The sequence below is a fragment of the Somniosus microcephalus genome, chromosome 12 (genome assembly GCF_052327205.1).
Source record: "Somniosus microcephalus isolate GS21.2 chromosome 12, FLI_Smic_1.0, whole genome shotgun sequence".
Classification (NCBI taxonomy): Eukaryota; Metazoa; Chordata; class Chondrichthyes; order Squaliformes; family Somniosidae; genus Somniosus; species Somniosus microcephalus.
The window spans coordinates 71853554-71997732 of record NC_140998.1 but is presented as its reverse complement, the minus strand read 5'-3'; the positions used below and the strand labels follow the sequence as shown (position 1 = coordinate 71997732).

At 46.8% G+C, this 144179-nt stretch overlaps 1 long non-coding RNA gene across 3 annotated transcripts; it reads left to right on the top strand.

Moving 5' to 3' along the window:
- Positions 1-32871: 32871 nt before the first annotated feature.
- Positions 32872-132004, top strand: LOC147109290 (uncharacterized). Of its 3 annotated transcripts, none has more exons than XR_015080220.1 (4): positions 32872-32947; positions 35679-35858; positions 69923-69982; positions 130155-132004. It is a non-coding gene; the product is annotated as an uncharacterized LOC147109290 (long non-coding RNA). The 3 variants fall into 3 exon arrangements; XR_015080221.1 differs by lacking the exon at positions 130155-132004 and adding an exon at positions 77908-78756; XR_015080222.1 differs by lacking the exon at positions 32872-32947 and adding an exon at positions 33306-33373.
- Positions 132005-144179: the final 12175 nt, after the last annotated feature.

The window sequence follows — 144179 nt, the reverse complement described above, 5'->3', positions numbered from 1 at the left end:
AGGTTACTCTCAGAGAAAGAGCTGACACTAGATAAGGCTTTCAGCGTGGCAGTATCGTACGAAGCAGCAGCAAGGGGAGCTGCGGAAATACAGCAAAAGCCACAGGAATACGGCACCCATGAAATGACACGGGGATTTGAAAAATGTTATCGCTGTGACAGAACAACCCATGACCAGAAGGACTGCTGGTTCAAGGACAAAACATGCAGGCAATGCGGAAAGATGGGACACATTGCACGAGTTTGCAGGTCCGGGAAGAAGACTAACGACAACAAAAAGACTGCTAAGGAAAAGTACAGGAAAGTACAAAAGATGACGGACAGTAGTTCCGAAGACCAGAAGAGCGATAGTGAATCCGGGAACAAGAGACTAAGCTGTCTGAAACTACACAACGTAAACACAAAAGAGGATCACCGAACCATTTGGGTCACCCTCACGATAGCAGGGTCCCAAGTCAAAATGGAATTGGATACAGGATCAGCCCTGACCGTCATGAACCGACGAGACTATGAGCGGCTATTCTCACACATACCCTTGAAAGACACATCCATTGTCTTGAAGACATATACGGGGCAGAAAGTATACCCCAGAGGGAAAATAAGGGTGCCTGTCGAAAACAACGGCAAGGAAATACAGAAATTGTATCTGTACATACTGCAAGATAGACTGCATAAAGACAGACTGCAAAAGCTTTTATCGGTATATCAGGAGGAAAAGACTGGTAAAATCCCAAGTCGGTCCCTTGCAGTCCGATTCGGGAGAATATATAATGGAGAATAAGGAAATGGCAGACCAATTAAACTCATACTTTGGTTCTGTATTCACAAAGGAGGACACAAATAACCTCCCAGGAATATCGGCAAACATAGGGACTAATGAGAGGGAGGAGCTGACAGAAATTAGTATCTCTAGGGATATGGTGTTGGGTAAGTTGAGGGGACTGAAGGCCGACAAATCCCCGGGGCCTGATAAACTACATCCTAGGGTACTTAAGGAGGTGGCCCTGGAGATAGCAGATGCTCTAAGGATCATCTTCCGGAACTCCATTGACTCGGGAACAGTACCCGTGGATTGGAGGGTAGCTAATGTTACCCCAATATTTAAAAAGGGGGGTAGAGAGAAAGCAGGGAATTATAGACCAGTAAGCCTTACATCGGTTGTGGGCAAAATGCTAGAGTCCATTATTAAGGATAAAATAGCGGAGCACTTGACAAATGGGGAAAGGATCGGACAGAGTCAACATGGATTTACAAAGGGTAAATCGTGTTTGACTAATCTGCTGGAATTTTTTGAGGAAGTAACTGGTAAAATAGATGGGGGAGAGCCAGTGGATGTGGTGTACCTTGACTTCCAGAAAGCCTTCGATAAGGTTCCACACAAAAGATTATCATGCAAAATTAAGGCTCATGGGATTGGGGGCAAAGTATTAACGTGGATAGAGAACTGGCTGGCGGATAGAAAACAGAGAGTTGGAATAAACGGCTCGTTTTCGGAGTGGCAGGCAGTGACCAGCGGGGTGCCGCAAGGATCTGTCCTGGGACCCCAGCTGTTCACAATATATATAAATGATCTGGATCAGGGAATTGGATGCAATATTTCCAAATTCGCTGACGACACTAAACTAGGAGGAGGGGTGGGCTCTGATGAGGATGTCAGGAGGCTACAGTGCGATTTGGACAGGTTGGGGGAATGGGCGGATACGTGGCAGATGCACTATAATGTGGATAAATGCGAGGTTATCCACTTTGGGGGTAAAAACAGGAGGGTAGATTATTATCTAAATGGCAATAGATTGGGAGATGGGGAAGTGCAGAGGGACCTGGGTGTTCTTGTGCACCAGTCACTGAAGGAGAGCATGCAGGTGCAACAGGCGATTAAGAAGGCAAATGGTATGTTGGCCTTCATATCAAGGGGGTTCGAGTATAGGAATAGGGATACCTTACTACAGCTGTACAAGGTGCTGGTGAGACCGCATCTGGAGTATTGTGTACAGTTTTGGTCGCCCCATCTGCGGAAGGATGTTCTTGCCATGGAAAGAGTGCAGCGGCGATTCACCAGGCTGATACCTGGAATGGCGGGAATGACCTACGAGGAGAGATTGAATAGTTTGGGCTTGTACTCACTGGAGTTTAGAAGATTGAGAGGGGATCTCATCGAAACATATAAAATTATGGCAGGCCTGGACAGGCTGAATTCAGAGAGAATGTTTCCAATGGCAGGGGAGCACAGAACCAGGGGCCACAGTCTAAAAATAGCGGGCAAATCATTTAAAACAGAGATGAGGAAGAATTTCTTCACTCAAAGAGTGGTGAGCCTGTGGAATTCCCTGCCACAGAGGGCTGTGAAGGCTAATTCAATAAATATTTTCAAGAGAGAATTGGATATATTTCTGAAGGCTAAGGGGATTAAGGGTTACGGAGAAAAGGCGGGGACGGGGTACTGAACTGGTAAGATCAGCTAAGATCTCAGATGAAGATCAGCCATGATCTCATTGAATGGCGGAGCAGGCTCGAAGGGCCGAATGGCCTACTCCTGTTCCTATCTCTATGTAACTATGTAACTATGTAAGATGGTGGACCACCGTTATTGGGACGTGAATGGATCAGAAAGATAAGTTTAGACTGGCACTCCATTCAGGCACTGACTGTGGCTGGTAAAAAGGACGACGACGTCACACCTGGACGATTGTCAAAAATCTTACCTAATGCTAAAGAGTTATTTCAACAAGGACTGGGAACTCTTAAAGGCGTAACCGCCTCGATAAAAATAGAAGAGAATGCAATTCCCAAATTTTTCAAAGCAACACCGGTACCGTATGCAATTCGCCCAGCCGTCGAGGCAGAGCTGGAGAATCTGGAGAATGCAGGCGTGTTATCTAAGGTAGACTGGAGCGAGTGGGCGACACCCATCGTTCCTGTCATGAAGAAAACGTTAAACAATAATTCTGAGGAGCCAAGGAAGGTTCGCATCTGTGGGGGCTTCAAGGTGACTGTGAACCCAGTCCTTCACACAGTACAGTATCCTCTTCCGAGGACAGAAAATATTTTCGCCTCACTATCTGGAGGGAAACGTTCTCCAAAAATTGACCTAGCGCAAGCATATTTGCAGATGGAGGTTGAAGAATCCTCTAGGAAATATCTCACGTTAAACACTCACAAAGGTCTTTACCAGTATAATCGACTGGTATTTGGCGTAGCATCAGCTCCGGCGATGTGGCAAAGAGCGATGGAACAAGTCCTGCAAGGGATTCCGGGGACTCAGTGTTACTTGGACGACATCCTAGTGACAGGTGAAAATGACAGTGAACACCTTGCCAACCTAGAGCAGGTGCTCACTAGACTAAGAGAACATGGGCTATGAGCCAATCGCCCCAAGTGCGAGTTTTTTAAGAAACAAATATCGTATTGTGGCCACGTGATTGATGAAGAGGGGTTACATAAGTCCCCTGACAAAATTGAAGCGGTAGTTAAGGTTCGAGCGCCTGAAAATGTGTCGCAACTGAGGTCATTCCTCGGATTGGTGAATTACTACCATAAGTTTTTGCCGAATTTGTCCACAATTCTGCACCCACTGAACGCCCTGCTACAAACTGGAGTAGCATGGAAATGGAGCGATGAATGTAAGCGGGCCTTTCAGAAGTGTAAAGGCCTGATCACTTCAAGAGAAGTATTGGCTCACTACAACCCATCACTACCGATAAGACTGGCGTGTGATGCGTCTCCCTACGGCGTTGGAGCGGTACTGTCACATAAATTCCTTGATGGTTCAGAGAGGCCGAAAGCTTTCGCGTCACGCTCGTTAACTTCAGCCGAGCGTAACTACGCCCAGCTTGACAGAGAGGCCCTCAGCCTGGTGTGGGGGGTGAAGAAGTTCAATCACTACCTGCACGGACAGAAATTTACTCTACTAACTGATCATCAACCTCTTGTCTCCATTTTCAACCCTAAGAAGGGCGTCCCGATAATGACAGCACAACGGCTACAGAGGTGGTCCCTTTTCCTAGGGGCTCACCAATATGACATCGAGTACAAAGGAACTAAACAGCATGGGAATGCTGATGGATTGTCGCGCCTACCGTTGCCGATGGTGGAAGAAGCACCTGCAGTGGATCCTGTGGAGATATTCCACTCAACCATAGTCGAATGTCTCCCTGTGACGAATGTATACATAGAAAAGGAAACACGAAATGACCCGCCACTCTCCAGGGTCTATGATTTAACGGTGAAGGGATGGCCAGCACATGGCGAACCACTGTTGCCAGCATTCTCGCCGAGAAGAGAACAGCTGTCAGTGTGCCAAGGAACCTTGATGCGTCGATCCAGAGTAGTAATTCCACCCAAATTGAAGGATAGAGTGCTCAATGAGCTTCATGAGGGTCATCTGGGAGGGGTAAAAATGAAGAACTTAGCCAGAGCATTTGTGTGGTGGCCGGGAATCGATAGAGAAATCGAAGAGATGACCAAGAGCTGTACAGGATGCCAGAAGGTCCAAAACACCCCACCACAAGCCCCTCTACATCCATGGGAGTGGCCCTCATCTCCATGGCAAAGGGTACACATTGATTTTGCTGGTCCATTTATGGACTCGATGTTTTTAATTGCGGTGGATGCATATTCAAAGTGGCCAGAGGTAATAAAAATGTCCTCAACCACCACAGAAAAAACTATCACAGTCTTACGAACCATATTCGCCAGAAATGGGCTGCCTGAACAGATTTGCTCCGACAATGGACCACAGTTTGTGTCTGAAGAGTTCCGGAGGTTCTTAAAGAACAATGGTGTTAAGCATTACACATCCGCCCCATATCATCCAGCCACCAATGGATTGGCTGAGAGGTTCGTTCAAACATTCAAGAAGGCTATCAAGGCAATGTGTAATGAAGACATACCCCTACAACACAAGGTGGATAACTTCTTAAAGAAGGGTTTGACCCGAAACGTCAACTCAAATTTCTCTCCACGGATGTTGCCTGACTTGCTGAGTTTTTCCAGCATTTTCTGTTGTTATTTCGGATTTCCAACATCTGCAGTATTTTGCTATCGTGGATAACTTCTTGTTTGCCTACTGGAATGCGACACATGCGGTTACCAACCAAACTCCAGCCATGATGTTCTTCAATCGAAGACTAAGATGCCGCTTGGATTTGGTTAAGCCAAACATCAGAAGAGATGTGGAGAACAGGCAGTTTCAGAATATGAATGAAAGGCCAACCAGGAGTTTCAAGATAGGTCAACCAGTTTTGGCCCGGGACTACCGCACAGATAAATGGCAGCCAGGAACGATCTGCACACGGCAAGGACCTCTAATTTATACCGTGGACGTTGGAGAGAGCATTGTAAGACGCCATGCTGACCAGATTCTAGAGTCACTGGAAAACGTCAAATCTACACCACGATCCTATACACCTGGTGATGAAACCGAAGTGCCAATTGCATCTACCTCAGAATCGGTGATATTGGAAGCAGACGAACCAAACAACGACGTTGATCCCGAATCAACTTTGCCAGAAGAACCTGATACCCCAAAGAGGCATTATCCAGACAGAATCAGGAAGCCTCCTCAAAGACTGAATTTATAATTGATTAACTTCAGCTAATGTATATAGCAACTGTAATTGTAAATATGTTATTTAATTATTAATCGAATGTTATGTACTGTTTAGCTAAAAGGGGAGGAATTGTAGTGTATGTACTTTGAAGAAGGAACTATATTCTGCAGCCCCTGTATACTGCAGTACCAGTAGTGACCACCCCTGTATATAAGCCTGTGCAATAACTTTGTATAGTAGTTCCAGTTTTGTCTCCATTCAGTAAACACCTGTTATAACCAACTTCTGCAGTCCGTGTCTCAATTACACACGGACATTACAACATGCAAATTGCATATTGCAGATGATCAATAGTCCATCTGTTTGAGCTTCCGAAACATTATCAGCGACTCATGCAATGTCAATGAGAGAGATGGAATACTATTCTGTCACAAGCTTGGTGTGATGCACCCGTCTGTCCATCCCCCACATGCGCGTCATCCTCCACTGCTACGATCTCCAGGACGGCCTCCTCCTAGGGGGTGAAGTGGGCTACTGAGGGTGGCCCTCCTCCTGTCCTCGCTAGTTCTCTTTTATTGTGAGCTCTCTTTTCCTGCAATGAGGGAGACAAGTGGAGGTTGTGAGAATGAAGGAGTGAGTGTAGAGAATCCATAGCATAGATGCATAGAAGGAGACAAAGATGGAGTGAGGTGGCAAGACCAAGGGCCCTCCCTGTGTGTTGTCACTTGTTTTCATAGCATCAGAGTGATAGGGAGTGTGAGGACTGCATAGTCGAATAGTTAGGTGAATGTGACCATAGAGAGAGAAGGAATGGCTAAGGGTGCATGGATGTCAGTGTCAAGTGGGATGTGGAGGAAGAGATTGCTAAAGCTGAGTGCTGGTGAGGAAAGGCAATGGGGATCAGATTGAGAGTGATGTGAAATTCATACTCACTTTTCCAGTGCGCTGAAGGTCATGAAATCTCTTCCTGCACTGTATCCAGTTTCTGCAGGTAGCCAATAAGGAGTTGACCTCCTCTGCCACTTGCAGCCATGCAGCCTTTGTCTGCTGGGGAGGCTTCTTCCTCCCTGATGAAGGGAAGAGCACCTCCTTGTGAGCTCTTGCTCCCTCCACTAAAGCCTGCAGGGCAACGTCGTCGAAACAGGGTGAAGACCTCGGTCTTTCTCTGGCCATTCTGCTTCCAGCTCAGTGTATCAGCAAATGCCAAAAGGTTGGCAGTTTGCAGAAGAACCAAGGCTTCTTGCAGACCTTAAATGCAGTAGCAATGATGACATCATCGGAGGCGACTTTCAGACTGGAGAAACTCATTTGCCATGGGTTCCCACACGCTGGAACTCAATTGGGCAATTTAGTTAAAATAGCATCAATCTCCCACATCGAATTAGATTCGTGTGGATAACACGAAATGTGGATTACACGACACCAACCCGCACCTGAATGAAAATCCAGCCCTAAGATTCTAGATTTTGATAAGGTTAACTTTAATGGGGTGAGACAGAGACTGACGACAGCAAACTTGTCAAAACAATTATCGGATAAAACTACAGATGAACAGTGGGAGGTGTTCAAAAAAGAATTTAGCCTAATACAGGATGAATGTATACCTCTAATGGGCAAGAGCTCTACTTACCGAATAAAACAGCCATGGTCGACAAAAGAGGTGAGAGACAACATAAAACTAAAGGAAAGAGCACACAAAGTGCAAAGAATAGTGTAGATCGAAGGGATTGGGAGCGATATAAAGAACAGAAAAGGAAGACAAAAAGATCGTAAGATCTGCAAAAGGGGAATACGAAAATAAACTTCCAAGGGATTTCAAGATTAACACAATTTTTTACAATTATATTAGAAGAAAAAGGACAGTCAAAGATAATGTGGGCCCCTTAAAAACAGATATGGGTAATATTGCAAATGAAAATAAGGAAATGGTAGACCTGTTGAATAAATAGTTTGTGTCAGTCTTCACAGTAGAGGAAGAAGATAATATAACAGACATTCCTGGGAAACTAATAATGAATCATGGACTGGAACTCTCTAAAGTTAATGTAAGCAAGAAAACAGTATTAGAAAAACTGATGGCAAATGACAAATCCCAAAACCTGATGGTTTCCACCCCAGGGTTGTAAAGGAGGTAGGTGCGAAAATTTCAGATGATTTAGCCATAATCATCCCAAGCTTGCTCATAGAAACAGAGAAACAGAGAAGATAGGAGCAGGAGTAGGCCATTCGGCCCCTCGAGCCTGTTCCGCCATTCAATGAGATCATGGCTGATCATCCAAACTCAGTACCCTGCCCCTGTCTTCTCCCCATATCCCTTGATCCCTTTAGCCTTAAGAAATATATCTAACTCCTTCTTGAATATATTTAATGAATTGGCCTCAACTGCCTTCTGTGGTAGAGAATTCCACAGGTTCACCACTCTCTGGGTGAAGAAATTCCTCCTCATCTCTGTCCTAAATGGCCTACCCCTTATCTTTAGGCTGTGACCCCTGGTTCTGGACTCCCCCGCCATCGGGAACATCCTTCCTGCATCGAGTCTGTCCAGTCCTGTTAGAATTTCATAAGTTTCAATGAGATCCCCTCTCATTCATCTAAACTCCAGCGAGTATAAGCCCAATCGACCCAATCTCTCCTCATACGTCATTCCTGCCGTCCCAGGTATCAGTCTGGTGAATCTTCGCTGCACTCCCTCATGGCAAGAACATCTTTCCTCAGATAAGGCGACCAAAACTGCACACAATACTCAAGGTGTGGTCTCACCAAGGCCCTGTACAACTGCAGCAAGACATCCTTGCTCCTGTACTCGAATCCTCTCACTACGAAGGCCAACATACCATTTGCCTTCTTAACCGCCTGCTGCACCTGCATGCTTACCTTCAGCGGCTGGTGCACAAGGACACCCAGGTCTCGTTGCACTTCCCCTTCTCCCAATCTATTGCCGTTCAGATAATAATCTGCCTTCCTGTTTTTGCCACCAAAGTGGATAACCTCGCATTTATCCACATTATACTGCATCTGCCATGCATCTGCCCAATCACCCAACCTGTTCAAATCATCCTGGAGTTTCTCAGCATCCTCCTCACAGCACACACGCCCACCCAGCTTTGTGTCATCTGCAAACTTGGAGATATTACATCTAGGTCCCTCATCTAGATCATTAATATATATTGTGAATAACTGGGGTCCTAGCACCGATCCCTGCAGTACCCCACTAGTTACTGCCTACCAACTCTTTGCTTCCTGTCTGCCAACCAGTTCTCTATCCAAGTCAGTACCTTTCCCCCAATCCCATGTGCCTTAACTTTACACGCTAATCTCTTATGCGGGACCTTATCGAAAGCCTTCTGAAAGTCCAAATACACTACATCCACTGGTTCTCCCTTATCTATTCTACCAGTTACATCCTCAAAAAATTCCAGTAGATTAGTCATGCACGATTTACCTTTTGTAAATCCATGTTGACTTTGTCCGATCCTGTCACTGTTTTCCAAGTGCTCTGCTATTGCATCTTTTATAATGGACTCTAGCATTTTCCCCACTACCGATATCAGGCTTACCAGTCTATAATTCCCCGTTTTCTCTCTACCACCGTTTTTGAATAGTGGGGTAACATTAGCTACCCTCCAATCCATGGGAACTGTTCCAGTGTCTATAGAATTTTGGAAGATGACCAGCAATGCATCTACTATTTCTCGGGCCACTTCCTTAAGTACCCTAGGATGTAGATTATTAGGCCCTGGGGATATATTGGCCTTCAATCCCGTCAATTTCCCTAACACCATTTCCCTACAAATACTGATTTCATTCAGTTCCTTCCTCTCATTAGACCTATGTTCCCTGACATCTCTGGGAGCTTACTTGTGTCCTCCTTTGTGAAGACAGAACCAAAATATGTATTTAATTGGTGTACCATTTCTTTGTTCCCCATTATAAATTCCCCTGATTCTGACTGCAAGGGACCTACGCTTGACTTCACCAATCTTTTTCACTTCACATATCTATAGAAGCTTTTACAGTCAGGTTTTATGTTCCCTGCAAGCTTACTCTCATACTCTATTTTCCCCCTCTTAATTAATCCCTTTGTCCTCCTTTGCTGAATCCTAAACTGCTCCCAATCCTCAGGTTTGCTGCTTTTTCTGGCCAATTTATATGTGCTGTCCTTGGATCTTATGCTATCCCTAATTTCCCTTGTTAGCCACAGTTGAGTCACCTTTTTTGTTTTATGTTTATGCCAAGCAGGGATGAACAAATTCTGTAGTTCATCCATGCGATCTTTAAATGTTTGCCATTGTCTATCTACCGTCAACCCTTTAAGTAACTTTCCCCAATCCATCCTACCCGACTCGCGCCTCATACCATCATAGTTTCCCTTATTTAAATTCAGTACCCTAGTCTCTGAGTCAAATACTTCACTCTCCATCTTAATGAAGAATTCTATCATATTATGATCGCTCTGCCCCAAGGGGCCTCGCACAACAAGATTGCTAATGAATCCTTTCTCATTACATAATACCCAGTCTAAGATGGCCTGATCTTTAGTTGGTTCCTCGACATATTGGTCCAGGAAACCATCCCGTATACACACCAGGAATTCCTCCTCCACAGTATTGTTACTAATTTGGTTAGCCCAATCTATGTGTAGATTAAAGTCACCCATGATAACTGCTGTGCCCTTATTGCACGCGTCTCTAATTTCCCATTTAATGCCATCCCCAACCTTAGCATTACTGTTTGGGATGGTGTATACAACTCCCACTAATGTTTTCTGCCCCTTGGTATTTCTCAGCTCTACCCATACAGATTCCACATCATCAGAGCTAATATCCTTCCTTACTATTGTGTTAATCTCCTTTTTAACCAGCAATGCTACCCCACCCCCTTTTCCTTTTTGCCTGTCTTTCCTGAATATTGAATACACCTGGATGTTGAGTCCCCAGCCTTGGTCACCCTGGAGCCATGTTTCCGTAATCCCAATCATATCTTATCCATTTCCATCTATTTGCACAGCTAATTCATCCACCTTATTACGAATGCTCCTCGCATTAAGACACAAAGCTTTCAGGCTAATTTTTTTTAACACTCTTAGACCTTTTAGAATTATTATTTACTGTGGCTATGTTTGATTTAAACCCTTGATTTCTCTGACTGCCACTTTTGCTTTTCTCCTTCCTGTCTTTTGCTTCTATCCTTGTTTCCCTTTCCTCTGTCTCCCTGCACAGGTTTCCAACCCCCTGCCATTTTAGTTTAAACCCTCCCCAACAGCACTAGCAAACACTCCCCCAAGGACATCAGTCCCAGTCCTGCCCAGGTGCAAACCATCCAGTTTGTACTGGTCCTACCTCCCCCAGAACTGGTTCCAATGTCCCAGGAATTTGAATCCCTCCCCCTTGCACCATTCCTCTAGCCACGTATTCATCTGAAATATCCTTCTATTTCTACTCTGACTAGCACGTGGCACTGGTAGCAATCCTGAGATTACTACCTTTGAGGTCCTATTTTTTAATTTACCTCCTAACTCCCTATATTCAGCTTTTAGGACCTCATCCCAGTTTTTACCTATATCGTTGGTACCTATATGCACCCTGACAACTGGCTGTTCACCCTCCCCCCCCAGAATGCCCTGCAGCCGCTCCGAGACATCCTTGACCCTTGCACCAGGGAGGCAGCGTACCATCCTGGAGTCTCGTTTGCGGCCACAAAAATGCTTATCTATTCCCCTTACAATAGAATCCCCTATTACTATAGCTCTCCCACTCTTTTCCCTCCCGTCCTGTGCAGCAGAACCACCCACGGTGCCAGGAATTAGGCTGCTGCTGCCTTCCCCCGATAAGCCATCTCCCTCAACAATATCCAAAGCGGTATATCTGTTTGAGAGGGGGATGGCCACAGGGGACCCCTGCACTACAATAATACAATACAATACAAATCGCTTTATTGGCATGATAAGGTACATCTTATGTTGCCAAAGCATCAAAATACATTTATGGTTGAACACATAAACGCGGTTCCATTCATACAGTGTATAAACAGGTATATCCCTGAGTTTATAAATATATTTTCGCCTTGTTTATATATACTCTTGTCTTAGTTTACTGGTTGTCCCTCTGTTCATGGCAAGCTGTAACATAGTGTGCCGCCAGTGTTACACAGCTTCTCTCCTCTCCCAGTAGGAATGGGAGTTTTTGGTTGTCAGTCAGATTTCTGAATTCAGGGCATATTTGTGAGAATTTTTGATAGAAATTCTCTCTGATGCCCTGATATTTTCCACAGGCTGTGAGGAAGTGCATCTCTGTCTCAACTACTCCCTGACTGCAGTGAGAGCATATCCTGTCTTCTCTTGGCAGCCTGGTCTGCCTGTGTCTGCCTTTTTCGATCGCTAGGCTATGTTCGCTAAGTCTGTACCTGTCTGCGCCTACTACTCTGCCTGGCTTCTCGATTCAGGAATTGTTCCATTAGATTGGAAAATTGCAAATGTAACTCCATTATTTAAGAAAGGTGAGAGAGAGAGAAACCAGGAAATTATGCACCTGTTAGTCTAACATCTGTTGTGGGGAATTTATTGGAATCTATAATTAAGGACAGAGTGACTGAGCACTTAGAAAATTTGAGCTGATTGGAGAGAGCCAACATGGATTTGTAAAGGGTAGGTCATGTCTAATGAACCTAATTGAATTTTTTGAGGAAGTAACTAAAGCAGTCGACATGGGAATGTTTATGGATGTAGTTTAGATGGAATTCCAGAAGGCATTCAATAAGGTTCCATATAGAGACTGTTAACTAAAATTAAAGCTCATGGAACTGAAGGCAAATTATTACTCTGGTGGGAGATTGGTTAGGTGGTAGTAGACAGAAAGTAGGGATAATGGGTGCGTACTCGAATTGGAAGGAAGTGTCTATTGGTGTCCCAGAAGGACCTGTGATGAGGCCTCAACTATTCACTATATTTATTAATGACTTAGAGAATCCAAGTTTGGCGATGACACAAAGTTTGGTGGTATAGTAAGTAGTGTAGACGGAACTATAAAATTACAAATAGACATTAATAGATTAAGTGAATGGGCAAAACTGTGGCAGATGGATTTCAACCCAGGTAAGTGTGAGGTCACCCATTTAGGATCAGAAAAGGATAGACCTGAGTATTTTTTAAATGGTGTAAAGCTAGGAACCTTAGAGGTCTTAAGAGATTTAGGGGCCCATGTACACAGATCACTAAAATATAGTGGTCAGCAATGTTCCTGCTAATTTTTTTTTGCACTGAGCTGTAATTTTCTTTAGCTGAGTGGGTTGGGTGCGGGCGGTCGACATGGCGGGTCGGGACGCCGTTCTTCTTTTCATCGCACTCCACAGAGTGACTTTACCTTAATGGTGCCTATTAAGGCAGGCCTGCATGTTCCCCGGCCCTATTAAATGGTGCGGGTCTGATGATGTCATCGACAACTCATTTGCAGCCGGGACATTTAAAGGAGCCTTGGCCACATTGCATTTGAAGGTTTGTCTAGGGGTGTGCAGGCACTGTACTGGAGCTTTTGGGTCTTGCTCAGCCTTGCACAAATGACTGCACAGAGGCAGAGGGCTGCACCCAGGTTCTCAGATGACTCCCTGCATATACTTGTAAAGGGAGTGAGAGCATGCAGGGAGGTCCTCTTCCCTCCTGATGGGCACAAGAGACCTCCCCCTGAGACCAAAAGAGCCTGGCTGGAGATAGCAGAGGAGGTCAACAGCAGGGATGTTGTGAGGAGGACCTGGGTGCAGTGCCGGAAGTTCTTCAATGATCTCATTAGATCAGGAAAGGTGAGTGCAAAACCACACTCAACTTGAAACTGCTGTGCCTCTCATCACACCTCCATCACTCTTCCCAAGCCGAATCCTGCACATCCTTACATACACCAACATACCTTGCACGTCCACCCATCCCTCTCTCTCTATCGACATAATCACATCCCCATCTGACTTACCACCCTTCACACTCACCCTCATCCTAATGCAATCATAGCAACTAACAGCACACAAGGAGGCCATTTGGCATTGGCACCACACTCCATCATAGCCACCCTCTACAGACATAACCCATCCATTCCTTACACTCATTCCATTACTCTCACTCAACCTTCTCTTCTTTCCCTCCTTGTAGGAGAAGAGAGCCCACAATAAGAGGGAGTGGGAGAGAAATGGAGGTGGCCCGCCATCATTGGCCATGTTGACTCCAGCAGAAGAGGTTTCCCTGGAAGTCTCAGGAGTTGCAAAGCAGCTGACGAAGAGAGGGGGACCTCCCAGCAACCTGGTGACAGAATTACATCTCATACAGCCACATGGCATACAACAGTCACTCATATGGGAAGTGATATCAGCAGCCAGTGAATGTTCATCATGTGTATAATGGTATCGTTACCCATTCTTGATATGACATTTCTAACTCATCTCTTTACTCTCCCACAGGTCCATCAAGAGCCACCCTGCTCCCCTCCACTGTCCAGGAGGAAGAGGAAGACGACTCCTCAGAGAAGCCTCCAAATTCAGATGGTGCACCGTCATCAGACATAAGCGCACCCAGCACCAGTGCAGATACGCACACCTCGGTGGGTCCTACGTGAGATAGAATACTGTTGTCACCTGGTGTCTCACAAGTCACAAGTGAGCAAGAGGAGATGTTGGAGACAGGTAGCAGCGGAGACTCCTCGCCGGAGGGCACAGGACACTCCCAGCTCTGCTCAGCAGCACACAGACGCTGAGCCTCAGCGGCCATTGAGAAAGAGGGTGATCCTGGAGGTACAGCAAGAAGTGCAGGAGGCTCTGACAGATTTTGTGGCCGCGATGTCTGCAAATGTTCAGAGATTGGAGGAGTCCATCTCCAACATGAGCACCACCGTTTTGCAGACGATGGCAACTGTAGGCTCTTCCATGGAATGGATGGCCACCCACATGGAGCAGCTAATGTGCCACTCATGTGAGCACATGGTCTCTATGGAGAATAGATGACAGAGGCACATAGACCTCCACTCTAGGAGGGATGTCAACATTGACTGGGTCCCCATGGCCCCACTGCTGTGCAGCAAGGTGCTCTCCAGCTCCTTGCTAGCAGGGAAGTGCAGGTGGCCCATAAGAGGGATGACGGTGAGGGGGGACATGGAAGTGGAGGCTCTTCTCAAAGTGCTCACACTTATCCCCCATTGTCTCCCCCTCAATCAGAGCCCCAGATGCCTCCTGGGATCGTGATGGCCGAGTTTGCCCCTGCACAATCAGAGGCTCCAAAACGCAGAGGACATCCGCCAAAAGTGTCTATGCAGTCATAGCATGGAAGCGAGCAAGCTGCCTCTACCTCTGCTGAAACCACCTCGTAGAAGCACGTGTAAGAGAAAGATGACACAGAAGTAGAAGCACAAGGGTAAGCACATGGGTGTTTAAAGAACTCTTTCTGTTAAGGCGCCATTGCACTTATGCCACATATAAAACTATTTATTTTCACCACTTTCCAGTCATGCCCAACTTTGTCAGCTACTTTGGAAGTGGCTTCGTGAGTTGGTGCGAATGGTGAGTCGTAACGTTACCTCCAGCAATGGGAGTCAGTGTGAAAGGAATGGCTTGGTCATTGTAGGGATGCTTTATGGTGTTGCTGTGGTGGGGTGGGGTGGGGGAAGAACCTGGCACAGCATGTGGCAGCCATATGGGTGTAATGCATGAAGTTAAGTAAATCTGGCCATGATGAGGTCATCCCTGGCCTCCCGGGCAGCAAAGTGCTCGGGTGCTGGTGGCATCTAGACATCAGGTTCCTCCTGCTCCTCCTCCTCGTTTTCCAGTTGATGCTCGTCCTCCTCCTCTGAAGAGGCTGTGCGCTTAGACCCTTGTTCCTCATGCAGGGCTAATCCTCGCTGCTGCGCTATGTTGTGCAGCGCATAGCAGATGACGACAATCCTGGAGACCCTGGTTGGTGCGTACTGAAGGGCTCCTCCAGATCTGTCAAGGCATCTGAAGCGCATTTTCAGCATGCCTATTGTTTGCTCTATGACACATCTGGTGGACATGAGGCTTTCGTTATATCTCTCCTCAGCCTCAGTACTTGGCCTCCTCAAGGGTGTCATGAACCATGTCTTCAGTGGATAGCCCTTGTCTCCAAGCAGCCAGAAAGAAAGTCTGTTTGCAGGTGCGAAGAGCTGAGGGAGGGTGGACTGGCACAGGACAAAAGAGACATGACAGCTGCCAGGGAATTTGGCACACATGCGTGATAATCTTCCTATGGTTGTAAACCAGCTGCACATTGAGGGAATGGAAGCCCTTGTGGTTCACAAACACTCCTGGGCGATGATGGGGTGCCCTGCTGGCCACATGTGTGCAGTCGATGATGCCCTGCACTCATGGGAAGCCAGCTAGAGCTGCAAAGCCGTGCGCCCGCTCAGTAACACTGGCTTCATCAGTGGCAAAGTTGATATAATTGGCAACTTGTCAAACAGGGCATCGGTGACCTGTGTGATGCATCTGTGGGCGGCTGACTGCGAGATGCTGCAAATATCTGCTGCAGATCCCTGGAAGGAGCCAGAGGCGAAGAAGTTGAGGGTGCTGGTGACTTTGACAGCCACTGGTAAGAAGTGTCCACCAGGCCCTCTGGGCTGCAGGTCTTACTCCAGCAATCTGCAAATGTCTGCGATGACCTGGCACGATAGCCTGAGCCTCCTTTGGCACTGCTGCTCAGTCGTGCTGAGGAAGCTCATCCTTTGCCTGTATACCCTGTGTTGGGGGTATTGTTTCGGCGCGGTGCAGCCCTGCACTGACGACCTCTGGCCTGTGGAGCATCAGTTCATTGAGGAGAAGGTTGGTAGTGTTGTTGTTGGTGCTGCTGGTGTGCCTGGTGCTGCTGGTTTTGGGGCTCATTGTGGTCCGATTCTGAGGACCAAGGTGAGACAGTATAAACGGCACCCATGCTGATGTAATAGATGGCAGGTCAAGTAGAGATCAGAGAAGCAATCTGCCAATTGTGTGATAGGTAGTAGCAATGAGGTGACAGTGGTTTCCGAATTTGCAGAAAAGTCTTGCAAACTCTAGACACCTAAATCTGTGCTGAAAATGCACTCGGCAATAGCATTTCCCTTAGGAAAGTAAGCAGGTGTCAGGTGTCAGTTTTTATTGTGTTTTCCATGTTCTGCAGTAATGGCTTTGAGCAATGGCCACTGAACTTCCACCTGAGCTTGACAGACGTGGTTCCCGAGCTGCGTGATTCTCGCATCATGTAGTCAAATTCTAAAGGTATGATTAAAAAGACGGTTAATGGTCTGACAACAAGCTGATAATGATCTAAATTAAGTCGCCCACCTCTGCAAACACGCCTGGGTTAAAGGCGCGAGGAGGCGGGATGACGACAGGTTCCTGACCCGCTCCAATTTATTTCCACTTTCACTCACGACCCGCCTCCAATCCCACACACGTGAACGAATGAAAATTCCAGCCATAAACTTTACTGTTTTATTCATATGGAACTTTACATATTATTAAATTAGGCATTTTCATGGCTCAATTTTGTAGGGCTAGTCATTAAACTAAGTTAACTAAATGCACTACATAAATCATATAAAGCAAGAATAGCTTGATTTTACCAGTAAGGCTCTGTTTCCTGGATTCAAAGACAGTACCTGATATATTGGTACATCCAATAACAAGAAACTTATTTGATTATACATGCACAAAAAATAAATAAGTTGGGGTCTTGAGCATGCAGCAAATGCGGAAGATTTCATTTTCAGTAACTTGCCTGTAAGTTGCATAGAACACCATAGGAAGTACGTGCCGTGTAGGCAGCTGGGTACACTGTTGATGGATAAAAAGAGACAGCAGAGGGGATTTTAACTCCCTCCGCTCAGCGGAAACGGGGCGGTAGTGGTGTTAAAATCAAGGTGATCGACTTACTGCCTGGTTCCCACCCCACTACCATTTTAACTCGGGCTGTTCAGTGGGTGCCCCAGGCATCTGTCTGAATCAGGTTGGAGCTTCATTAAATCTGTGTAAAATGGGATCCTGTGACCTATATAGGACTGTAATGCACATTTGAGGGCCAACTGGGCGGAGCATGTGCCTGGATGCTCCAGTCAGTAAAACTTTGTAGGCAAGAGGAAGGTAAGTTTTAAATGAGCTTTGTGGGAGTAGGAGTGCTCCTCCAGGCTCACCAAAGCCCCCTTCCCGCCCACCCCCGATGACTACATAGGGTCAACTGTAACTCGGGGGCGCGTTCAGGTGTGGGGAGAGAAGCCCCCCGTCGAACCTTCAGCCTGAGGCCCAGGCCATTTTAACTCCGGGGCCTCATTTTAATACTGCTATGCTGTCTGCCACTCAAAACTGAGGGAACAGTACTCGGCATAAATTTTGTGCTTGGGTGGGTGGTTTCCACAGGGGTGCAGAGGCAAAGTCGGGGCTGGGGAGGCCCAAGAACTCCTGCTCCTTCTGGCCCACAAGGGTTCCAAAGGTCAATTTAAATACTTACCTTGATATCTTCTGCCCTTTCTGCTGACTGCGCCAAGTCCTCCTGGCAGGCTTGACCCCATTCGGGCCTTACAAATGTTTTAGTTAAAATGGCGGCGCAGTGTCAATGACGCTATCGGGCCACGACATTTGAATACAAAGTAAGCACCCGCAGGGCATGTGGCCGTCCAGTGCCTGTTCTGAGGTGAGTTAAGATGGTGGGATGCAGGAATACGATGGGAATGCAGCACGACCCTTCTGCCATCTTAACCCACTGCCCGCACCATTCCTGTCGGGTGGGCAGTGTAATGTATGTACCTTTAAGGGGGGAACTACTTTCTACAGCTCATGTATACTGTAGTACCGGCAGTGACCACACCTGTATATAACGCTGAGTAGTAATCTGTTGTTTCAGTTGCAGTTTGAACCACGTTGAGTAAGCACCTGTTGTACCGTTCTCTGCAGTCCTTTTCTTATTATTACACGGACGTAACAGTGGCGACGAGCAAGTTCAAACCTACCTGCAACTCTGCATCACCTCCCAGGGATTCGCTCCTGGAGAACAGTAGAAGAAGGTCGAGTCCAGAAGCATGGGCGTCGACCACGGGCAACCGCCCAGTCATCCAGCGGAGATTTGAGCATCGCAGGGGAGGCTGTCGAGAGCCAGGCTTGGCTTTCCAGTCACGGTGGTCCAGCAAAACGGGCTGGCAACAGGTACTGCGCAGACCCTTCCCGGACAGCGACGGGCTAGAGCCCGACCGAGCGGCACAGAAAAAGGCCGAGCAGCGTCAACGGGGGAGAGAGAGAGGGCAGAGCGCACAGGGCACAGCCGGTGTTCAGGACCGAGCAGCGTCAATGGGGGAGAGAGGCGAGAGAGAGCAGAGCGCAGCCGGTGGTCAAGGGCCGAGCAGCGTCAACGGGGGAGAGAGGCGCGCAGGAAAACGTGAGGTGCTGCCATTGCCACGAGGACCGCAGAGAGCGGCATTGGCAGCAGCGTAGGAGCAGCGCACGAAACCCACAGGACGTCGCCATTTGCCACGAGGACCACCGAGAGCGGCGTTGGCTGCAGCGTGGGAGACGCCATTTTAAGCCGCAGCGGGGAAGAAAGGAAAGCGCGGGAGACGCCATTTTAAGCCAGTCTAACCACACCCAAAAATGCCGAAGAGTGGCAGTATCACAGCGTTCGACAATGAAGTCGAAGATTGGACGACATATGTCGAACGCATAGAAGTATACGGCAAGGCGAATGAAGTGCCAAAGGACAAGAAAGCGCTGGTATTGTTGAATTCAATGGGTGCAAAAACGTATGGCTTACTACGAAACCTAGTAACCCCAGAGAAGCCAGTAGAAAAGGATTTTGAAAACATAGTGTCAATCCTACAGGACCACTTAAACCCCACACCGCTGCTGATAGCAGAAAGATTTAAGTTTCACAAAAGGAACCAGCATAAAGATGAAAGTAATGCTAAGTATTTAACGGAACTGCGCAAGCTATCGAAACACTGCCAGTTTGGAACGGGACTAGCAGATACTTTAAGGGACAAGTTTGTGTGTGGGCTTCAAAGTGAAGGAACCCAGAAACGGCTTCTATCAGAAAAGGACCTTACACTGGACAAGGCTTTCAGCATTGCAGCATCACACGAAGCAGCAGCACGGGGCACTGCAGAGATACAACGGAGTCCGCAAGAATATGGCACAAATGAAATGTCATACGGAACAGTGAAGTGCTATCGCTGCGGCAGAACAACACACGACCATAATGATTGCTGGTTCAAGGACAAAGTGTGCAGACAGTGTGGAAAAGTAGGACACATAGCAAGAGTCTGCAGGTCGGGAAAGAAAACCAGCAGCAAGAAATCTCCACAGGAGAAGGACAAGAAGGTACATAAGGTGACGGAGAGTAGTTCAGATGAACAGAAGAGTGATACAGACTCCGGAAGCAAGGAGCTGGGTTGTCTGAAACTACATAATGTGATCAAAACGGAGGATCACCAAACTATCTGGATCACGCTCAAGATAGCAGTAGTCCAAGTGAAAATGGAATTGGACACAGGATCAGCCCTAACAGTCATAAACCGAAGGGGCTACAAGCGGCTATTCTCACATATACCCTTGAGAGGTACAAAGATTGTCTTGAAGACGTACACGGGGCAAAATGTCTACCGCAAAGGAAAAATAAGGGTGAACGTTATATATAACGGCAAGGAAACACCAAAAATGGACCTATATGTATTGCCAGATGGAGGACCACCGCTACTAGGACGTGAATGGATCCAGGAGATACAGCTAGATTGGCATTCCATACAAGCACTGACTGTAGATGCCAAAAAGGATGATGATGTCACACCTGGACAACTGTCAAAAATGCTAACTGACGCACAAGCAGTGTTCCATCAGTGACTCGCAACACTAAAAGGCATAACAGCGACAATCAATATAGAGGAAAATGCAAGCCCAAAGTTTTTTAAGGCCAGACCGGTACCTTATGCGATCCGCCCAGCCGTCGAATCAGAGCTGGAAGGTTTGGAACGTTCAGGAGTACTGTCCAAAGTGGACTGGAGTGAGTGGGCTACACCCATCATTCCTGTAATGAAGAGGTCATTGAGTAATACGCCTGGGGAACCAAAGAAGGTTCGCATCTGTGGGGACTTTAAGGTGACAGTGAACCCAGTCCTTCACACTGTACAATATCCGCTTCCGCGGATTGAAGATATTTTCGCCTCGCTATCTGGAGGGAAACGCTTCACTAAGATTGATCTGGCCCAAGCATACCTGCAAATGGAGGTAGAAGAAGCCTCGAAACAGTACCTCACGATCAACACTCATAAAGGTCTCTACCAATACAACCGGCTGGTGTTCGGGGTAGCATCAGCTCCAGCTATTTGGCAAAGGGCAATGGAACAAGTCCTGCAAGGGATTCCAGGGACACAGTGTTATTTGGACGACATCCTGGTCACGGGCAAAAATGACAGTGATCACCTCGCCAACCTGGAGCAGGTGCTCACTAGATTGAAGGAATATGGGCTCCGAGCTAATCACCACAAATGCAAGTTTTTCCAGAAGCAGATCTCGTATTGTGGCCACGTTATTGATAAAGAGGGGTTACATAAGTCCCCTGAAAAGATTGAGGCAGTAGTCAAGGCTCCAGCACCGGAAAATGTGTCACAACTGAGGTCGTTCCTCGGGCTGGTGAACTACTACCATAAGTTCTTGCCGAATTTGTCTACCATACTATACCCACTGAACACCCTACTGCAAACGGGGGTACCATGGAAGTGGAGTGACGAATGTAAACGAGCTTTCCAGAAGAGCAAAGCATTGATCACATCAAAAGAGGTGCTGGCTCATTTCATCCCAGCACTAACAATTCGGTTGGCGTGTGATCCATCACCCTATGGCATTGGAGCGGTGCTGTCGACAAATTCCCAGACGGCTTGGAGAGGCCAGTAGCCTTTGCATCTCGGTCACTAACCTCAGCCGAGCGTAACTACGCCCAGATTGACAGGGAGGCCCTCAGTCTAGTGTGGGGAGTGAAAAAGTTCAATCACTATCTGCACGGGCAGAAGTTCACCTTGCTGACTGACCACCAACCACTTGTCTCCATCTTTAATCCAAAGAAGGGCATTCCGGGGATGACTGCACAACGGCTACAAAGATGGTCCCTTTTTCTCGGGGCGCACCAATATGAAATCGAGTGTCAGGGCATGAAACAGCATGGAAACCCTGATGGGCTATCACGCATGCCACTGCCTACTGCGGAGAAAGCGCCAGCAGTGGATCATGTCGAAATATTTCATTCGACGATAATTGAATGCTTGCCAGTAACTAACGTTGGTATAGAGAAGGAGACCCGAAATGACCCGACACTGTCTCGGGTTTATGATTTGACGGTGAAGGGATGGCCAGCACATGGCGACTCACTGTTGCCAGCATTCTCATCCAGAAGAGAACAGCTGTCAGTATGCCAGGGGACTTTATGTGTGGATCCCGAGTGGTAATTCCACCCAAGTTAAGGGAGAGAGTGCTCAATGAGCTTCACGAAGGTCATCTGGGAGGGGTGAAAATGAAAAGCCTTGCTAGGGCTTATGTGTGGTGGCCGGGGATCGATCAGCAAATCGAGGACCTGACAAAGAGCTGCTCAGGATGCCAGAAGGTCCAAAATGCACCACCACATGCCCCTCTACACCCATGGGAGTGGCCCTCATCTCCATGGCAACGGGTGCATATTGACTTTGCTGGTCCATTCATGGACTCAATATTTTTAATAGCCGTGGATGCGCACTCGAAATGGCCTGAGGTGATCAAAATGTCCTCCACCACCACGGAGAAAACTATTGCAGTCCTATGGACCATTTTTGCCAGGAACGGCTTGCCAGAGCAGATTTGCTCTGATAACGGACCACAGTTTGTGTCCGAAGAGTTTCGAAGATTTATGAAAAGGAATGGGGTAAGGCATTACACATCCGCCCCGTATCATCCAGCCACAAATGGATTAGCTGAGAGGTTCGTACAAACCTTTAAAAAAGCAGTAAAGGCCATGTGCGATGACGACATTCCACTGCAGCATAAGGTGGACAATTTCCTGTTAGCCTACAGAAATGCGACACATGCAGTCACCAACCAGGCCCCGGCCATGATGTTCTTTAACCGAAGGTTGAGATCTCGTCTGGATTTGCTCAGACCAAATGTACGAAGAGATGTTGAGAGTAAGCAATTCCAGCACATCAATGAGAAGCCGACAAGGAGCTTCAATGTAGGGCAACCAGCCTTGGCCCGCGACTACCGAACAGAGAAATGGCAACCAGGAACGATATGCACACGGCACGGGCCACTCATGTACACAGTGGACGTTGGGGAGAGCATCATCAGACGCCATGCTGACCATGTTGAGTCTGAGTGTTGCAGATATGCTTAATATAAATCACTGGACACAGACAACAAGAATAACTAAAACAGGTCTTTACTAATCGAAGGTCAGGGCTGAACTGCTTAGCAAATTACTACACAGAGTTTATATACCGGTGTGGTCACCACCGGTACTACAATATACAGTAGCCAAGAGAAAGTAGTTCATCTCTTAAGTTAGTCTCTAAAGGTGGCACAGGTTACATACACAACAATTCCTCCCTTTTTAGCTTAACAGTATACATCCCAATTTAAACATAACATGGATAACATATATACAACTTCATGCAAATCTGTTCAAAGATTCAGTCTCTGAGGAGGCCTCCTGATCCGAGATGGATAACGCCTTTCAGGGGTCTCCGGTTCTCGTTGCTGGGGTGACTCATCTAGTTGATCTCTTATGGATTGGACATCATCAGATACATTGGCGTCTGAGGTAGATGCTTCAGGTTCACTAACTTCTTCCACTGGTGTCTCTGTCGTAGTCATGGGTTCGACCCTTGTTCTCGATTCTACAAGTTGGTCAGCATGACGTCGTATTACGTTTTCACCAATATCTACCGTGTACATCAGGGGTCCTTGTCTGGCACAAATTTTTCCAGATTGCCATTTCTCATTCTTATAGTCCCGGGCTAACACTGGTTGTCCTATTTCGAAACTCCGAGTGGTCTTGTTATTTATATGCTGGAACTGTTTGTTTTCTACTTCCCTCCGCACATTTGGTTTTAACAAGTCCAACCTGGACCGCAACCTCCTGTTATAGAACATCATGGCAGGGCTTTGATTTGTCACTGCATGAGTGGCGTTTCGATATGCCATTAGGAAATTGTCCACCTTGTGTTGTAGTGGAATCTGGTCTTCGCTCATGGCCTTTATCGCCTTTTTGAACGTTTGTACAAATCTCTCGGCCAACCCATTTGTAGCCGGATGATATGGGGCAGAGGTATAATGTTTCACCCCATTCTTCTTCATGAATTTCTGGAATTCATCTGACACGAACTGCGGTCCGTTGTCTGAACATATTTGTTCTGGCAATCCATTTCTTGCGAATATCATTCTTAGCACTGCGATCGTCTTTTCCGAGGTAGTGGTCGCCATCTTAATCACTTCTGGCCATTTAGAATGTGCGTCTACCGCAATTAAAAACATGGAGTCCATGAATGGACCTGCAAAGTCAATATGTACACGTTGCCATGGGGTTGAAGGCCATTCCCATGGATGCAGCGGTGCAATTGGAGGTGCATTTTGAACTTTTTGGCACCCTGAGCAGCTTTTAGTCAGATCCTCTATTTGTTGGTCGATGCCTGTGTGGTAAACCACTGTTTGTATTCCACTGTGTACATGCCTGGACATGCCTCGGCTGACTCCTCCCACAAGTCCTAGTATAAAGGTGACTGCTCCCCAGCCCTTTGTATTTCTGGACCGGTCGACCACTCGAGGCAGACCTTCATTCTTTTGTTAATAAAAGCCTTTAGTTACTCTCTTAACTCTCAGTCTTTTATGAGTAATTGATAGCGCATCAGCCTGGCCACCACACATAAGCCCTAGCAAGGCTTTTCATCTTGACTCCCCCCAGATGACCTTCATGCAGTTCCTTTAGAACTCTCTCCCTTAATTTAGGAGGAATAATCACCCGTGTTCCATACATCAATGTTCCTTGACAGACGGACAGCTGTTCTCGTCTGGCTGAGAATGCCGGTAACAGTGGTTCACCATGAGCTGGCCATCCTTTCACTGTCAGTTCGTAGACCCGAGACAGTGTCGGGTCGTTCCTGTTTTCTCTTTCAATACTTGCATTGGTGACTGGTAAACATTCGATGATGGTCGAGTGAAATAACTCAACAGGGTCAACTGTCGGTGCCTCTTCCGCTGTAGGTAGTGGCAGGCGCGACAGCCCATCAGCATTACCATGTTGCTTTGTACCTTTGAATTCGATCTGATATTGTTGTGCCCCTAGGAAAAGGGACCATCTCTGGAGCCTCTGCGCTGTCATCACCGAAACACCCTTCTTAGGGTTAAAAATGGAAACCAACGGCTGGTGGTCTGTCAGCAGCGTAAACTTTTGGCCTTGCGGGTAATGATTAAATTTTTTTACTCCCCACACGAGGCTGAGAGCCTCCCTATCTATCTGAGCATAGTTGCGCTCAGCGGAGGTCAATGATCTGGATGCGAATGCGACTGGTCTTTCCAAGCCATTTGGCAACTTATGTGAGAGCACTGCCCCAATACCATATGGAGAAGCATCACAAGCTAACCAACTCGGCAGCGTTGGGTTAAAGTGAGCCAACACTTCCTTAGAGGTGATCAATGCCTTGCCTTTGTGAAAGGCCCGCTTACAGTCCTCGCTCCACTTCCATGGCACTCCCTTCTGCAAAAGAGCGTTCAGCGGGTGTAGCACCATGGATAAATTTGGCAGAAACTTATGGTAATAGTTAATCAACCCTAGGAACGACCTCAACTGGGATACATTCTCCGGAGCGGGAGCCTTCACAACAGCTTCGATCTTGTCAGGTGACTTGTGAAGCCCCTCCTGGTCAATGACGTGACCACAGTACGATATTTGCTTCTGAAAGAACTCACATTTCTGGTGATTAACTCGAAGTCCATATTCTTTCAATCTGTTGAGCACCTGTTCCAAATTTGCAAGGTGTTCCTCATCATCATTTCCTGTAATCAGAATGTCATCCAGGTAACATTGTGTGCCTGGAATTCCCTGTAATACCTGCTCCATGGCCCTTTGCCAAATCGCTGGAGCCGATGCCACTCCAAAAACCAGTCTATTATACCGATATAAGCCCTTATGCGTGTTGATCATGAGATACTGGCGTGACGCTTCATCAACTTCCATCTGTAAATACGCCTGCGCCAGGTCTATCTTGGTGAAGTGTTTCCCGCCAGCCAACGAAGCAAAGATATCCTCAATCCGTGGAAGCGGATATTGCACCGTGTGAAGCACCGGATTAACAGTGATCTTGAAATCGCCACAGATGCGAACCTTCCCCGGTTCCCCTGGTTTGTTACTCGATGAACGCTTCATGACGGGAACAATGGGCGTGGCCCATTCACTCCAGTCCACCTTTGACAGTACTCCGGAACGTTCTAGTCCTTCCAGCTCAGCTTCCACAGCAGGTCGTATCGCATAAGGTACCGGTCTGGCTTTGAAAGATTTCGGGTTTGCATGTTCTTCAACTTTGATGTTTGCCGTAATTCCTTTCAGTGTTCCCGGTCCTTGCTGGAACACCTCTTTAGCATCGTCCAATATTCTGGACAGTCGTTTAGGTTTGACATCTTCCTTTTTGCCGGAATCTACAGTTAGTGCTTTTAAGGAATGCCAGTCCATATTTATTCTCCTGATCCATTCCCGTCCCAGTAATGGTGGACCTCCCTCAGGTAACACATACAAGTCCATTCCTCGGCTTTCTTTATCCTTGTGGACCACCTTTACCTTTATCTTTCCAATGGGGTATACTCTTTGCCCCGTGTATGTTTTCAAAACAATCTCCGTATCCCTTAAGGGAATGTGTGGAAATAACCTTTTGTAATCTTGCTTATTCATGACCGTCAATGCCGATCCAGTGTCCAATTCCATCTTCACTTGGACTCCTGCTATCTGAAGTGTGACCCAGATAGTTTGGTGGTCTGCTGTGTTACCCACATTATGTATTCTTAGACAACCCAGTTCCTTACTGCTGGAGTCTGAATCCGTCTTCTGTTCATCCGAACTGTTCTCTGTCACCTTGTGTACCTTTTTGCACTTTTCCTGCGGTGACTTTTTGCTGCTGGTCTTCTTACCTGACCGGCATACTTTAGCTATGTGACCGAGCTTGCCACATTTTCTGCATTCCTGATTTTTGAACCAGCACTGGTTCTGATCGTGCGTTGTCCTTCCGCAATGATAACACTTTACTGCACCCAATGCCATTTGATTGGTGCTGAGTTCCGATGACCTTAGTTGCATTTCCGCGGTGCCTCTTGCTGTGGCCTCGTGCGATGCTGCAATGGTGACAGCTTTCTCAAGCGTAAGGTCCTTTTCTTCTAGCAGACGCTTTTGTGTTCCTTCTTTTAATAATCCACACACGAATTTATCTCTCAGAGCATCTGCTAGTCCTGTACCAAACTGACAGTACTTTGATAGCTTACGCAGTTCAATTAAGAATTCAGCGTTGCTTTCCTCTTTCAGCTGCGTTCTGCTGTAAAATTTAAATCGTTCCGCTATCATCAGCGGCGTGGGGTTTAAATGGTCTTGCAGGATCGTAACAATTTTCACGAAAGTCTGATCCGCCGGTTTATCTGGTGTTATCAGATGCTTCAATAACCCGTACGTCTTCGCCCCCATTGAATTTAATAATGTTATTGCTTTCTTATCATCTGGTACTTCATTTGCTGTACAATAAACTCCAATGCGTTCTACATACGTGGTCCAATCTTCAACATCACTATCAAAAGCAGTGATGTTACCGTGTTTAGGCATCCTTGAATTTTATTTTATTTTTTATTTTTTATTTTCCCAAGATGGCGGCTTCCCGCGCTTGGCGGCTTTTCCCGCGCTTGTCTTCTTCCCCCGCCGACTGCAATGGCTCTGACCGCGCTGTTGCCGTTCTCGCCTCCCAGCGGTTCTTACTTTCCCCCGACGCTGCTTTTGCTCCCCCGCGGTTCTCGTGGCCTCAACGCTTCCCTCGTTGCTGCGCTTCTCAGCCCTGATTGCAGCCCGGCCCTTTACACCGGCTGCGGTCAAGTTCTCCGCGGTTCTCGTGGCCTTAACGCTGCCCTTGTCGCTGAGCCTCTCGGCCCCGATTGCAGCCCGGTCCTTTTCACCGGCCGCGGTCGAGTTCTCCGCCCTTTTTCCTCCGGTTTCCCTCCCCTTCTCCATTGACAACGCGGCCGACTTTCTGCCCGTGTCGCTAGATTGGCTTACCCACCACCGTGGTAGAAGGATGATCACTGCCTGTCGCTGATGGAGGACTTCGTGGTCAGTAATTTCCCCGGGTTCTCGATGCCTCCCGTGCGAATGTGGTGCTCAGCAGGATGATGAGGGCGGATGCCTCTTCTCGACGCCCGTTCTGGGGACGAAGCTGCCTTGGATGCAAACTGCCGCAGGGTAAGATCGGACTCGTCGCCACTGTTGAGTCTGAGTGTTCCAGATATGCTTAATATAAATCACTGGACACAGACAACAAGAATAACTAAAACAGGTCTTTACTAATCGAAGGTCAGGGCTGAACTGCTTAGCAAATTACTACACAGAGTTTATATACCGGTGTGGTCACCACCGGTACTACAATATACAGTAGCCAAGAGAAAGTAGTCCATCTCTTAAGGTAGTCTCTTAAGGTGGTACAGGTTACATACACAACAGACCAGATCCTAGAGTCACAGGAATGAGTCAACCCCATGCCTCACCCATACATACCTGGTGATGAACCTGACGTACAGGTAGCATCTACCCCAGAAACAGTAGCATCGGAAGCTGATGAACCAACCGACGACAGGGGGCCAGAATCGCCTCTGCACCAAGAGCAAGACACTCGGGAAAGGCGCTATCCAGAAAGGATCAGGAAGCCTCCCCAAAGACTGAATTTATAAATAGACTATTTTCAGCTAAAGTTGCATGTTAAAAGTGTTAATTGTAATTCGTTTGATATTTAATTGTTAAATGACTGTTAATCTAAAAGGGGAGGAATTGTAATGTATGTACCTTTAAGGGGGGAACTACTTTCTACAGCTCATGTATACTGTAGTACCGGCAGTGACCACACCTGTATATAATGCTGAGTAGTAATGTGTTGTTTCAGTTGCAGTTTGAACCACGTTGAGTAAACACCTGTTGTACTGTTCTCTGCAGTCCTTTTCTTATTATTACACGGACGTAACAGGCAGGATTAAGATCGACCCACATATTTCTGCTATTTCTTTCAACTTACTTTGACTGTACTGCTCATGAGAGGTAAGTTGGATCATTTTAAAAAGAAGCCATTCATGCTCCATTAATGGCTCAGCATGTTTAGCCAGTGAGAACAAACCGTATACACCAGGAATAATCCAGCTTCAATTCCTGGTCTCTGCTGAGTTAGCTAATCTCAACTAAGACCGTGCGAAGGCTGCTACAATTGGGTTCAAAACCCCCAGTTAGGAAGAAAATTGGGCCGGTTTCCTGCTCCTGATCACGATCCCTGCTGGAAATCCAAGTTTTGGATTTTGGATTAGAACACAATGGGCCTCAGCCACGATATCCTCCACCCCCAGTCACAGTGCAGATTCAGAGGTGTGAGAATGGCGTTTATGCATCCATAGCCCATCTGGCACTGGCACACTGGGGCGAATGGTCTCCTTCTGTGCTGTATCATTCTATGATTCTAGGAGTCAATGCCTTTTGGAGAGAAGTGGAGAGGAAAAAAATTGGAGTGAAAAGAACAAAACCAGAAACTAGTTAATTTATGTATCGCATGTATTTCAGAACTGCCCTCCTTGAAACAGAAGGTATGTTAGTTGTATGTTTTGCAACGACAAGTGAAGATGCTTGCACTGAGACATACAAAAGCAAAGAACATAAAAAAAATACTTTTGCAGTTATATCTACACATTCTTGATTGCATCTGTAGCCATTCTGGGTAATATTTTTGTATGATTTGCACTTTATTGTATTATTATGGACAGGGTACAAATGAATAACAGGAGAAATACCATTGAATAAGCATACATTAAACAGACCTTTACAACAGAGATTGCATTTCCATCATTACTCGCCTTGACTCAGTTATTTCCTGATCAATCAAAGCCTATCCTTTAGGTTAGCTCATGGAAATACTAGGACAATGTGCTCTAGCCATTAATTCACAATGTGCTGGCCACCATTTAGAATGAGTTCACAGTGGGGCCCAAGTGACATGAAAAGGAATCACGTCATCAATATTCCTTTAAAAAAATTGAATAGATGTAAAAAATATGATTTATCACAAATTATTTCTAGTTTTGTTAAATTTTGAATAACATAGACAACTGAAAGGATAGGATCACTGAAGCAGCCTAATGTTAACTCAGCTCCCTCACACTGACAGGCTCAGTAACTCCTCCAGTCCGGTTCCCCTCATGATGTTACCAGCAACCACAGTTAAAACAAAAATATACTAAAGGTCAGTTCACTCGTAATCTGCTGTCCAAAGTATTTATGGAACTTTCTTTAAAAATAGACAATCAACTAATTATAATCTAGAAATTACGTTTAGCGATATAAGCAGATGAATACTTGGCATGTTGGGATGACATTTCTTTGTTTGCTATTTTAGCTCAGGCATTAAGCCATTTAAAATAAACTGCTTTAAAATAACAGGCGTAGGAATTGCTTTAAGCATTCATCTGCTAATATCGGCAACAGAAATTTCTAGGTTAATCCCTGTCCCTGAACCTAGACGGCTGCTGCAAGCTACTGCAGAGAATGTGTTTGGTAAACTGAGGAATTTCCAATGCATTGGAATGAATAATTGTTAATTATAAATTAGTATTTACTTATTTTATCTTCAATTAGCTGTTTGTTATGAGGACAATTTTTAACCGGGCTTGTTGTCAAATTCAGTGGAAAGTAATTGCTATATGCAGATAAAATGAAACTGTAGAAATCAGTCAGAATAGGTTAAAGCCAATGTTTCTCACATTTTGAAATTGTACAGTAGGAGATAATAAAGTTAATAATGTGGAATAAATTAAGAAAATTGTTGACATTACTTATTAAGGAAATAATTAGTCCTTTTATAGCTTTACATTTTTCAGCAAGGTATGGGGATTGATAACATAATATTGATTTAAACAGTTTGCAAGGAGATTTAACATGAAAAATTGGCCTCTGGGGCATAACTGGTTATGGAAAACCTAATGACATTCATTAGTAAAATTGCAGTGATGTTCTTACAATCATCGAACCTACAAATTAGGATGACAAAGGTTACTGCATAGAATCATTCAAAATCAACTCCTTAATCCTAAACCCAATCCTTCATCTTTTCAGTACAACACTGAAAGTAGGAATTAATGAATGTTAGCTTTAAAATGTATTTGTTTTCTAAAGTAGATAGATGTATGTCACAGCTACATTCAAACAGCCTGATAACTATATATTTGTACAATGCTTAAACTTTTTCACAATCTGCGCAAATTGAGATAGTAGCTTATAATGCCATTACATCACACTATAAACTATAGATATGCATCATCTCTTTTACTCCTTTCAATCTTAGTAGTATTCTGCACTGTAGGTCTTGATCCTAAACTTTGGTTTCTTAATAAGAAAGAAACAATGACAGTATTTCCTTTAAAAAGTTATCACATTGGTTATCAAATCCTCCCCTAATTTCAACAGGCAACTGACACATTATAAGCTTGCCCGGAAAGCTTGGCCGACAGAACACTTAGTTGGGGAGTGAAAAATCTGTCATGGTAGCAACCCTTACTAGGGAAGAGGTGGTGACAAAATGGCTGATTAATTGCTCACACCGGTATAGCAGAGGCCTTTGGTGCAGAAGGATTGGCATTCCTGCTGAAAGCAATGCATTAAAGGAGGGAGAATCTATTTGGGACTGAAGGCCAGCCACCCTCCAGTAAAAGCACAAGAGGAAGCTGAAGGGAGGGAGTTTGTCCCTTGTACCTGGCAGTAAATGAGGACTAAGGTTGCTGGTATCAGATAGAAGGTAAAGGTAACAGTACTCCTCATTGTGCTTTTTGTGTGGGGCCCAAGTATCTCAGGTTTCATTGCACATGAATTTATTTCCACCTCATGAACTCATTTTATTTGTCTAAGTCATACAATGTGACCGGAAGCCTCAAAGGAATTCCCATCCTCACCACTATGTATGGTGTGATTTAAATGCCAGCAGCAACCAAGGATAATAAAGGAAAGAATTGGCAGGAAAGAACTCCAAAAATGCAAAAATTGTGAACTATGCAGCAAAACCAGCCAATGAGTGGAGCAAAATGCAGCAAAATATAATTAAAAATATAAACAAAGCCTTCTACTGGCAACTATTTAAGAAATCTGCTTGAGCAGGCCAAATTCTCGAATTAAGTTGTTCCCAGTTTCTATGAGTGAGGTTCAAGCTGTGGGCAGAGCCTTGCCCAAAGTCATCATGGGACCTGTTTTAAATCATTGAACCAATTAAGTGATGCTCTTATGCCAGTATTACAGCCATAAAGCTTTGGTTCCAGATCGGCTGTTGGAATATCGGGCATGTCATAACCTGGGCGCCACAGGTCACTTGCTTGATTTTCAACCCATGACTGCCATCAGTTGAGTTTTAGAAAATTGGGGCATTTGTACACAATGGATGCTATTGTAAGCTGTTGTTAGTTATCTTAATCAACTAATCTTAAAATATACCATCAGCCTTAACAAAAAATACACACACATTTACTTCCAGTTTCTTCAGCAACAAAATAAATGTAAACAACAACCCTAACACTAGTGTCTGCTCTTAATTACCATTTACTTTTATTGTTAATTTTATGTTGTAATCTAATTTTTATTAAGTTCATGCATATACTGCAATATTTGCCTTTTCTGAATATGCAATAATCCTGAAAATCTCATGAAAACCATACATGAATGCCACAAAATAATCATTTTTGACATAGAGGCAGGACTGAATGAAATGTTAAGCATTAGAGTATCTAGTTTGCTTCTGTGCGAGCACCATTTGCTATTGACTGTGATTGTACAATACTTCTAAGAATTAGCAAACTATGATGTTTTAAGACCAATATTTAGATTTTTGTTAGAGATGTGAAGTGGCTAAGATATTGGCCCAGAAATTCGGGTCCCAACGCGTGAGTACGGACGGAGTACTCACGCGTGGACCCGATGGAAGTGCCGGAATCTTGCATGCACTACGCATGCGCGGGAAACCGGCGCTTCCGATTCTCTGAACCAAGGGGTTCAGAGGTCGAACGCGTGCACGCGGGAGTCTGCGCGTGCGCGTTGAACTTCCTTTTTTTTTACAGGTTTTAACGTGCGGGTAAGTGTACATTTTAGAAATGTAAAAAGCAGCCGTAAGCACTTCATTTTCAAAGGTAAGTGGTCAATTATTTAAAATTAAAACATTTTTTCCACAGGTTTTTTACTTTTAAATACTTTAAAGCAAGGTAAGTTTATTTTTAGCCCCGTTTTTTTATAAAATTATTTTTTTCAAAAATTTAAATTTTTGTTTAAAATAGTTATTTAATGTCATTTATAGTTTATTTACAAAGTGTGATGTTTTTTAAAAATGTATTTGAAGGTAAAGTACAGTTTTACAGCCTCAGCATTTATACGTTTTGACAGGTCTATCTGTCAAGACTTATGAATGGAGCATTCCCTGCTCTGATTGGCACGTGATCCCAGTGGACGCATCGCACTAACTACGCCCCTGGGACACGCCAGCATAGCGCACCGGCCTCTGGGACAGGCCTCGGAGAGGAATTCCACGCAGGCCAAGAGGTCAACTGCCGGCGCGCTAGGTAAGTGTAGGTCGGGGGCTTGCACCTGCGGGAAGCCCCCGACCTGAATTTCTGGGCCTATATGCTATTATTGGCAGATTTGAACTCTGGTGGTTTAAAAGACTACTAAATCCAAACACTTTGGCTGAATGACTAACTCTAAAATTTTTTTGAGGATTATATCTAGTAAGACATTGCCAGATCTTGTGCACAATTCCAGTCAAGCTGAAACATACGCCTAACATGCACCACACTGATGTCATAGCAGGGCTTGATTTAATCTTTGCTGATAGACTATCTCAGTTCTTTTTCATTCATCTGTTCACCTCTACATTGTAAAACATTGTGAAGTCACTATGTAAAGCAGAATTAACTATAGATGAATGTCAAGACTATTTACACGCTGCTGTGCCTGAAATAGACTGGTTTCGTGAGGTAGCTGATTGCCAGTGAATACATCCAGCCAAACAGAATAGCAAGAAATATATTTACATATAGTTATCCCATATTCAGATGGCTTGTTGCTGATGCAACTGTTTGTTTTCAAAATCGATCATTTTCAATTGGTGGGAGGCTTTTATCTCCATTGCAATCTCCTGCTAACCCATCGTTAACCATAAAAACAGCAGTGGGGACATTTTACAAACAATGTTATTCCCTATTGCAGCAACAGGTGGGAGTCTGGGGATAATAGGGCTTAAAGATGTAACAGTTCACAAATTTGGCAAAACTTTATTATTCTACTGTGGCGGAGCCACCAAAGGACTCAGAGCGATTGTACATAATTCCTTTAACAGCAATGTAGTTACTGTCTATGCCTGTACCTTTAATTACACTGTTTGACTGTACAATGCCTAGTTACCTTTACAGCACGGTTTCAACGTGATGACGTCATGCCGTTAGTCACGTGATGCCCCAATGGCGGGAAGAACGTGATGACATCATGACATCAGTCTTCTGACTAGAGGATCAGTCCTCGTGGAGCCCTCAAGGAGAGTAGACCTGTTATTGATGTGTTCTCGCAGTTTCTAGTTTAAACTCGTTTGGTTTCATTAAAGTTCGTTATTTTAATTGCCTGAGTCAAACTCAGTCTTTTTGATAAGAACCACAAACATTCCCCCAACTCACCCTCAACACACAGAGTTGTTTTCTACTCGCTCTAAAAATGTCACGGGTGAATAATTTTGCTGTTCATTAATAGGCTTTGATATCAACATAAACATTTACTGCATAAACATGGGTGCAATTCAGTATCATTGGTTGCTACACTTCTTACTCTCCCACTTTGGTCTATAAACATCTGTCAGACACTCAGGCAGAACAAAACACTTAATCAGTATTAGGGATGCATTTGCTTTCCTTAGAGAGATGAGCTGTTTGTTTGGTTATGTTTAGTTTGTATATGTTACTGTTTGGGGACAGTTTATTTCTGTACACTATCACATTAGTCGTTCTCTGGATGTATTTTGTATTGTCATCTATTAATTTCACACCAATTACTGAGGTAACAAATGGTTTTAAAAAAAGTAAATAATCAACAGAACCACTGCTGTATATCATAATAACTTGAACAAAATCTTTAATCATATCTAGAAATGATTTGTTGTCAGACAATAAAGCCATCTTGCCTCAGGTTTTTACTACAGGTGTTGGTTTCACAACTCTGAATGGTAATGACTGTCAGATGGTCTGGTAACATCAAGACTGGGGATGGGTGGGAACATACAAACTTCTATATATGCCTCAGCTTCGTTTCATTTAGAAGTGGTATAGCAAATAATGTGCATTGAATTGCACATTGAAACTAATGTCATTTCATGAGTTTGCTCAGTCTGTGGTTTCCTGTAGTAGCTGGTTGTTCTTTGCTCTCTTTCCAGTAAATTGTTATGTACAGATATTGTTGTGTCATGTTTCTGCTCTACGTTGACTCATTGCTAAGCAGTATGTTAAGCTATAATTAAAAATAGAAGTCTTGTATAATCTCATGGTCTTTCTATTCTGTATTTGAAGATGGTATGATTATATGATGAATTTTACATGAAAGTCATATGTTGTGACTGCCTATGTCACATGGCATTGTCTTAATATCAAAAAAGCCAGTTTTAAAATGCTATTTGTTAAAACTATGCAATATTTACTTTCTCTTAAATGTTCTAAGTAATACTGGATGGAAGTCAGCAATTTACACGCACCAATCCAATTGCAGGGTTCAGCTGACAAACTTAAACTGCTCATGTGAACCCTGCCATTGGATCACTGCCTTGTCATTTATTGACATCCAATATCTGCTATATACTGATATACTTTGTTGGATTTTTCTTTCCAGGTCCATGATATACACATAAAAGAGCCAGAGTGAAGTGTTATTTCAAAGAAAGACAGAACCACAGAACAACAAACAAGATTGAGTCAGATAGGCCCTCTTGATCATGTCAACTACAAAAGATTGCATTCACTTTGGATCAGGATGGCCCAAGCTGAATACCATTTCTTCAGATTTATAAAGGTACTGATTATCTGACTAAATTAAATCTGGTCAGAGATTCACATCAAAACAACTTACACGAGCCGATATAATTATTCAACTTCATATCCATGATCTTGGCAAAGAGGAAAAAGGTTTATTTTCATCTGATGTTATTAAGAGTAAATAGGTTGTATTTTCCTTTGATTTACTACCCATTTTGGGGCAGATCTGGAGTGCAATATTAGTAAATTGTGGGCATGGATAGTGGTTGATTCATGATCAGGGCTACCCCCGCAATCATGGCTTATGATGCCAGTAAGGCTTCTGTATAAGGGAACAACAGATGCAATGAGGCTCACATCAATACAAGAAAGATGGAAGAGCAGACTATAAGCATGTTGAAGCCTTGTTTCAGATGTCTAGATATATTTTGTTATATATAGTTTGAGTTGAAATTTTAACTGCCAGGTCTCATTTGAATCCTGCCGGTCAGCTGCTTGGCCGTTTCCACTGGAAAACGGGAGCTGGTTGGCGGGGAAGGGTAAAAATTAGGCGACCTGGAGGCCATGCATCAGCATCAGGAGGAGGTGGCCAGTAGCTAGGTAAGCCCAGGAGGTGGGTGTTTCCTGGTTCTCTCGGTTGAGGTGGGAAAGGGGAACCTGAGGCAGCAGGGGCCCAGAACTTCCTCTTGGACCCTACAGGAAAGTTTTATTAACTTACCCCAGCGGGCCTCACTGGTTTGCAGACAGGTTTACCTGGTAGGGCGACTGTGGTGGGCAACTCACTCAGGAGGCAGTTAAAATTCCACCGGGGCCCCATGCATGTTGTGGGACCCTGATTTTCGTTTATTAATGAGACTCCCACACGAGTCCACCAGGAGCCTCATCCGCCACCAAAACCAGTGGCGTTAAAATTACATATTGGCTGGAAATGGAGCCACTCCATTTTAACTACTCCCTGCTCCATTCTCACTGATTGGGGAGAATGAAAACTAATTTTGTGTGCTTCAAGTCTAGCCTAACGCATACATTTATGGTTAATTGGCTCCTAGAACTAGTCAAACTAATTGGAAATCATTTAGTTGAAATCTATAGGCAGAGATCCCATATAGTATCAGAAAATTACACGGCAGACACATTTTGCTACCAGATGCTCTTCTGCTGGCAAATATGCTTGTATGAATGTTGGATGAGGACAGTATTGAGGTGCGATTCTCCCACAGTTGGATTCACTTTCTAACTCAGACATGAAGAATGGCTGATTGGGTGAGGTACGGGGGTTGGGCGGGTGCGGCTGTAAGCATCATTGGAGCATTTTCAAAATTGCTTCACTGCCTTCAAGAGAAGAGAAAATTAGAAAAAGATTAAAAACTAGTCAGTGCAAAAATTGAACTTTTCTGGCACCTACTTTCATTGTAATTGCACCTTTAGATTTAAATTGGAAGTGATCGTTTTTATTTTTTTTAATAAGGATCCTGTATACTAGAGAATATGTTGCTCAAGGTGAGTTAGAGGATATGTTGTTTTATGCTAATCAACAAACAGTGGCCCAGATTTTGCTGGAGCTAGGCATCTTGTGGCATGCCCAGTTAGTTAGACTTGGTCATGCATGTTTAGGTTTTAACATTTTTGCCCACTAAGTTGCTGGAAGTGCGAGCTGATAATGGTGCAGCGAGGGCAACAGAGCATCTGGGGCCTTGGTGAACAATGGGACAAACAGTGTATCTCCTTAACCAATGAGATTAAAAGATTAAGAAATATACAGAGGAAAGACTGAGAAGCAGGGTGGATTAGAATGGTGGATTCAATGTCAAATCAGGTACAGAAATAAAGAGAGGGAAATAAAGATTGGATTAAGAGAGAGCGAAAAAAGGAGATGGAAAGGAAAAGTAAGAAAACAATATGTAAAAATGTAAAATTTGACATTTTTACAATCTCCAACAACAATTCACTACCTGAAGGAATGAGACTCCACACTTACAATTGTTCACTTTTTGGGCAAGAGAGGTTGATTGGCAGTCATTAACAATAATCCCGTCATTAAAAAGGTACTTGTCATGACTATAACCTGGTGTTGTGTGACTTCTTACATTTGTCCACCCCAGTCCAACTCCGGCATCTCCACACCATGAATCTTATCATGACTCATGAAGTAACACTAGGCGGCCAGCTGGTGGCGCCGTCCAAGGAGTATAAATACTCAGGCGTGGGCCCAGCTCGCTAAGGATGTTTCTGTAACCAGGAACTAGTGATGTAACTAGAAATCTCATGGTTTTGAAACAGTTGATTAAAGCCTTGTTTTATACTCAAACCAAGTGCTCAGAAGTTTTTTACATCAATTTAATCAACTGGACCTGCTCCACGCTCTGAGTGGTCTTGGGAACAGACAGCTACGACTCAAACCGTAGAAGGGAACTCGGACAATATAATCGATCCATCATGGAGAAACTACTCAGACCCGCCCATCTCGACCTGGACCCGAATTCACTTACAGCTGCTAAGGTATGGAAACACTGGTATCGTACCTTTAGCAACTTCCTTGAGGAGTGTGGTGAGAATGTTTCTAATAAGTTATGAATGCTTGCTAATTATGTATCCCCTCATGTGTTTGACTATATTGAAGAATGTGTAGACTATGACACCGCTATCCAAATACTACAGCAACTATATGTTAAGTCCCCAAACAAAATTTTTGCTCGGCATCTACTGGCCACAACTCGACAACAACCCGGGGAATCACTTGACGAATTCCTTCAGAAACTTTGCAAGCTCAGCAAGGATTGTAATCTTAAAGCTGTCACAGCTGAGCAGTACCAGGAGGAATTAATTCATGATTCCTTTATTAATGGGATTGCGTCTCCCTTCATACGTCAGCGTCTGTTGGAGAATAAAACCCTCAAGTTACAGGCTGCCTATGACCAGGCATGCTCTCTGGACTTAGCAAAGAGGAATGAAGATACCTATCTTTCACCACATGCATGGGCTGCTGCTATCACTTTTAGTGACTCCTTTGACAGGTCTCGGGCAGAAGCCCTCACTGATGATGACTCCCACCTGGCTGATGACAACCCTGCCCTAGAAGCCTTCACTGATGATGACACTGCCCTAGTGGCATCTTGGCAATCTGGAAGGAAGTGTTTCTTCTGTGGAGGTGCATTCCACGATAGGAAATTTTGTCCTGCTCGTAACGCAGTCTGCAATCATTGCAGTAAAATAGGTCACTTTTCCAAGGTATGCCAGTCAAAAGCCTCTGTTGGTAAGGAAGACCATTTTTCTAAGGTATACCGGTCGAGAGCCTCTGTTAGTTATGCAGCTACTATCTATAAAACTGCTCCTCCCCCAAGAGCCACTACTAAGGTTACAGCTGCAATCTATAAAATTCTCCTCCCCCAAGAACCACTACTAAGGTTACAGCTGTCGAGGGTAAAACTGTCCCTCCTCCCATCACAGCTGTTTTTCCCCAAAGTCTGTCCTCTGCAGCCACGAAGGTTTTGGGATGGCAGGAATGACGTATAAGGAGAGATTGGGTCGATTGGGCTTGTACTCGCTGGAGTTTAGAATGAGAGGGTATCTCATTGAAACTTATAAAATTCTAACAGGACTGGACAGACTAGATGATGGAAGGATGTTCCCGATGGTCGGGGAGTCCAGAACCAGGGGTCACAGTCTAAGGATAAGGGGTAAGCCATTTAGGACAGAGATGAGGAGGAATTTCTTCACCCAGATAGTGGTGAACCTGTGGAATTCTCTACCACAGAAGGCAGTAGAGGCCAATTCATTAAATATATTCAAGAAGGAGTTGGATATATTTCTTAAGGCTAAAGGGATCAATGGATATGGGGAGAAAGCAGGGACAGGGTACTGAATTTGGATGATCAGCCATGATCGCATTGAATGGTGGAGCAAGCTTGAAGGGCCGAATGGCCTACTCCTGCTCCTATCTTCTATGTTTCTTGTTGTGTATGTACCTTTAAGAGAATAACTGGTCTCAGACTGCAGTACCGGCAGTGACCACCCCTATGTAAAAGGCGCTAGTGAGCCTCTGTAGTTTTCAGTTTCCCTATTGACTTCAATCAGTAAAGACTTGTTTTGTTCAACTCCTGCTGTCCGTGTCTCAATCATTCACGGACATAATACTGGCGACGAGCAGATACGAACTTACCTACAGTCTGCACCACCTCCTGGGATCCATTCCTGCAGCGAAGTGAGCAGAGGTCGAGGCCAGAAGGAAGAAAGAAGCAGTAGAAACGGGCGTCGACTGTGGGCATCCGCCCCTGTGTTAGCGGAGTAGAAGATTGCTGGAGAAGCTGTCGAAAGCGGAGCCTGGTTCCTGCCGACGGTGCTTCAGCTAATCGGGCTGGTGGCAGGTAGTGCATTGATCCTTCCTGGGCTGCAGCGTTCACGAACTTGAGCGGGTGGCTTGCAACGGGGCTGAGCAGCATTGTCGGGAAGAGGAGAGAGAGAGGGTGGAGCACACAGGGCGCGGCCGGTGCTACGAAGCCGGGCTGCGTATAGACCCGAGAAGAGGGAGGCAAGAGTCCCACAGGGTTGTTCCACGACGGGAAAATAATTTAAAAAAAAGAAATATTAAACGCGCAAGAAACCGCGAGGAGCTGCAGGTTGCAACGGGAACCGCGGAAAGCAGTGCTAGCAACAGCGGGGAAGAAGGCAAAGCGCGGGAGGCGCCATCTTAATCAGCGGGGAAGAAGGCAAAGCACGGGAGGCGCCATTTTGTTAAATCGGGGAAGAAGGCAAAGCGCGGGAGGTGCCATTTTAGATTTTCAAGATGCCGAAGACTGGCTGTATCACTGCCTTTGATAATACAATAGAGGACTGGACCACGTATGTGGAAAGAGCCGAGGTATATTGCGAGGCAAACGAAATAGCCGATGAGAAAAAGGCATCGGTATTGCTAAACTTAATGGGCGCTAGAACGTACGGCCTATTGCGGGACCTGATTACTCCAGCCAAACCGAAGGTGAAGAGTTTTAACGAAATTGTTGCTGTCCTACAGGAACACCTAAACCCTGCACCGCTGTTGATAGCAGAAAGATTTAAATTCCACAGGAGAACTCAGCATAAAGATGAGAGCAATGCTGAGTACCTTACGGAACTACGCAAGCTATCAAAGCACTGCCAGTTCAGAGCAGGACTGGCAGATACCCTACGGGACAAATTTGTCTGTGGACTCCTGAGTGAAGGAACACAGAAGAAGTTACTCTCAGAGAAAGAGCTGACGCTAGATAAGGCTTTCAGCGTGGCAGTATCGTATGAAGCAGCAGCCAGGGGAGCTGCGGAAATTCAACAAAAGCCACAGGAATACGGCACCCACGAAATGACACGGGGATTTGCAAAATGTTATCGCTGCGGCAGAACTAACCATGACCAGAAGGACTGCTGGTCCAAAGACAAAATATGCAGGCAATGCGGAAAGATGGGACACATTGCACGAGTTTGCAGGTCTGGGAAGAAGACCAGCGACAACAAAAAGGCTACTAAGGAACCGTACAAGAAAGTACAAAAGATGACGGACAGTAGTTCCGAAGACCAGATGAGCGATAGTGAATCCGGGAACAGGAGACTAAGCTGTCTCAAACTTCACAATGTAATCGCATAAGAGGATCACCGAACCATTTGGGTCACCCTCACGATAGCAGGGTCCCAAGTTAAAATGGAATTGGATACAGGATCAGCGCTAACCGTCATGAATCGATGAGACTATGAGCGGCTATTCTCACACATACCCTTGAGAGAGACATCCATCTTCTTGACGGCGTATACGGGGCAAAAAGTATACCCCAGAGGAAAAATAAGGGTGCCTGTCGAATACAACGGCAAGAAAATACGGAAATTGTATCTCTACATACTGCAAAATGGTGGACCACCGTTATTGGGACGTGAATGGATCAGGAAGATAAGCTTAGATTGGCACTCCATTCATGCAATGACGGTGGACGGTAAAAAAGATGACGACGTCACTCCTGGGCGATTGTCAACAATCTTAGCTAACGCCAAAGAGGTATTTCAACAAGAACTGGGCACTCTTAAAGGCGTAACCGCCTCGATAAAAATAGAAGGGAATGCAATTCCCAAGTTTTTCAAAGCAAGACCGGTACCATATGTGTTAAGTCTGTGAGTTGTTCAAGTAATTAATACTCAGACTTAATCAGTAACAATAAAACAGGTCTTTACTGGTTGGAGGTAGGGACTATTCTGAATACAAGATTACTGCACAGTGCTTATATACCGGTGTGTTCACCCCCGGTATTACGTCTACAGCAGCCTGAGAAAGTAGTACATCTCTTAAGGTGGAACAGGCTTAAGCTCTCTTAAGGTGGAACAGGTTACATACACAACACTCCTCCCTTCTTAGCTTTATAGTCATCCCCCCCATTTAACATAACGTAATAACATATATACATATATAACTTCATGTTTAACGTAACATATCACAGATTCAGTCTCTGTGGAAAACAGTTCACAGATTCAATCTCTGTGGTGTAGTCGGTTCACGTTACTCATTCAATAGTCCTTTCATGGATTTAACAACTTGAACTTCCGAACTGATTTGGCTCCGTTCGGAGGGACCACGTGTGTGATCTGGTAGAGGTGATAATGGTTCAGATGGGTCATCTTCTGTTTTTACTTTTCCTTTTCTGCTTCTTGGAGACTCTCTGGGCTCCATTGTCAGCTGCCACAGCTGCCAGTTGCATGCGCAGTTCCTCCTTCTCTTCCTCCTTTTTTTGTAGTAGAGCCACCTTCTCCCGATGTTCCGTAGACTTTCGGTGCTCCTCCATGATTTCTGTATGGTGGGAGTCGAAGTTACAAGTTGGGCAGGACAGGACATAGTAATATTCGGAGTCGTCCAACAGGTCAGCGAGAGGGTTGTCTATTTCCTCCATACCCAGCTGGACGTTAGCCAGCTCTTGTTCCAAATCCAGACATCTTTCCTGAAGAGACTTCTTCATGTGTACCTCTGCCTCCAGCTTTTTCTGGGCTTTCAGCAAGTCGTTTACTAGTGACCTCATTTGTGATTTTAATACTTCAACTTCCTTTGGAGATTGATTGATCGGACTATGCAATCCCTCTACCGGAGCAGCTGTTTCAGCGGTCTGTTGTTCTACATTGACGTGAGTCAGTGTACTTTTGGCATCCAATGGCTGCTCTGTTGCAGTCGTTTCAGTCTGTGTCGTCACATCAGCCATCTCAATGACTTTTGAGAGCTCCGAACCCTTTTCCTTTGAAGATCGCAGCTCGTGTTCAAGTTTTTCCCATTTCAGAGTCTTGTCCCTCAGCATATGAAGGAGTTGGCTGACCGTTAACTCTTCTGACACCAGATTATGGCACGCACCTTCAGAACCTGAATCAGCTTTGATTCGTTCGGCCTCCTCGCGCAGATGGTTGGTGTGCTCCTGCTCCATTTTCTCCATCAGTTGCTTCTGTTGCCTTTCCAGATTCTCCCACTCTGTAACAAAGAACTTTTTTATTTCATTCATCTCTTGCTCAAAACGGCGAATCATTTGTTCTAATTGCTGTTGTAGTTTGAAATGGAGTTGAGTTCGAGCCCAGTGTCCCTCAAAAATGTGCATATCAGTAGACTTGACAGACTCAGAATTCTCTGTTAAACTATGTTGTTGTTGCTCAGTGGAATTCTGTGCTGAAACTTTGTCTTTTGCACATGGGTTGGTCTTACCATCATCAGTTCTAGAGTCTGGGCTGATTATCTGCACCGAGTTCTCACTCTTTATGGCTTTTAGCGAATGCCAGTCCATATTTATGTTTCTAAACCACTCCCGGCCTAGTAGTGGTGGACCTCCCTCCGGTAGCACATATAAGTCCATTATTTGACTTCCTTCGCCCTTGTTGGCCACTGCAACCTTTATTGTCCCGATGGGGTACACTCTCTGCCCCGTGTAGGTTGCCAATATAATCTCCGTATCCTGTAGGGGAATATGTTGGAATAACCTTCTGTAATCTTTCTTATTCATGACCGACAATGCCGATCCAGTGTCCAATTCCATTTTTACTTGGACTCCTTCTATCTGAAGAGTAACCCAAATTGTCTGGAGGTCTGCACCCTTACCAACGTTGAGTACCCTTAAGCTAGCCAGTTCAATACTGCTTAAGCCAGCCAGTTCATTACTGCTAGCGTCTGAATTGGACTCCTGTTCGGCCACCTTGTGTACTTTTGCGTATTTTCCTTGCGGTGACTTCTTGTTGCTGGTCTTCTTCCCTGACCTGCATACTCTAGCTATATGTCCAAGCCTACCACAAGTTCTACATTCTTGGTTTTTAAACCAACACTGGTTCTGATCATGCGTTGTCTTTCCACAACGATAACATTTGCCAGAACTCACACCCAATTTGTGTGCACTGAGCTCCGGTGACCATAGCTGCATTACTGCCGTGCCTCTCGCTGCGGCTTCGTGTGCTGCTGCCATAGTGACCGCCTTCTCAAGCGTCAGCTCATTCTCCTCGAGCAGTCGCTTTTGTGTATCCTGTTTAAATAAACCACACACAAATTTGTCTCGTAGTGCATCTGTCAGTCCCGTTCCAAACTGGCAATATTTCGCTAATTTACGCAATTCCAGCAAATATTCAGCATTGCTTTCATGCTGTAGCTGCCTTCTGTCGTAAAATTTAAATCGTTCCGCTAGCATCAGCGGCGTGGGGTTTAGATGATCTTTCAGGACAGTAACAATCTCATCGAACGTCTTATCCACCGGTTCATCTGGTGATAACAGGTGTTTCAATTGCCCGTATGTCTTCGCACCCATTAAATTTAATAATGTTAGTGCTTTATCAGCCTCACGAATTTTATTGGCCTTACAATAATTTTTTACTCTTTCAACATATATGGCCCAATCTTCGATGTCACTATCAAAGTTGCTAATATTCCCGTGTTTAGGCATTGTAGTACTTTATCAGATTTGCAATTTCTCAGATTTTTTTTTTTACTGCTATCCAAGATGGCGGCTTCCCGCTCTTGCCGTCGTCCTCCGCCCACAAAATGGCGGTTTTCCCGCGCTTGGCGGTCTTCACCCGTCCCCCCGACGCCGTCTCCCTTCAGCCCCCGAGTGCGGCCCTTATCTTCGCCGCGATCGCCTGAGTGCGGCCCTTATCAGCGGATGCGATCGCTGGATCGCAAAGTGGCTCCCGACCGAAGCGGCTCTCGGCCCTTATCTGGAGATGCGATCGCTCTCGCGGCTCTCGGCCCTTATCAGGAGATGCGATCGCTCTGTTGAAACGCCTCCCGCTCGAAGCGGCTCTCGCGCCCTATTCCTCCGGCTCCCCCAGCCCCGTTCGTGCGGCCAACGCGGTCGACTGCCTGTCGCGTCGCTGCCCGGCTCAGACAACGGCTTACCCACCACCAAGCTGGAGAAGAAGCTGACGGTCGCCGATGGAGGCTCCGAGGTCAGGATGTCTTCCAGTGGGGTGGAGAGGGTGGAAACCTCTCTGCAACGTCCTGGCTGTGGACGAAGCTGCCGTGGAGTGACTGCCGCAGGGTCCGAATCAGACTCGTCGCCAGTGTTAAGTCTGTGAGTTGTTCAAGTAATTAATACTCAGACTTAATCAGTAACAATAAAACAGGTCTTTACTGGTTGGAGGTAGGGACTATTCTGAATACAAGATTACTGCACAGTGCTTATATACCGGTGTGTTCACCCCCGGTATTACGTCTACAGCAGCCTGAGAAAGTAGTACATCTCTTAAGGTGGAACAGGCTTAAGCTCTCTTAAGGTGGAACAGGTTACATACACAACAATATGCAATTCGCCCAGCTGTCGAGGCAGAGCTGGAGAATCTGGAGAAGGCAGGCGTGTTGTCTAAGGTCGACTGGAGCGAGTGGGCGACACCCATCGTTCCTGTCATGAAGAAAACGTTAAGCAATAAGTCTGAGGAGCCAAGGAAGGTTCGCATCTGTGGAGATTTCAAGGTGACGGTGAATCCAGTCCTTCACACAGTACAATATCCTCTTCCAAGGATAGAAGACATCTTCGCCTCACTGTCTGGAGGGAAGCGTTTTACAAAAATTGACCTAGCACAAGCATATTTGCAGATGGAGGTTGAAGAATCCTCTAGGAAGTATCTCACGATAAACACTCACAAAGGTCTTTACCAGTATCATCGATTGGTATTCGGAGTAGCATCGGCTCCGGCGATATGGCAAAGAGCAATGGAACAAGTCCTGCAAGGGATTCCGGGGACTCAGTGTTACTTGGACGACATCCTTGTGACAGGTGATGACAGTGAACACCATAACAACCTAGAACAGGTGCTCACTAGACTACGGGAACATGGGCTACGAGCCAACCGCCCCAAGTGCGAGTTTTTTAAGAAACAGATATCGTATTGTGGCCACGTGATTGATGAAGAGGGGTTACATAAGTCCCCTGACAAAATTGAAGCGGTTGTTAAGGCCCCAGCGCCTGAAAATGTGTCGCAACTGAGGTCATTCCTTGGATTGGTGAATTACTACCATAAGTTTTTGCCGAATTTGTCGACAATTCTGCACCCACTTAACGCCCTGCTACGAACGGGAGTAGCATGGAAATGGAGCAATGACTGTAAGCGGGCCTTTCAGAAGAGTAAGGACTTAATCACTTCAAGAGAAGTATTGGCTCACTACAACCCAGCACTGCCGATCAGACTGGCGTGTGATGAGTCTCCCTACGGCATTGGGGCGGTACTGTCACATAAATTCCTTGATGGTTTAGAGAGGCCGATAGCTTTTGCGTCACGCTCGTTAACTTCTGCCGAGCGTAACTATGCCCAGATTGACAGAGAGGCCCTCAGCCTAGTGTGGGGGGTGAAGAAGTTCAATCACTACCTGCACGGTCAAAAATTTACTCTACTAACCGATCATCAACCTCTTGTCTCCATTTTCAACCCTCAGAAGGGCGTACCGATAATGACAGCACAACGGCTGCAGAGGTGGTCCCTTTTCCTAGGGGCACACCAATATGACATCGAGTACAAAGGAACTAAACAGCATGGGAATGCTGATGGATTGTCACGCCTACCGTTGCCGATGGTGGAAGAAGAAGACCTTGCAGTGGATCCAATGGAGTTATTCCACTCGACCATAGTCGAATGTCTCCCTGTGACGAATGCAAACATAGAAAAGGAAACACGGAATGACCCGACACTATCACGGGTCTATGATTTAACGGTGAAGGGATGGCCAGCACATGGCGAACCACTGCTGCCAGCATTCTCGCCGAGAAGAGAACAGCTGTCAGTGTGCAGAGGAACCTTGATGTGTGGATCCAGAGTAGTAATTCCACCTAAGTTGACGGATAGAGTGCTCAATTAGCTTCATGAGGGTCATCTGGGTGGGGTAAAAATGAAGAACTTAGCCAGAGCGTTTGTGTGGTGGCCGGGAATCGATAGAAAAATTGAAGAGATGACCAAGAGCTGTGCAGGATGCCAGAAGGTCCAAAACGCCCCACCACAAGCTCCTCTGCATCCATGGGAGTGGCCCTCATCTCCATGGCAAAGGGTGCACATTGATTTTGCTGGTCCCTTCATGGACTGGATGATTTTAATTGCGGTGGATGCACATTCAAAGTGGCCAGAGGTAATAAAAATGTCCTCAACCACCACGGAAAAAACTATCACAGTTTTACGAACCACATTCGCCAGGAATGGGCTGCCTGAACAGATTTGCTCTGACAATGGACCACAGTTTGTGTCTGAAGAGTTCCGGAGGTTCTTAAAGAACAATGGTGTTAAGCATTACACATCTGCCCCATATCATCCAGCCACTAATGGATTGGCCGAGAGGTTTGTTCAAACATTCAAGAAGGCTATCAAGGCAATGTGTAATGAAGATATACTCCTACAACACAAGGTGGACAACTTCTTGTTTGCCTACCGGAATGCGACACATGCGGTTACCAACCAAACTCCAGCCATGATGTTCTTCAATTGAAGACTATGATGCCGCTTGGATTTGGTTAAGCCAAACGTCCGAAGAGATGTGGAGAACAGGCAGTTTCAGAATATGAATGAAAGGCCGACCAGGAGTTTTAAGATAGGTCAACCAGTTTTGGCCCGGGACTACCGCACTGAGAAATGGCAACTAGGAACGATTTGTACACGGCAAGGACCTCTCATGTATACCGTGGACATTGGAGAGTGCATTGTAAGACGCCATGCTGACCAGATTCTAGAGTCACTGGAAAACGTCAACTCCACACCACGATCTGATACACCTGGCAATGAAATCGACGTACCAATTGCAGCTACCGCAGAATCGGTGATATTGGAAGCAGATGAACCAAACAACGACATTGATCCTGACTCAGCCTTGCCAGAAGAACCTGATACCCCAAAGAGGCGTTATCCAGACAGAATCAGGAAGCCTCCTCAAAGACTGAACTTATAATTGCTTAAACTTAACCAATGTATCTAGCAACCGTAATTGTGATTGTAATTAGTTATCATTTAGTTGTTAAATGAATGTTATGTGCTGTTTATCTAAAAGGGGAGGAATTGTTGTGTATGTACCTTTAAGAGAATAACTGGTCTCAGACTGCAGTACCGGCAGTGACCACCCCTGTATAAAAGGCGCTAGTGAGCCTCTGTAGTTTTCAGTTTCCCTATTGACTTCAATCAGTAAAGACTTGTTTTGTTCAACTCCTGCTGTCCGTGTCTCAATCATTCACGGACATAATATTTCTATGTTTCTATGATCGATCCTTTATCGAGGCAGAAATCTCTCGCCTTCTAGCTGACGGTATCATTGAGCCATTTTCATCTTCCTGGCGGGCTCAAGTCGTCGTTGTTAAAAATCCACTGAAGCAACACAAGAAACGTCTTTGCATCGATTACTCACAAACTATTAACCAGTATACGAACCTGGATGCCTACCCACTACAACGCATCGATGACACGGTCAATAACCTTGCCAACCACAAGGTATTTTCAACTTTTGATTTAAAGAGTGCATACCATCAAGTACCATGAAAGGACTCTGACAAAAAGTATATGGCCTTTGAGGCTTTATCAGTTTTGTCGCCTTCCATTTGGGGTCACCAATGGGGCGGCTATCTTTCAACGGGCAATGGATAGCCTAGTCAAACTGGAGAACTTAACGGACACTTTTCCATATCTGGATAATATCACCATTGCTGGTCATGGCCAGAAGGAGCATGATGCCAACTTCCAGAAATCTTTTGACGTTCTCCGTCATCGCAACTTAACCTTAAATGATTCCAAATCTGTGAAATCGGTACCATCAGTCAACATCCTTGGCTATTGGGTGGGCAATGGTTTCATCAAACCGGATCCGGAGCGACTTCGTCCACTTCAGGAGCTCCCTCCCTCTACGAATCTTGGCTCTTTTCGTCGGGCACTCGGCATGTTCGCCTATTATGCGAAGTGGATACCCCACTTCTCCGACAAGATCTAGCCCCTGCTTCACGCGAAGTCATTTCCGTTGGAGGCAATGGCTATTTCAGCTTTCAACCTCCTCAAGCGACAATTGGAAAAAGCCACGCTTCGATCCATCGATGAAAATCTTCCTTTCGTGGTCGAGTGCGATGCATCGGAGGTGGCGATCTCGGCTAACTTGAATCAAGTTGGTCGACCCGTGGCATTTCTGTCCAGAACTTTGCAGGGTAGCGAGCTCCATTATCCTCCTGTCGAGAAGGAGGCTACAGCTATCATCGAAGCAGTACGTAAATGGAGTCATTTTCTCGCTCTTCGCTATTTCACGCTTATAACCGATCAGCGCTCCGTGGCCTTTATGCTGGATAACCGGAAACGTACTAAGATCAAGAATAACAAAATACAGCTCTGGAGGATGGAATTGGCCGCCTTTGGCTACACCATACATTATTGACCCGGCAAAGAGAATGTAGTCCCGGACACCCTCACACGTGCATTCTGCTCTTCTATGTCAACTTCGACTCTTGCGGATCTTCATACTGACTTATACTATCCTGGCATTACCCGTATGTTGCACTTTGTGCGATCTAAAAATCTCCCATTTTCTACAGAAGATGTGAAAAGAACATGCTCCACCTGTAGAATTTGTGCGGAATTAAAACCGCAATTCTTCCGTCCGTCGGATGGCTCGCTCATACACGCTATGCAGCCTATGCAGCAACTCAGCATTGATTTTACAGGGCCATTGCCTTCCTCAACACGAAACATCTACTTGCTTACTATGGTGGACGAATATTCACGCTTTCCCTTTGCTTTCCCCTGTCCCAATATGCTTACTTCCACAGTGATCAAATGCCTCGATCAAGTCTTTTCCCTTTGCAGTACGGCCAATTTCATCCACTCTGATCGGGGTCCCTCCTTCATGTCAAGTGAACTCAAAAGTTATCTTTCCCAACGGGGAATCGCCACAAGTAAAATGACACCATATCATCCCATCAGTAACAGACAGGTTGAGAGATACAACGCTATCATTTGGAATGCTGTTCGTCTTGCCCTGAGGTCACGCAACCTACCAGACCAGCAGTGGGAAATTATGCTCCCTGACGCGTTGCATTCCATCAGGTCTCTTCTTTCTACGTCCACCAATGTCACTCCTCATGAGCGATTCTTCAGGTTCCAGCATTGCTCCACTCATGGGACATCCCTACCGTCATGGTTGGCAGCTCCCGGCCCCGTGCTGCTCCGAAGATTCGTCCAATCTTCCAAAAATTATCCCCACGTCGACGAGGTGGAACTAACGGACGTTAATCCCACTTACGCACACGTGCGGTACCCTGATGGCCGGGAGTCCACCGTTGCACTCCGAGATCTGGCTCCCTGTCCAACCAGTCCCACGGACCCAACTGGTAGAGGAAACCATGGTAATGATGCCGACACCCTGCGCTCCTTTGAGGATGACGCCCTACCTGGAATATCAAGGGATCTGCCGGCTACTCCACCGGATCAACTCAGGGAGCCGAGCGCTTCCCATGGGATGGCCACCCGAAGCCAGGACGCTGGTCAATCCCCGGATACCAACCAAGATGACACCAGCTCTGTGCCTGTGGGGACCCACACCCGGAGTCACGATCTCCCCAGTCTTCCGCAGGTCGATCAAGGCGACACGGGCCCCGTCGACCTACCAGTATGGACCAAGCGACCCAGGGACCAAGACACGGTCCGAGGAGACGTGCCTTCCAGCCACAAGCGAAGATCTAAAAGACTGCGCCTATTCGTGGTCCGCCTAATCCACAAGAAGGAAGTTGTCGGACTTCCAAAACTTTCAGGCGGGAAGGATGTTATGAATCTTATCATGGCTCATGAAGTAACACAGTGCAGCCAGCTGGTGGTGCCGTCCAAGGAGTATAAATACTCAGGCATGGGCCCAGCTTGCTCAGGTTGTTTCTGTAACCAGGAACTAGTGATGTAACTAGAAATCTCATGGTTTTGAAACAGTTGATTAAAGCCTTATTTTATACTCAAACCAAGCGCTCAGAAGTCTTTTTACATCAGTACTTACAATGTTAATTGTTAGACATAACTTTCCGTGGCGAGGTTAATGGGCAATTAATGTGCAAATGCAAAATAATGGGGAGGTTATGGGCGAGATGTCGGTTTCGCAAAGCTAACAGCAGAGCAACGCAAATCAGCCAGAAACTTGCGGCGATTCGCAAATCACAGAGTACGTCTTCCTCACCACAAGTTGCTGGCCGATTGGCGCATTGATAACGACATGCATCCTTTAGGTGCAGTTATTTTTTCTGCAAAAACAGCCAATATATCGTCAGAGCCACTGATTTACAGTCAAATCGTGGGAGATTCAGTAGGGCACCTAAAACCCTTCATTAGTATCCAGCATGCAGACTAAATAAGCCGACCACTCTGAATGAGTGGGATTGAATGACATGAGCTTATAACCTGACAGCAAAATTGATACCGGCGAGATCTCAGCAGGATCTGGGTGGGAGACGTCGCCATCCAGTATTCCATTTCCCCACAGAGTTGAATTCCACCAGTGATACCGATACTGCTAATGAGAAATGTCACACTGCTCCTGTAACTTTTTGTATGTAAATTGAAGCAGGATGAAAATAAAAATAAACGGAGGCAGATTCCTACTTCTAAGAATCCTGAATAAGATAGAAAGGGAAAATGATTTATCAATTTCCATGTGTGTTATTGTAAAGGGGGCCATGCTGATGAAAATGATATGCTGCATGCCATATTTCATTTAAAACTGGTTGTGCAAAGTTGTAAAAGGTTTGGAAAATGGACAACAGCTACACCATACCTGTGAGATTTCATTGAAGTAACAGAACATGATCAGACTCAAAATCTACTGCCTAAATATTTTTTAAAAATCAAAATTAATTCTGTATTGTTTTTTATTTTAAATCCAATACTAAGCCCTTAATATATCATGGTTAAAGTAATTCTCTGTTCATTTCTCTTGCTACAAAATCCATACACGCTATCATTTTAAAGTTACCTACCCTGTGATGATTTACAGAACTGTACAGCAACTGCAAAACGAACATATATTACAAGTTTCAATATCAATTTTCAGTAGAGACTGGCAATAAATACAGACTCTTATTACTAAGACATAAGGAGCTTGATTTTCCCACTGCACATGGCAGCAGTAAATTTACTGGTAAATCCATTAAATTTTTAGTCTTGTCTAAGCTGCTACTCTCCTGATGGTTCGAAGGTAACACCAACGTGAATACATTTCATAGGAGAATGTTGCCCTGGTGGCCCCCACACCTCAAAAGTCCAAGGATGTAAGTCATGAAAAAAAGACCTAGGAAACAGCTGGGATGATTTCAACAGCATTCGGACCTTACGTCCTGTGGTAAACCACTGTTTGTATTCCTGTTTGTCCTGTTTGTATTCCACTGTGTACATGCCTGGACATGCCTCGGCTGACTCCTCCCACAGGTCCTAGTATAAAGGTGACTGCTCCCCAGCCCTTGTATCCTGGACCGGTCGACCACTCGAGGCAGACCTCCATTCTGTTGTTAATAAAAGCCTTTAGTTACTCTTCTAACTCTCAGTCTTTTATGAGTAATTGATAGCGCATCAATTTTATTAACAACATTTTTATAATGGAGACGATCCTCACACCAGCATGCCTGGACTTAGATCATCGGGAGGCGGACTCATCCACCAAGTTTACTCACTGGCTTAAGTGTTTCGAAAAATTCCTGACCGCCTCCGAAGCAATCAAATCGGACGAGGACAAACTGGATGTCCTGACCTCCAAAGTGAACCACCGAGTGTACTCGGTCATCCAAGACGCGACCTCGTACGCGGATGCTATCAAGCTCCTCAAGGACCAGTACACGCGCCCAGTGAACGAAGTGTACGCCAGGCACCTCCTGGGGAGTCGTAAACAACAACCTGGGGAATCGACCGTGGAATACCTTCAGGCACTGTCTGTGCTTGGCCGGGCCTGTGGTTGTAAGGATGTAAAGGCCGCCGTGTACACAGAGGAACTTATCCGGGACGCTTTTGTAGCGGGCCACAGATCCAATTACACACGACAGCGACTGTTGGAGCAGAGTAACCTCGACCTCAACAAGGCCTCTGAACTCGCACTATCGTTGGATGCAGCCTACCAGGGCATGGATGCCTACTCCTCTGCACCGTGAACGCCGCGGGGAATGACAGCCTGGGACACGGTAGGACCGCCTCATAGCGCCGTGCCACCCCAGCCACACCCCAACAACGGCCCAACTACCGCAGCAGTGTCCCAAGGCCAGACAGCAGTGCCCCAAGGCCAGAAATGCTACTTCTGTGGCCAGTCAAAACACCCCAGAGCGCGCTGCCCGGCGAAAAACGCGATCTGCTCGGGCTGCGGGAAGAAGGGACACTACGCTAGCATCTGCAGGGCCAAAGCCACCCCGAACCCCAGCAGCGCCGCGTGTGGGCCATGCGGGCCGCCATTTTGGACCTCCCCGGCCGTGTGCGAATCACCGGTACAGCAGCCATTTTGGACGCCTCCAGCCACATGGGGATCATGGACGCCGCCATCTTGGACGACAGCCGGGACGCAGCAGGCCCCCGACACCGCCTCATCTGATACCCGCAGCGACACACCGACCCCTACGCTGGCATCCGTTACACTGGACCAAGCGAGACCGCACCAACTGGCCAGTTCCACAATGGACATTAAGGTAAATGGTCACGATACAATCTGCCTTTTTGACTCTGGGAGCACGGAGAGCTTCATCCACCCCGACACGGTGCGGCGTTGCTCTCTCCCAATCCTGCCTGCGCAACAGCGGATTTCTATGGCCTCCGAGTCCCAGTCGGCGGACATCGGCGGCTACTGCGTGGTGACACTCGTAGTAGACGGGACCGTGTACGATCATTTTAAACTTCTGGTCCTGCCTGACCTCTGCGCTGCCGTCCTGCTGGGGTTAGATTTTCAGTGCCACCTTAAAAGTGTTACGATGGCGTACGGTGGACCCCTACCCCCACTCACAGTCCGCAGCCAGCAGCTTCCAAATTGCCCGCCGCGCACCAGGTGCAACCTCTCCACACTCAGAGTCACCCCCCCACCACTGTTTGCTAACCTCACCCCCGACTGTAAGCCCATCGCCACAAAGAGCAGGCGATACAGTGCCGGGGACAGGGTTTTCATTAAAACCGAAGTGGAGCGGCTCCTGAAAGAAGGGATTATTGAGGGCAGCACCAGCCCCTGGCGAGCCCAGGTTGTGGTCGTTAAGACCAGCGAGAAGCAGCGCCTGGTCATCGACTACAGCCAGACAATAAATCGCTACACCCTGCTGGACGCCTACCCACTCCCCCGTATAGCTGATATGGTCAACCAGATCGCGCAGTACCGCATCTTCTCGACCATTGACCTGAAATCAGCGTACCACCAGCTCCCCATCCGCCCTGAGGACCGCCAGTACACTGCCTTTGAGGCAAACGGCTGCCTCTATCACTTCCTTAGGGTTCCCTTTGGCGTCACCAACGGGGTCTCCATCTTCCAAAGGGAGATGGACCGGATGGTAGATCAAAATGCGTTGCAGGCCACTTTCCCATATCTGGACAATGTGACCATCTGCGGCCGTGACTTGCAGGACCATGACGCAAACCTCGAAAAATTCCTCCGCACCGCCCAACTCCTAAACCTGACATATAACAAGGAGAAGTGCATATTCCGCACAAACCGCCTCGCCATCCTTGGCTGTGTTGTGGAACACGGAGTCATCGGCCCCGACCCCGACCGGATGCGTCCCCTTATGGAACTTCCACTGCCCCACTGCCTCAAGGCCCTGAAGAGGTGCCTAGGGTTTTTCTCCTATTACGCCCAGTGGGTCCCCTACTATGCGGACAAGGCCCATCCGCTGATCAAGTCCATCTCTTTTCCCTTGACGGCAGAGGCCCGCTTAGCCTTCCACCGTATCAAGGAGGACATTGCCAAAGCCACCATGCACGCAGTGGACGAATCCATCCCCTTCCAGGTGGAAAGCGACGCGTCCGACTTTGCCCTGGCCGCTACCCTCAATCAGGCGGGGAGACCCGTGGCCTTCTTTTCACGAACCCTCCAAGGCCCGGAGACCAGACACTCCGCTGTTGAGAAGGAGGCCCAGGCGATTGTGGAGGCTGTGCGTCATTGGAGGCACTACCTGGCCGGAAAACGATTTACCCTGCTCACTGACCAGCGTTCAGTTGCTTTTATGTTTAACAACAAGCAGAGGGGCAAAATCAAAAATGACAAGATCTTGAGGTGGAGAATCGAACTTTCCACCTACAACTACGAGATCTTGTACCGGCCAGGGAAGCTAAATGAACCCCCGGATGCGCTATCGCGTGGCACCTGCGCCAGCGCGCAGATCGATAGACTACGGGTCCTCCACAATGACCTCTGCCACCCGGGATCACCAGGTTCTTCCACCTCATCAAGGCCCGCAACCTGCCTTACTCTATTGAGGAGGTCAGGACCATGACCAGGAACTGCCAAGTCTGCGCTGAGTGCAAACCACACTTTTATAGACCAGACAGGGCCCACCTGATAAAAGCCACTCGCCCCTTCGAGCGCCTGAGCGTTGATTTTAAAGGGCCTCTCCCCTCCTCCGACCGCAATGTGTACTTCCTCAATATTATTGATGAGTACTCCCGTTTCCCGTTCGCCTTCCCCTGCCCGGACATGACCAGTGCCACGGTCATTAAATGTCTGAACAACCTCTTCACCCTGTTCGGCTTCCCCAGCTATATCCATAGCGACCGGGGCTCATCGTTTATGAGCGACGAACTCCGTCAGTACCTGCTAACTAGGGGTATTGCCACAAGCAGGACCACCAGTTACAACCCCCGGGGGAACGGACAGGTGGAAAGAGAAAATGCGACAGTTTGGAAGGCCGTCCTGCTAGCATTAAAGTCTAGGGGCCTTCCAACCTCCCGCTGGCAGGATGTGCTCCCCGATGCGCTCCACTCTATTCGGTCACTGCTCTGCACTGCCACTAACGCCACCCCTCATGAGAAAATGTTTGTCTTCCCAAGGAAGTCCACATCAGGGACTTCGCTACCGCCATGGCTGACGTCCCCAGGGCCGGTCCTACTGAGAAGACACGTGAGGACCCATAAAACGGACCCCCTGGTCGAGAGGGTCGACCTCCTCCACGCCAACCCCCAGTATGCTTACATCGCATACCCGGACGGGCGGGAGGACACAGTCTCCATAAGAGACCTTGCACCCTCGGGGACCACAGTAACCCACTACCCACTACCACCCCCCCCCCACGATCCGATATCCAGCCCCAGCAGACGGCAGGCCTGGGCCCCGCGACCCGCTCGACATCTACGAGGACGACACGCCTGTGCCACAGCCTACGCTGGACTCGACGCCGGAAGCTTCACTACCCCTGCCGTCGCCACGCCGATCACAGCGGCAGACAAGACCTCCGGAGAGACTCCAATACACTAACTTTTAATACACTTCACCCCGCCGGACTCAATTTTAAACAAGGGGTGAATGTGGTAAACCACTGTTTGTATTCCTGTTTGTCCTGTTTGTATTCCACTGTGTACATGCCTGGACATGCCTCGGCTGACTCCTCCCACAGGTCCTAGTATAAAGGTGACTGCTCCCCAGCCCTTGTATCCTGGACCGGTTGACCACTCGAGGCAGACCTCCATTCTGTTGTTAATAAAAGCCTTTAGTTACTCTTCTAACTCTCAGTCTTTTATGAGTAATTGATAGCGCATCACGTCCACATTAATTTTTCATTGCGTTGAAACATCAAATAAAATACATCTACTGCACTTGCAAGTGACCACTTGGAGAAATGAGGACCTATCTAACTGTAGATGTAAAGTCCACCACGCCTTGTTGAACGTGTTGGGCGTGTGGTGATAGTTACCCTCCGCCCCGGTAGGGGGCGACGGAGAGTAAACAGAGAAAGGAAATGAATAAAGAAGCCTCGTGTTGATGGCTGAAGGAATACATCCCGTGTCCGTGTGTTGAGCACATTACATGGTGACAGAAGTGGCAAGTACCTGAAATACCCATGTTAAAGACTGTCCGCGTCAATGGAGCTAACTTTCCCGGTGAAACCAGTCAGCTCCCGGTGAGTGAAAGTTTACGGTACGGGTGTAGCATAGTAGCTCGTTAAGCCAGGATGGAGATAAACAAGAGAGACTGAGAAAAAAAGTGTACTTACCCCACGTTGCTTACTATCATGGCCACTCAAAGTCCTGCATTCTTTCAGATTTCTCCCCCCAACGAATTTGATTTTACACGGCTGGAAGAGTGGCTGTTGTGGCGCAGCAGATTTGAACGCTTCAGACAGGCTTCAGGCCTTGATAAACAGTCACAGGAAAAACAGGTCAACACGCTATTATATTCCATGGGAGCGGAGGCTGAAGCGATCGTCCGGTGCAGGAATATTACGGCTGATCAACTGAAAAGCTATGACACAGTTAAAACGGAGTTGTCTAATCATTTCATCCCGCGGAGGAATTTGATATTCAAATGTGCAAGATTCCATAGGCGCGTGCAGGAGAGAGGGGAATCGGGTGATAGCTTCATCAAAGCGCTATATGAGCTCATAGAACACTGTGAATATGGAGCTATGTGGGACGAACTAATTCGTGACAGATTGATTGTTGGACTAAGGGATCTTAAACTCTCTGAAAAATTACAGATGGATCCAGACCTCACAGTTGACAAAGCAAAAACACAGGTTTTCCAAAGTGAAGCAATAAAGAAACAGCAATCAATGCTTCAGAAAGATAGTAATGAGGAGGAGGAGTCCATTGAAACCATAAGTGCCCCCTGACAATCAGCCCCCCAAAAACATTTTTCTACCAAATCAAGACAAACTGACTCACATGAATATGTACAGAGGCCTCGCACTGGAACTCAAACTGGAACACATTTCCAACCACAAAAGCGGAGTTGCAGATGGTGTGGCTGGAGTACACACAATAGACAAATCTGTCCAGCCAAAGATGTTAGCTGCAGGAATTGCCAGAAAAAGGGACATTTTGCTGCAGTTTGCCGATCCACACCTGCGGTTGTTGAAATATCAGAGGACGACGACAATGAGATAGCGTTCCTGGGGTCAATTGGAGATGGGCAGGACCAGCCGTGGACCATCACCCTAATCCTGTGTGGTCACATGACTGAATTCAAAATCGATACAGGGGTTGATGTCACTGTCATCCCGGAGTGCCTCTACAACGACCTAGATCAAGACGCTCTTCAGAGCACCACTAAGGTTCTTCAGGGGCCTGGTCAAGTCCCGTTGAATGTCAGAGGAAAATTTTCAGCTACCCTGACCCATGGTCCACGGTCTACAAAACAGGACGTGTATGTGGTACGCGGTCTACGAACTGCGCTCCTCGGTCGCCCCGCCATCATTTCCCTGCATCTGGTGTCCAGGTTGGATCCACAAGTAGCAGAGACAGTATCTACGGACCTCGAACGGGAGGTCAGACAGCGGTTCCCTAGACTGTTTCAAGGCATTGGGCGACTGCAAGAGGAGTATCACATTCGCCTCAAGCCGGATGCTAAACCTTTTGCTCTCTCTACCCCCTTATGTCCAAAGTTAAGGAGGAACTCGCCCACATGGAGCAACTGGGAATAATTGCAAGAGTTGAGGAACCTACAGCCTGGTGCGTCGGAATGGTTGTAGTCCCAAAACCCAACGAAAAAATCAGAATCTGCGTAGACAAAACTCAATGAAAGTGTCTGTAGAGAGCTGCATCTCTTACCCTGCGTAGAGCACACTCTGGGGCAGCTGAAAGATGCAAAGGTTTTTACAAAGCTTGATGCTCAATCTGGTTTCTGGCAAATACCCTTGTCGGAGGAGTCAAAACATCTCACCACGTTCATCACGCCATTCGGACGTTACAGTTTCCACAGACTGCCCTTTGGAATATCCTCCGCCCCTGAGCATTTCCAGCGCGCATGTCCCGCCTCCTTGAGGGACTTGATGGAGTCTTATGCCAAATGGATGATGTGTTGATGTTTGGCACAACCCAAGAACAGCACGATCAGCGACTTTTTGCAATTCTCAGTAAACTACAGCAAGCTGGACTTACTCTTAACTCCAAAAGTGAATTCGCCAAAACGCTGGTGAAATTTCTCGGCCAGGTCATCGATGGGACTGGCGTCAGAGCAGATCCTGACAAAGTCAAGGCCCTCGCACACATGGCCGCGCCAAAGAACGTATCTGAAATACGCCACTTCATGGGCCTGGTCAATCACTTGGGCAAATACATACCCCATCTAGCCGATAAAACCAAGCCACTCCGGGATCTCCTCAACAGGCAGACCTCATGGTATTGGGGACCCCAGCAGTCCCAAGCTTTCACTGAGATAAAGACGGAGCTCACCACCCCGCCAGGCCTTGCACTGTATGACCCCAATGCACTCACTAAAGTGTCAGCTGATGCCTCATCGTTTGGCTTGGGTGCAGTCCTTTTACAAAAGAGACCTGACACTGACTGGCGCCCTGTAGCCTATCCTTCACGAGCCCTTTCAAAAACAGAGCAGCGCTATGCGCAGATTGATAAAGAGGCCCTGGCCATTACATGGGCGTGTGAGCGCTATAGAGACTTCCTAATAGGCATGACATTCCAGGTTGAAACAGATCACAAGCCCCTCCTTACACTATTGGGATCTAAAAACCTGGACGAGTTGTCCCCCTGCATTCAGCGCTTTCGGATGCGACTCATGCACTATCACTTCACTATATCACATGTGCCAGGGAAGAGCCTAGCAACTGCCGACGTCCTCTCCAGGGCTCCCTACCAGCCGCCGGTGGATGATTCCCCTGAGGTGCAGTGCATAGAGAATTATGTACACTCAATATTCACTGCACTGCCCATTACTGAGAAACGCCTGGCTGCACTTCGTCAAGAACAGGAAATGGATGAACTACTTCGTCAGGTCTTCGCATACTGCCGTGAGGGCTGGCCAGATCATGCGAAACTTGACAACGCTCTTAGATCTTACACGGCCGTTTCAGGTGACCTCACTATTGCACAAGGATTGCTGCTACAAGGGTTGGTCATTCCAGCATCAATGCAGAAAGACATTCTGGACAAACTGCATGATGGCCATCAAGGGATCACAAAATGCAGAGCACGAGCCAGGTGTTCTGCCTGGTGGCCTGGATTAAGCGGTCAACTACAACGTAAAGTACAACAATGCCCAAGCTGTGCCCAAATGAGACAACAACCACCAGAGCCATTGATTCCAGATGACACCCCTGAGGGCCCATGGCAGAAGGTTGGGGCTGATCTATTTCATTTGGATAACTCAACTTACCTGGTAATGTTTGACTACTTCTCAAAGTTCATTGAAGTTATCAAGCTCCTCTCCACCACCTCACATGCAGTCGTTGAATGTATGAAATCCTGCTTTGCCCGCTTAGGGGTCCCCCTGCTGGTCCTAACAGATAATGGCCCCCAATTTGCCTCGGACACCTTTCGCTCATTTGCCGACAGCTGGGACTTCACCCATGTCACAGCCAGTTCTCTGTATCCTCAAAGCAATGGGGCTGCCGAGCGCGCTGTCCAGACAGCCAAACAGCTTTTAAAAAAGTCACCTGACCCATACCGGGCACTCCTTGCATACCGCTCCACACCTCTTTCTAGCGGATTCAGCCCTGCTGAGTTGCTACAAGGCAGAAAACTTCGTACAACCGTGCCAACTATGCCATCACTCCTGACCCCAGGCTGGCCCGACCTCCAGAATTTTACAGACAAGGACAAACAATCTAAACTAAGACAACAGGCCAACTTTAACAGTCGCCACAGAGCTAAGCCCTTGTGTCCACTCCTTCCAGGTGACTATGTGTGGATATGTGACTCCCGCAAAAGAGGCATTGTGCAAGGACAGGCCAACACCCCAAGATCGTATCTGGTTGATATCCAGGGCCAGATTGTTCACAGGAACCGCAGACACCTCGCACTTACCCAGCAGCCCCCAGACGCTGCTGATGAGCCTTCCATTCCCGATGACTACAATGGAGATGCGGGTCCTGGAACTCCTCCACCCACAGGGGATACCCCACCTCCGTCTCCTCCACCCACAGGGGATACTCCACCTCCATCGGGTTCCAGACGATACCCTGAAAGGGTCCGCAATCCTTCTTCATACCTCCAGGACTTTGCAACATGAATAGCTTAAGAACCAAGACACCTCATTGGGTCAGAATAATACCCGAGGTACTTGGCGGAGGGTTCAGGCAGTCACCTTGTCCCTCCAAGCTTACTCTGCTTGCATTATTCGTGTTTCTCTAAAAAAAAAGAATAGATACATTGTGCATTAGAGATGTTATGTTTGTTAGAGTTTGTTATTTCTTAAGCACAGTAAAAAAGTAATGATTTGAAAGAAGGTCATTTGAAATGTTAATAGTAAAGGAATAGTATTCAAAGTCTGTTTAGAAAGGGAGATGTGGTGATAGTTACCCTCCGCCCCGGTAGGGGGCGACGGAGAGTAAACAGAGAAAGGAAATGAATAAAGAAGCCTTGTGTTGATGGCTGAAGGAATACATCCCGTGTCCGTGTGTTGAGCACATTACAGGGCGGATGGTTAAAATTGCTGAACGGGACTGACTGTTTCATTCCGCCGACTGCCATTTTAACCACAAAGCTGAAACACCTGCCAGAATCAGGCAGAGCCTCATGAATACTATCAAATCGTGGTCCTGTGATGTCATTAGGACCACAACAGTATTTTAACTCACAATTGCAGTGTCCCGCCCAGCGCCCAACCCGCCAATAAAATCTAGCGGGATTGGTCTCTCAGAGCCATGGGAAGCAGTATTTAAAGGGGCACTCATCTGCAGGTAATTGGATCAGAGGATCTGTGTGCCATTGTGTTGTTTGGATTTCCAGGAGAGTTTCCAAATTCCAGATTGTTTCTTTCTGACATTTTCTACTCTATTACACTCAGTAAGCTCCATCTGCTCATCATGCATGCCATTATTGCCAGTTCGGTTTGGATGGAGGAAGAGGAGGAGCAAGAGGAGCAGCATCAGTAACCTCAGCAACCAGCAGCTGCAGCAGCTATTAGAAGACACCAGGTGAGGGAGGGCCTGCTCATAGGAGTCATACCCAGCACACAGGGAGTACAGGCCAAGAGTCCGTTTCTTGGATATATCTAGAGAGCATTGCACCAGGAAGCTGCACTTCTCAAGGCCTCCTGCAACAGGACCTGCTGCCTGATGGCAATTTGTTACTGGCTCATTCCAGGTTGCTATAGGGGACATCTCCTACATTTCTGAGTGTACAGTGTACAGCTGCAATAAGCAGGTTGCCAATGCACTATTCGCAAGATCTAACTAGTATATCACTTTTCCCATTGACATCAACAGGAGAGAGCTCTGGAATTTGCAGCAGTGGCTGGCTTCCCTTGCATCCAGGGCATCATAGACTGTATAATGCCATCAGGGCAACAGAACATCAGCCAGCAGCCTTCGTGAATAGGAAGGGCTACCACTCCATTAATTTCCAGCTAGTCTCCGATCACAGAAACAGGATCATGTAAGTTTGTGCAAGGTTCCCATGCAGTTGTCATGACCCAACATTCAACTATCCCCCCAATATCTGACCCTTCCAGGAACATGACAGGATAGCTGCTGGAGGTCAAGTGATACTCCCTACAGACATGGCTCATGACACCCTCTACTAACGTACCAGGCTTTAACAACACAGGTAAAATCAAAGCCATGGGACCATCAGGATCAGAACTGAACACACCAGAGGGTTCCCCAAACAATGGTTTAGGTGTCTGAACAGGCCTGCTGGCTCAGTAGAATATGCCCCACAAAGAGTCTCCCACATCATAGTGGTGTGCTGCATCCTGTGCAACCTTGCTATAGAGACAGGCCTGCACTTGGAGGAGGCAGAGCAACAGCTGCAGCCCTCATCAGGTCAGGAGAACCATGGTGAAGGCAAATAAGCAGAAGAAGAAGGAGGGTCACCTCAACACCTGGCAGCAAAAGATGCTCGGGATGGTTTAATTGCTCCGCGATTCCAGTGACCTGCTCATTCCATGCTCCCTTTCTTAAAAGAAGATTTACTAACTCTACTACTTCTATGAGTTGCTCCCCTAGTAGCCTCAGGAAAGCTGGTGTTGCTCATGTTAAGACCTTTGAGATGCTGGTGGCTGGTGACTTCTCGTTGCTCAAGCCTGTGGGAGCCTGGCTGCAGACAACTGCACCTTGGCTGCTGTCAGGACAGTCTGACCCAGCTGACTTTGTGGCACCATGGCAGGTATTGGTTGATGGGACGGTGAGGGAGAAGACGTGCTGACATCCTGAGAGAGGGCAAAATGTCATGCTCCCATAGCAGCACTGCCACTCCTGTGTGGCTGGGACTCGTCACTTCTGATTATCTGCAGGCGTGTACATTGCAGAAGATGAGTGACTCCTTGAAGCCTCCATCTTTTCGGTCTACTAATTTATCCAAAGTGGACACCCGTCTCTTCATGGGGGATGCCCATAGCCTGCATGGCAGTTGTTGGTGTGTCCACCAAAGTTGCATAGGCTGGTGACACTGATTCCCTTTGTGAAGGCCCGGCTACAGTATCCCTGGAGGCGACCACACTCTCCTTGTAGACTACAGAGTGCTGATGCCATGCAAGATGATACCACCCAGGCTGGAAGCAGACTCCTCCATACTTGCAGCCAATGAAACTCCTTGGCAGGCCTTCCAATGCCTATTATAACTACTTGTGAGAGGCAAGTACAGGTAGACTATCCTTTATCCGAAAACCTTGGGACCAGCTGTGTTTCGGTTTTCGGAATTTTTCGGATTTCAGGAGGTTTTCAGACAACAAACACTGTTACAGCTTGTAAACACTCGGGCTCTGCCTTGGAAGCGTCTCTGAAGCTGTTGCTAAGCTACAGAGACTCTTTCCACAGCCTGACTGTTTAAAAAAATGCTAGGGGAAGAAAAAAATGCTTGGGGAAGAAAAAAACCCTAACAAAATGGCTGCTGATTTCTGCCGTTAGATCGAGGTTTCCGGCTCCCCCTGCTCCGTATCTGAATTCCTTGACTTAGCGGGGGTCTGGGGCTCGACTGCCGCCGCCAGTTGTGGGAAAGTCGGATATCGGCTGACTCCTACGCTAAGCTGGCCTGCAAATCAGGTCGGCGGGGGGGGGGGGAAGAAAAGACTATCGGACGGGCCGCTGCAGCTATCGGACGGGCCGTTATATTGTTGGGTTCACTCTCCCGGTACCTCCTTAACAATGCCCGGCTCGGCCTGCAATCTCCTACCCAGGAGGGAACTCTGTGACCCTCTGCCCTGCTCACAGGGAAAGGCAGAGCTCCCGGACCACTCCTGTCATGTTTGGCGCCACTTGGGTCATGTCGTGCACACGACTTACGCTCCACGAAAAAACTTTCGGTTTTTAGAGGTTTTCGGTTTTCGGAAGTGCGGATAAATGATAGACTACCTGTTGTTTTCTTTTTTTAGCTGGGCCCCTGAAGTCATCATGGGCAGAGCTGGAAGAGGACTTTGCCATCCAGCGAGCTGTCTCCTAGACTGTTCCTGCCACCAGTACTTGTTGCTGCTCACTGGTGATTGGTGCTTCATCATATGCCAATCCCTCTAGCTCACTATCTAACCCACGAGGAGTGCCAGTCTCTGTGCTAGTGGTTGGGAGGAATGGAGCACGTGATGGTGCATTGTCAGGAGGTGCTTTCTATACAATCCCACAAAGACCTCCTGTGTTCTCCATAACCTGGCCATAGAAAAGGGCATCCACCTGAAAGAGATAGAAGGTGAGCAGGCAGAAGAGGAGTTGTATAACTCAACCGATAAGGAGGATGAGGAGGCAGACAAAGCAGATAATGAAACTCATTCTGGTAGATTCATCGGGAGAAACCTGACCATGGAAATAATCTCCTGACCATTTCTTCCCTTGAGCTGCCTTATTTTCTCTCCTTCCTAAGACAACACCAACATTCGCAGATTGGTGCTGCACCAATCCATCATTTGATCACAGATTCCATCCCTCCAGGTTTCTTCACCATCTGCTAGCTTTTACAGCCTGCATAGTTTTTCCCATATAGACTTGGAAAAGGCTGTCATAAATTGTTATCCCTACTTAAAGGTAAGTGGCTGCATCTCTTTAAATCTGGCCTACAGTCTTTTAAAAGGTGATTAAGTGCAAGACTTCCTGCCCCCTCTACATCAGCTCCTCATTCCCACCACCCCACCTCGATGAACTTCCAACACCAGGCACAATCTATCCCAAGAGCTAACTTTAAATTGAAAATGAGAACCAACTTCAGACTTTCTGTTGGGTTGCCTATGTGAACACAAAGCCACCATTCTCACTATTTCAGTACAAGGACAAATAAAAATGTCCTTTATAGAAAAGGAGAAAAAGCAAGTATTACAATGGTAACGGTGGAGCACAATTACTTAAACAATCACTTGTAGTTCCAATTTGCAAGACCACAGACACAAAAGTTGCATTTACATTTAAATGATATAAATCAACTTGTCTTTGTTTAAGTTAAAAGCCTCTTTGTTTTTATTGGTCAGCACAAGCAGTTACATTCCCACTGTTCATTTTAGTCAGTATTTTAAATGCTTACCGATTTGATATCTGGTAAAACAAGACAAGGTCACCTCGAACTTAAGGCTGGCTTGCCATAGTTTGTTCTTTATTACTTTATTAAAGCCAAGAAAGTCATTTTTTAATTCATTCCAAATAAAATATCAACAGTTTTACATTCTGGAAAAACCTTTTTCGTGCACTAATTAAACAACACATGCTGAATGCTTTTTAAAAGGTCTTTCAGTTTTAACTGATGTATGATAACGATGCACACTTATATGATCATCCTGTGAGAAGAAAGGTCACATTTTTTAAAAATGCTGTTGCAAAATCCTTATGCATTAATTGTTGCACTCCAGAAAATCCGAGTGTGTGGCAGTACATCATTATTTATTAACTAATCCAGGTAAGTCCATTTTTGGTTTGCACACTAAGCATTCCAGTCAAAATAACAGCATAAAATCTCACATAATCAATAACATAGTAAGTCAAGGATTTAAATCACCCTGTCTTGTATTCCTGAGTAAAAACCTATGGGTAATTTAGAAAGGCTGCTGAATTTTATAGTAAGTGTTTGCCTAACCAAGCTAGATTCTAAACAATAATGACTTTTTAATGTGGCTCTGTGATTACAGTGTCATTTTGAAATACGACAGTCTTTGACTGCATTTGAAATTAGAGTGAATGTGAATTACTACAGAGACATAGATTACCAGAATCCCAAATAAAGTAATCTTCATAAATTCAAATCCAATCTGAAGGTACTTGACAGTCTAGACCTGTTGCTAGTAGTTTCATTTAAAGTGCCTATTGTTACATTGTGCAACATGCTTTTAGAAACCTTTGCTGCAGTTCTGTTGACATGCACACGTGCGATATTAACCACTCTTTTATTAGTCTTTCCATTCTGCGACAGATCAGTTTTTGGCGATGCTCTCAATACAAGAAAATCAACTTCAAAGTAGATTAGTATTAATTGCGCGGTTCAATTAAATCTATATTAATAAGATTGTTGAGATATGAAAGGCTTTTTTCTCTCATTGATTTTTCTGCATCAATACACCATAGCTGCATGTTGAATATTTATGTAAAGAAATAGATTTTTATCATGATCAAATGGTTATAATGTATTCACTCCTTCTAAAGAGACAGTGGGGTAGATTTTTGTCTTTATTACTTAAGAATTAAGCATTATGTTAAGCATTGGCTAGGTGGAATGCAGAGAGAAAAATTGGCTTATACAAAATCACCAAGATTTCCCATGCCCACTCCCTCGATGGCCTCCATGCCAGTTAATTGGTGAGCCTGCTCTTTCTAGAAGTTGAATTAGCACAGGTTGTCTGGTCTGCCACCAGTGCTCTCTGCTGATGAAGCCTTCTCCTTTGATTAGACACCCTTTCAGCATTAGAAGGTAACATGAGGGGTACCCAATGAGCCGCCTACATTCCACCTGGTGTGAAAGGATAGGGAGAGAGCAGGCAAGTAATCCCAGGAGTCATATAGTGAGTTGGTGAGGAAACATGCCAGAATCATGTGAGGGAAAGCAAACCTGTTTCTTTGCCAACTACCAAGCTGGAGTTGCAGCGTCAGCTAATTAGGAAATTGAAGAATTGAGAGGTGCAACTATTACTCTGCTGGCTGTAATCTAAATGTAACAGCATACTGTGGGTTCAGTACTTGGTGCAAAGTAAAGTTATCCCCTTGCTTTAAGTGCAAATCCATCAGTCTTCACTAACTTGGCACTCTTCCTCAGTTCAGAGAACGTTTTTCTCATAGGAAGGATATTGAGGATTTAGAGCGGCTACAGCTAAGATACTGCCTGGTATGAGAAAATACAAACACAAAGAAAGACTTGAAAAATTGGGACTTTTTCATTAGAACAGCACAGGTTATGGGCAATACGATAGAAGTGTTTAAAATGATGAAAGGATAGGACAGGGTAGAGAGAAGCAGATTTTTTCCAGTAGTTGAGGGGTCAAGAACAAGAGGCCATAGATACAAGATTAAATGTAAGAGATTTAGAACAGAGGGCATGAGAAACCTCTTTACTCACAGAATAGTGGGGATGTGGAAGTCACTTCCAGGGTTAATGGTTGATGCAGAAACTTTGTTAACATTCAAGATTAGATTGGATAGGTAGATGAAGGAAAAGGGATTGAAGGGATATGGGAACATGGTGGGCAAATGTGATGAGAACTACTTGCTCACATGAGGAGTAAATGCCGACAAGGACTGGTTGGGCCAAATGGCCTCTTTCTGTATTGTGACTTCTATGTATTGCTATCGATGTATTTTCTCCCATGATGCACGGAGGAGCTAGCATTCACACAATTGGTCACCTCCTGCCAGGTTTGCCGTACCCTGGCCTCAGAAAGTTCAACTTTCTTCAGAACCATTTCCTCCAATAAAACCTCCAGACTCTTTTCACAGAAGCAGGTCATTCTGGGAGCTCCTCCAGATAGTTGTCCCATTAACCAACATTCAAAAAAATGTCACCTACCTTTAAGAGTGCAGCAGCCATTTAGGAGCTGCTGCACTTCCCAGGTGAGTCAACACTCCCTAGTGCATGGGAAAACTCTACAGGTAGATTAGTGCAAGTGCGTATGTGAGTGTCAGGAGCATGGGTCATGTTTTGGCAGGACCACAGAAGCAGCTCTTACATGTATCAAGCATAGTTCATATAGACTTATTGGGGGTAATTTTGACTTTGGGCGATAGTGTAAAGCAAGTAATAGCGAATCGGCAGCCCGTTTTCCATTTATTTTCCATTTTACACTATCACACGAAATCTGAATTCTCTGAATATTTTACTTGCTGCTAAGTTTCAGAGTGAAAAATGAAACATCAGTGAATATCTATTACTTTTTGGGTTTTATATAATGACTGCTGCTATTAATAGCCACGGTACTGTAATAAATTGTTGGGTTGAACAGGCAGGAAACACACAGAGACTCAGTCTTCTGTGTTTTAAGCATCTGGGAAATATTCAGAAGCTTGCATATTCTATGCACTGTCAGTTCTTGTTTTACATCATGCTGTCATGTTATGCAGGCACATGAGCTGTTCTTTATCAGGCTGGCAGTATGACTAATGCAGAAACTGTTTGTTGACCTGTCTTTAATTCTTTTATGTCAACAATAGAACGTGAACTTACATTGAATACTGTAAATACATGTCCAAAAGATGAATTTGGCACTAAACTTGGGTAGTTCAGGTTGTGACATGCTAGAGTTGTGAAGAATTACAGAAGAACACACACGTAGCACAAAGGCGATGAATGTTCTTGCAGTCATTGGTTCAATTAAGCAGTGTGAATTGTTTAATGTGGATTTACACTTCATTTACTAGACTTTCCCAGTAAAAGCACAGCACACCCTTTAGAAGCAGTATTATGTTCTGTGATTAATCTGTATGAAGTGTAGTAACTGAATTGGAAATTTAAACACCCAGGCGGGAAAGCGGCCTAGCGAGCAACTGGCTGGTTTGGGAATGGCAGCATGAGGCCTAGCCAATTTTAACGGCCAAGCCTCATTAGCATGCAACCAAAACGGCCGGGAAGTTGAGGGGAAGCAGTGGTAAGTTGGGCCGCCTGCCAAGCCCAAAGTGAGTGTGGGGACAGGGGTTCCGTTTGAAGTCTGCGGTTTGGAGGAGTGGCAGTCCGGGCAGGGGTGGCACACACTTCCTTTGTGGAGCCCAGCCGTGTCCTCCTGCTCTTTCTGACCCCCATAGAGAAAAATTTTAAACTTATCTTACAGTGCCTCTTTGGTGGTCTGACCAGGTTCTTGCTGTCGGGGTGATCACTGCGGGCGTTCCGCTGACTTCCTGGTTACTGTTACATGGGGGTCCTGTTGATTTACTAGGACCCCGATCTGCATAAACTGATCAGGTTCCTGCCTGACTCAGGTGGGCATTTTAAAATGGCAGCGGATCATGGATGTGGTGGATAGTGCACCCACTCCAGTTTAACTGCCCTCCCTGCTCGGTTTTCCTTGGGTGGAGGCAATTAAAATTCCCCCCAGAAGTGTAACATTGAAACAAGAAGAAATTTATTTAATAAGAATAAGAATTAGAATGTTCCCTGCAAACATGAAATAATTACAGGTCATATATATTATGTTACCTACAGATACTGAGGATTCATTTACTTAACCCTATCTCCAAGTAAGAATGGAGTGCGAAACTAATGGTGAGTACTTGAATTAAATCACAGTGGAGTTCAAAAACTGCCACATTTCTTAAATCTGTTTTAATCTGTAAGAAAAACAATGTTTGTGCTCACAGCTCCTTAAGTGAGATCATCACGACGTATTTTCCACTGTCCACAAATGACTTGATGCAGTACATGAATTCCAATTTGAATTATTAAATGACTTTGAAGAAAGGTTTTCTATTTTTGTACCCTGTATGGTGAAAATAAATTAGGAACCTCTAAACAAGACCTTCAGACCTTCAAGAAAGATTTACAGCCTACTGACAACACATCATAAGTCAACACTGAATAATTGAAAGACTTGTAATTAAAGGCTAATTTAGTATTGATTGTGTCCTAGAGCAAAGGTCTAGTTTTCACCACTGAAGATGACTATGACTGGCTCAATCAGACTGTGACAGCGCAATTACGACAAATAGCCTATGGCTATGGACAGTGACACTTTTAGTCCCATCACTTTACATTCCGCAAGTGTTTAAAAGAGAGAGCTTTATGAGATTTTGCAGAAAACTTATATTCATGTCAACGTTTTATTATCTTGAGATGTCTTTGTACATTAAATGTCATCAGAACTCAATGACACATTTTGCGTTCTGTTACTGCCTAAAATCTCACTGACAATCTCTGAATAACCATTTCCTCTTCTGTGTCATATGATCAATTGAGATTAAATACAGTTGGATTTTTTCATTTCTTCTGGTGCTGTTCTCTTTGAGGTTGTATGCCAGATGTCTGTGAGACATGTTCAGTTTTGCATCTGAACCTTGTTGATAGCTCCCAGGAAATGTATTTTTCCTTTGCTACTAAATCATCATGGCATTCAAATCATTGTTTTTGTTCCTGGGTATTTTATAGTACCATGAGAAATAGTTATTAACCAATAGGCCAAGCTCTTTGGAAAATCCTTTATCCTTAGACACTTTGAGATCAATATGTTTATAGACTCATAAGTATCACTCTAAAGAGTACAAAATACAGATCACATTTTCAAGTCATGGAATCTTTTAATTTACTAGTTTGAGACACTGAATTTCGTAAATATGATAATAGTACTCAATGCTTATAAATCTTGGCCTAGAAATTAGTATCGGAATGGGTAGGCCCGAGGCACACCCGATATTGGGCCTTGGGCCCAGGTGAGCTGCAGATGCCTGTTGTGGTTCCCAAGCAGCTTGCTGCTGAAGATGATTTCAATTTTGGACCACTGTGTTGCCAGCATCGGCCCTGAGGTAGGTCCAGGGGTTGGCGGGGAGGGGGGTGGGGGCGGTGGGGGGATGCTATCAAGAAGGAGGAGTCGTGTTCCTTCCTGTAATAATAAGAAAAGGACTGCAGAGAACGGTACAACAGGTGTTTACTCAACTTGGTTCAAACTGCAACTGAAACAACAGATCACTACTCAGCGTTATATACAGGTGTGGTCACTGCCGGTACTACAGTATACATGAGCTGTAGAAGTAGTTCCCCCCTTAAAGGTACATACATTACAATTCCTCCCCTTTTAGATTAACAGTACCATAACACTCATTTAACAGTTAAATATCAAACAAATTACAATTAACACTTTTAACATGCAACATTAGCTGAAAATAGTCTATTTATAAATTCAGTCTTTGGGGAGGCTTCCTGATCCTTTCTGGATAGCGCCTTTCCCGAGTGTCTTGCTCCTGGTGCGGAGGCGATTCTGGCCCCCTGTCATCGGTTGGTTCATCAGCTTCCGATGCTACTGTTTCTGGGGTAGATGCTACCTGTACGTCGGGTTCATCACCAGGTACGTATGGGCGAGGCATGGGGTTGACTCGTTCCTGTGACTCTAGGATCTGGTTAGCATGGCGTCTCACGATGCTCTCCCCAGCGTCCACTGTGTACATTAGTGGCCCCTGCCGTGTGCATATCGTTCCTGGTTGCCATTTCTCTGTTCGGTAGTCGCAGGCCAAGACTGGTTGCCCTACATTGAAGCTCCTTGTCGGCTTCTCATTGATGTGCTGGAATTGCTTACCCTCAACATCTCTTCGTACATTTGGTCTGAGCAAATCCAGATGAGATCTCAACCTTCGGTTAAAGAACATCATGGCCGGGGCCTGGTTGGTGACTGCATGTGTCGCATTTCTGTAGGCTAACAGGGAATTGTCCACCTTATGCTGCAGTGGAATGTCGTCATCGCACATGGCCTTTACTGCTTTTTTAAAGGTTTGTACGAACCTCTCAGCCAATCCATTTGTGGCTAGATGATATGGGGCGGATGTGTAATGCCTTACCCCATTATTTTTCATAAATCTTCCAAGCTCTTCGGACACAAACTGTGGTCTGTTATCAGAGCAAATCTGCTCTGGCAAGCTGTTCCTGGCAAAGATGGTCTGTAGGACTGCAATAGTTTTCTCCGTGGTGGTGGAGGACATTTTGATCACCTCAGGCCATTTCGAGTGCGCATCCACGGCTATTAAAAACATTGAGTCCATGAATGGACCAGCAAAATCAATATGCACCCGTTGCCATGGAGATGAGGGCCACTCCCATGGGTGTAGAGGGGCATGTGGTGGTGCATTTTGGACCTTCTGGCATCCTGAGCATCTCTTTGTCAGGTCCTCGATTTGCTGATCGATCCCCGGCCACCACACATAAGCCCTAGCAAGGCTTTTCATTTTCACCCCTCCCAGATGACCTTCGTGAAGCTCATTGAGCACTCTCTCCCTTAACTTGGGTGGAATTGTGGTGCACCGACAACAACCTGGTCCTTAACACCAAGAAAACAAAGGAAATAATCGTGGACTTCAGGAAGTCCAAAGGCGGAAGTCACACCCCCATCCACATCAATGGGGCGGAGGTGGAAAGGGTGGCCAGCTTTAAGTTCCTTGGAGTCCACATCACGGAAGACCTCTCCTGGTCCCTCAACACCTCCTCTCTGGTGAAGAAGGCCCAGCAGCGCCTATATTTCTTGAGGAGGCTGAAGGGATGTAATCTGTCACCCCCGATCCTCACTAACTTCTACCGCTGCACTATAGAGAGCATCCTGACAAACTGTATCACGGTATGGTACGGCAGCTGTAGCTCCCATGACCGGAAAGCCCTGCAGCGGGTAGTCAAAACTGCCCAACACATTACCGGCACCCGGCTACTGACCATAGAACATATATATCAGAAACGCTGCCTACGGAGGGCACGGTCCATCATCAAAGACCCTACCCACCCCAGCCACAGTCTGTTCGCCCTCCTACCATCTGGAAGACGCTACAGATGCATTCGCACCCGTACGACCAGATTTAGGAACAGCTTCTTTCCCAGGGCTGTCATCCTACTGAACTCCACAAATAAACACTAAAGCCTGCACATCTGCCGATGCACTTTATTATGGTCATATTTATGCTAATATATATGTACAAATGTATGTTGAAATGTTTAAGTGTCCTAATCCAAATTGTACACTCTCGGGAGCCGCAAGCCTACATTTCGTTGTACTGCACTTGTGCACTAACAATGACAATAAAAAGTTGATTTGATTTGATTTGATTACCACTCGGTATCCACACATCAAGGTCCCCTGGCATACTGACAGCTGCTCTCTTCTGGATGAGAATGCTGGCAACAGTGAGTCGCCATGTGCTGGCCATCCCTTCACCGTCAAATCATATACCCGAGACAGTGTCGGGTCATTTCGGGTCTCCTCCTCTATACCAGCGTTAGTTACTGGCAAGCATTCAATTATAGTCGAATGAAATATTTCGACAGGATCCACTGCTGGTGCTTCCTCCGCAGTAGGCAGTGGCAGGCATGATAGCCCATCAGGGTTTCCATGCTGTTTCGTGCCCTTATACTCAATTTCATATTAGTGCACCCCTAGAAAAAGGGGCCATCTTTGTAGCCGTTGCGCAGTCATCACCGGAACGCCCTTCTTTGGATTAAAGATGGAGACAAGTGGTTGGTGGTCAGTCAGCAAGGTGAACTTCTGCCCGTGCAGATAGTGATTGAACTTTTTCACTCCCCACACTAGGCTGAGGGCCTCCCTGTCAATCTGGGCGTAGTTACGCTCGGCTGAGGTTAGTGACCGAGACGCAAAGGCTACTGGCCTCTCCGAGCCGTCCGGGAATTTGTGCGACAGCACCGCTCCAATGCCATAGGGTGATGCATCACACGCCAACCGAATTGGTAGTGCTGGGTTGAAATGAGCCAACACCTCTTTTGATGTGATCAATGCTTTGCTCTTCTGGAAAGCTCGTTTACATTCGTCACTCCACTTCCATGGTACCCGCGTTTGCAGTAGGGTGTTCAGTGGGTGTAGTACGGTAGACAAATTCGGCAAGAACTTATGGTAGTAGTTCACCAGCCTGAGGAACGACCTCAGTTGTGACACATTTTCCGGTGCTGGAGCCTTGATTACTGCCTCAATCTTTTCAGGGGACTTATGTAACCCCTCTTTATCAATAACGTGGCCGCAATACGAGGTCTGCTTCTGGAAAAACTCGCATTTGTGGCGATTAGCTCGGAGCCCATATTCCTTCAATCTAGTGAGCACCTGCTCCAGGTTGGCAAGGTGATCACTGTCATTTTCGCCCATGACCAGGATGTCGTCCAAATAACACTGGGTCCCTGGAATCCCTTGCAGGACTTGTTCCATTGCCCTTTGCCAAATAGCCGGAGCTGATGCTACCCCTAACACCAGCCGGTTGTATTGGTAGAGACCTTTATGAGTGTTGATCGTGAGGTACTGTTTTGAGGCTTCTTCTACCTCCATTTGCAGGTACACCTGGGCCAGATCAATCTTAGTGAAGCGTTTCCCTCCAGATAGCGAGGCGAAAATATCTTCAATCCGCGGAAGCGGATATTGTACAGTGTGAAGGACTGGGTTCACTGTCACCTTAAAGTCCCCACAGATGCGAACCTTCTTTGGTTCCCCAGGCGTATTACTCAACGACCTCTTCATTACAGGAATGATGGGTGTAGCCCACTCGCTCCAGTCCACTTTGGACAGTACTCCTGAATGTTCCAAACTTTCCAGCTCTGCTGCGACGGCTGGGCGGATCGCATAAGGTACCGGTCTGGCCTTAAAAAACATTGGGCTTGCATTTTCCTCTATTTTGATCGTTGCTGTTATGCCTTTTAGTGTTCCGAGTCCCTGCTGGAACACTTCTTGTGCGTCAGTTAGCATTTTTGACAGTTGTCCAGGTGTGACGTCGTCATCCTTTTTGGCATCTACAGTCAGTGCTTGTATGGAATGCCAATCTAGCTGTATCTTCCGGATCCATTCACGTCCTAGTAGTGGTGGTCCTCCATCTGGCAATACATATAGGTCCATTTTTGGTGTTTCCTTGCCGTTATATATAACGTTCACCCTTATTTTTCCTTTGGGATAGACTTTTTGCCCCGTGTACGTCTTCAAGACAATCTTTGTATCTCTCAAGGGTATATGTGAGAATAGCCGCTTGTAGTCCCTTCGGTTTCTGACTGTTAGGGCTGATCCTGTGTCCAATTCCATTTTCACTTGGACTCCTGCTATCTTGAGCGTGACTCGGATAGTTTGGTGATCCTCTGTTTTGATCACATTATGTAGTTTCAGACAACCCAGCTCCTTGCTTCCGGAGTCTGTATCACTCTTCTGTTCGTCTGAACTACTCTCCGTCACCTTATGTACCTTCTTGTGCTTCTCCTCTGGAGATTTCTTGCTGCTGGTTTTCTTTCCTGACCTGCAGACTCTTGCTATGTGTCCTACTTTTCCACACTGTCTGCACACTTTGTCCTTGAACCAGCAATCATTATGATCGTGTGTTGTTCTGCCGCAGCGATAGCACTTCACTGTTCCGTATGACATTTCATTTGTGCCATATTCTTGCGGTCTCCGTTGTATCTCTGCAGCGCCCCGTGCTGCTGCTTCGTGTGATACTGCAATGCTGAAAGCCTTGTCCAGCGTAAGATCCTTTTCTGATAGAAGCTGTTTCTGGGTTCTTTCACTTTGAAGCCCACACACAAACTTGTCCCTTAAAGTATCTGCTAGTCCCGTTCCAAACTGGCAGTGTTTCGATAGCTTGCGCAGTTCCATTAAATACTCAGCATTACTTTCATCTTTATGCTGGTTCCTTTTGTGAAACTTAAATCTTTCTGCTATCAGCAGCGGTGTGGGGTTTAATTGGTCCTGTAGGATTGACACTATGCTTTCAAAATCCTTTTCTACTGGCTTCTCTGGGGTTACTAGGTTTCGTAGTAAGCCATACATTTTTGCACCCATTGAATTCAACAATACCAGCGCTTTCTTGTCATTTGGCACTTCATTTGCCTTGCAGTATACTTCTATGTGTTCGACATATGTCGTCCAATCTTTGACTTCATTGTCGAACGCTGTGATACTGCCACTCTTCGGCATTTTTGGGTGTGGTTAGACTGGCTTAAAATGGCGTCTCCCGGGCTTTCCTTTCTTCCCCATTGCGGTTTAAAATGGCGTCTCCCGCGCTGCTGCCAACGCCGCTCTCGGCGGTCCTCGTGGCAAATGGCGACGCCCTGTGGGTTTCGTGCGCTGCTCCTGCGCTGCTGCCAACGCCGCTCTCTGCGGTCCTCATGGCAATGGCAGCGCCTCGTGTTTTCCTGCGCGCCTCTCTCCCCCGTTGACGCTGCTCGGCCCTTGACCACCGGCTGCGCTCTGCTCTCTCTCGCCTCTCTCCCCCGTTGACGCCGCTCGGCCTTTTTCTGTGCCGCTCGGTTGGGCTCTAGCCCGTCGCTGTCCGGGAAGGGTCTGCGCAGTACCTGTTGCCAGCCCATTTCGCTGGACCACTGTGGCTGGAAAGCCAAGCCTGGCTCTCAACAGCCTCCCCTGCGATGCTCAAATCTCCGCTGGATGACTGGGCGGTTGCCCGTGGTCGACGCCCGTGCTTCTGGACTCGACCTTCTTCCACTGTTCTCCAGGAGCGAATCCCTGGGAGGTGATGCAGAGTTGCAGGTAGGTTCGAACTTGCTCGTCGCCACTGTTACGTCTGTGTAATAATAAGAAAAGGACTGTAGAGAACGGTACAACAGGTGTTTACTCAACTTGGTTCAAACTGCAACTGAAACAACAGATTAGTACTCAGCGTTATATACAGGTGTGGTCACTGCCGGTACTACAGTATACATGAGCTGTAGAAAGTAGTTCCCCCCTTAAAGATACATACATTACAAGTCGATCAGGAGGGTGATCAGGATGGGGCCGATTGGGAGTCGGCAATGCTCCTTGGCACTGCAGTGGACCCGGGCCAAACACTCCTGCTCCTCTCAGTTCCATATTGAGGTAGATACTTTATAAAAACGTACCTTTTGTCAGCGGCTTCCAGTGGTCCCTTTAAGTTTCCATGTAGACCACATTTCACAGCCAGTAGTGGGACCATCCAGGTTTTGTGCTCTAAGAGATCGAGAGCAGCTTCCTTCCCAGCACCATGTACCAGAGATATAGATTAGCCCCCTCCCAACCTCCTGTCAGTGGGAGTTCATGTAGAAGGAGCACTAGGATAGGTAGAATGATTAGGTCTGAACATGTTTCCACCAACAGCCATTTCAGGGACATCAGAGTTATTCAAACTTATATCACCTCATGAATCACTTTATGATTGCAGGATAGAGATGCCCAGAAGGAAGTTGTGAAGAACTAGCAAAGGGCCCCAAAATTTGAAGCACCTAAGCCAACTTCAGGAAGTGACCCTGATAATTGTTGCCCTAGATTCGATGGAGTCCATTTGAGAAGGTCATGCAGGAGGTCAACCCACATCTCCAGGTTTACCTATCATTGCAGCTTTTCCTTCCTTCTCTTCATCTTTCACATACTTAGGCGTGTTAATAAACTTAGCAGACACCACAGCATCATAGCACAGCATGTGCTGGCAAGTTACATTTTTTACAAGGAGTGTGCTGCTGCTATCATTTGATGTTTGTTTCTCTTGTGTTTATAGGGGTGTCCCTGAGCAGCAGCAGGCTGTGGAGCCAGAGGATGCTGAACCTACCACCTCACAGCGGCAAGTACTTTACCTGTAGCAATCGCCAGCACAGGAATATCCACTGCGGGGGATTCTGAGTTACAGCAGGGAGTACTGGGCGAAAAACATAGCACGAGTGGGGAGGAGAAGTGGAAGGGGCAGCAAAGAAGCAGGAAGTAGTTAGCCCAGAGTTCCAGCTCCAGACATTCCTCAGCTGCCAAGGACTGGAATTGGTGCAATGCAGGAAGAATGCTGCTTTCTGGGCATCAACAACTCATGGAGTCTTTTGAGAATGTGCGAAGCACCCAATAAAGTGTTTTGCTTAGAACAGAGATGTCCACTAGTCCGCTGGTGTGTGAACACTTCTCAGAACTGCAGTCCACACTGGAACACGTGGCCCCTCAGGGCCATCTGCAGTGGTGCCATTCTTGGCAGAGATCTTAAGCACTGCACTCTTGGGAGTGTATTACCTGATGCTATAGACCTTAGTCTCCAGTGTCCATGGGTCTGTCAAAACTGCATTCACCATGCTGTGGAATTGGCTGGATAGTACCCTGATGTAGAGCTTTAATGACCTTATTACAGTCCTGTGGTCTGCTCCCACATGGATCACAGTTCACAGCAGAAGAAGGCACAGATGAGGGAGCCGTCTCTCAGGGCAATTCCACATGTTGTCCTACTTATATTACCCATGCAGAAAGCAGACCCAGGCGGTCACCACAGTATCAGATATTTCACTAGGAAATCCAGAACTATTTTATGATCCTGCAGGAGGCAGTATGGGGTTGACACCAGCCCAGGAACATCTCAGGGACATCCAGCAGCCAGCCACCTCTCTTTCCTCTCCCACTATATTAGGAGGTAGAGTGCATTCTCTGTACACAGTCAAAAAGGTGAAGCACTAGGTCGGAAAACACAAACAGCACACTAAGTACTACTGGACTAATAAATGGCTAGAATTGGATTTCGACTTGGTACAGAGAGTTCATTTGTATTGGAGCACATTTCTGTAGTAGGAGTTGATCTATATACATGGTGGCTGAGGTCAAGTAGAGGATCATAGTGTCAAGGCAGTTTTGTGCAACAATTCATTGCAGAGATGTATACAGCAATACTTGCCAGGGGGTGACTGAATTTTAGTTGAAGTGGTTGTCTATTACATGTTGGTCATTACTTGTCCTGCTGCTCTAACGTTGGAGAGTGCTAATGATTCCCTCCACAATTATTTGCATTTAGAGGTGTTGAGGTAGGGGACAATATCAAAGTGAAACTTTCTTTTCAGAGTTAACTTATTGTACTCTGTTGAACAGAACAGACCACTCTCTGCTGACTGGCAATCTACATTTACCTATAGTCATCCATTGACTGTCAGACGTGGAATGAATCATTCTGTAGAGGGTGATGTCATTTACAAACAGAATGTGGCTTTTGATATCAAACAGCAGATCATGTTGAATATAAGTGTCAAAATAGTTCACCGAAGGGCTTCTGCACAGCTATTGTAATAATAAAGAAAGGGTAATGGGCCAGATTTGCTGCAGCAGGGCATCTAACGGCACCTGCCTTTAGTTAGACTTGTATCTGCACCCTTCAGCGCAAAAGAAATTTGCCCATTAAGTTGCTGAAAGTGTGAGCTGATAATGCCACAGCTAGGGAAATGGTGGGGGGGAGGATTTTAACACCCAAAAACAGGTGGGTTGGGGTCAGGTCAGATGCTAAAATGTTAAAAATCTCAAACCCGAAACCAACTCGCCCAATTCCGGGTTTACCGGAGGCGGGACAAGGGGCGGGCAGCCAACCCACTCCCAGGAAGCAGGTTGGCAATTTAAATATTTTAATGAGGCTGGCAGCCTCTGATTTAACCTGTTTTACAGGTTTAACTGTGGCCACTGGGTTTCCCAGGCCTCGGGAAACCTGAAAGCTGAAGGGAAACGAGGACAGCTTGTGGGCCAGGAGGAGTAAGAGTGCTTCCCCCGGGCCCCCAAGCTGTCCCCTCATCAGTCCCCCGCCCACCATACAAGGGGTCAGGGACCGCCCCCACCCCGGGATCAGTTCCCCCCGCCCCAGGGTCCGGGATCAAAGCTACCTGCTCCTGTGGCCTGCTCCAGAGTCCTCCCCGCCCAACTGGAAGCCAAGCCTGTCAATCAAGCTGACTTCTGGGCGGGGAACCTGTCAAGGACAAAAGTCGCATGCTGTGGAGTTAAAACTCTACCTGAGTGAACAGGGCAACCAACAGGGTATCTCCTTAACCAATGAGATTTAAGGATTGGGAAATAAACAGCAGAAGGACTGAGAAGGAGGGTGAATTAAAGAGGGTGAATTCAATGTCAAATCAGGTACAGAAAGAGAAATAAAGAGAATGAAAGAAAAATTGGATTAAAAGAGAGAAAACGAGACAGAAAGGAAAAGTTAGAAAAAATATTTAAAATTTAACATTTTTAATATCTCCAACAGCAATTTACAACCTGAAGGAATAAGACTCCACACTTGTAATAGCTAATTTTTAGTGCCAGAGAGGTTGATTGGCAATAATTAACAATTATCACGTTGTTAAAAGGGTTACTAGCCTTAAATATCTGCAGCGGGTTTAGTTCGTATCTGCTGCTCAAATACAGCAACTTCACGCCATTCAATGCATTTCAATGGTGAAGTAGCCAACAAGATGCCATTTTCACAAAGCTAACGGCGGAGCAATGCATCTCGGACAGCAACTTTTGGATATTGGCAATTAACCATGCATCTGCCCCTCGCCTGAAGTTGCTGTACCATTTACGCATAAATAACGGCGAGCACCATTAGCCTCACGGTTACTTTGGCCCAATGTCATTAACTGATGTTTGCATCCTGTGAGGAACTCCCATATGCAGTTTAAGGGTTTGTCACAGATGACATTGGAGGCCGGGTTTCTAGTGTGTCCAGGACAGTACGATGTCAACATTTCAGCAGATATTGAGGATTACTGCTCTGCCTTCCTGCTGGAAATCAAAAGAATCACTCCATCTCTGGAGCATAAGATTGAGGCCAGTAGCGATACTGGTTCATAGTTATCAGTTCTGACTTCAACACACAGAAATGGTGCGGGCAGGGGGGTTAAGTTGTTGAGGGGGGGTTCCTGCCGTGTTCCCGACACATTCCCGATGTATTTCCACCCACCCCCATCTTAACTTGCCTGAATTCAGATGCAGTAAGGTCCCCACCCCAGAGCAGTAGTGGCCTAATTTAAATAGCAGGCCATTTTAACTGCAGACTCACACGGTATTGAACCTGCAAGCAGGATTCAGGCCACAAGAGGCCCAGTTAAGTTACATTTTTTCATTTTCTAAATGCTCTTTGTGGGCCAGAAGGAGCAGGAGTGCTCCTCCTGGCCCTACAAGGATACCTTGGGCTTCCCCTACCCTGGGATTGCTTCCTTCTCCCCCAATCGCAGACTTTATCCTCCCCCTTCTCGCTTACCTTCTTACCTTGATGGGAACCATTTCCATGGGCCCCAAGCAGCAGCCTGAAGCTGACCCCCTCCACACCACCCACCCCCCCACCCCAATTTTGAACTCCAGCCCACCAGTGATGGTGTCATTCCCGCGGGCTTCGGTCGGGAGTTAGCATTGGAGCATGCTAATGAGGCTCAGGAGTTAAGCTCTCCAGGGTATCACGATCCAGGAGCTTGACAGATCACCGCCCGCTTTGGACGGGAAAGCAAATTATGTGGAGGATGCAAAGAATCTCCAAAAGGATACAGATAGGCTAAGTGATTGGGCAAAAATTTGGCTGTTGGAGTTTAATGTGGGAAAATGCGAGGCTATCCACTTTAGTAGGAAAAATAAAAAAGCAAATTATTATTTAAATGGGGAGATATAACAAAATGCTGAGGTACAGAAGGATCTGGGGGTCCTTGTACATGAATCACAAAGTTAGCATGCAGATACAGCAAGTAATTAGGAAGGCAAATGGAATGTTGGCCTTTATTGCAAAGGGAATGGAATATAAAAGTAGGGAAGTCCTGTTACAACTGTACAGGGCGTTGGTGAGACCACACCTGGAGTACTGCGTACAGTTTTGGTCTCCTTATTTAAGGAAGGATATACTTGCATTGGAGGCAGTTCAGAGAAGGTTTACGAGGTTGATTCTGTAAATGAAGGGGTTGTCTTATGAAAAAAGGTTGAGCAGGTTGGGCCTATACTCATTGGAGTTTAGAAGAATGAGAGGTGATCTTATTGAAATATATAAGATTCTGAAGGGGCTTGAAAGGGTAGATGCAGAGAGGATGTTTCCCCCCATGGGGGAATCTAGAACTAGGGAGCATAATTTCAGAATAAGGGGGCACCCTTTTAAATCGGGAATGAGAAGGAATTTCTTCTTTCAGAAGGTCGTGAATCTTTGGAATTCTCTTCCCCAGAGAGCTGTGGAGGCTGGGTCATAGGATATATTTACGGTGGAGATAGACAGATTTTTGAAAGGTAAGGGAGTGAAGGGTTATGGGGAGCGGCAGGGAAGTGGAGTTGAGGCCAAGGTCAGGTCAGCCATGATCTTATTAAATGGTGGAGCAGGCTCGAGGGGCCAAATTACCGATTCCTGCTCCTATGTCTTATGTTATGTTCTTATGGACCCTGAACCCCACCCTACGTAAAAATCAGATCTGGTTTTGAAACCTTTTTACAGATAGGTACAATATTTGACTCCCCTCAGATGGAATAACTCCAGTTAATAAGCATGAGCCACATGGGCAGCTAGTCCTTCAGTTAGAGCATTAACTGAACTATTATAATCTACGTCATCAGGGCCAATAGATTTGCAGTGGTCTAGCTTTAGAAGGAGAAATTTAGCTTTCTTCTTTCTGATCTTCATTCAAGCTTTTGAATTTCTGCACATCAGTGAAACTTTTGAAATCTCTTTTTGGATTTTAGATGACTTTTCAATATATATGATGTTAAATAACTCTGCCTCATCCATAGAATTGTGGTACCGGAGTTTGTCCTTAACTGAAAAAAATAGTGGCATTGGGTCTGATACAGAAACAGATTTGGTTATTTAGCTTGTCTTTGGAGCCCAACTGAGAATCATTTCATTTACATCTGAACTCAGACTTGTACCTCTGGCTACAACAATCACATTGTTAAAAGGGTACTTACGTTATTAAGTTCCAACCCTAACTTTCTGCAGTGAGTTTGATGGTCAATTAATGTGCAAACCCAACAAATTCTTGTAAATAACCCAGAGGCCAAGGGTGAGATGCTGTTTGTGTGAGAAAACTGGAACTTAATAGCGTAAGTACCTTTTTAACAATGTGATAATTATTAATGCAATGCCAATCAACCTCTCTGGCCCAGGAAGAGAACAATTTAAACTATGGAGTCTCACTCCTTCAGGTCCTAAATTGTTGTTAGAGATTTTTTTAAATGTCACATTTAAAATTTTTTTTTTTCTTACCTTTTGTTTCTGTCTCTTTTTTTCTCTCTCTGTTAATTCAGTCTTTCTTTCCCTCTCTTTATTTTTCTTTCTGTACCTGATTTGACTCTAATTCACTCTCCTATCTGTTGTTCCTCTATTTCTTTCTCAATTTTTCAATCTCATTGGTTATGGAGATACACTGTTGGTCCCGCTGTTTACTAAGCTCCCCAATGCCTTGCTGTCATCGCCACACCGTTATAAGCTCACAGTTCCAGCAAGTTACGGCGCAAAGAAATTTCAAGCTGAACAGGCAGGAAAAAGTCTAACTAACGGTGTATGCCATGCAATGCCCCGCTCCAGCAACATCTGGCCCAGCAATTCAAAGATGGCTAATATATATATGCAGTACCTGTAATTTAATTCTATTATATGACAGTGTTTTATTGTTATAGATACTTCGGAATATCTTTCTGAACATTTTGTACAGTAGCCTACTGTGGGCATCACAACCTGGTTATGGTAACAACTGCAGTTACTATTTGTTTGGTGCAGTGGAAGCATAACATTGGTGTACCACATACTGAATACCTGATGTGTAGGGTCAAGCATTTCCCTGCATTAGGGAAAATAGGAGGGAAAGTCAGTCCTAAGGACTAACCCAGATCAGTGTTGGTAGCAGTCTACAAGCATGTTGTTCATCCACTTTCTAAGCTAGGGGATGGTCCGTGGGCAAAAGAAAAAGAAGGAAAGAATTAAAAATGAGGGGAACCTTTGAAATGCATTAGGGAAAGTACAAATACTGATCTTCAGCTCCCATGCTATGCATTGTTTAACTGTCTCAGCTCATTTACTTGGACAACACACTAGAGAGTAGCAACCGCCTGCAGAACTACACCCCAGTATGACTCGTCCTCCATCATTACAGCTGGGGTGAAAATTTAGAAGCTACCAAAAAAAAAGGCTATAGGCCAAAAACCAGGATGTTGTTGGGTGGGGCGGTGGGTGCGGGGTGGTGGAGAATGGAAAATATAAAAGTGAGCAGCGATACTGGGGGAATTTTTCTCTTCTGGGCAGAATTCCGGTGGGGCAGGATTTCTGCTTGCATCTCTGCATCCAGACCAGCCCAACCCATTTTCCTGGTTCAGGGCTCATTTGGTATGTATGAGGGGATTGCCACAGTCAAGAGCAGGACACCAGTGCAAAGGAGGAATCTCTGGTAGTGTAAATGCACCAGAGGATCCAGCAAAGGACCATAAAGGGGCAGAAATCAAGGGCAATTAGGGATGGGCAATAAATGCTTGCCTTGCCAGGGATGCCCACATCCTGTGAATGAACTAAAAAAAAGGAAATGCCCCGAAGATTGGAAACAAAGGGGGTGATTTTGCCAATGGGGGCGCGTTGGAGGCGGGACTCCCACTTGTCAGGTTTTAGTCCCACCTCCATCGACTTGTGGCCAACCCACGCTAATTTCCCTTGATTGACCTTGTTAAGCCCGCCCAGCAGGCTTAGCAAGCCAATTAAGGGAAAGCCGGTTACAGGTGACGTCAGCGAGTGACAGATGAAATGTGAGCATTTGACGGCCCTGTGAAGCTGTCAAACACTGACAATCTGTCCTCTAAGTTGAGCCCTTCCACTCAGGCTCAGTTAGAGATCTCTCCTGAGCAGAAAGCAGAAGGCTGCAGCTTTTGACAGTTCAGCGGTCATTCTGCTTTCTGTGCCGGTGAGGTGAGGGACTCCCGAGATCTGAAGGGATGAAACCTGCAGGAAGAAGTAAAGGTAAGTAAAACTTATTAAAACACTTTACACTCACCTCACACACTCACCTCTCCACACTTAACTACCTGTTAACAGGCAGTTAATTGGCACTAATCCCCTTCCCGCCTCGGGGAGGCGGCTCCCAGCGCGGGTCGGGTACCCGCCTCCTGGGAAAATGGCACGGAGGCGGGTTGGGGGCAGGATGGGTACCCGCCCCCAGATTCTGCCATTTTCCTGGCAGTCCCGCCTCCTTACCTGCTTCGCCAGGGCTGGCAAGATCGCCCCCAAAGACTCACTGAAGGCCTCAGTGCAGACCTCAGGGCCTTCAACAGCTAAGTCATTGGGAACAGAATGGAGGGAGAAGAGGACACTACAAGGTCTTCCTCCTCCACGGGGGTACTTCAGGGCAGTTACCGCCGCTTCGCGGGGTTCCCCCATCATCTTCCCCAGGATAGAGGTGAGGCCTCACCACATCCATTTCTCACTGCTTCTCCTACGATCCCACCCACTTTCAGGCAGGATCAACTCCCCCCATAATTTTGTATAACTTCAAGTTCTTAATTTTGATGTTAATGTGAATATTTTTTAACTGAAAGTTCAGGATTTGTAGAGTTGAATGATATTTGTATAAAAGTTAGAAATTCGCATTTTTTTGTATCCATGAATTCCATATTTCAGTTTTGTCTCTGTTATCTCCAAGCTATGTTTAGCTCATCAAGCAACATACTGTACGTGACAAGAGGGCAGTACCTTTTACATGGAGTGGACCTTGCGGCATGAAGTGAAATAAATCTAATTTTCTTTACCTGACCAAACCTGCAGAAAAAGGAGCATTAAGCACGTAGATGGTTTCAGCACTGCACATACTCCAGATCAAGACAGTTTCATCGACACAGCCACTTGGAGTTCAACAGCCAGTGTCAGATGAGCCACTGACTGAAGAACGACGAGGGGAACTGTTATTACCAGGGTGCAAAGCACAGGAAAAAGGGGTGACAGCCCATGACAGAGGTTTCTGCCTCCTTTACGTTGCCTCAGGATTTCTGGGGTTTCCTGAGGGAACGAGCAGCAACAGGAGGAAGTGAGTGTTCGGGCCACATGGGCAGCTGCTGTGGGACCCGCTGACTAAAGCCTTACAGGCACTGCATATCGGAGTGCACTCATTATTCAGCCGAAACTCTTCCACAGAGCTTTGACAATCTTTAGAGCTCCCATAGAACAATGGGCGGGGGGTGGGCTGGTGGGGGATGTTGCTGGCGCGGAGGTCATGAGGCTTCCCCTTGCAGGCCTCAGGTTAAAATTGCAGTCGTGCGTCAATAACGTGAGCTGAGCCTGATCTTCCTAATTAAAGAAGGACCTGAACGCTTTACAACAGGTGCCCCGGCCGGCTGCCCAAAAACAGCTTAGAATTGCGATTTGTAGGAAGGCAGCGGGATCGGAAGGGGTAAGTCACCGAGGTAATTTTAACTGCCCACCCACTGCTGGGCAGGCGGGTTCAAAATTGACCCCCAGGGCTCTGTTGATTTCTTTCTGTGACTGAATACTAAGAGAGGTGTGGCTCAGTCATATATTTCCATGCCCTCTTGTGGAGATGCCCCTACATCGTAGGCATGGCTCAGATCAAAACTCACCGGCCTGAATTTTCTCCAGGTAAGCGGGTTGTGGGCTGGGTCCTCCGAGGGGGGTGGGAAACCTGGGAGGCTGGGTTTCCCACAGGCCCTGTCGACTTTAACGGCAGGGCCTGTTTTACATGTGAGGCCTCTGATTCCCACCCATAGCCAGCCAGATTAAGAGGCTGCCTGGCTGCGGGCGGGTAGGTCTCAGTTGCGGAGAGCGAGCGAGGGGTCAGTCCGGGGGAGGGATCGCGGGGGTGGAGGGTTGGGGAATGGCTGGCTCGGTCGGGGATCGTGGGGTAGAGGGTCGGGGAACGGCTGGCTCAGTCGGGGATCGCGGGGTAGAGGGTCGGGGAACAGCTGGCTCGGTCGGGGATCGCGGGGGTGGGTGTCGGGGAACGGCTGGCTCAGTCGGGGATCGCGGGGGTGGGTGTCGGGGAACGGCTGGCTCGATCGGGGATCGTGGGGGTGGAGGGGTCGGGAAACAGCTGGCTCGGTCGGGGATCACGGGGGTGTGTGTCGGGGAACGGCTAGCTCGGTCAGGGATCGCGGGGGTAGGGGTTTGGGGAACGGCTGGCTCGGTCGGGGATTGCAGGGGTGGGTGTCGGGGAATGGCTGGCTCGGTCGGGGATCGCGGGGGTGGGTGTCGGGGAATGGCTGGCTCGGTCGGGGATCGCGGGGGTGGAGGGGTTGGGGAGCGGCTGGCTCGGTTGGGGATCGTGGGGGTGTGTGTCAGGGAACGGCTGGCTCGGTCGGGGATCGTGGGGGTGGAGGGGTCGGGGAACACCTGGCTCGGTCGGGGATCACGGGGGGGTGTGTCGGGGAACGGCCAGCTCGGTCGGGAATCGCGGGGGTGGGGGTGTCGGGGAACGGCTGGCTTGGTCGGGGATCGCGGGGGTGGGTGATGGGGGGGTCGGGGAACTCGGCCCTTTGAGCCTGCTCCGCCATTCAATGAGATCATGGCTGATATTCTGCCTCAACTCTGTTGTGTCTGTGTATAATAAGACACAGACTGCAGGAGAACGGTACAACAGGTGTTTACTCAATGTGGCTCACACTGGAACTGATCTGTACAGATTACTACTCAGTACTCTATACAGGTGTAGTCACTGCCGGTACTGCAGTATACATGAGCTGTAAAAGATAGTTCCCCCCTTAAAGGTATATACATTACAATTCCTCCCCTTTTAGATTAACAGTACCATAACACTCATTTAACAATTAAATATCAAACTAATTATAATTAACACTTTTAACATGCAACATTAGATGAAAATAGTCTATTTATATATTCAGTCTTTGGGGAGTGCTGTGTATGTCCCTTTAAGGGAATAACTGGTCTCAGACTGCAGTACCGGCAGTGACCATCCCTGTATAAAAGGCCCTGGCAGGCTTCTGTAGTTTCAGTTTCCAGATTGTCTCCATTCAGTAAAGACTTGTTAAGCCAACTCCTGCATTCCGTGTCTCCATTAACACATGGATTTAATACTGGCGACGAGTAAGAAACGAACTTACCTGCAACTCGGCAGCACCTCAGACGACGTTATTGAAGGTCGAAGCCAGAACAGAAAAAAAAATCTAAAGAAACTCGAGAAATGGGCGTCGACCGTGGGCAACCGCCCTCCAAATCATCGGATTGAAAACTTGCAGGGGAGACTGTCAAGAGCCAGGCTTGGTTCCCCAGTCTGTGGTTTCCCAGCTAATCGGGCTGGTGGCAGGTAGTGCACTGATCCTTCCTGGGCTGCGGCGGACTAGAGCTCGATCGGGTGGCTCTGCAACGGGGCCGGGCAGCGAGTCGGGAAGCAAAGAGAGAGAGAGAGGGTGGAGCACACAGGGCGTGGCCGGTGCTTCACAGCCGGGCAGCGTTCAGACCTAAGAAGAGGGAGGGAAGTATCCCAGAGGGTCCGCTCCATGACGAGAACGGTTAAAAATAAAAATACCGCAGAGAGCAGCATTGACAGCAGCGGCAGCGGCGGGAAAGCGTGGGAGGCGCCATCTTAACTCGGCAGGGAAGAAGGAAAAGCGCGGGAGGCGCCATTTTGTTAAATCGGGGACGAAGGCAAAGCGCGGGAGGCGCCATCTTAGATTTTCAAGATGCCAAGGACTGGTGATATCACTGCCTTCGATAATGCTATAGAAGACTGGACCACGTATGTGGAAAGAGTCGAGGTATATTGCGAGGCAAACGAAATAGCCGAGGGGAAAAAAGCATCGGTATTGCTAAATTTAATGGGCACAAGAATGTACGGCCTATTGCGGGACCTGATTACTCCAGCCAAACCGAAGGCGAAGAGTTTTAACGAAATTGTTGCTATCCTACAGGAACACCTAAATCCTACACCGCTGCTGATAGCAGAAAGATTTAAATTCCACAGGAGAAATCGGCATAAAAATGAGAGCAATGCTGATTACCTTACGGAACTATGCAAGCTATCAAAGCACTGCAAGTTCGGAGCAGGACTGGCAGATACCTTACGGGACAAATTTGTCTGTGGACTCCTGAGTGAAGGAACCCAGAAGAGGCTACTCTCAGAGAAAGAGCTGACGCTAGATAAGGCTTTCAGCGTGGCAGTATCATATGAAGCAGCAGCAAGGGGAGCTGCGGAAATACAACAAAAGCCACAGGAATACGGCACCCACGAAATGATATGGGGATTTGCAAAATGTTATCGCTGCAGCAGAACAAACCATGACCAGAAGGACTGCTGGTCCAAGGACAAAATATGCAGGCAATGCGGAAAGATGGGACACATTGTACGAGTTTGCAGGTCTGAGAAGAAGACCAACGACAATAAAAAGGCTACTAAGGAACCGTACAGGAAAGTACAAAAGATGACGGACAGTAGTTCCGAAGAGCAGATGAGCGATAGTGAATCCAGGAACAAGAGACTAAGCTGTCTCAAACTTCACAACATAATCACAAAAGAGGATCACCGAACCATTTGAGTCACCCTCACGATAGCAGGGTCTCAAGTCAAAATGGAATTGGATACAGGATCAGCTCTAACCGTCATGAATCGACGAGACTACGAGCGGCTATTCTCACACATACCCTTGAGAGAGACATCCATTGTCTTGAGGACGTATACGGGGCAAAAAGTATACCCCAGAGGAAAAATAAGGGTGCCTGTCGAATACAACGGCAAGAAAATACGGAAATTGTATCTTTACATTCTGCAAGATGGTGGACCACCGTTATTGGGATGTGAATGGATCAGAAAGATAAGTTTAGACTGGCACTCCATTCAGGCACTGACGGTGGCTGGTAAAAAGGATGACGACATCACTCCTGGACGATTGTCAACAATCTTAGCGGACGCCAAAGAGGTATTTCAACAAGAACTGGGCACTCTTAAAGGCGTAACCGCCTCGATAAAAATAGAGGAGAATACAATTCCCAAGTTTTTCAAAGCAAGACCGGTACCATATGCAATTCACCCAGCCATCGAGGCTGAGCTGGAGAATCTGGAGAATGCAGGCGTGTTATCTGAGGTAGACTGGAGCGAGTGGGCGACACCCATCATTCCTGTCATGAAGAAAACGTTAAACAATAAGTCTGAGGAGCCAAGGAAGGTTCGCATCTGTGGGGACTTCAAGGTGACAGTGAACCCAGTCCTTCACACAGTACAATATCCTCTTCCAAGGATAGAAGATATCTTCGCCTCACTATCCGGAGGGAAGCGTTTTACAAAAATTGACCTAGCGCAAGCATATTTGCAGATGGAGGTTGAAGAATCCTCTAGGAAGTATCTCACGATATACACTCACAAAGGTCTTTACCAGTATAATCGACTGGTATTCGGAGTGGCATCAGCTCCGGCGATATGGCAAAGAGCGATGGAACAAGTCCTGCAAGGGATTCCGGGGACTCAGTGTTACTTGGACGACATCCTAGTGACAGGTGAAGATGACAGTGAACACCTTGCCAACCTAGAGCAGGTGCTCACTAGACTACGTGAACATGGGCTACGAGCCAATCGCCCCAAGTGCGAGTTTTTTAAGAAACAGATATCGTATTGTGGCCACGTGATTGATGAAGAGGGGTTGCATAAGTCCCCTGACAAAATGGAAGCGGTAGTTAAGGCTCCAGCGCCTGAAAATGCTTCACAACTGAGGTCATTCCTCGGATTGGTGAATTACTACCATAAGTTTTTGCCAAATTTGTCCACAATTCTGCATCCACTGAACGCCCTACTACGAACGGGAGTAGCATGGAAATGGAGCAATGAATGTAAGTGGGCCTTTCAGAAGAGTAAGGACCTAATCACTTCAAGAGAAGTATTGGCTCACTACAACGCATCACTACTGATAAGACTGGCGTATGATGCGTCTCCCTACGGCATTGGGGCGGTACTGTCACATAAATTCCTTGATGGTTCTGAGAGGCCGATAGCATTTGCGTCACGCTCGTTAACTTCAGCCGAGCGTAACTACGCCCAGATTGACAGAGGGGCCCTCAGCCTGGTGTGGGGGGTGAAGAAGTTCAATCACTACCTGCACGGTCAAAAATCTACTCTACTACCTGATCATCAACCTCTCGTCTCCATTTTCAACCCTCAGAAGGGCGTACCGATAATGACGGCACAACGGCTACAGAGGTGGTCCCTTTTCCTTGGGGCACACCAATATGACATCGAGTACAAAGGAACTAAACAGCATGGGAATGCTGATGGATTGTCGCGCCTACCGTTGCCGACGGTGGAAGAAGAACTGGCAGTGGATCCAGTGGAGTTATTCCACTCGACTATTGTCGAATGTCTCCCTGTGACGAATGCAAACATAGAAAAGGAAACACGAAATGACCCGACACTCTCCTGGGTCTATGATTTAACGGTGAAGGGATGGCCAGAACATGGCGAACCACTGCTGCCAGCATTCTCGCCGAGAAGAGAACAGCTGTCAGTGTGCAGAGGAACCTTGATGTGTGGATCCAGAGTAGTAATTCCACCCAAATTGAAGGATAGAGTGCTCAATGAGCTTCATGAGGGTCATCTGGGTGGGGTAAAAATGAAGAACTTAGCCAGAGCGTTTGTGTGGTGGCCTGGAATCGATAGAGAAATCGAAGAGATGACCAAGAGCTGTACAGGATGCCAGAGGGTCCAAAACGCCACACCACAAGCCCCTCTACATCCATGGGAGTGGCCCTCATCTCCATGGCAAAGGGTGCACATTGATTTTGCTGGTCCCTTTATGGACCCGATGTTTTTAATTGTGGTGGATGCGCATTCAAAGTGGCCAGAGGTAATAAAAATGTCCTCAACCACCACAGAAAAAACTATCACAGTCTTACGAACCATATTCGCCAGGAATGGGCTGCCTGAACAGATTTGCCCTGACAATGGACCACAGTTTGTGTCTGAAGAGTTCCGGAGGTTCTTAAAGAACAATGGTGTTAAGCATTACACATCCGCCCCATATCATCCAGCCACTAATGGATTGGCCGAGAGGTTTGTTCAAACATTCAAGAAGGCTATCAAGGCAATGTGTAATGAAGATATACCCCTACAACACAAGGTGGATAACTTCTTGTTTGCCTACCGGAATGCGACACATGCGGTTACCAACCAAACTCCAGCCATGATGTTCTTCAATCGAAGACTACGATGCCGCTTGGATTTTGGTTAAGCCAAACGTCAGAAGAGATGTGGAGAACAGGCAGTTTCAGAATATGAATGAAAGGCCGACCAGGAGTTTTAAGATAGGTCAACCAGTTTTGGCCCGAGACTACCGCACAGAGAAATGGCAGCCAGGAACGATCTGTACACGGCAAGGACCTGTAATGTATACCGTGGACGTTGGAGAAAGCATTGTAAGACGCCATGCTGACCAGGTTCTAGAGTCACTGGAAAACCTCAACTCCACACCACGATCTGATACACCTGGCGATGAAACCGAAGTACCAATTGCATCTACCGCAGAATCGGTGATATTGGAAGCAGACGAACCAAACAACGACATTGATCCCGACTCAACCTTGCCAGAAGAACCTGATATCCCAAAGAGGCATTATCCAGACAGAATCAGGAAGCCTCCTCAAAGACTGAACTTATAATTGCTTAACTTCAACTAATGTATCTAGCAACTGTAATTGTAATTGTAATTAGTTATTATTTAGTTGTTAAATGAATGCTATGTACTGTTTATCTAAAAGGGGAGGAATTGTTGTGTATGTCCCTTTAAGGGAATAACTGTTCTCAGACTGCAGTACCGGCAGTGACCATCCCTGTATAAAAGGCCCTGGCAGGCTTCTGTAGTTTCAGTTTCCAGATTGTCTCCATTCAGTAAAGACTTGTTAAACCAACTCCTGCATTCCGTGTCTCCATTAACACATGGATTTAATAGGGAGGCTTCCTGATCCTTTCTGGATAGCGCCTTTCCCGAGTGTCTTGCTCTTGGTGCGGAGGCGATTCTGGCCCCCTGTCGTCGGTTGGTTCATCAGCTTCCGATGCTACTGTTTCTGGGGTAGATGCGACCTGTACGTCGGGTTCATCACCAGGTACGTATGGGCGAGGCATGGGGTTGACTTGTTCCTGTGACTCTAGGATCTGGTCAGCATGGCGTCTCACGATGCTCTCCCCAACGTCCACTGTGTACATTAGTGGGCCCTGCCATGTGCATATTGTTCCTGGCTGCCATTTTTCTGTTCGGTAGTCGCGGGCCAAGACTGGTTGCCCTACATTGAAGCTCCTTGTTGGCTTCTCATGGATGTGCTGGAATTGCTTACTCTCAACATCTCTTCGTACGTTTGGTCTGAGCAAATCCAGGCGCGATCTTAACCTTCGGGCAAAGAACATCATGGCTGGGGCCTGGTTGGTGACTGCATGTGTCGCATTCCGGTAGGCGAACAGGAAATTGTCCACCTTGTGCTGCCGCGGAATGTTGTCATTGTACATAGCCTTTATTGCCTTCTTAAAGGTTTGTACAAACCTCTCAGCCAATCCATTTGTGGCTGGATGATACGGGGCGGATGTGTAATGCCTTACCCCATTCTTTTTCAAGAACCTCCGGAACTCTTCGGACACTATATGTGGTCCGTTGTCGGAGCAAATCTGTTCTGGCAAGCCATTCCTGGCAAAAATGGTCCGTAGGACTGCAATAGTTTTCTCCGTGGTGGTGGAGGACATTTTGATGACCTCAGGCCATTTCGAGTGCACATCCACGGCTATTAAAAACATTGAGTCCATGAATGGACCAGCAAAATCAATATGCACCCATTGCCATGGAGATGAGGGCCACTCCCATGGGTGTACAGGGGCCTGTGGTGGTGCATTTTGGACTTTCTGGCATCCTGAGCAGCTCTTGGTCAGGTCCTCGATTTGTTTATCGATTCCCGGCCACCACACATAAGCCCTGGCTAGGCTTTTCATTTTTACCCCTCCCAGATGACCCTCATGAAGCTCATTGAGCACTCTATCCCTTAACTTGGGTGGAATTACCACTCGGGATCCACACATCAAGGTCCCCCAGCACACTGACAGCTGTTCTCTCCTTGTCGAGAATGCTGGCAACAGTGAGTCGCCATGTGCTGGCCATCCCTTCACCGTCAAATCATGTACCCGAGACAATGTCGGGTCATTTCGGGTTTCCTTTTCGATACAAGCGTTAGTTACCGGTAGGTATTCAACTATAGTCGAATGGAATATTTCGACAGGATCCACTGCTGGTGCTTCCTCCGCAGTAGGCAGTGGCAGGCGTGATAGCCCATCAGCATTTCCATGCTGTTTCGTGCCCTTATATTCAATCTTATAGTGGTGCGCCCCTAGAAAAAGTGACCATCTTTGTAGTCGTTGCACAGTCATCACCGGAACGCCCTTCTTCGGATTAAAAATGGAGACAAGAGGCTGGGGATCAGTGATTGAACTTTTTCACACCCCACACTAGGCTGAGGGCCTCCCTGTCAATCTGGGCGTAGTTACACTCGGCTGAGGATAGTGATCGTGACGCAAAGGCTATTGGCCTCTCTGAGCCGTCCGAGAATGTGTGCGACAGCACCGCTCCAATGCCGTAGGGTGACGCATCACATGCCAACCGAATTGGTAATGCCGGGTTGTAATGGGCCAATACCTCTTTCGATGTGATTAGTGTTTTGCTCTTCTGAAAAGCTCGTCTACATTCCTCACTCCACTTCCATGGCACCTCAGTTTGCAGTAGGCTGTTCAGTGGGTGTAGTATTGTAGACAAATTTGGCAAGAACTTATGGTAGTAGTTTACCAGCCCGAGGAACGACCTCAGTTGTGACACATTTTCCGGTGCTGGAGCCTTGACTACTGCCTCAATCTTCTCTGGGGACTTATGTAACCCGTCTTTATCGATAACGTGGCCACAATACGAGATCTGTTTTCTAAAAAACTCGCATTTGGGGCGGTTAGCTCGGAGCCCATATTCCTGCAATCTAGTGAGCACCTGCTCCAGGTTGGCATAGAAACATAGAAACATAGAAGATAGGAGCAGGAGTAGGCCATTCGGCCCTTCGAGCCTGCTCCGCCATTCAATGTGATCATGGCTGATCATCCAAATTCAGTACCCTGTCCCTGCCTTTTCCCCATATCCCTTGATCCCGTTAGCCTCAAGAAATATATCCAACTCTTTCTTGAATATATTTAATGAACTGGCCTCCACCGCCCTCTGTGGCAGAGAATCCCACAGGTTCACCACTCTCTGGGTGAAGAAATTACTCCTGATTTCAGTCCTAAATTGCTTACCCCTTATCCTTAGACTATGACCCCTGGTTCTGGACTCCCCGGCCATCAGAAACATCCTTCCTGCATCTCGTCTGTCCAGACCTGACAGAATTTTATAGGTTTCGATGAGATCCCCTCTCAATCTTCTAAACTCCAGTGAGTATAAGCCCAATCGACACAATCTCTCCTCATACGTCATTCCTGCCATCCCAGGTATCAGCCTGGTGAATCTTCGCTGCACACCCTCCATGGCAAGAACGTCCTTCCTCAGGTAAGGTGACCAAAACTGCACACAATACTCAAGGTGCGGTCTCACCAAGGCCCTGTACAACTGTAGCAAGACATCCTTGTTCCTGTACTCGAACCCTCTTGCTACGAAGGCCAACATACCATTGGCCTTCTTAACCGCCTGCTGCACCTGCATGCTTACCTTCAGCGACTGGTGCACAAGGACCCCCAGGTCTCTTTGCACTTCCCCTTCTCCCAATCTATTGCCATTCAAATAATAATCTGCCTTCCTGTTTTTGCCACCAAAGTGGATAACCTCACATTTATCCACATTATAGTGCATTTGCCATGTTTCTGCCCAATCACCCAACCTGTCCAAGGTGATCACTGTCATTTTCGCCCGTGACCAGGATGTCGTCCAAATAACACTGGGTCCCTGGGATCCCTTGCAGGACTTGTTCCATTGCCCTCTGCCAAATAGCCGGAGCTGATGCTACCCCGAATACCAGCCGGTTATATTGGTAGAGAGCTTTATGGGTGTTGATTGTGAGGTATTTTTTTGATGCTTCTTCTACCTCCATTTGCAGATACGCCTGGGCCAGATCAATCTTAGTGAAGCGTTTCCCTCCAGATAGCGAGGCAAAAATATCTTCAATCCGCGGAAGTGTATATTGTACGGTGTGAAGGACCGGGTTCACTGTTACCTTAAAGTCCCCACAGATGCGAACCTTCCTTGGTTCCCCAGGCGTGCTACTCAATGACTTTTTCATCACAGGGACAATGGGTGTAGCCCACTCGCTCCAGTCTACCTTGGACAGTACACCTGAACGTTCCAGACTCTCTAGCTCTGCTTCGACGGCTGGGCGGATCACATAAGGTACCGGTCAGGCCTTTAAAAATTTTGGGCTTGCGTTTTCTTCAATTTTAATCGTCGCTGTCATGCCTTTTAGTGTTCCGAGTCCTTGCTGGAACACTTCTTTCGCGTCAGTTAGGATCTTTGACAGTCGCCCAGGTGTGACGTCATCATCCTTTTTGTCAGCCACAGTCAGTGCCTATATGGAATGCCAATCCAGTTGTATTTTCCAGATCCATTCACGTCCCAGTAATGGTGGTCCTCCATCTTGCAATATATACAGGTCTAGTTTTGGTGTTTCCTTACCGTTATATATAACGGTCACCCTTATTTTTCCTTTGGTGTAGACGTTTTGCCCCGTGTACGTCTTCAAAATAATTTTTGTGTCTCTCAAGGGTATGTGTGAGAATAGCCGCTTGTAGTCCCATCGGTTTATGACAGTTAGGGCTGATCCTGTGTCCAATTCCATCTTTACCTGGACTCCTGCTATCTTGAGAGTGACCCAAATGGTTCGGTGATCCTCCGTTGTGATCACATTACGTAGTTTCAGATAACTCAGTTCCCTGCTTTCGGAGTCGTTATCACTCTTTTGTTCGTCTGAACTATTCTCCGTCATCTTATGTACCTTCTTGTACTTTTCTTTGGTAGGTTTCTTATTGCTGGTTTTCTTTCCCGACCTGCAGACTTGTGCCATGTGTCCTACTTTTCCACACTGTCTGCACACTTTGTCTTTGAACCAGCAATCATTCTGGCCGTGTGTTGTTCTGCCGCAGCGATAGCACTTCTTTGTTCTATATGACATTTCGTTTGTGCCATATTCTTGCGGTCTCTGTTGTATCTCTGCAGCGCCCCGTGCTGCTGCTTCATATGATACCGCAATGCTGAAAGCCTTTTCCAGCGTAAGGTCCTTTTCAGATAAAAGCCGTTTCTGGGTTCCTTCACTTTGAAGCCCACACACAAACGTATCCCTTAAGGTATCTGCCAGTCCCGCTCCAAACTGGCAGTGTTTCGATAGTTTGCACAGTTCTGTTAAATAATCAGCATTGCTTTCATCCTTATGCTGGTTTCGTTTGTGAAACTTGAATCTTTCTGCTATCAGCTGCGGTGTGGGGTTTAAATGTTCCTGTAGTATCGTTACTATGTCTTCAAAACTCTTTTCCATTGGCTTCGTTGGGGTTACTAGATTTCGTAATAAACCATACGTCTTTGCACCCATTAAATTTAACAATACCGACGCTTTCTTATCATCTGACACCTCATTTGCCTTGCAGTATACCTCTATTCGTTTGACATATGTAGTCCAATCTTCGACTTCATTGTCAAATGCGGTGATACTGCCACTCTTCGGCATTTTGGGTGTGATTTAAAATGGCGTCTCCCAATGGCTTAAAATGGCATCTCCCGCGCTTTCCTTCCTCCCCCGCTGCTGCCAACGCCGCTCCCGGCGGTTCTCGTGGCAATGGCGGTGCCCTATAGGTTTCACGCGCTTCTCCTGCGCTGCTGCCAACGCCGCTCTCAGCGGTCCTTGTGGCAATGGCGGCGCCCTGTAGGTTTCGCGCGCTTCTCCTGCGTTGCTGCCAACACTGCTCTCGGCGGTCCTCGTGGCAATGGCGGCGCCTTGCGGGTGTCTGCGCGTCGCTCTCTCCCTCTCTTCGATGCTGCTCAGCCCCTGAACACCGGCTGCGCCCTGTGCGCTCTGCCCTCTCTCTCTCTCCCCCGTCGATGCTGCTCGGCCCTTTGCTGTGCCGCTCGGTCAGGCTCTAGCCCGCCGCTGTCCGGGAAGGGTCTGCGCACTACCTGTTGCCAGCCCGTTTCGCTGGACCACCTCAACTGGAAAGCCAAGCCTGGCTCTCGACAGCCTCCCCCGCAATTCTCGAGTCTCTGCTGGATGACTGGGCGGTTGCCCGTGGTCGACGCCCGAGTCTCTGGCCTTGACCTCCAATCCACTGATCTCCAGGAACGAATCCCCGGGAGGTGATGCAGAGTTGCAGGTAGGTTCGAACTTGCCTTGTCGCCAATGTTGTGTCTGTGTATAATAAGACACAGACTGCAGGAGAACGGTACAACAGGTGTTTACTCAACGTGACTGACACTGGAACTGATCTGTACAGATTACTACTCAGTACTATATACAGGTGTGGTCACTGCCGGTACTGCAGTATACATGAGCTGTAAAAGATAGTTCCCCCCTTAAAGGTATATGTTGTGTATGTACCTTTAAGGGAATAACTGGTTTTAGACTGCAGTACCGGCAGTGACGACCCCTGTATAAAAGGCCCTAGCAGGCTTCTGTATTTCAGTCTGACGTTGCCTCCTGTTCAGTAAAGTACCTGTTAAACTGTTCTCCCGAAGTCTGTGTATTATTGAGGCACGGACTTTACAGTGGCGACGAGTAAGTTCGAACTCACCTGCAGTGTGGCATCATCTCACGGGGATCTCGCCCTGAGAGGAGGGTTCTTGGAGGTTGTAGTCTGAGCAATGGGCGTCGACCGCGGGCAACCGCCCAAAGAATTCATCGGTGTTCGGAGAATTGCGGGAGAGACTGTGGAGAGCTGTGCTTGGCTCCCCAGTTAAGGTGTTCCAGCAAATCCTGCTGGTAGCAGGTAGCGCGCTGACCCTTCTGGACTGCGGCGGGCTCAAGCTCGATTGAGCGGCTCTATAAAACGGGCCGCGCAGCGTCGCCGGGAAAAGAAAACAAGAGAGAGAGAGGGTGGAGTGCACAGGGCGCGGTCGGTGCTCAAGAACAGGGCAGCGGAGAGAAAATAAACGGGGGGAAGGAAAGCGAGACGCGCTGAAGCCGCGGGTCGCCGCCATTACACTGTAGAACGCTAGGAGCAGCGTGGCAGCAAGGGGAAGAAGCAAAAGCGCGGGAGGCGCCATTTTATTCCATTGGGGAAGAAGCAAAAGCGCGGGAGGCGCCATTTTAAATCACCCAAGATGCCGAAAAGTGGCAGTATCATTGCTTTCGACAACAAGGTAGAAGACTGGACCACGTATGTGGAAAGAATTGAAGTGTACTGCAAGGCAAATGAGGTGGCCGATGGAAAGAGGGCGTCGGTATTATTAAATCTGATGGGTGCGAGTACCTACGGCCTATTGCGGAATTTAATTGCCCCAGCTAAACCAATGGAGAAAGGTTTTGAGGAGATTGTTCATATCTTACAGGAACACCTAAGCCCTACACTACTGCTGATAGCAGAAAGATTCAAGTTCCATAAAAGAAACCAGCACAAAGATGAGAACAATGCTGACTATCTTACGGAACTACGCAAGTTATCGAAGCACTGCCAGTTCGGAGCAGGACTGGCAGACACCTTACGGGATAAGTTTGTCTGCGGGCTCCAGAGTGAAGGAACCCAGAAACGACTACTTTTGAAAAAGGACCTGACGCTAGAACAGGCTTTCAGCGTGGGAGTATCCTATGAAGCAGCAGCATGGGGAGCTGCGGAAATACAACAGAAACCACAAGAATACAGCGCTAATGAAATGGCGTATGGAGCAGAAAAGTGCTATCGCTGCGGCAGAACAACCCATGAGCAGAAGGACTGCTGGTTTAAGGACAAAGTATGCAGGCAATGCGGAAAAATGGGACATATAGCAAGAGTCTGCAGGTCGGGAAAGAAAACCAGCACGACAAAAACTACTAAAGAACAGTACAGGAAAGTAAAGAAACTGACAGACAGTAGTTCGGAAGATCAGGAGAGCGATAAGGACTCCGGGAGCAGGAGACTAAGTTGTCTAAAGTTACACAACGTGATCGCAAAGGGGGATCACCGAACCATTTGGGTCAACCTCACAATAGCAGGGTCCCCAGTAAAGATGGAATTGGACACAGGATCAGCCCTAACTGTCATGAATCGACAAGACTATGAGCGGCTATTCTCACACATACCCTTAAAGGACACGCCCATTGTATTGAAGACATACGCGGGGCAAAAGGTTTACCCCTGAGGAAAAATAAGGGTGCCAGTTAAATATAACGGCAAGGAAACGCTGAAACTATATATGTATATACTACGGGATGGAGGACCACCATTATTGGGACGTGAATGGATCTGAAAAATACAATTGGATTGGCATTCCATTCAGGCGCTAACTGTGACTGACAAAAAGGATGATGACGTCGCACCTGGACGTCTGTCACAAATTCTATCTGACGCGGAAGAGGCGTTCCAACAAGGACTTGGGACTCTAAAAGGAGTAAAGGCAACCATAAAGATTGAAGATAACGCAAACCCAAAATTTTTTAAGGCCAGACCGGTGCCATACGCGATCCGCCCAGCCATTGAAGCTGAACTGGAGAGTCTGGAACGTTCAGGTGTGCTGTCCAAGGTGGACTGGAGTGAGTGGGCCACACCCATCGTTCCTGTAATGAAGAAAGCATTGAGCAGGACGCCTGGGGAGCCGAAGAAAGTTCGCATCCGTGGGGACTTCAAGGTGACTGTGAACCCAGTCCTGCACACAGTACAATATCCACTTCCGCGGATAGAAGATATTTTTGCCTCACTATCTGGAGGGAAACGTTTTACAAAGATTGATCTGGGCCAAGCGTATCTACAAATGGAGGTGGAAGAAGCATCTAGAAAATACCTCACGATAAACACTCACAAAGGCCTTTACCAGTACAATCGACTGGTATTCGGGGTAGCATCAGCCCCGGCTATTTGGCAGAGGGTGATGGAACAAGTCCTGCAAGGGATTCCGGGGACCCAGTGTTATTTGGACGACATCCTAGTTACGGGCGTAAATGACAGTGAACACCTTGCCAACCTGGAGCAGGTGCTCACGAGATTACAGGAATATGGGCTATGAGTCAACCGCCCCAAATGCGAGTTCTTTAGGAGACAAATCTCGTATTGTGGCCACATGATTGATGAGGAAGGGTTGCATAAGTCGCCGGACAAGATTGAGGCTGTAGTCAAGGCCCCAGCACCGGAAAATTTGTCGCAACTAAGGTCGTTCCTCGGGTTGGTGAACTACTACCATAAGTTCTTGCCGAACTTATCTACAATTCTGCACCCACTGAATGCCCTGCTACAAACTGGAGTAACATGGAAATGGAGTGATGAGTGTAAGCGTGCCTTTCAGGAATGTAAATGCCTAATCACTTCAAAAGAAGTATTGGCCCACTACTACCCAACACTACCGATTCGGTTGGCATGTGATGCGTCACCTTACGGCATTGCAGCGGTGCTGTCACACAAATTCCGTGACGATTCAGAGAGGCAATAGCCTTTGCATCGCGCTCGCTAACCTCAGCCGAGCGTAACTACGCCCTTATTGACAGGGAGGCCCTCAGCCTGGTGTGGGGGGTGAAGAAGTTCAATCACTATCTGCACGGGCAGAAATTCACCCTACTGACTGATCATCAGCCCCTGGTCTCAATTTTTAACCCAAAGAAGGGCGTTCCGGTGTTGACGGTGCAACGGTTGCAAAGATGGTCACTTTTTCTAGGGGCACATCAGTATGACATAGAGTACAAGGGTACAAAACAGCATGGAAACGCTGATGGGCTGTCGCGCCTACCGTTGCCTATGGTGGAAGAAGCACCTGCAGTGGACCCTGTGGAGATATTCCATGCGACCATAGTCGAATGTTTGCCTGTTACAAACGCAAGTATTGAAAAGGAAACCCGAAATGACCCGACACTCTCTCGGGTCTATGATTTGACGGTGAAGGGATGGCTAGCATATGGCGACTCACTGTTGCCAGCATTCTCGCCAAGGAGAGAACAACTGTCAGTGTGCCGGGGGACCTTGATGTGTGGATCCCGAGTGGTAATTCCACCCTAGTTGAGAGATAGAGTGCTCAATGAGCTTCATGAGGGTCATCTGGGAGGGGTAAAAATGAAGAGCCTAGCCAGGGCGTTTGTGTGGTGGCCGGGAATCGATAAAGAAATCGAGGATATGACCAAGAGATGCACAGGATGCCAGAAGGTCCAAAACGCTCCATCACAGGCCCCGCTACATCCATGGAAGTGGCCCTCATCTCCATGGCAACGGGTACACATTGATTTTGCTGGTCCATTTATGGACTCAATGGCCTAGAAATTGGGTTGTGGGTTCGCCAGGGCTGTAGCACCAGAAATTTTGCGCCAGCATTAATGCGGCAGCGCCCGACGAAAATTCGGTTGCGCCGGGCCCAAACGGCGGCGGGCGCTAAAGGAGGGTTTTAGCGCCTCAAAACGGGCGTTCAATTGGGTTTTCCGGCGCTAATCCCCCGCTGCGGCACCCGATGCGGTGCGGCAGGCTGGGGAACTGCAGGCCTCCTCCTTCTGTTAAGGAGGAGCTGCCTGCAGCCGACAACTGACCGGCGGATTCCCCCGACATCTGAGCCCGGCACCTCGGGGAAGTGCCGGGCTCGCAGCACACACACATCAGGGCCGCGGGGGGGGGGTGATGCAGGAGTCCGGGAAGGGAGGTGCGGGCAGGCGGCCGCCGGGAACGCGGCCGGCCGCCGCTCCACCTTTATGCGCCGGCGCAAAGGCGTGTAAGAACCCTTTCCACAATCGTTGGTTGCGCCTGCCACGGGCGAGGCGGGCGCAACTGAATTTGGGCTTGGGGCCGGGTTACCACAGCAACCGGGACGCTGCGCACACCGATGACATCATCGGTGCCGGCGCAGCGCTATCGGCTAACGCCGATGGTAAGGCCCAAGTCAATTTCAGAAATGGCTATAATTCCAGCGCAATGCCCTCCAGCGCCGCTAATTGGGCGCTAACCCCACTCAATTTCTAGGCCAATGTTTCTAATCGCTGTGGATTCACCACGGAGAAAACTATTGCAGTCCTAAGGACCATCTTCACCAGGAATGGGTTGCCAGGACAGATTTGCTCCGACAATGGGCCACAGTTTGTGTCTGAGGATTTCCGGAGGTTCCTGAAGAATAATGGGGTGAAACATTACACATCTGCCCCATATCATCCAGCCACAAATGGATTGGCTGAGAGGTTTGTTCAGACCTTTAAAAAGGCCATAAAGGCAATGTATAATGACGACATACCACTACAACACAAGGTGGATAATTTCTTGTTTGCTTACCGGAATGCGACACATGCAGTAACCAACCAAACTCCAGCCGTACTGTTTTTCAACTGAAGGCTAAGATGTCGCTTGGATTTGCTCAAACCAAACATAAGACGAGATGTTGAGGATAAGCAGTTCCAGTACATAAATGAAAAGCCAACCAGGAGCTTCAAGATAGGGCAACCAGTCTTGGCCCGCGACTACCGAACAGAAAAATGGCAGCCAGGAACGATATGCACACAGCAGGGATCACTAATGTACACAGTTGTCATTGGAGAGAGCATCGTGAGACGCCATGCTGACCAGATTCTAGAGTCACAGGAACAAGCCAAACCTATACCACAAGCATGTGCACCTGGTAATGAGCCCGAAGTACAGATTGCGTCTACCTCAGGAGCAGGGGTATTGGAAGCTGATGAACCAACCAATGACAATGAGCCAGAATCGACTCCACCGCAAGAACAGGATACTCGAGAAAGGCGCTATCCAGTCAGGATCAGGAAGCCTCCTCAAAGACTGAACTTATAAATGATTATTTCAGTTGATGTATATAGTACCGAGAAAATTGTAATTGTAATTAGTTATTATTTAGTTGTTAAATGAATGTTATGTACTGTTTATCTAAAAGGGGAGGAATTGTTGTGTATGTACCTTTAAGGGAATAACTGGTTTTAGACTGCAGTACCGGCAGTGACCACCCCTGTATAAAAGGCCCTAGCAGGCTTCTGTATTTCAGTCTGACGTTGCCTCCTGTTCAGTAGAGTACCTGTTAAACTGTTCTCCCGAAGTCCGTGTATTATTGAGGTGCGGACTTTACAGTATATACATTACAAACTCTATTCACCGACCCTATCGCCATATCCCTTGATGCCTTTACTAGTCAGAAATCTATCGACTTCTGTTTTAAATATGCCCAATGACTGAGCCTCCACAGCCCTCTGGGGTAGAGAATTCCAAAGATTCACCACCCTCTGTGTGAAGAAATTTCTTCTCATCTCAGTCCTGAATGGCCAACCCTTTATCCTGAGGCTGTGGCCCCTGGTTCTAGACTCCCCGTCAAAGGGAAACATTCTCCCAGCATCCACCCTATCAAGCCCTGTAATAATTTTGTATGCTTCAATGAGATCCCCTCTCATTCTTCTGAATTCAAGAGAATACAGGGCAGGTTTACTCAATCTCTTCTCATACGACAGTCCCGGCACCCCAGGAATCAATCTCGTGAACCTTCATTGCACTCCCTCTATGGCAAGTATATCCTTCCTTAGGTAAGGAGACCAAAATTGTACACAGTACTCCAGGTGTGGACTCACCAAGGCCCTATATAATTGGAGTAAGACTTCTTTACTCCTGTACTCAAATCCTCTTGTAATGAAGGAAGTAGTCACAGCTCCCCGCTCAGGCCTTCACCTAAAATTGCAGATTGGGTCCTGATTACATCATCAGACACGAGAGGGTGCAGAAAAGATTTACGAGAATGGTTCCAGGGATGAGGGACTTCAGTTACGTGGATAGACTGGAGAAGCTGGGGTTGTTCTCCTTAGAGCAAAGAAGGTTGAGAGGAGATTTGAGAGAGGTGTTCAAAATCATGAGGAGTCTAGACAGAGGAGATAGAGAGAAACTATTCCTATTGGCCGAAGGGTCGAGAAATGGAGGACACAGATTTAAGGTGATTGGCAGAAGAACCAAAGGCGACATGAGAAAAAACTTTTTTACGCAGCGAGTGGTTAGGATCTGGAATGCACTGCCTGAAAGGGTGGTGGAGGCAGATTCAATCATGTTCAAAAGGGAATTGGATAAATACCTGAAGGAAAAAATTTTGCAGGGCTACGGAGAAAGGGCGAGGGAGTGGGACTAGCTGAAGTGCCCTTGCAGAGAGCCGGCACAGGCTCGACGGGCCGAATGGCCTCCTTCTGACCTGTAACCATTCTCTGATTCCCTGATTCTATGATCTGCATATTTAAAGTATGATCCCGCCTCCTTCCTGTGGGTGTCCCACTCGCCTGGTCAAAAGAGCAGGTTTAATATCAGGGCATGGCGGGAAAGCAGGGAGATCAGGGGTTAAGTGACCCGACTTATATTAACAGCAGCCCCCACCCCACCCAGTTTCTGCCAGGCGGGGCATTTAAAATCGGGGCCCATTTCTCTTACCACTCTATAAACCAGAGTATTGGAGCTGTGCTACTGCACTACTTTGAACATTCCATTTTATTATGTCACTAATCAGGACGGCATTGGAATACTAAAGGCAGCCTGTGTGTAGTAGTACTTTCACTTTACAGGAACCATTCTAGGTTACTAAAAGTAAAGCATTGCAGTTTTGTGCTGTACGGATTTATGCAGGCTCTGGTGTAGCTTTATGTCAGTAATTCGTGCCGTGTGAAAAACTTGCTGTCGTACCTAATTAAGCTATTGTAGTTTATTGCTTGCTGCATTAACCAGAAGGAGCTGTCTAATTTGGCACTATTTGGGTAAGGAACTAATGTGACTAATTTTGATTACTTTTATTGTACCAGTGTGAACTTTTGAGTGTCAGATATTGTTGGCATTTTGTAAGAGGATAAATTGAAATAATTTTGTTCACAATAATTGCTGCTCTACTTTGTTGGTTCTGTTGAGATACCGCGGCAAACATGGGAGTCGAGACCAGAGCTAGTAAAACACAACTGCTTTTATTCTACCTCATGACAAAGAGGAACTGGAAAAGCACGCGCATCCACTTAAATACTTCCCAGACAGGAAGTGCTCCCGGCAGCCTGTCCCTGCGGGAAACAAGTTGCTGGAGGAAAGGGCCCCCGGCTGGGGGCGTCTGCTTAAACTGTCCGTGCCGCCGTGAGCGGATTATGTCCAGTGGTGGCGTGTCGCCACAGAGCTCCCCCCAGAATCCGCTTAGGAGGAGTGGACAAGTCGTGACGGTGGTCTGATGGTTCTGCTGCAGCGGCTCTGAGTGGTCGCCGGTCTAGTTGGTGGGGCCGGGCGGTTCGCCGCCGGCTGTGCTGGCTTGCTGGCGGGACGGCCTCTAGTTGGAGGCCGTGCCATGGGGGACCTGTTCCCCTGGTTCTGTGTGTGCTAGTTTGAGCCGGTCGATGGAGACTGTGTCGACCCTGTCGCCGAGTCGCAGCTTGAAGACCTTGTCCCCGGTTTGTAGCACCTCGTACGGTCCATCGTACAGGGGTCGCAGGGGCCCGCGGTGCGCGTCGTGTCACACGAAGACGAAGCGCGCCTGCTGTAAATTTGGCGGGACGTGACGTGCGAGTTCGCCGTGTCGGTTGACCGGAAGTGGGGCGAACTGCTGAGCGGAAGAGAAAGAGTTGAGCCGCTGCTGTTCGTCCGACCAAGGCGTGGTAGCCTCCGGAAGGAATTCGCCTGGGACGCGCAGCGGTTGTCTGTAGACTAACTCCGCTGCCGAGGACTGGAGGTCTTCCTTGACCGCGGTGTGTAGGCCTAGTAGCACCCACGGTAGGCGGTCAGTCCAGGTACTGTCCTGCAGGCCGGCGCGGAGTGAGGCCTTGAGTGACCTGTGGAAGCGTTCACAAAGCCCGTTGGCCTGCGGGTGGTACGCCGTGGTTCGGTGGAGCGTCACCCCGAGGTTGCGTGCTGTGGCCGTCCAGAGTTCGGAGGTGAACCGGGCGCCTCTGTCGGAGGTTATGTCGGCCGGTACGATGAACCTCACAACCCAGGTGTTAACGAACGCCCTGGCGATGTCGGCTGTGGTGGTGGAGGTCAGCGGCACTGCCTCAGGCCAGCGTGTGTAGCGGTCGACCATCGTGAGGAGATAAGTTTGGCCTTGCGATGGCGGCAGGGGACCGACGATGTCGACGTGTACGTGGTCGAAGCGGCGGCTGGGTACCTCGAAGTCTCCCAGGGGTGCTTTTGTGTGCAGCTGTACCTTAGCCCGTTGGCAGGCGAGGCAGGAGGTGGCCCAAGTCCGAACATCTCTGCTGAGGCCACGCCAGACGAAACGCTGGGAGAGGAGTTTGACGGATGCGCGGGAACCCGGGTGGGAGAGCCCGTGGAGCACGTCGAGGATGCGGCGGCGCCAGGTTGCAGGGACGACCGGCCTGGGTTGGCCGAGTGAGACGTCGCAAGTGACTGCCATGGCTTCGGGCCCGTGCGCGACCTTGACTAGGCGTAGCCCTGGCAGGCTGGTAGCCGCCGAGAGGAGGTCTGGGTCCGTGAGCTGGGCCGCTGCTAGTTGCGCGTAGTCGACCGCGAGGTGATTCGCGCAGATGGCGGGACGGGAAAGGCAGTCGGCGACAACGTTGTCTCTACCGGAGATGTGCTGGATGTCCGTAGTAAACCCGGACACGGCCGCTAGCTGGCGTTGCTGCCTAGCGGACCAGGGTTCGGTGTGCTTGGCCATCGCATATGTGAGCGGCTTGTGGTCCACGTACGCGGTGAAGGGGCGGCCTTCCAGGAGGAACCTGAAATGGCGGACCGACAGGTGGAGCGCGAGAAGCTCGCGGTCGAAAGTGGAGTATTTGACCTCCGGGGGGCGCAGTTGGCGGCTGTAGAAGGCAAGTGGCTGCCACGCGCCATTGACCCACTGCTCGAACACGGCGCCGACCGCGTGGTCGGAGGCGTCGGTGGTGAGCACGACCCGGGCATCGGCCCTCGGGTGCGCGAGCAGGGTGGCGTCGGCAAGCGCGTTTTTGGTGGCATCGAAGGCGGCTGACGTGTCAGTGGTCCAGGCTACGTCCATCTTGCCGGATTTACCTCGGAGGGAGTCGTATAGGGGCTTCATGAGGGCTGCTGCTCTGGGGATGAACCTGTTGTAGAAGTTCACCATCCCGAGGAACTCCTGGAGCCCCTTGATGGTTGTGGGGCGGGGGAATTGCTGGACGGCCTGCACCTTGTTGGGCAGGGGGATGGCCCCAGCAGGGGTGATGTGGTGACCGAGAAAATCGACCTAGGTTAGGCCAAATTGGCACTTCGCCGGGCTGAGGATGAGCCCGTGTTCGGCTAGGCGCCCGAACAAGATGCGAAGGTGTTCGAGGTGTTCCTGTTTGGAGGAGCTGGCCACGAGAATGTCGTCTAGATAGACGAATAGGAAGTTTAGGTCCTGGAGGACTGAGTCCATCAGGCGCTAGAAAGCCTGGGCTGCATTCTTGAGGCCGAAGGGCATCCTCAGGAACTCGAACAGGCCGAATGGGGTGATGACGGCCGTTTTGGGGATGTCCGCGGGGTGTACGGGGACTTGGTGGTAACCGCGCACCAGGTCGACTTTGGAAAAGATGGTTCGTCCGGCCAGTCGGGCCGAGAAGTCCTGGATGTGTGGCACCGGGTATCGGTCGGGGGTGGTGGCGTCGTTAAGGCGGTGGTAGTCCCCGCAAGGGCGCCAGCCTCCGCCGGGCTTGGGGGCGATGTGGAGGGGCGAGGCCCAAGGGCTGCTGGAGCGGCGGATGATGCCGAGTTGTTCCATGGTGGTGAACTCAGCCCGCGCGATTTCCAGCTTGGCCGGGTTGAGTCTGCGGGCGTGGGCAGAAACTGGGGGGCCGGTGGTGGGAATATAGTGCTCCACACTGTGTTTGGCGGCTTTTGCCGAAAAGGTCGGGTTAGTGACGGCGGGAAACTCGGCTAGGAGTGCCGAGTAGTCGTCCGTGGCTCTGGCGAGGCAGTAGGTTGTCAGGCCGGCCGAACGGGCCGGGGTAAATGCGCCGGGGATGGGGGCCATAGTGTTGATGTCGACGAGGCGGTGCCTCGGAATGTCGACAAGGAGGCCGTGGGCGCGTAGGAAGTCTGCGCCGAGGAGTGGACAGAGGACCTTGGCTGTGAGGAACTCCCAGCGGTAGCGGCGGCCCGCGAGGTCGAGCATGACCATGCGGGTGCCATATGTGCGGATGTCAGAGCCATTGGCTGTGGCCAGCGTGATACCCCGTGTGCCGCGTTGGATTTCGAGGGCGGAGGCGGGGGTGATGCTGTGCTGTGCCCCTGTGTCGCACAGAAATCGGCGGTTGGTTCTGTCGTCGGCGACGTACAGTAGAGGTCCCTTTTGCCCCGCGGCCATCGCGGGAGCCGGTGCGGGGGGGGGGTTTGAAGGTACACGGTGGCGTGCAGCGTTGGGCCCTAGCGCCAAAACGGGTGTGGTAGTAGCAGTGACCCGGAGTGGTAGGGCGGTCGGGCCTAGTGGGCCGGGAAGACCGCGTGGTCGTTGCCGTGAGGTCGGGCGCGACGTCGCGAGCGGACTGTGCAGAGAGCAGCCGGTCGTCCTTTTCGGCTATGTCATTCAGGTCTGTGGAGCCAGACTCCACAATGAGCGGGCGGATGCTGGCGGGGAGCTGCCGAATGAAAAGCGTGCGAAAGAGGGCGCCGGGGTTTTTGTCGTCCGAGAGGGACAGCATGTGGGAAAGCAGGTCTGATGGTGAAGCGTCACCAAGGCCGGGGAGGTCAAGGAGTTGGCAGTGGCGCTGGTAAGAGGACGTTTGAAATTTTTTAAGGAGCGCAGCCTTCAGATGTTCGTACTTGCCGTCCGGCGGTGGATTCTGCAGCGCTGCCCAAACCTTGGGGACTGTGGCGTAGGTGAGAGCGGAAACGAGGTAGTCGTACTTTGTGGCGTCGACTGTAATGTGTTTCAGCCGGAATCTGGACTCAGCTTGAACAAACCAGGCTTCGGCGAGGTTCTCCCAAAAGTCCGGTAATTTAACCGTGACTGCGTTTGTATCCGCCATGCTAGCTTAGGATTCGTCCTGAGCGTCGGGGTCACCAGTGTTGAGATACCGCGGCAAACGTGGGAGTCGAGACCAGAGCTAGTAAAACACAACTGCTTTTATTCTACCTCATGACAAAGAGGAACTGGAAAAGCCCGCGCATCCACTTAAATACTTCCCAGACAGGAAGTGCTCCCGGCAGCCTGTCCCTGCGGGAAACAAGTTGCTGGAGGAAAGGGCCCCCGGCTGGGGGCGTCTGCTTAAACTGTCCGTGCCGCCGTGAGCGGATTATGTCCAGTGGTGGCGTGTCGCCACAGTTCTTTATTACATCGTGTGTCTTTGTACTTAATGTACAGACTTCCATTGACAGAGGAGCAACATTGCAATTTAACTGCATTTTCTGAAGAAGGTAGGCGATAACGCAAACTAACATTACCCCTCTTCTTTCCTGAAAAAAATGAGAATTCTCAAATTGCATTTTAGAGTTCATTCCAGATACAATTAGCATTTCAAACAAATGTAACACATTTCTGTAGTTATCTTAAAATAAAAATGGTAAGCACAATGTAGTCCAAGAAATACTTGGACCACAAACTGAAATAAAACAGGAACAAAATGGAAATATAACACTGATTTGTTGCCAAAATTGAAATGTGCAGCTCTGTGTCACGAATGAATCAGAAAACGCTGCAAGTCCAGGTTGGCCTTTCCAGCTGTCAAATCCCTGCCAAAAGTAAATTATCTCCATCATGAGTCAGTTTTAAAGGTGTAAGATTAATTCAGTGCCTTTAAATTTCACTTTGGTATTGAACTGAACTACAGAACCTGTAATGGAAGGTGGATTGTTGAACAGAATAGCAGGATTAAAGGTTTAGCATGTGAAACTTTTGCTTTTATGCATCTAATCGGCCTACCTATTGCTGACTTCCTTCAGATGTCTCACTAGTTTATCTGCTTAGTGAAGGACTCAAATCCCTCAGTTGTTGAGATTTACATTTTTATCGCTTCTAGAGAGATCTATCCCCAAGGTGCTATACATTACAGTATATTGCTTTCACAGTTAGGATAAGAAAATTAGGACCGCTGGCCAGGAAAAACAATTTTCCCTCTTTCTCACTCAAATGTTGCAATGATATTTTTGCAGCAGTTATCCTCAGAACGCTCATTCCCATTTTTTTCTCCATTTCATAGCATACTGGTGGTTAATGCAAAAGCTGCAATTTTTTTTTTCTAAATTTGAAGGGATTGTTTTTGAATGATTTGAGTTCCACGTTATGAAAAATGTCATGGTGTCAAAGTATATATTCATAATTCCATTTCCCTCCTAGTATATTTGAGCGAGACAAGTAGGTTATTTAACGTAACAGGGTCGCGAATATTGTGAATTGAGATCAGATTGTGTTATTTTGTCTCGCAGCCTTTCCAGCAGAGATGAAAACTGCAGCAAGCTGACTAAAGGAAGCGTTAACATTTTATGGTTGTCAGCAATGAAAACTGAAATTGGATGGCTATGATTTCCTTGCGAGGCAAAACAGGCCTGGAAGAAAAAATAAATCTCATAACACTGCTGTAAAATGCATTAGGTTCTGTTTAACATGGACACGCTGTACCTACTAAAAATGATTTTTGCACACCTTTAATGCAGTGTATATGCAACTCCTGCCCCAAATACATCAATGTCATCAGTGCAACATGTTCAGTATTTTGTGGTGATATAATGTCAGAACGGACCATAATGACATTTTAATCTAAAAATATATTTAATCCAACCTGCAAAAAACAGAAATGTAACACAGTTTAAGATTTGTACACTAAAACTGCCTTAGAGAATCCAATAGGTCCAGATTCTACATTCTTTATATTACATATATATGGATTAATGGATGGCCAGGGGTGAATTATAGACAAGTATAAAATTTGGAGTTGGTTTTGACTCAATACACACATGACCACTGAAGGTCTCATACACCTCCATGGTTCATTTCACACCTTTTGTTGTTATATATAATGTATGCAATTTTCTTTTCTCCTCGCCTCAGTAAAAAAAAATCATATTTGTGTTAAAATGAGTTAATAGCACAGGCAAAGAGGTCATTTGTATTGAAGAACAGTGAATGCGTGATATCACATGCTTCAGTAACAAAAAAATGTCCAACAGACGCACAGAAAAATAATCTGTATATATTCCTCATATAAATATGAATTTTCAGATTTTCCATTTTGTGCTTGGCATTAAATAACTGCCTGGGAAAAGCACATAGATGAAGGTCAGGCAGGGAGATTCAGATGGAGCTGGAGCCTGCCCAAATCTTCTGACCATTGGAACACTGTGACCTCTGACTCACTGTAAACAACAGCACAGGAGATCTTCTAGCACGGAAACAGGCTAATGAATTGCTTATTTTCTTTGGGGAAACAACTTCAATATCTAGCTCATTAGCACTTTAAACACCTTTCCTCTGAGTGTTTTCTTAAAAAGTTTACTTGAATACACTTTGCTTTCAAACCTCAACATTTAAATGTAGCCATTTTCCAAATCATTTATTTATAAAAATGGTCAAATAATTTCCACAATGTGCTGGTAAGCTGGAATTCCCTTCTTCAAGGTAGAATTTGAGTGGGGCAGATCTTCCACCTGCCCCTCTGAATGCACCCACACCCCAACCCATTTTCCTGGATTGAGGTGTCATTAGAGATGCACAGTGGGCTCCTGGTGGGATTTCCATCACCAAGAAGGACCCCATGGGTGCAAAAAGGACTATCCCAAGGATGTTGCAGCAGGGATGTCACCACAGCAGCAGAAGAAGCAGTAGGAGACCTTAAAGAGGTAGAAGTACCACAAAGATGCAATTAGCTATCCGACTGAAAGCCTCAGTTGAGACAGGGGCCTTCAGCAGGTAAGTTTTGTGTCTCATTCCGCACCTTCAGCTTACCATGGTGCCTTGTTTCTTTTGTAAGCTAAATCCTGCTAAAACAGTATGGGGGAGAAATTCGGTGGGCTGCGCCACCAGTTAGCGCCTAAAGAGGGCACTCAGTGGCTTTAGCGCCACTGGCCATGCCCCCCGCGATATTTAGCTGGGGCGCTAATGGCGGCGTTAGCCTGTTGCGCTGCGCCGCCACCGATGACATCATCGGTGTGCGCAGCGCCCCGCTACCGCCCCGATCGCGATATTTGGCAGCGACCGCCTCTGTAGCGCCGCTCGCTAATCGCGCCCGGTTCACGGGGCCTACCTGTGACGGCAGTGGCGCAAATTAAGGTGGAGGTGCGGGACGGCCGTTTTTTTCGACGGCCGCCTGCCAGCACCTCCGTCCCCGGCCTCCTGTTCTCCCCCCGCGGCATTGCCGGCTGTTTTCTGAGAGCCCGGCACTTCTCCTTGGTGCCGGGCTCTTTTGCCGGCACTCGCGATCGCTCATCGCGCTGGTACAGGCCCCTCCCCCTTAAGAATGGGAGGAAGGCCTGCATGACCGCAGCGCGCCGTGCCGCAGCGTGTGGCGCTGTGGCATGTTGCGCTGCGATATTCAGTTTCAGCGCCCTAAGAGGGACGCGGAGCGCCTCAAGCCTCGCCCTGTGTCCCTCTTGGGGCACTCAAGCTGAATTTCCGGCGATCGCTGTTGCTCCGATCGCAGTGCAAAATCTGGTGAACAGGCGAGCTTGGCGCCCCGTTTGCGGCTCCACACAATTTCTCCCCCTATGTATTTATGCCTCGCACACATTTCACATATGTATTACCTTGCTTGAAGTGCGAGATGGCCAGTTCACCCTTCCCTCAAGCATCGAGTCAGATTAAAGGGTGAAGGGCTATCTTCTTTTCTTGGTCTACTATTAAAAAAACTGGTTGCTCTAATAACAAACAGAAGCCAGTGCAATTGCATATCCATATCTGATGAAATAATGCATTATGGGTAGATAAAAAGAACCATTTTCAACTTTTGCTGCCTTTGATCTACTGCTGCATAACTATTCCACTATCTGATAAAGAGCAGAATAAATTGGCTACTTTAGCAACATTCTTTTTGCAGGAAATCATGAAGCTTTGGGAGTTAACTGAATATTTTTTAACTGAATTGAAATAAGTAAGGGTAAGAAACTATTGTTTTCTGTGTTGGCGCTGACCATATGGAAATGTAAACAGCAAATTGTATTTTCTGATATCAGTTTAACACAGCATTGAATGGTTTCTGTCTTCAGTTCTTAGGAAATGCACCCATTCAATGCAATTAATGCTTCATGTTGCTACACTGAATGGCTTATCTGCAGTTAAATGAGCCATCTTATCCTAGATGTCCTTTTCAACTCTGACTGCTTCTAATTGTCTCCCACCTCATAAATACTGACAACTTTCTCCATGTCATTAGAAAGTTATGAGTTTCCTTACAAAGATGTGCGGGTTAGGTTGATTGGCTATGATAAAATTGACCCTTAGTGTTAGGGGGATTAAATACGTGGGGATAGGGTGGGATATGTGTTGGTGTAGGGGTTACGGGGATCGGGTGGGATATGTGTTGGTGCAGGCTCGATGGGCCGAAATGGCCTCTATCTGTACTGTGGGATTTCTGTGATTCTGTGATTCTGTGATTTTGTATGGAACAGTCATTTTCCTTGCTTTAGAAAAAAAAACCTGGAAAAAATAAGCATGATGTAAAAATAAGTGCACTGCTAGCCTTGCTTGGCTAGCTCAAAGTAATTATTAAACTTTTGTACTATTGGGATAGGCTGCCAAATTTTGGAGGAATTGTCACTGAGAGGATCCTCCAAAGGGTGACACTCAGTGGGAGATGGGAGTGTGTAGCTGCAGTAGTCAGAGGATTTACAGAGTAATTCAGTGTTTACTCCATTCCTGTGTCAACCGTACAGTGTCTGGTGTCTGCACAGTAATATCTGGAACTGCAGGTTGGATTCTCACCAGTTAGGTGAGCAAGTTGACTAGAGATTCAGCCTGCTCCACCAACTAGGCCCAGCTTAACTGCATAATTATGTCATATCTTTAGGCATCTAATTTTTCTCAGGTTACACAGTAACTTTTTTCACTGCCTCATTCAGCAAGCAAGGTTTGCTCCTTCATGCTCTGGTTATGATGTGGGGTGTCGAATGTTTAGTGCCCGAACAAGAAAACCTGGTTTTCCTCATGTGAATCTCTGACTTACATTGCAGAAGCTAGAATCAAAGGTGTGAACATCCCAGAAATGTTAGGAATGACATTTCATATCAAAAGAGTGACACAAATTGCAAATCCATTCAAACATACGGAACTGTTATTTTCTTTTAGGTAATGGGCATCAAAACAGATTAATCTGCTGAGAGATGTTGGCATTGGCGTTGTGTTGTATTTCTCTTGACCAGAAATTGCTAATGGCCTTTTACATGGACTTGAGCACATAAAGCTAGGTTGACACTCCAGTGCAGTGCTGAGGGAGTGCTGCACTGTCGGAGGTTCTGTCTTTTGGATAAGACGTTAAACCGAGGCCCTGTCTGCTCTCTCAGGTGGACATAAAAGATCCCATGGCACTATTTCAAAGAAGAGCAGGGGAGTTATCCGGTGTCCTGGCCAATATTTATCCCTCAACCAACATAACAAAAACAGATTGTCTGGTCATTAGCACATTGCTGTTTGTGTGACCTTGCTGTGTGCAAATTGGCTGCCGTGTTTCCCACATTACAACAGCAACTCCACTTCAAAAGTACTTAATTGGCTGTAAAGCGCTTTTGAGACGTCCAGTGGTCATGAAAGGTGCTAAATAAATGCAAGTCTTTCTTTCTTCTTTCTTACATCAACTCACTGGTGGGTAGATGTGGACTCGTGTGAAGACACAAGGGATCATTGACATTGAGAGAAGTAAAAATAGGTGATTTAGTTTTGATCTTTCTGTTGTATTCTAGTTTAGGCCTTGCAAGATGTTTAAAGTTATTTGGGGTAATTTTAACTTTGTGTGACAGTGCAAAATGGGTGACAATGAATCGGCAGCTCGTTTTACATCTCTCCTGATTTTTATTTCTATTGAAGTCAGTATCAGTTTATAGATTAAATTACCCAGCTCGCGCTCATTTTTTTGGGAGTGGATGCCTCCCATAGTTGCCTCCCATAGATACCTCCTTCCATAGTTGCCAACTGTCTGCTTTTTGTGTGGAAAGACAGTTTTTCCAGGCCCTGTTCTTGCGAGGGCTGGGAAGTCCACTGTTTACCAGGCTGAATGCATGCAATCCCACAATGATTGTCAGTCCAAATCCTGCACGGAATCTTGGTTTTTTAAATCGGCAGAATGAACAGACACATTCCTGATGACCAAGCCATCCTCCCAGCTGAGAATTTTATTTGCATTGCATGCTCCAGTGTTATAATTACAGAAATAAAAAATTACTCTGATGTTTGGCAGCTCTGTCTGGTGATGCTGGCTCCAAATCTGCACCATTCCAAGAGATTTTAAAGCATCCATAGTTAACAAATAGAACTTAATTTGATGTTGAGAGCTGGAGTGGTGTGGTCTATACTCACTCTGACAGTGGCAGCAGTATGACTCCAACCAGATTCACACCAATGGAATCAGTCAGTCATATCAAAGCAACTCCATGCGATGCCTGATGATGGCAGGAGAGGGGCGCAGCTTGGATCAACTCTATACAATGCCTGTGACCAGCATAGGAGCAGAGTACTTTCAGGGGATTGCATACACGCAGGCTGGAAAACAGGGACTTTCTCCCCCATGCGTGAAAAGTGTGAATGGGAGCTGAAAAAGTTGACCTTTGCGGAAAAAGTGATGGTTGGCAACTATGTGATTGGTCAAGTCACCTAAAGTGGGATCCTCTGTAGCATTTTAAGCATAGTTGACACCTGCCCGCTTTCACAAAGACAGTCAGATATTTTCAGCCCTCCGTTTGCACTGTTACTGCCAGTGGCTTGAAAACAGCTGCTTTGCAGCCACAGGGGCAGAAAATGGTTTCCATGTATGTTATCCAATCAGCAGACAACAAGGAAGCACAACATCAACACAACTATCCATTGAGATACTGGTATTCCATGTCAATCACTCCCAGTGTGGTGAGTGGGTGGGAGCTGGGCTTAGTGGATTCTGTTCACAAAGCTTCTCTGCTCATCACTGGCATCAATGGCATTGGTGAGTTTACAGCCTGATCACATGCTTTATTTTTTGTAACTTTTCTTCCTTTAGTCTCGTTCAGCTTTTGCACGAGTTCTGGTCCTTACTGATGCCTTTTCACATCTGTGTTTGAGAGCAGTAGACTTGCACCCCGCCTTCTCATTTCCTTCCTTCTGGGAAAAGGACCTTGCCTCAGTAATACAGTGCCTCCGCCATGACTCAGAGCAAAACTCAGGGGCTCATGGGTACAAACCAGTGCCCACTCTTTGACCCATTGTATTAGGACACCAAGGGCCGGAATTTTGCTGGTGCTCAGGGGGCGGGTTTGGAGGCGGGACATCCGGTAAAATTGCAAAGATTGACAGTGCATCCCGAACCCGCTGTCAACCCGCCTCCATACAATTTTCCCGGGTGTCGGGTCCCTGATTTGCGCAGGGACCCAACATCTAATGGCAGGAAGAGGATTATAGGCACTTAACTGCTTTTTAACAGGTAGTTAACAGGCAGTTAACAGGCTATTTCAAATTTTGACAGTTTGACTGTGGGCTTCCCAATATTCAGATACCACACCAGGCTAAGTGTGGTGTGTTGTGAGTCTACTCTAATGTTTCTTCATTGATGACAGCTGCAGAAGTTGTGTGTAGGATCCAATGGTACACTGGTGAGTTTCAGAGGTAAGAAAATGTTGGGAAAATAATTTTTAATGTATTTAGACTTTTCTGTAGGTAACAAGGTTTGAAGTCTTTGTGTAGTCCCACCTCATTGGGAGAACCTCTCTCACCAGTGACAGATCGCTTCTGTAACCTCACCTGCAGCTGCCATCTGTTCTAGCCTAAGGAGGGAGTCACTGGAGAGCCTGTGTGCAAGGGCTCACCTTTGCACAGTGATTGTCAATGTTTGCAGCACCTCAATGCTGTCAAACACTGAAAAATCACCTGTCAAAAAAAATTGTGCCTGCCCCTTTAAGAAAACCGGCAGATGACACGTCATCAACTGACGTCATCTGACACCAGCTTTCTCCTAATTGGCCGGCAAGCCCACAGGGCGAGCTTAACAAGGCCAATTGATGCAAAATAGCATCTGTGCATCAGACGTCTTTGGGGGCGGGATCGGAACCCGGAAGGAAGCTGTCCCGCCCCTAGGCTGCACCGAAAGGTAAAATCCAGCCCTAACACTCTCCAACACTAAACCACACATAGGAAACCCAATTTCACATCTACAAGCTTGTTAATACAGTAACATGATCAGACATCTCAATATGTTATATGTGAGGCCATTGGGTTTTAGTTTTCACAGAAAAACAAACTGAATTTTTGGAATGTGATCCCAAAACACGAATAAAAATCTTGAAACCCAATCAAATCAAAAGGATTTAACTTAATTCAGTTGCCTTGAATCAGTGACCTTGGTCATGGGCTTGTAATGAAGGCTGTTTTTCAGTTTTTGGGGTTGTCAGCTTTTTTGGGGTGTCGGTTGTGTGAGCTCTTCTGAAGTTGCTTGTTAACTTTTCCCGGTTTTGTAAGTTGGCATGTATGTTCTACTGCCTTGTAGGAAACATTATGTTGGTTGGTTTACTCACCCGTGTGCAGATATGTGTTAAAAGACTTTAGGTGCCCAATATTGACGGCCAGTTTTAGTTAAGGTGAGCCCAATTAAATGGGTGGAAAATGAAACCATTACATGTGACATGAACTGTAAATTGGAGGGACCTCGTTTAGGATTGGTCTACTGGGAAATTAAGTGATGTGGAAAAAGATAGCACGGTCTGGTATAACCAGCTGTTCAATACCAATTAGTCCTGATCTTGTGAGGCTGGACCTCGCACGCAGTGGGCATGGTTTGTAAAATGATTTGCTGAAGGCCTGGTTTTGTGAGACACAAAAACTGAGACTGAGCATGGGTCTCATATTAATATGCAAATGCAGTAAATGAGATATCATGCCAAATTTCACGAGTTTTAGTAAAATTCCACCCACAGCAATAGCTTCACCCTTAGAAACAGGCTGCAACAGTGCCTGAGCAGGTGACGCCTGCTCAGTGCGGCAGTTTTAAAGTTGGGTTGTTGTTTGGATGCATTCTGAGCATTCTGAACTCTGATTTTTTTTGTTGGGAGCATTTTGAAGGTGCTTCATTGGTCTCTGTACAATTTTTTTGATTTGCTGGTGCCGCCGTTTTACATGCTTATCGGTTTTGCTGTGCAGCACTTGGGATTGAAGTGTCAGATAGCTGCCGCAAGACAAGCAGCACCTACGAAAGTGTGTAGACCATATCCGGACATGGCAGAGAAAGGCTGTTCTTCGGCATGTCCATGTCATTGTAAACTCAATGACCAAGTTATGGCATGTTCTGCAGTCAATAACATCCTAAATGGAGTCCCTTGAACTTACAGCTCTTCCAGTTACTTTCAAGGTCACTGTGGCATTGCATTTCTGTGCCATCGGATTCACCACAAGGCAAACCTGTCATATAAGCAAGTCTGTAACTCATTCCTGCATTGAACAGGTGACTGATGCCGTGTTTGCCAGGAGAAATACCTTTATGATTTTCCCTGGTGAAAGAGGACACAAACTCTCTACCACAGAAGGCAGTTGAGGCCAATTCATTAAATATATTCAAGAAGGAGTTAGATATATTTCTTAAGACTAAAGGGATCAAGGAATATGGGGAGAAAGCAGGGACAGGGTACTGAATTTGGATGATCAGCTCGAGGGACCGAATGGCCTACTCCTGCTCCTATCTTTTATGTTTCTATGTTTCTATGACACTGAACTTTTACTGCCTGGCAGGCTTCTCAAGACTCCACAGCGTTACAGCTGAAACCCATGTACCCATCAGAGGTCCTCATCACAATTCCAATGCATAATTGAATAGGAAGAGCTACTAGTCCATTAATGTGCAGGTTGTTTCCAGCTATAACAATATTGTCAGTTATCTAGGGCGCATCCATGATGCTTTCACTCTGCAACAGCCCACAGTGTCTGCATTGTTTGAAGGTGCGGAGAGAAGGTCTGAATGACTTTTGGGAGACCAGGGTTGCTTTGTTTCTGACCCCAATTAGAAACTTCACACAGCAGCGGAGCACAGACATTGACAAGGCCCATGCCGCCACGCAAGTCACAGTGAAGTGCACCATTGGGATGCTCATGCAATAATTCCATTGCTAAGACCAACCGGGGTGGGGCACTGCTGTACAATCCATCTAAACGTCTTTACTGTCTGCTGCATGCTGCACTGTTGTAATTCAAAGCGGGTGAGGATGCAACTGGAGGCCAATGGGACAGGAGGCCCATACAAAGTGGGGGAGCAATTGAAGGAGGCAGAGATAGAGGGTCATGAGGTTCAGACAGGAAGACTGGTCTCAACTACTACCAGTCAGAACCATGCATGATGCACTTAAGGTAACCAGCCCTAGGGATCGCCTGCAACAAAGAAGGTCAGTAACTTACCTGAATGCAAGCACTCCTGCACCTCCCGGCCCCAATCCTCCCCCTTCCAATCGCTGCCGCCTCCAACCCCCAATCCACCCAACCCCCCCGGCCTCCTCTCCCGACCCCTGATCATTCTGACATAAATACCTATGTGACCTTATATTCTTCTAACAGTATTCATTTGCACTGATTTGTTGGAGGTGGGGTGCTGTGACTTGAAAATAAGGTGAGGGTGGAGGATTGTATATAGTGGAAAACAGTAAATTAATCAGAAACCTTTTTATGTTGCAGCTAATGTGAATCACAGAACAATTAAGCAAAATCACTGAATCTATGCAAAACTTTTAAAACTGTGCTGAACCAAGGTATGAAACTCTAACTAGTTGGTGTTTAATAAATTTCTCCTCCATTTTCTTGATTCAGCTGAATATGGAGTTGTGCACATGAGCACATAATGTTTAGAACCAAGTGCCATTATCCAACACAGTTATGAAGTTCACATTCGTAATTTTATTTCACCAACATATTCAGAAATTTCCTCTACTCCGCCGTAACTTTTCCGGAAGTGCGGCGGAAACCTTGTTAACACACATAAACGGGGTTTTAGATTCATTTCCAGCAAAGTTATGGTGCTAGAGCGGGAACAGCTCAAAGGAAATCCTCGGCATAATTACAGTAAGTTTTTGACATCAAAAACTGGCTTAATTGAATTAAAGAAATCTTTTAAATGACAAAGGTCTCACTGAACTATTTGTGGGAGCGTATTTTGGATACAATACAAAGTATTATCTCACAAATGTTTGTTTTACGTGCTCTGTTTTCCATCTTTTATTTCAAATAATTGCATAATCGCAAGATAGTTGATAAGCAAATAGAGTAATCCCAGACAGAGGTGCCTGTAAGTTGATTTTATAAGTATCTTCAAGGAAACTGACAGTTTTTGATGCATCTTTACATTGAAGCAATTCGTACAAAATGACTAATAGACAGTAAGCTGCAGGAAAAGTGCAGGAAACATCTCCCATTTATGAAAGTATAATGTTATACCTTCATTTTGTCAGAGGAACAGATTTTCTTTATTCATTCCTGGGATGTAGGCATTGCTGGCAAGGCCAGCATTTACTGCCCATCCCTAATTGCCCTTGAGAAGGTGGTGGTGAGCTATCGCCTTGCATCGCTGCAGTCCATGTGGTGAAGGTACTCCCACAGTGCTGTTAGGGAGGGAGTTCCAGGATTTTGACTGAGTGACGATGAAGGAGCGGCGATATAGTTTCAAGTCAGGATGGTGTGTGACTTGGAGGGGAACTTGGAGGTGATGATGGTCCCATGCGCCTGCTGTCCTTGTCCTTCTAGGTGGTAGAGGTTGCGGGTTTGGGAGATACTGCTGAAGAAACCTTGGCGAGTTGCTGCAGTGCATCTTGTAGATGGTACACACTGCAGCCACGGTGCACCAGTGGTGGAGGGAGTGAATGTTTAAGGTGGTGGATGGGGTACCAATCAAGCGGGCTGCTTTGTCCTGGATGGTGTCGAGCTTCTTGAGTGTTGTTGGAGCTGCACTCATCCAGGCAAGTGGAGAATATTCCATCACACTCCTTACTTGTGCCTTGTAGATGGTGGAAAGGCTTTGGGGAGTCGGGAGGTGAGACACTCACCGCAGAATACCTAGCCTCTGACCTGCTCTTGTAGCTACAGTATTAAGGTGGTTGATCCAGTTAAGTTTCTGATCAATGGTGACCCCCCCCAGGATGTTGATGGTGGGGGCTTCGGCGATGGTAATGCTCTTGAATGTCAAGGGAAGGTGGTTAGACTCTCTCCTGTTGGAGATAGTCATTGCCTGGCACTTGTGTGGCGTGAATGGTACTTGCCACTTATCAGCCCAAGCCTGAATGTCGTCTAGCTCTTGCTGCATGCTGGCACAGACGGCATCATTATCTGAGGAGTTATGATTGGAACTGAACACTGTAGAAAGGCCATTGATGAAGCAGTTGAAGATGGTTGGGCCTAGGACACTGCCCTGAGGAACTCCTGCAGCGATGTCCTGGGGCTGAGATGATTGGCTTCCAAGAACCAGAACCATCTTCCTTTGTGCTAGGTATGACTCCAGCCAGTGGTGTTTTGAGCTGCTAGATCTGTTCTGAATCTATCCCATTTAGCACGGCGGTAGTGCCAAACAACACGATGGAGGGTGTCCTCAGTGTGAAGATGGGTCTTCGTCTCCACAAGGACTGTGCGGTGGTCACTGCTACCAATACTGTCATGGACAGAGTCATCTGCAACAGGTAGAATGGTGAGGATGAGGTCAAGTAGGTTTTTCCCTCATGTTGGTTCTCTCACCACCTGCTGCAGGCCCAGTCTGGCAGTTATGTCCTTCAGGACTCGGCCAGCTCGGTCAGTAGTGGTGCTACCGTGCCACTCCAGGTGGTGGACATTAAAGTCCCCCACCCAGAGTACATTCTGTGCTCTTGCTACCCTCAGTGCTTCTTCCAAGTGGTGTTCAACATGGAGGAGTACTGATTCATCAGCTGAGGGAGGACGGTAGGTGGTAATCAGCAGGAGGTTTTCTTGCCCATCTTTGACCTGATGCCATAAGACATCATGGGGTCCGGAGTCAATGTTGACTGTATACCACTGTACCACCACCTCTGGTGGGTCTGCCCTGCCGGTGGGGACATATCCAGGGATGGTGATGGAGGAGTCTGGGACCTTGGCTGAAAGGTGTGATTCTGTGAGTGTACTTGACTAGTCTGTGGGACAGCTCTTCCAATTTTGGCGTAAGTCCCCAGATGTTAGTGAGGAGGACTTTGCAGGGTCGACTGGGCTGGGTGTGCCTTTGTCGTGTCCGTTGCCTAGGTCAATGCAAGTGGTCTGTCTGGTTTGATTCTTATACTTCTTTGTAGCAGTTTGGTACAACTGAGTGGTTTACCAGGCCATTTCAGTGGGCAGTTAAGAGTCAACCAGATTCCAGTGGGTCTGGAATCACATATAGGCCAGACCAGGTAAGGAGGGCAGATTTCCTTCCCTAAAGGGCACTCGTGAACCAAATAGGTTTTTACAACAATCCGGTAGTTTCATGGTCACCATTACTGTTACTCGCTTTTTATTCCAGATTTATTTAATTCATTGAATTTAAATTCCCCGGCTGCTGTGATGGGATTATGAACTCATATCTCCAGATCATTAGTCCAGGCTTTTGGATTACTAGTCTAGTAACATAACCACTATGCTACCGGACCGTACCGAAGTTGGTTTATTGCTGAGTCACTTTCAGTGCATCATCAATTGTTGCACAGATGCCTGCCTGATGTAACAATCACTCACTCAATTACACTTGTTGAGAACTGGCCAAATTCTTGTGAAAATGCGATCATCACTTTACTTGAATCAAGCCTCACTGTTCAAAGCGCAATTATTAAACTTAATGGCCCCGAAATTCCTGTGCTTGAGGAAGGCATAAGTCGGCAATTATGTCTTTGCGGGGCCAGGAATTTCTGACTGGACCGATATATGCCAGGCTCGTGCCGCAGATGCACCCCGGCATAATTTCCATTCAGTTTCATGGCTTGTTGAAGATGTGCCAATCTCCCAGTGACAGTCACACACAAGTGACAGAGTTAGGATGGGATAACATCAATCCTCCTCAGTTGCGTGACGTCTGCCTTCTCATCCGCCTTTGAGAATGTGCATGATTATTTAAAAAGCGCAGTTTGCCAAGACCTGTTCGTTAAGGCACTTGTTAAAGGGACACTGTTCAACCGAGATTGCTCGTGGAGAGCTTTGGCCATATCTTGAGATTCACTGCAATGAGATTCTGGAAAAATTGTTTTCACTGTTATACACAGGAAGCCTTCCCCTACATTCCATATTACCCATGGAGAGCATTAAATTCCAGAGTATTACTGAGCAAGAATCTGAGGGCTGCATAATGGGCTTCCCATTGGGAATGCCACTTTACATGCTATATATACTGGAGGAAAAGGAGCAGCAGGAGGGAAACCAGATTAATCAGACAGCACCAGAGTGGAGACAGGCCATCCCGGTACTACCCGTCCAGCAGGATGTATAGGCCCAGGTGCATTAACCGAAACGATACCAAGGAGTTCAGCCTCAGGAAACTGCTCTTCAGTGATGAAACTGTTCATTGCTGCAGCCAGATCTGCAACCAAAGTCTGCAGCACACGACCTCTGTACATGGCAGGGAAAGTGATCACAGCTCGCAACCAAAGTCTGCAGCACACGACCTCTGTATATGGCAGGGAAAGTGATCACAGCTCGCAACCAAAGTCTGCAGCACGCGACCTCTGTCTATGGCAGGGAAAGTGAACACAGCTCGCAACCAAAGTCTGCAGCACACGACCTCTGTATATGGCAGGGAAAGTGAACACAGCTCGCAACCAAAGTCTGCAGCACACGACCTCTGTATATGGCAGGGAAAGTGATCACAGCTCGCAACCAAAGTCTGCAGCACACGACCTCTGTACATGGCAGGGAAAGTGATCACAGCTCGCAACCAAAGTCTGCAGCACGCGACCTCTGTCTATGGCAGGGAAAGTGAACACAGCTCGCAACCAAAGTCTGCAGCACACGACCTCTGTATATGGCAGGGAAAGTGAACACAGCTCGCAACCAAAGTCTGCAGCACACGACCTCTGTATATGGCAGGGAAAGTGATCACAGCTCGCAACCAAAGTCTGCAGCACACGACCTCTGTATATGGCAGGGAAAGTGATCACAGCTCGCAACCAAAGTCTGCAGCACGCGACCTCTGTATATGGCAGGGAAAGTGATCACAGCTCGCAACCAAAGTCTGCAGCACGCGACCTCTGTATATGGCAGGGAAAGTGATCACAGCTCGCAACCAAAGTCTGCAGCACGCGACCTCTGTATATGGCAGGGAAAGTGATCACAGCTCGCAACCAAAGTCTGCAGCACGCGACCTCTGTATATGGCAGGGAAAGTGATCACAGCTCGCAACCAAAGTCTGCAGCACGCGACCTCTGTATATGGCAGGGAAAGTGATCACAGCTCGCAACCAAAGTCTGCAGCACGCGACCTCTGTCTATGGCAGGGAAAGTGATCACAGCTTGCAACTTTTATGCCACAAGCTAACTTTTATGCCCAGGAAGCTACAAGGGACTTTTGCCAGATCAGCCAATTTGCTAAGCAGTCCTCTATAAATCACTAATGCCCTCTTTCATCGATAGTTCAATTTGATAGTGTTCCCAAATGGATGACTGAAAGGGCCATCAAATTTTTCAGAATTGCGGGATTCTCTGGGGCTGTGAGGGCTACTGATTGTACCCATGTGGCATTGTGCGCCCCAAACGTAAACCCTCATATTTATATGAACCACCAAAGCTTCCATTCCTTAAATGTGTAGCTCATTTGCTACAGGCAGGCAAAGCTTCTGCCCTGTGAATTCACAGCATGTCGGATGCTGTCATAATTTGTCAGTAATGTGTCACAGCTCTATTGCAACAACAGGGGCAAGGCACAGGATGGATGCCAGGTGGCAAGGATACGCACTACTTCCACATCTCTTCGTAGGACCAGCAGTGCTGCAACAACGCACACACAAAGACAAGGATAAAAAGAGTGCAAGCCATTGGAATGCTCAAAGGAAGGTTCCAGTGTCTGGATAGGTCAGTGGGAGCCTTGCAATATGTTCTAAACATTGTCTTGTGAATTGTGCTAGCATGTTGTGTGCTTTGCAACTTTACAATCATGAAACAACTGCTGGTGGATGTCCCAGAGGATGCCAGAGAGCCTTATGATGCCGTGTTACGAAACATTCATTATTGTCATGCATCATATGGAAAATTGTGGGCTCCTTTGGATAGTATTTTAACTGGGGTGTACATTACACTGATTACAATGATTTTTAAATATTATAATAAACTATGAATGTTTACAAGCTTTTATATTGGTGCACTGTGATTCGTTAAAATTGGACATTTGTTACATATAAAAGTGACCAGTCATCATTTTTACTTAAATTAAACAATGAATAGAAGTTTTAAAAATTCATGGCCCCATCTCTGTATGTGAGTAGAATATGCTGCACTTATAACGTGACATTACTGTATTACATTTCAAAAACAGAAGCATCCTCACTTCAGCCTGCTAAAGAATTAAGACTCTGGGCTGGATTTTGATACTGGGGCGGGCTGGGGTCGTGTAATCCGCATTTCATGTTAGCCACCCGATTCTAAATCGATGTGGGAAAATTATGCCATTTTAACCTAATTGGCCAATTGAGTTCCAACATGTAGGAACCCATGGCCAATGAGATTTTCCAGTCTGAAAGTCCCCTCCAATGATGTCATCATTGCTGCTGCATTTAAGGTCTGCAAAAAGCCTTGCTTCTTCTACAGACTGCCAAGCTTTTGCCCTTGCTTGTTAGAGGCACCTGCAGGAAGAATGGCCAGCCAGAGACCTAGGTCTGCACCCCGCTTCGATGACGTTGCCCTGCAGGCTTTAGTAGAGGGTGCAAGAGCACATAAAGAGGTGCTCTTCCCTTCATCAGGGAGGAAGAAGCCTCCCCAGCAAACCAAGGCTGTATGGATCCAGGTGGCAGAGGAGGTCAACTCTTTGTCAATAACCCGCAGAACCTGGCTTCAGTGCAGGAAGAGGTTTCATGACCTTCTGCGCACTGGAAAAGTGAGTATGAATTTCCCATCACCCTCAATCTGATCCCCATTGCCTTTCCTCACCAGCACTCAGCTTTAGCAATCTCTTCCTCCACATCCCACTTGACACTGACATCCATGCACCCTTACCCATTCCCTCTCTCTATGGTCACATTCACCTAACTATTCGACTATGCAGCCCTCACACTCCCTATCACTGTGATGCAATTACAACTTACAACTTACAACACACAGGGAGGGCCCTTGATCTTGCCACCTCACTCCATCTTTGTCTCCTTCTAAGCATCTATGCTACGAATTCTCTACACTCACTCCTTCATTCTCACTCAAACTCCACTTGTCTCCCATGTTGCAGGAAAAGAGAGCTCACAATAAAAGGAAAAGAGCGAGGACAGGAGGAGGGCCACCCTCAGTAGCCCAGCTCACCCCCTGGGAGGAGGCGGTCCTGGAGATCGTGGGAGTGGAGGAAGATACCCAAGTGGGGGATGGACAGATGGGTGCATCACAGCAAGTTGGTGACAGAATAGTTTTCCATCTCTCTCAATGACATTGCATGAGTCGCTGATAATGATTCTGAAGCTCTAACAGATGGACTTATGATCATCTGCAATATGCAATGTGCATGTAACCTTGGCCTCACATCTCTGACTCTTTCCTTTACTCCCCCACAGGACCATCGCAAGCGCCCGTCCCGACTAGCCAGGAGGAAGAGCCTGAGCATCCAGACTCCTCAGAGGAAGCTGCAACCTCTGAGGGTGCAGCGTCAGCAGAATTCAGCGCACCCAGCACCAGCGCAGACACTCACACCTCGGTGGGACCTTCGCGAGATAGAGTAGTGTTGCCACCTGGTGTATCACAGCTCACAAGTGAGCATCAGCAGATGGTGGAGACAGGGACAGCAGTGGAGAGTCCTCGTTGGAGGGCACAGGACTCTGCCAGCTCGGCTCAGCTGCATGTTGACCCTCTGCCTCTGGGTCCATCCATAAGATCAGCGGTGCTGGAACTCCAGAAATAGATGCAGGAGTCTCTGGCAGGTTTTGTCTCCAGGGTCGCTGCGAGTGTGGAGCGAATGGAGGAGTCCATTGCGAACATGAGCAGAGCCTTTGTGGAGTCATTGGTGCGTGAACGCATCACCATGGAAAGGATGGCAACCTCCATGGAGGTGATAAGTCGCCAGAGTGCAAAAAACATGGTGAGTGTTCTGAATAGAATGACATCTCTGGAGGAACGATGGTTATCTATTGAACAGAGAAACCAGATCTTCATGGAAGTCCTTCTGAGTAGGACTGCCAGTGCAGATACAGGTCCCCATGGCCCCCCTGATGTGCAGCAAGGTGCTCTCAACCCACTTGCAAGCACTGAGGGGGACCTGACCCATGAGAGGGAAGTTGGTGGCAGACATCAAGGAAGTGGGGGCTCCTCTCCAAGCGCTCACACTTCCATGCCACTGCAGAGCCCTCGGTCAGAGCCCCACCAGAGTCCACACCCAACTGAGATCGGCGTCTCAAACCCTGCACAGCCACAGGAGCAGCAGACTGTTGATGAGCCATCACAGGTTCGCAACCCCAGAGGACGCCCGCCAAAGGTGTCGAGACAGGAGCAGCAAGAAAGTGCTGAAGCCACAGTGGAAGCACCACATAGGAGCACGCGTAAAAGAAAGATACTGCACAAATAGTCACAAGGGTAGTCACTTGGGTGAAATTTGATGTTTTATGCTAAAAAGCCATCAGATGATTACTGTAAATAAAAAATCTGATGGCTACTGCTGTAGTTGTGGCATGTGTAATTTTGCTAATGGGACTTCCACATTGAGGGCTTAGGATTACTTGGTATATGCCTCAGTTGAGGAAGCGCTCAGTGAAGGTGGCGAGAGGGGTTTACCAGGAGGTCACACTGGAGATGGGTGTCAGGCTCCAAACTTCCACAGCTGTGGTTATGCCTTCTAAAAGTTCCCCCAGACCTGAGACAACAAAGTCCTGCCACCTGCAAATGATGGCTGATCAATTATCCTATTTAATGGTGGAGCTGCAGCTAATAGTCAGCAATCCAATTGTGCTCCCGCCAGGTTTCACCGTCGTGTTTCAGAGCAGGCGTGCTTCACATCGGAAAAGGGTTAAAATCACAAAGACCTATCAAAATGGTATTATAGAGGCAATTTAGTGCTTGTTAAGGGCCTTAACGGCCTATCCCGCCTCTTGGAGGCGGGACGGAGACAGAACCAGTAGACACAATTTAATTAAAATTGCTTGGAGGCGGGATGGAGGCGGGGTTGGGCCCGCCCGCCAGTTTTTGCAATTTTAACCCCCCACACGCCTCCAATCCCGCCTCCACGGCCCAATGAAAATCCTGCCCAATGCATCTGTTCTCCAGAACTAGGATGAACAGAGTTATACAATCATTCCAGTGTCCATGCTAGAGTTCTGCCATGAATTGAATACTGTAAGTGATAAATAGTTCTGTGGCATTATTTGGATGTCTATTGCTCCAATTAAAAAAAAACAAGTGAAGATAGCTAATAGGCCCTAGAGACCATTTAGTTTTACTTACTGGCTCATTAACTCTTAAAGCACTAACTAGGACATATTTTTTGTTGTTGTACCATTTGTTTCATGCTTGCAAAAAATCTTCATTTATCCCTTTCTCAAACACAAGTTGTTCATCTATCACTGTTAGATAAACTTTATTGCACAATGTTCCTGAAAGCTGGTATGGATATGGGGTAGATTAAGGAGGTGAATTGCAATGGCACTCTAAGTAGAACTAATTGATTGTCTAAATGTCTTGTTTGTGAATCCTTCTCAGCATTTAATTTCGCTTGCACACTGGTGTACCAGTAAAGAGCCACCTCAATCTACCTTTCTTTTTTTAACAGATTATTGATGTTTTTATGATGAATGCCACGAGGAACTATGCACTATGAAGCTGATCAAATGTAAAACCATCCGAGAAATTAAGCTACAAAATTGAGAGTACTTAAAGTGAGAATTGTTTGTTTAAAATTACTTTGGCTCTGTAGCAGACAGATGAGACCTCAAATGAGGAGATTGTTTATTTATGCATTCTTTGAGGAAATTACTGATTGTTGTTGCACATTTTTCTACCACTAATCATTGTGACACAAATAAATTGTGTCTCTGTATGAATATTATGTATTTTCTTCTGTCATTTCCCTCTTAAAAGTATTATCATTATTGACCTTAAAATAAATGAAACATTGTATATAATAGTAGAAAATATACACACGAAAGCATTTTGTTTGGACATTATAGTCATTACTTGCCCTGGGGGCTTATTATAATCTCTCACTTTCCTGGACTGATAATAGACATCAACAAGCTAATAATGACTTTAATAACCTTGAAAATGATACTAATTTGATACATTTATGAACCTTTTAAAAGAAATACCATTTTCACTTGTCAACACATCAGGAGATCCTGTTGGAATATCCATCCACAGGGAATTGAAGGGAACAAAGTCCAAGGCAGCTGTAAGAAGTATCTGAAAGCACTTTAATCTTTGAGTGTTAACAAACAAAATGATACCCACTGAAAAATCTTTCACTGAAATATTGTGTTTGAAAGGGTCATAGGTATGCAGGGAAATTTCTGCCACGGTTCTTTAAGGTTAATTATATTTACACTTCCGTCTCACCACCTCCATCTTTTGTGGCAGTTAATTGGCAGAGAGGCTGATGTGACTGGGCTGATTACGTCCACTGGCTCTTATGACTGTTGACAACCATAAAGAACCATTTCAGCAATTGATGTTTCCCATATTTCCTATGGAATGAGGCAACCCTCTGGAAGAAAAATCAAGTTTTGGTTAGTGTGAGCACGCACACATGTAAAAGGCCACAGTAACTTTTATTTTGTGAAAACGTCTGTTATCTCACAAAGCGTGTTCCTAATGCTGCAGGAAGTGCCTCTTGAAGGGATATGCCTACTCCAGACCTTTTGCTTGTCCCCAGGTATCAGTAAACTAGACTCTAAATGAGCTCCCTTATCCATGCAAATCAATAAATCAACCTAAGTAAATCTGTTGAGAATCATTGAAATTCTATCTGAATTCAGTTATTTTTATTTCCCTTCCCTACAGTATAACAGTGACAACACTTGAAAAGTAATTCATAGGCTGTAAAGCGCTTTGGGACATCCTGAGGTCATGAAAGGCTCTATATAAATGCAAGTTATTTCTTTCTTTTCTTTCTACGCTGCAACTGGCGAAAAAGTAGACATGAACATTAAAGTCATGTTTGAACTCAGGCGTTTTTGTGAAAAAAATGAACAATGAAAATTCTAGCCTTATATTTGCATTTATATTGAAAAAAAAATAAAAGTCAGAGGTTGAAGCCATAAACAACTGCACTGAGGACAGATATCTCTCAATTTTGACCATAGTGATTTTGAACCAAATGACGGCTTGGGGGAAAATTTAACTGGGATCACAAGATTTGCCACAGCTTACTGCATAGTCCAGAAACCTTGAATCAGCAAGTGATGAATCATACACTTGGACTTCTGCATTCAGAGTACAGGGTTTAAGTACACAATGTTTGCAAAGTCATTTTAGAAATTTCTCTGTGCAAACCACTGAATTTTCTTTATACTGATAACCTTAGGAGACAACTCTGTAAACTCTCCTCATACATAATACATTAAAATTTCAACTGGAGCTGCATTATCAGTCATTTTCTTTTATCTTACTACAACTTGTCATAACTTGTGCCCTAAGAATTTCTCAGTCATTTTCTCTGATCTTGATTCCGTTGCTTGTGCACCAAAGGAATATTTTGATTCAATACCATGGCTTCTGTAATCTCTCAGGGATTACATCTCAGTACTTCTTAAAGCTTTCTGAGTTAATTTGACACTCATATAATGACTCTGATACATCTTCCTTAACTTATAGCTGTGAAATTCTTGACTGAAAAGGTACAACGCACTTTCTCTTCCTCAGCAGCCTCTTGTCAGGCTGAATATTGAAGTCCATAACATAATGACCCTTGCACATTTGGGTTTTAACATACTTTGTGTGGCAAGTTGCTGAAAGTGCGAGTTGATAACGGCACAGTGAGGGAAACAGGGCATCTGGGACCTGAGTGAACAGGGCAAGCAACGGTGTATCTCCTTAACCAATCAGATTGAAGGATTGTGAAATGAATAGTGCAAGGACTGAGAAGGAGGGTGAATTAGAGTGGGTGGATTCAATGTTCAATCAGGTACAAAAAGCGAAATAAAGGCCTGAATTTTAATACTTTGGCAGGTTGGGAGCAGGGGGTGCCAGAGGAGCAGGGCCTGCGGGAGAACGGGTTTCCCACAGGCCCTGTCGAATTTAACAGTGGGGCATGATTTGCATTGAAAACCTCTGTTTCCCACCCACAGCCAGCCAGATGGAGAGGCTGGCTGGCTGGCTGACTGCGGGCGGGTAGGCCTGTGGCACTAGGCTGCAGAGAGGAGGGAGAGAGGGATCGCGTGGGGGCCAGAGGAGTGGGTGGGAGGCAGACAACATCGGGGGGGCCAGAGGAGCGGGGGGGGGATGGGTCTGGAGAATGATCGGAAGGCTGGGGCTAGAGGAGCAGGGGGATGTTCCTGAGAATGTTTGGAGGGCTGGAGGAGTGGGGGGGGATGGGTCCGGAGAATGATCGGAGGGCTGGAGGAGAGGGGGGGTGGTTCTGGAGAATGATCGGAGGGCTGGAGGAGAGGGGGGCTGGTTCTGGAGAATGATCGGAGCGCCGGAGGAGCAGGGGTTGGGGGAGGCAGATGACATCGGAGGGCCGGAGGAGCAGCACGGGGGAGGCAGACGACATCGGGGGGGCCGGAGGAGCATGGGGGAGTGGGGAGACCTTGTGGGGGGAATCGGAGGCCTCGTGGGAAGGTCTCCAATCGCGGGGTGTGGGTTAGGCAGGGATGCTGCATTCAGCAAATGAGTGTAAAGGCATTTACCTGCTGGATCCAGCAGTCCTCGCCTTCCATTAGCTGGTGGGTTTCACGAGGCCTGCAAAACCTGACCAACCGCTGTTAAATTTAAAATGGTGGTTAAATCTGAGGCATGACAGCCTCATTATAAGATTTAAATGGACGACTCGCCTCCTGCGAGCAGGTTGGCTGCCCACCCCCCGTCCCGTCTCCATTAAAACCGGATATGGGCGGGTTGGAGGAGGGTTCTGATTGGGATTCAGATTTTTAACATTTTTAACTTCCCACCTGACCCCAACCCACCCATTTCTTTGCATTAAAATTACTCCCAAAGAGAGGGAACGAAAGATTGGATTAAGAGAGAGAGAAAAAGAGACAGAAAGGAATAGTAAGACATTTTTTTTTTTTAATTTTTAATTTTTATAATCACTAACAACAATTAAAACCTGAAGGAATGAGACTCCACACTTGGAGTAGTTAATTTTCAGTGCCAGAGAGGTTGATTGGTAGTAATCAACACTTATCACGTCATTAAAAGTGTACTTAGACTTGAAATGATAAGACTTAACTTTCTGTGGTGAGTTTAGTTCGTATCTATTGTGCAAGTACAGCAACCTCACGCCATTCAATACATTTTAATGGTGAGGCAGACAGCGAGAAGCCGTTTTCGCGAAGCTAACAGTGGAGCGGTGCAACTCGGGATATTCGTATTATTCGCGCAATTGCCCTTTGCCTGAAGTTGCTGTACCATTTACACATAAATAATGGTGAGCGCCATTAGCCTCACCATTATTTTGAGAGCAAAACCTGGCCCAGTGTTAAAATCCATGAAACCAAATGGATTTATTGGACTCCAAATCTTGGACGTGATTAACATTAATGTGACAACCATAAAGGAGCATTAAGATTTTCCCTTACCCCTCTCTCCAACAGGCTTCTCAGCTTTTCTCACACGTCTTTTAATAATTCTTTGAGAGTTACCAACCCAAGTATGCTTGCTTCTGATATAATTACACCTCAGAGGGTAGATTCTATTTCAACATGAGCAACATATTTGTGGCTCAATGGATTTCCCAGTGCTAGAGACAGGAGAAGAGAATTCACTACATTTTGTCACAATCCACTTCTTTTTAAATCTTATTTTGAAAGAATAGGTTACTTTAACTCTGACAGATTCTGTATGTTTCTCCTAAATAGGGTGCAATATTACTCAATAAAAAAAAATCCAAATTTTTGCTTTCCAAGATGAAACCAATGGATAATAACTGACAGGATAGAAATTAGGAACCTCAGCTGACATTTTTTCCCTCCCTCTATCCCGGGGATGTTGGGGCCTACCACTTCCCTAGCTAATGCTAGCTAATTTAGCACAGATCAGTGACAAAACTTGGGATCTTCCTGATCATTTTAGTCTACTGCCAGACCATTTACCCACTGAGCCACTGGAGGATCCAAAGTAAAGCAAGTGTTATGAAATAGAGGCTCTACCTAATGGACATGCATGTTATCAAAGAGGTGTATGGAGGGCATTATGGTATTCAACCTGAATATGGCTCATGAAGGGATCATTTTCAAATTCCTTTTGCTTGTGAGGGGCTCTTGATGCTATTTTTGTATATTTAAATTTTCATTATCTCTTTTTATTTTCCCAATTTGAATGGACAAGAGATAAGGCAGTTATAGTGTGATCGTGGCTCACATAGCGCACGGTCATGGCCAGTGAAAATAGTCCTGTCAGAAAGTGATATGACTGGTGTTCCCATACTGTTCCTTAGGGCACAGTCAATGTGTAAATAGTGTTTACAATATTTATGTTGCAAGTGCTTGGTAGTAGCTTCGTGGAAAATCAAATATGCAGTAAATCGAAAAATGCTGCATGCTTAAGGATGTGAAAGTAATGTTTAAAAGGTAATGCTTTAAGGAAATTATAATGATTTTTCATGACCATGTAGGCTGTGACAAGAATGGCACACTCCATTGTTGTTAATAATAACACTTTCCCAGTCATGGTACTGTATTCACAGTTATGTTGCTCCTGAATATGTATTGCATCATCCTGCAGCAGCATGTTAAAATCTCATTTTATTCTCGATGCACTAAATTAAATGAAACAGCTCACCTGATGGCTTAGAGAGTTTGTACGGTGAGTAGCTTCAATCCCTGGTCTAGGCTGATGGGCTGATCTTAGTCAGGATGGCAGTTGACGTACCTACAGTTAGGCTCAGCACCCCTGCGTTAGAGAGAGGTCCCCAATCCTAACTGTGCATGTACATCGGCAGTGACCGCGATACCTCCCAAGGCTGACCTGGGAGTGCAGTGAGGAGCGAGAGTGGACCTGCGTGAGCTACGAGGCGGCGACTTTAAAAGGAGGAGCGAGGCGAGGCCTGACCACAGCGGCTGACCTGGGAGTGCAGTGAGGAGCGAGAGAGGACCTGCGTGAGGTACGAGGCGGCGACTTTAAAAGGAGGAGCGAGGCGAGGCCCGACCACAGCGGCTGACCTGGGAGTGCAGTGAGGAACGAGAGCGGACCTGCGTGAGGTACGAGGCGGCGACTTTAAAAGGAGGAGCGAGGCGAGGCCCGACCACAGCGGCTGACCTGGGAGTGCAGTGAGGAGCGAGAGCGGTCCTGCGTGAGCTACGAGGCGGCGACTTTAAAAGGAGGAGCGAGGCGAGGCCTGACCACAGTGGCTGACCTGGGAGTGCAGTGAGGAGCAGCGGACCTGCGTGAGGTACGAGGCGGTGACTTTAAAAGGAGGAGCGAGGCGAGGCCCGACCACAGCGGCTGACCTGGGAGTGCAGTGAGGAGCGAGAGCGGACCTGCGTGAGCTACGAAGCGGCGACTTTAAAAGGAGGAGCGAGGCGAGGCATACCAATTCAGCAGCAGGGGAGAGAGGTAAAAAGTAATCCAAGTGTGCCATCACCAGGAAGCAGGTAAGTGATTGGTTGGTGAGTATTTCTTTCTCCTTTTCATTACAAGCTTAAATTCTGCGGTTTATATTTTCTTGGGTCTCTGTGGTGTAGTGGGGACAGTTGGTAAATAAGCGCCCTAGAGTATATCTTTAACTGGTGGTATTGAATTAATTTAAATTAATTAAAGGGGTAAGTCATGCCAGGAGAGCCCAGCCCCATGTTATGCTCCTCTTGCTCTATGTGGGAATTCAGGGACGCTGCCAGTGTCCCTGACGAACACGTGTGCCAGAAATGCATCCAGCTGCAGCTACTAACGGGCCGTATGGAGGCGCTGGAGCTGCAGATGGATGGGTTGTGGAGCATTCACGATGCTGAGAGGGTCGTGGATTACATGTTTGATGAGTTGGTCACGCCGCAGGGTAGGGCTGCACAAGCAGAAGGGAAATGGGTGACCACCAGGTGGAGCAATAGAAGCAGGCAGGTAGTGCAGGGGACCCCTGTGGCCATCCCCCTTTCAAACAGGTATACCAGTTTGGATACTGTTGAGGGGGGTGACTCACCAGGGAAAGGCAGCAGAAGCCAACTTCCTGGCACCAGGGGTGCTTCTGCTGCTCAGGAAGGGAGGAAAAAGAGTGGGAGAGCAATAGTGGTAGGGGATTCTATCGTAAAGGGAACAGATAGGCGTTTCTGTGGCCATAGACGTGACTCCAGGATGGTTTGTTGCCTCCTTGGTGCCAGGGTCAAGGATGTCACTGAACAGCTGCAGGGCATTCTGAAGGGGGAGGGTGAACAGGCAGAGGTCGTGGTTCACATTGGGACCAATGACATAGGTAGGAAGAGGGATGAGGTCCTGCAGCAAGAATTTAGGGAGCTAGGTAGCAGATTAAAGAGTAGGACCTCAAAGGTTGTAATCTCTGGATTACTCCCACTGCCACGTGCTAGTGAGTATAGGAATAGGAGGATAGAGCAGATGAATGCGTGGCTAATGAGTTGGTGCAGGAGGGAGGGCTTTAGATTCCTGGATCACTGAGCCTGCTTCTGGGGAAGGTGGGACTTGTACAAGTCGGACGGGTTGCACCTGAACCAGAGCGGGACAAATATCCTTGCGGGGAGGTTTGCTAGCACTGTTCGGGGGGGTTTAAACTAAAATGGCAGGGGGTTGGGAACCTGAGCAGGGAGACAGAGGAAAGTAAAACAGGGATAAAAGCAAAAGATAGGAAGGAGAAAAACAAAAGTGGCAGTCAGAGAAATCAACGGTTTAAATCAAACGTGGCCACAGTAAATAATAATTCTAATAGGTCTAAGAGTGTTAAAAAAACAAGCCTGAAGGCTTTGTGTCTTAATGCGAAGAGCATTTGTAATAAGGTGGATGAATTGGCTGCGCAAATAGAGGTAAACGAATATGATTTGGTTGGGATTACGGAAACATGGCTCAAGGATGGCCAAGACTGGGAACTCAACATCCAGGGGTATTCGATATTCAGGAAAGATAGGCAAAAAGGAAAGGGAGGTGGGGTAGCATTACTGGTTAAAGAAGGGATTAATACAATTGTAATGAAGGATATTAGCTCTGATGATGTGGAATCTGTATGGGTAGAATTGAGAAATACTAAGGGGAAAAAACATTAGTGGGAGTGGTATATAGACCTCCAAACAGTAAGGCGGAGGTTGGGGATGGCATTAAAAGGGAAATTAAAGAAGCATGCAATAAGGGCACAGCAGTCATCATGGGTGACTTTAATCTACATATAGATTGGGCCAACCAAATTAGTAACAATACTGTGGAGGAGGAATTCCTGGAGTGTTTACGGGATGGTTTCCTGGACCAATATGTCGAGGAACCAACCAGAGATCAGGCCATCTTAGACTGGGTATTATGTAATGAGAAAGGATTAATTAGCAATCTTGTTGTACGAGGCCCCTTGGGTCGGAGCGATCATAATATGATCAAATTCTTCATTAAGATGGAGAATGAAGTAGTTGACTCGGAGACTAGGGTCCTCAATTTAAATAAAGGAAACTAGGATGGTCTGAGGAGCGAGTTGGGTAGGATTGATTGGGGAATGGCACTCAAAGGGTTGGCGGTGGATAGGCAATGGCAAACATTCAAAGACCAAATGGATGAGCTACAGAATTTGTTCATCCCAGTTTGGCATAAAAATAAAACAAAAAAGGTGACTCACCCGTGGCTAACAAGGGAAATTAGGGATAGCATAAGATCCAAGGAGAGGACATATAAATTGGCTAGAAAAAGCGATAATCCTGAGGATTGGGAGCAGTTTAGGAGTCAACAAAGGAGGACAAAGGGATTAATAAAGAAAGGGAAAATAGAATGAGAGTAAGCTAGGAGGAAACATAAAAACTGACTGTAAAAGCTTTTATAGATATGTGAAGAGAAAATGATTGGTGAAGTCAAGCGTAGGTCCCTTACAGTCAGAATCAGGGGAATTTATAATGGGAAACAAGGAAATGGCAGACCAACTAAATACATACTTTGGTTCTGTCTTCACAAAGGAGGACACAAATAACCTCCCAGAGATGCTGGGGAACATAGGGTCTAATGAGAAGGAGGAACTGAGAGAAATCAGTATTTGTAGGGAAATGGTGTTAGGAAAATTGATGGGACTGAAGGCCGATAAATCCCCAGGGCCTGATGGTCTACATCCCAGGGTACTTAAGGAAGTGGCCCTAGAGATAGTAGATGCATTGCTGGTCATCTTCCAGAATGCGATAGACTCTGGAACAGTACCCATGGATTGGAGGGTAGCTAATGTTACCCCACAATTCAAAAAAGGTGGTAGAGAAAAAGCGGGGAATTATAGAGCGGTAAGCCTGACATCGGTAGTGGGGAAAATGCTAGAGTCTATTATAAAAGATGTAATAGCAGAGCACTTGGAAAGCAGTGACAGGATCGGACAAAGTCAACATGGATTTACAAAAGGTAAATCATGCTTGACTAATCTACTGGAACTTTTTGAGGATGTAACTGGTAAAATAGATAAGGGAGAACCAGTGGATGTGGTGTATTTGGACTTTCAGAAGGCTTTCGATTAGGTCCCACATAAGAGATTAGCGTGCAAAATTAAGGCACATGGGATTGGGGGCAAGGTATTGACTTGGATAGAGAACTGGTTTGTGGACAGAAAGCAAAGAGTTGGAATAAACGGGTCGTTTTCCGAGTGGCAGGCAGTGACTAGTGGGGTACCGCAAGGATCGGTCCTAGGACCCCAGCTGTTCACAATATATATTAATGATCTGGACGAGGGAATTGGATGTAATATCTCCAAATTTGCAGACGACACAAATCTGGGTGGGAGGGTAAGCTGTGAGGAGGATGTCGTGGAACTCCAGTACGATTTGGACAGGTTGGGTGATTGGGCAGAAACATGGTAAATGCACTATAATGTGGATAAATGTGAGGTTATCCACTTTGGTGGCAAAAACAGGAAGGTAGATTATTATTTGAACGGCAATAGATTGGGAGAAGGGGAAGTGCAAAGAGATCTGGGTGTTATTGTGCACCAGTCACTGAAGGTAAGCATGCAGGTGCAGCAGGCAGTTAAGAAGGCAAATGGTATGTTGGCCTTCGTAGCAAGAGGGTTCGAGTACAAGAACAAGGATGTCTTGCTGCAGTTGTACAGGGCCTTGGTGAGACCGCACCTTGAGTATTGTGTGCAGTTTTGGTCACCTTATCTGAGGAAGGACCTTCTTGCCATGGAGGGAGTGCAGCGAAGATTCACCAGGCTGATACCTGGGATGGCAGGAATGACGTACGAGGAGAGATTGTGTCGATTGGGCTTATACTCACTGGAGTTTAGAAGATTGAGAGGGGATCGCATCGAAACCTATAAAATTCTGTCAGGTCTGGACAGACTAGATGCAGAAAGGATGTTTCTGATGGCCGGGGAGTCCAGAACCAGGGGTCATAGTCTAAGGATAAGGGGTAAGCCATTTAGGACTGAAATGAGGAGGAATTTCTTCACCCAGAGAGTGGTGAACCTGTGGAATTCTCTGCCACGGAGGGCAGTGGAGGCCAGTTCATTAAATATATTCAAGAAAGAGTTGGATATATTTCTTGAGGCTAAAGGGATCAAGGGATATGGGGAGAAGGCAGGGACCGGGTACTGAATTTGGATGATCAGCCATGATCTCATTGATTGGCGGAGCAGGCTCGAAAGGCCGAATGGCCTACTCCTGCTCCTATCTTCTATGTTTCTATTTAATAGCCAGTCAACACTCACTGCCAGGTTTCATTTGGGTGATGCACTAAAAAGCAACCAACATGTGAGAAATAGTACCCCCCAAAGAGGAGAGGAGGGGAGAAAATTGGTTCAGGGAAAAATATGTATTTGTATGATGTAATCTTAAAATAAAAGAAATAACCTGTACTTATATAGCGCCTTTCACTACCTCAGGATGTGCCAAAGCACTTTACAGCCAATTAAGTACTTTTGAAGTATAGTCGCTGTTGTTATGTAGAAAACACAGCAGCCAATTTGCGCACAGAAAGGTCCCACAAACAGCAAAGAATTAAATGACCAGATCATCTACTTAGGATGTTGGTTGGGAGATAAATATCGGCCAGGACACCAGGAGAACTCCCCTGGTCTTCTTCGAATAGTGCTGTGGAATTGTCTCATCCAAAAGGCAGCACTCCCCACAGTAAGTGCAAGGGCGTCTTTCAGAAACGTGAGCTTCTCGCCAGTTCCCCAGCCCCCAACATCTGGTCTTCACGCTCTCAGCACTTGGGCCGATCTACGCTGGGAGCTCACCAGCTTTATGTAAATGAGAAGATCATGTCAAACCGGGGGAAGTCCGCTCCTTTCACTCCGCTAGCTGCACTGGCCCAGTGGAATTTCAGCTCTTACATGACCAGACCAAAGTGAAACATACTCTTGTATTACTATCAAAGACAAAGCACTGATTTATTGTAACTTATTTGTATTCAGTCTGAGTTATGCAAAGAGCATGTGCAGTTTTTTTTACTGTTCATAGTAAATAAGTAGTGCACAAAAGACTGACAAAAAGGAATCATAAATATTCTTGTTTCACAGCAAATTACTAAAGCGAACAAATCATTGTCAACATTTGGTTTTTTTCATCTCATTGAAAAAATGCTCTTTGTGCTACTCTCAAGGTCACAGAGGAAAATATGCAAAGTGAGTTTAAATTTGTGAAGTAATTACTGAAGAATGATGCAATTTCACAGAAGGGGATTGTTTAAGTCACTTGCAAGTGCTTCTTTGATGATGTTCACAAGTTATTTTATGCTTAATATTTAGCTCACCATTTGTCTCTGATTCTTGCCAATAGCAAGTCAATTGAGTATTTGTTGAACTGTCTTCTCGTGCTTAGCAACATGTAGTGTGCTGTCATCCTTGTGTGGTAAGTTTAGTTTTCCTATCCTTTGTAACAACAATATCCAAATCTTTACTTTAATGTTAATAAGTGACTAAGGTTCCTGCACTTTGCCCTTGTTCATAATGAACCTTTTTTCTTAGAGAATCTCACCTCGAGTATTGTGATCTACAGTACCCCTGTCAGAACAACAATCGTAGTAACTTGGCTGACATCTTGTAGTTATTGCAAGTGCAGCAAAGCCTCGGGAGAATTGAGGAATATGAAACTGGCATTTCCTTAAAGTATAAGTTATATTACAGTTACAGCTTTGAAAATAGTAGTAGGCTTGGCTGGGTCAGGGCCAGCTTTGCAGCATTATCTAGCAGTAGTTAAAGTGGAGTTTGTTTAGATGAGGTACTTATGCATGCCTCTTCTCTACATCATCCTGCTGACCTATCTATGCCCCCCTACAATCTTTTACAATTGTTACAATTTGCCACCACCACCCCAAGTCTGGCGTTATTAGCAAATTTTGATATCAATCCTTAAGCCGAGATAGAAACATAAGAAACATAGAAGATAGGAGCAGGAGTAGGCCATTCGGCCCCTCGAGCCTGCGCCGCCATTCAATGCGATCATGGCTGATCATCCAAATTCAGTACCCGGTCCCTGCTTTCTCCCCATACCCCTTGATCCCTTTAGCCTTAAGAAATATATCCAACTCCTTCTTGAATATATTTAATGTATTGGCCTCTACTGCCTTCTGTGGTAGAGAATTCCACATGTTCACCACTCTCTGGGTGAAGAAATTCCTCCTCATTTCTGTCCTAAATGGCCTACCCCTTATCCTTAGACTGTGACCCCTGGTTCTGGACTCCCCGACCATCGGGAACATCCTTCCTGCATCTAGTCTGTCCAGTACTGTCAGAATTTTATAAGTTTCAATGAGATCCCCTCTAATTCTTCTAAACTCCAGCGAGTACAAGCCCAATCGACCCAATCTCTCCTCATACGTCATTCCTGCCATCCCAGGTATCAGCCTGGTGAATCTTCGCTGAACTCCTTCCATGGCAAGAACATCCTTCCTCAGATAAGGCGACCAAAACTGCACACAATACTCAAGGTGTGGTCTCACCAAGGCCCTGTACAACTGCAGCAAGACATCCTTGTTCCTGTACTCAAACCCTCTCGCTACGAAGGCCAACATGCCATTTGCCTTCTGAACTGCCTGCTGCACCTGCATGCTTACCTTCAGCGACTGGTGCACAAGGACACCCAGGTCTCGTTGCACTTCCCCTTCTACCAATCTATTGCCATTCAGATAATAATCTGCCTTCCTGTTTTTGCCACCAAAGTGGATAACCTCGCATTTATCCACGTTATATTGCATCGGCCATGCTTTTGCCCAATCACCCAACCTGTCCAAATCATCCTGGAGTTTCTCGGCATCCTCCTCACAGCACACACGCCCACCCAGCTTTGTGTCGTCTGCAAATTTGGAGATATTACATCTAGTTCCCTTGTCTAGATCATTAATATATATTGTGAATAGCTGGGGCCCACGGACCGATCCCTGCGGTGCCCCACTAGTCACTGCTTGCCACTCGGAAAAAGACCCGTTTATTCCAACTCTTTGCTTTCTGTCTGCCAACCAGTTCTCTATCCAAGTCAATACCTTGCCCCCAATCCCATGTGCCTTAACTTTACACGCTAATCTCTTATGCGGGACCTTATCAAAAGCCTTCTGAAAGTCTAAATACACCACATCCACTGGTTCTCCCTTATCTATTTTACCAGTTACATCCTCAAAAAATTCCAGTAGATTAGTCAAGCACGATTTACCTTTTGTAAATCCATGTTGACTTTGTCCGATCCTGTAACTGTTTTACAAGTGCTCTGCTATTACATCTTTTATAATGGACTCTAGCATTTTCCCCACTACCGATGTCAGGCTTACCGGTCTGTAATTCCCCGTTTTCTCTCTACCACCTTTTTTGAATAGTGGGGTAACATTAGCTACCCTCCAATCCATGGGTACTGTTCCAGATTCCATCGAATGCTGGAAGATGATCAGCAAAGCATCAACTATTTCTAGGGCCACTTCCTTAAGTACCCTAGGATGTAGATTATCAGGCCCTGGGGATTTATTGGCCTTCAATCCCATCAATTTCCCTAACACCATTTCCCTACAAATACTGATTTCTTTCAGTTCCTCCCTTTCATCAGACCCTATGTTCCCCAACATCTCTGGGAGGTTATTTGTGTCCTCCTTTGTGAAACATGATATCTATATATAAGAATATACAAAATTGACGGGCATGAAAAGGCCAGCTGGCCCATCATGCCTGTCCCACACCACATGATGGCTGGAGCAGCAATGACTAGACACTTCCTCACGCACCCCCCTCCACCCCCCCAACACAGCCATGTCATATATATAAAAAAAAGCAGCTCCAATATAGACCCATGTGGAACACCACTAACCTCATCTTTCCATTCCAAGAAACTTACCTTAACTCCTACCCATTGCACCACACAGTGCCCATATTTACACAGGCAACTACAGATCCATTAAGAACATAAAAACAAAAGAAATAAGAGCAGGAGTAGGCCATACGGCCCCTCGAGCCTGCTCCACCATTCAATAAGATCATGGCTGATCATCGACCGCAACACCACTTTCCCGCCTGATCTCCGTATCCCTTGATTCCCCTAGAGTCCAAATATCT